General features: G+C 38.9%; 9 protein-coding genes across 18 annotated transcripts; 5 read left to right on the top strand and 4 right to left on the bottom strand.

The window, feature by feature from the left end:
• Positions 1-35,501: 35,501 nt before the first annotated feature.
• Positions 35,502-42,118, top strand: LOC137105030 (delta-type opioid receptor-like). Its single transcript, XM_067486985.1, has 4 exons — positions 35,502-35,671; positions 36,010-36,259; positions 38,856-39,208; positions 39,557-42,118. The coding sequence occupies exons 2-4, from the start codon at positions 36,018-36,020 to the stop codon at positions 40,084-40,086; spliced, it is 1,125 nt and encodes a 374-aa protein (XP_067343086.1). The 5' UTR covers positions 35,502-35,671; positions 36,010-36,017; the 3' UTR covers positions 40,087-42,118.
• Positions 42,119-43,066: 948 nt separating this feature from the next.
• On the top strand, positions 43,067-45,982 carry chmp5b (charged multivesicular body protein 5b). The gene is made up of 8 exons (XM_067486126.1): positions 43,067-43,225; positions 43,871-43,975; positions 44,361-44,407; positions 44,498-44,591; positions 44,689-44,760; positions 45,178-45,286; positions 45,462-45,577; positions 45,660-45,982. Exons 1-8 carry the CDS (start codon positions 43,157-43,159, stop codon positions 45,708-45,710), a joined length of 663 nt encoding a protein of 220 aa, XP_067342227.1. The 5' UTR covers positions 43,067-43,156; the 3' UTR covers positions 45,711-45,982.
• A 1-nt stretch (position 45,983) lies between these two features.
• Positions 45,984-49,872, bottom strand: fastkd3 (FAST kinase domains 3). The gene is made up of 7 exons (XM_067486125.1): positions 49,758-49,872; positions 47,951-49,458; positions 47,749-47,834; positions 47,022-47,196; positions 46,864-46,933; positions 46,479-46,593; positions 45,984-46,288 (listed from the first exon to the last, which is right to left on the bottom strand). Exons 2-7 carry the CDS (start codon positions 49,419-49,421, stop codon positions 46,190-46,192), a joined length of 2,016 nt encoding a protein of 671 aa, XP_067342226.1. The 5' UTR covers positions 49,422-49,458; positions 49,758-49,872; the 3' UTR covers positions 45,984-46,189.
• A 1,854-nt stretch (positions 49,873-51,726) lies between these two features.
• On the bottom strand, positions 51,727-54,880 carry myl12.1 (myosin, light chain 12, genome duplicate 1). Its single transcript, XM_067486127.1, has 4 exons — positions 54,748-54,880; positions 52,910-53,109; positions 52,585-52,746; positions 51,727-52,309 (listed from the first exon to the last, which is right to left on the bottom strand). The coding sequence occupies exons 2-4, from the start codon at positions 53,091-53,093 to the stop codon at positions 52,137-52,139; spliced, it is 519 nt and encodes a 172-aa protein (XP_067342228.1). The 5' UTR covers positions 53,094-53,109; positions 54,748-54,880; the 3' UTR covers positions 51,727-52,136.
• A 4,242-nt stretch (positions 54,881-59,122) lies between these two features.
• myom1b (myomesin 1b) lies at positions 59,123-85,577 on the top strand. Of its 9 annotated transcripts, none has more exons than XM_067486110.1 (40): positions 59,123-59,275; positions 59,638-59,827; positions 61,612-61,746; positions 61,861-62,035; positions 64,094-64,251; positions 64,428-64,520; positions 65,678-65,766; positions 65,989-66,030; positions 66,840-67,001; positions 67,286-67,447; positions 68,597-68,738; positions 68,972-69,171; positions 69,695-69,748; positions 69,855-69,979; positions 70,087-70,270; positions 70,386-70,560; positions 70,642-70,763; positions 72,832-73,311; positions 74,147-74,343; positions 74,442-74,568; positions 75,871-76,055; positions 76,144-76,258; positions 76,652-76,808; positions 76,898-77,004; positions 77,097-77,141; positions 77,246-77,382; positions 77,490-77,634; positions 78,201-78,260; positions 78,544-78,611; positions 78,725-78,838; positions 79,742-79,829; positions 79,917-79,955; positions 80,061-80,166; positions 80,397-80,560; positions 80,869-80,905; positions 81,440-81,462; positions 81,909-81,964; positions 82,131-82,346; positions 84,864-85,005; positions 85,089-85,577. In XM_067486110.1, exons 2-40 carry the CDS (start codon positions 59,694-59,696, stop codon positions 85,325-85,327), a joined length of 5,199 nt encoding a protein of 1,732 aa, XP_067342211.1. In that variant the 5' UTR covers positions 59,123-59,275; positions 59,638-59,693; the 3' UTR covers positions 85,328-85,577. The 9 variants fall into 9 exon arrangements, with proteins under 9 accessions (XP_067342211.1, XP_067342214.1, XP_067342217.1 ...); XM_067486113.1 differs by having other exon boundaries at positions 72,832-72,849; positions 85,089-85,576; XM_067486116.1 differs by lacking the exon at positions 72,832-73,311 and having other exon boundaries at positions 85,089-85,576.
• A 561-nt stretch (positions 85,578-86,138) lies between these two features.
• Positions 86,139-100,066, top strand: LOC137104640 (phosphatidate phosphatase LPIN2-like). Of its 2 annotated transcripts, none has more exons than XM_067486122.1 (20): positions 86,139-86,422; positions 90,359-90,559; positions 91,476-91,571; positions 91,686-91,963; positions 92,055-92,171; positions 92,296-92,422; positions 92,573-93,047; positions 93,460-93,559; positions 93,815-94,002; positions 94,800-94,893; positions 95,020-95,089; positions 95,181-95,264; positions 95,461-95,540; positions 96,053-96,224; positions 96,566-96,714; positions 96,814-96,900; positions 97,000-97,152; positions 97,547-97,661; positions 98,728-98,831; positions 98,941-100,066. In XM_067486122.1, exons 2-20 carry the CDS (start codon positions 90,368-90,370, stop codon positions 99,083-99,085), a joined length of 2,826 nt encoding a protein of 941 aa, XP_067342223.1. In that variant the 5' UTR covers positions 86,139-86,422; positions 90,359-90,367; the 3' UTR covers positions 99,086-100,066. The 2 variants fall into 2 exon arrangements, with proteins under 2 accessions (XP_067342223.1, XP_067342224.1); XM_067486123.1 differs by having other exon boundaries at positions 86,141-86,422; positions 96,068-96,224.
• emilin2b (elastin microfibril interfacer 2b) lies at positions 100,017-110,365 on the bottom strand. Its single transcript, XM_067486120.1, has 8 exons — positions 109,969-110,365; positions 109,712-109,837; positions 108,894-109,075; positions 106,992-108,743; positions 102,885-103,088; positions 102,753-102,806; positions 102,443-102,559; positions 100,017-101,878 (listed from the first exon to the last, which is right to left on the bottom strand). Exons 1-8 carry the CDS (start codon positions 110,100-110,102, stop codon positions 101,547-101,549), a joined length of 2,901 nt encoding a protein of 966 aa, XP_067342221.1. The 5' UTR covers positions 110,103-110,365; the 3' UTR covers positions 100,017-101,546.
• Positions 110,366-110,481: 116 nt separating this feature from the next.
• smchd1 (structural maintenance of chromosomes flexible hinge domain containing 1) lies at positions 110,482-128,890 on the bottom strand. Its single transcript, XM_067486109.1, has 47 exons — positions 128,521-128,890; positions 126,537-126,612; positions 126,120-126,278; positions 125,917-125,999; positions 125,660-125,793; positions 125,441-125,558; positions 125,149-125,268; positions 124,904-125,070; positions 124,711-124,801; positions 124,351-124,576; positions 124,133-124,259; positions 123,640-123,817; positions 123,288-123,491; positions 122,860-122,973; positions 122,565-122,671; positions 122,211-122,293; positions 121,975-122,076; positions 121,540-121,617; positions 121,308-121,427; positions 121,076-121,220; positions 120,811-120,913; positions 120,565-120,637; positions 120,264-120,403; positions 119,626-119,754; positions 119,288-119,512; positions 119,014-119,156; positions 118,503-118,588; positions 118,302-118,420; positions 117,259-117,420; positions 117,030-117,158; positions 116,852-116,931; positions 116,567-116,724; positions 116,352-116,467; positions 116,205-116,266; positions 115,642-115,723; positions 115,437-115,568; positions 115,121-115,276; positions 114,897-115,023; positions 114,159-114,278; positions 113,960-114,045; positions 113,731-113,853; positions 113,108-113,289; positions 111,830-111,939; positions 111,348-111,418; positions 111,102-111,270; positions 110,857-111,015; positions 110,482-110,760 (listed from the first exon to the last, which is right to left on the bottom strand). Exons 1-47 carry the CDS (start codon positions 128,689-128,691, stop codon positions 110,684-110,686), a joined length of 5,922 nt encoding a protein of 1,973 aa, XP_067342210.1. The 5' UTR covers positions 128,692-128,890; the 3' UTR covers positions 110,482-110,683.
• A 284-nt stretch (positions 128,891-129,174) lies between these two features.
• mettl4 (methyltransferase 4, N6-adenosine) lies at positions 129,175-136,369 on the top strand. The gene is made up of 8 exons (XM_067486124.1): positions 129,175-129,585; positions 130,225-130,290; positions 131,306-131,666; positions 131,904-131,973; positions 132,354-132,528; positions 132,612-132,718; positions 132,822-132,916; positions 135,605-136,369. The coding sequence occupies exons 1-8, from the start codon at positions 129,355-129,357 to the stop codon at positions 135,811-135,813; spliced, it is 1,314 nt and encodes a 437-aa protein (XP_067342225.1). The 5' UTR covers positions 129,175-129,354; the 3' UTR covers positions 135,814-136,369.
• Positions 136,370-142,004: the final 5,635 nt, after the last annotated feature.

Here is a 142,004-nt window from a genome sequence, read left to right as displayed (position 1 = left end):
ATGTAGGACTCATGCAGTAGCTGAGAAAGATTAAAATGCTTTTATGTTTAGGCTGAAAAATAATTTCCCCAAAACCTTAATAATTTCCAAAAATGCAGTTAATGTGCTGTATAATCTGCACAGGATGCAAAAAAAGTTAAAAAAAATAAACAATACAATACTTCTACAAAAGTCTGTTATTTCTGTTCCATTTCAACACCTGCAGCCTCTAAATCATCAGATTATTGTTTTGTTTAAGTACTGTTGTGAATATTTAAATCCATTTAAATGTGTAGTTTACACCAAACTGCATGAATTAGAAAATTCAGGCCGGCGACCAACTTTTTTTGAACTTTCATTTTGCCTGTAGCTTACAGACAAAGTCTGCAGTTAAGTTCTTATGAACAATTTGCTTCAAAGCTGCAGTGATCCAGTAACATTAGCAGCCAGAACACGATGTAGCCAGTCAGTTTGAGTTAAGGGTTAACTCAGAACCCTTTGGTTTACTCCAAACGGATATACAATTGGTAGCAAACTAAATTGTTAAACATCATTATCAATTTCTCAACAGTAGGGCCTGTCTCTTGCAGTACTCGTCTCTGTCCATCACCCACATCACATCTGTCCCCAGACATTCAGCCCAGTCGTTGTCACCTGACTCACTTTTCCCACGTTTCTCGTTCCCTGTCATTTGAAATCTCCTACCTCCCTGCACAGCTGACTCCTCATCAGCTCACTTTCAGTAAGTTGTCAAATATTTGAGTCTAAGTTAATCACGGGTCTGTTGCTGTTACCTGTACTTGTACCCAGATGGATCCTTCTGCTTGTGATCCATTTCCTCGCCTAATTTGTAAATACATTTCACTGCACCAGCCAGTGTTGGGTACCTGCCTATACTTCATGTGCCAGCTTACTCACTGCACTTACTGCAATTGTACACAACATTTCACCTCAAGACAAGGTTCTTATGTACCTGGAAATTAAATTGGTTTTACAGGAACCACAGACATTGGTGATGTGCAGTAATCTTTTTACCATGTACTTTTCTGTGACACGCTGTGCTACGACAGGGTAGATGTTTCAGGCAGGTCACGACTATTTCTGCCTCTGCAACATTCTCCCTCCCTCCCTCTCCCCTAATGCATCCTGTGCAGAAACACTCATGTGTAGGTCAGTAAATTTGACAATAAAATGGAAAACATCAGTCCATGCAACAAGACTTTAAGTGCTGTGATGGTTTTCTAGACACGTGAGTCAAATTTGGCTGCAATCATTTGTTCATAGAGTTGTTTAACAGTCACACCGAAAGTCATCTTAATAATGTTTAAAATAGCCAAATGTATGAAAAGAAATATTTTGTACAGGTCAGGATTATTGTGGTCTATTTTGAAGAAGTGCTAGAAAATACTGGACAGTTTAGGAAGGATATAACTCTGGGTACCCATGAACAGAATACATACCCTTACTGTGAATTATAAATTTACCAAAATTGATACATTCAATAGTTTTTCTCTCAGTATAATCTGAAGGAAACATTATTTCTGTATTCATTCAAACATACTACAGACAATGATGGTGATTTTGTCGGCTCTGTCCTCTTCAAAAACACAACACAAGGCCAGAGTTCATTTTCTACTCATGGACTGTTTTTATTTTATTTTTTTTAGTACTACTGATAATGCAGATGGTTTTTAAAAGCACATGGCATTTGACATATGTTCAGTTAATCTGGGCTTAGATTTACTTTACTTAAAAAAGATTTTAAAAAATGCTAAATGTTTTGCACAATGTGATTTCATACTGTAAGTGAGTATAATTAAATACAAGGCCTGTTATATAATCATGCAGAAAACAGTGTAATATATATTTCTTTTCTTTTGTCAGTCACTAGTATTTGTATTACATCAAGGTGTTCAGGAAATTGCATTAGGTCAGGGACACGGCATCTGTAGCAACCATGAAAAGCCATGGTTCTATTTTAGCCGGCCCTGAAGGCATCCTTTTCTTCACAGCCAATCTGAAGGCAAATGTCAATCTCCACTTTTATAGCAGCGTGGCACAGCGATATGTTCTGGTATAAAGAGCAGAGCAAAAGTGGACCTAGCCACCTAGCTGCAATGTTCCAGGTTTGATTCTACCTGTTGTTGCAGGTCACATCTCTCTTTTGTGTCGTGCTTTCTAATTAGCGTGTACTTGGCCAAAGTAGAAATATCCTCAACTTTTACAAAAAGTTGACAACTGTGTGGGTTGTCATCATCTGCCAGGTTCTGAAAAACTGTCCTTATGAGACAGCTGTAAGTTCAACACTATGTCCTGCAGACAGAAATCATCAGCGCCTGATCGAAATCTGAAAAAATAACATTTGGTCCATCTCACACACATGCACACACACACACAAAGGAACATGTGTTTCCTTTGTCATTTATTGATTACTTTACTTTAAATGCCTTTGCTCATGTGTAGAACATCAATGTTTCCCTATAACGTTGAAGCACCAATGGGCCTTAATTACCTGAACTAAACTGCAGGTGGGAGTCAGGAGGTGAAGCCTTGTCTCTGTGGTGTCAGTTGGGTGAATGAGCTATTCACCTCATTTAACTCCTGGTGACTCAAGTGCAGTTTCTCTTAGTCGCGGTTCATTTATTCAGAAAAAAAGAGACAAAAGGGCCTTTTTGTCAGAGCAACATCACCAGAAAAACCTGTATAATATCATTTGTTGTAGGTGGTTTTGTAGTTACTGTGCAGGGGTAACTGTCAACAATTTGAGTTTATGGAGATGTAGTTGTCTACTCTAATGGCACAGTATTTTTCATCTACATAAAATTCATATCACGTCAGATCAGTGTCTTAACACAGATTTGTTACTTTGTTTTTGCCTTATATAATGCTGGAGGCTCTGATACTGTCTCTTTGTTGCATCATCATGAGAGCTCACAGCCCAGCAGGTAATTCTCAGCTAACACCAGTGGCATTTTCCTTTTCATTTGTCTGTTAATAAAAAGAAAAAAAAAAGGAACCCGGATGGCAGATACCGCACATGCCCACACACACACGCTACGGATCATTTACTCCTGGATGGCCTTTCACTTCTACATGTCAACAGTGAAGAATACCTCTAATGACCCATAGGCAGATTTTGTAAATATATCATTTAGGCAAAAGTATTATTTTTCTTTCCTTCTAAGCTTTTTGCTGGGCGTTTTTCTATAGTCCAAACGCACAAGCTGTTTCTCCATTTAAGAGGTTCCAAACTAGGAGTCTTCTCTCTGCTGTTGTTCTAATCATTTTTCTCCCTCAACTGTCCACAAGATGTTTAAGGGGTAAATTAACGTAAAAGAGGCGGTTGCTGAGTACAAAAAAGTTGTGCTGCGGAGTTTCATGATAAAGGAATTTACTTCACAGTTGCCATAAAATGAGTCTGTATGGATGCTAAATCTGTTTCAGTGCTGTTTTGCAAACAGAAGTCTGTTTCGTTACAGGTTTGTTGTGGTTTTTATCCTGACAGTGAGTCATGGTGATTCATATTCAGTGTACTCAGTCTTTCTTTTGAGCTTTGATTCTAATTGCAGAAATGAGCTGTTTATTTCTTGAGGCATGACTGTACTTTTTGGGATTTAAATGTCATCCACAATCTTTGTTTATGGTTAGTTGCGTTTTACATCATCTGTTGTATGTATGTCAGATAATTTTAAATCTAGGAGGAATCTTTTTTTTTTTTACAATGACAGAAAAAAAATCCTATTGGCTACATGCAAATCATAGGAAGTGGAAAAATGTGGAAATATAGATACAATGTGCATAAAATGTGGGAATATTCATTAAAGTATTACATTTTGAAGTAAAAGCAAAGTAAGTTGAAACTGGTTATCTGCATTATGTGTATGTAGTTTGCAATTTACTTAAATGACAAAGGAAAGGAATACAGAGAGGAGCAGAAAGGCCAGGCAACAATTGAACAGCTGGCACTTCAACAAAATGCTCATTGGTCCATTATAGAGGGCACTGAAGGGGAAACCTTGATCATCCTCTGAGCCACAGGCAAGAGGCAAGAGTGGAGACTATTTCGGGTAAATGAATTTCAAGTGACATATTCCTTTATCTATGAATTGTGTCATCCTGGGACTCTCTCCTTCTCTCACACAGACAGGCCTATTATAACGTGTGACTCTGGGAGGACTGTCACATATTCAAAGAACAAAATTCTGGCTATTCACAATTAAAGTGAATTGATCTTGACAATACGTGTGTCAAGTGTTCTGTAGACCTCAGAAGAGGAATTGGTGATGCTCACCAGACCAGAAAGGGTTACAAAATAATTTCTAAAGAGCTGTCAGGTACACTGTGCACAAAAAGAGAACTTTCAAAACCACTGGTATCATCCACAGGAGTGGCCGACCAACATAGATCACACCATGATCAAAGTGTGTATTGAGGTCAGAAGGAACCCCAGGGTATCTTCTAAAAAACAAATGACTCTCTTGCAGCGGCTAATGTTCCTGAGTCGATCATCGTGGGGACTAATCTCTAAAAACATTTCTGTTCAGTTTGCTCAAATCCCTGTGGATAAGCCGGAAAGCTGTCAAAAGAATCTTTTCGAGCTTGAGAACCTTTTTATTTTGGCAACCACGAAACTGAATTGGAGCGTAAAAAAGTGGTGTTGATAGTGTCATGACACGGACCTCGTATGCTGCTTCCGGTCAATGATGACTTACCATCTCTGACGCTGCTATGAGTTACAAAAGCAAATTCTACAGGAAAATGTCAAGATAACAACCCTAAACACACAGGTCATTCTATCAACGAGTGCTTGAAAAAGAAAAAAGTTTTTGAATCAAACTTATCCCGTTTTTAAACTTAAAGTCTAAACCTATCATTGACCTGACTTACAGTAGCTCGTATGCAGACTTATAGTTGGATGTACTTTGCAAATAGAAAAACAGACAAAACTCGAACAGAGCATCCAAAAGCCTGGAGAAAGAAACACAGTTACATAATGTTTCTAATATAACATATACTGTATATAACATTTCTTTGTATTTAAACATGGGAGCCAGCTGTGGAAAAATGTCAAAGGGCCTGAGACATTTATGTTGGTGCAGTTAAAGACAACACAAGTTAGTTTATGTTTAATTAGAAAGAGCAGAAGATGAAATAAATGAGCAGAAGATGAAATAAATGAAAAGTCAGAAAATTGAGGAGATATTGCTGCCCACACGGTTCCTTTTGAAAGTCTTTCCTCATGTTTACAACATGGAGTGTGAACATAAGCTGACACATTTTGCCCAGGGAAATGCAAGAGTCATTTCAAAAAATATGCTTCCTGCAACCAAAGAGTCAAGAATAGCCGACAGGTGTCCATTGTGATACCAGTATGGGGTTTTTCCTGAGGCGAGAAAGGAACAAAAAGTATTTTCTCCTCCTATTAAATATGAGAAATGAATCATGTCAAAATGAAATTATTTTTTAATTTGATCGTGGATAAAGATATCACTTTAGCTTGAAATGATGCAGTCACTGTTTTGCTAAATGCACTGATTTCTGCTTTATAGCAAAACTGATGCTGATAACATTATTATTGTTAGCAGTCCCCTAACTCAGAGACAAATGTGAGCGATGAGCCAAATTTTCGTGCAATAAACTGAGCGCACCTGGTGGAGTTTGAGAAGCTGTCAGATGAGATCTGGACTCATGAGTGTCAAGTCTATTTAACTGTACACATGTTATGCTCAAGTGCTCGGTGTCTAAAAATACAGCGACAGCCAGAAGAGATGTTAGTGTCAGACTGCAAAATATTGTATCCACTCACTGGTTTCACTACTCTTGGTTTAGTGTAACCTGTAAGAAACAAAGAGCAGAGTAATGAGTAATCTATTTTAATTAGATTCTTGTGGCTGTGATCAGTGTGTGGTGCCAACACTGATTTTATTCAACATCCCAGGAGAAATCGTATGAGTCTTGGCCATAATTACATCTGCTTTTGTGTGAATATTGTCTTGAAACCGTGGATTGACAGTGCAGGTGTGTTACATTGAAAACCTCAACAGAATTGCCAGAGGAAGCATAAGTGAGTAGCATTCATCATTTCCATTGACAACGTGTCAATTGAAACACCCGTTCTATTGGTTTCAGTCAAAAGAGATGAGGGCAATGGGCAAAGTGAGAGCAGAAAAATTATTAGAGTTGATAATTTACGAGGCAAAATCTCACCTCACCCTGTTTGCTCTGAATAATAAGTGAGAGGCAGCATAAAATGTGAAAACATCCAAAACAAACCAAAGAGACAAAGTCAAATATATGCTGCCTGGATTTAACTAAGCAAATAGGTGAGAGCCTTCTGCTGGATAATTACTGCAGTGGTTATTAAGTTATTCAGTAATGACTGATGACACAGGGATATTTCGAGATGACACTGCCAGAATTCACTGTGCATTAATCCTAAAACAGTGCTTAAGGGAGCAGGGATTGGCCATTTTAACCCCATTGAGAATTTTTGAGAAGTGCCGGAGAAGAATACGCAGTGGTTGACTCTCTATCATCAATACAAAATCTTAGTTGAAAAAAACAACAACTTTGCAACTCTGGAAGGAAACCAGCTGTAGCTCAGTTGGCAATGCTATGTGTAGAAGTCAAGACAATTAACCCCGAGTTGCTCCCGGTGAGCACCTTGCATGGCAACCGCTGCCATCAGTGTGTGAGTGTGTGTGTGTGAATGGGTGAATAAGAAGCAACCTTGTAAAGCGCTTTGGATAAAAGTGATTTATAAGCAGCCATCTACCATTTACATTGGATAAACCATAATAGTGAACCATAATCGAAGCTAAAGACGGTCCAGTGAATATTAGCATGTGACTTTTTAACTAAGTAGTGTACACATAATAATAATAATAATAATAATAACAATCATCCTCATCATTGTTGTCATTATAATAATAATAGAAAAGTTCACATTTGTTCCGTAGTTTATTAAAATTTTGGAAGACTTGTGTGTAAACTGCAAAAGTAATTATGTTTTGTTGTTGCAAATGTAACCAGGAGTATCTGGTTGTAGATAAAGATGGTGGACTACCAGCATCGGTTTAGTATGGACAGAATACAAGTCTCTTTGCATACTTGTGGACCTGTGTGGCACAAAAAACATAAAAGGGTAAAGTTAAGTTAAGATAAAATACATAAAATCTTTCCATTGTACCTGCATGTACCTACATACAGTGAAAATGTAGCACATACACTTTCTTTTTAAATTAAGAATTTGTGTAACAATCATCATTAAAGTGCACAACGTGTTGCACTGGAGTCGATCACCAATCTCCCATGTCTTCTTGCTCTGTCCAAACCTGCTGACACCTCCCTGTGAGGACTTTTTTCGCTTATATACTACGTCACTGCTTTAGGCGACAAATATAATTGCACCAGGGTTTCTATTGTACTTGACTGACAGGCCTGTGCATCTATTAGTGACCCAAGGGGTACGTTTGGGGTTAGAATGTATTTGTATGGACAAAGTGACGCTTTTTCACACCTTGGGAATGAGAACTGGTTGAATTTGAAGCCACTTTCCACCATAAAGAATAAATAACAAGAAACGGCCAATGCAATCAGTCAAAAGGTAACGCAATTGGTCTACCAGCAAATAAACGACATGTGGTTTTATGTGACCATGTGCCAGAACTTTTCTGTGCCGGGTGCAGTAATTTTACTCTGTCATAATATGGCCACCAACCAGGCATCTCATTAAGTTCTAGGACTTTATTTGTGTTGAAGAATTGTACCTGATCAAAGCCAACATGCCTGATAGTTTTTCTTTTCAACACAGTTTTTATTAGCCTGTAAATATCTGAAATGGCACTCCAACCTTTGATATCTTAAAGCTGTGATGTCTTTGATATGTTTTCCATGATTGTGACTCCTTTCTATCAGCTGAATCTGTGTGACGAGCTGCTCTTTGATGAGCTCAATAAGGCGTAATGGTTTGATGGGCTGAGTTTTGTCCCACATCACTTCCAGGTGGTGAATCACATCAAAATGCTCTGTCTGCTCCTTTAGTCTCTAACAACGTGCATGCTCTGCTTCTCATTTCAATACCTATCACCATCTTGTCTTTTAGTTGAGTCTAACATGCAGGCAAATGTTTCTGCGACAATTTATATCAAAGTAGGAAATTGCTATCGATTTGCTTCTTTGAAACAGAGATGATGGAAATTGCAGGATGTACGTTGTTCAGTACTGAAGCAGATGTCACCATTGCTTAGGACTACCTGTAATTTACTGTAAATGTTCAATGGGTCTTGAGATTTTTCTGCAGTTCTACCCAAATGTAAACTACCCTGGATAAAACATCTGAAAGCTATTTTGCTACATTACTTCATTAATGATTCCTCACAAACAAACACATAGGGTAAATTGCTGTGACTGGATCATATTTGCCTTGTCAAATCTGTGGAAAGCAGACAAAGCAGTGCGAGCAAGTGAGGGGGGGCAAAACCTGCTGAAATACCCGCTACTCAATTTATTTAGACTGAATTCTAGTCCAAAATATCATTATTAAGGTCTGTAATTACACAGCAGATTTAGAGTCCATTAATTTTGATTAGGCCTGGAAAATGAAGATGATGTTTATAATAATGATGCCAGTTTTACATAACATAGTATGAGGGAGCGAGTTTAATTTATTTATTAAGGACAACATTAAGAATTAAAAATTGCAATTCATTTCAATGAGTTTCTCATCCAGTAGACAGAAAACATTTTGCCATTTCTTGTTGGAGCTAAATGTGATTGGCAAGAAGCCATGGCAAACCTCTCTTGCCTCCATATTTATATACTGTATGGATTTTCCATATGTTCATAATGATGATTTTTGAGGTAAATTATGACCTGGGATGTTTCTACAAGACATGGCAACAAGATAATGCAAAAAAATACAGGACCTGGTTGATGCTCTACTTCAGTGTACCTGAATAATAACGTGGTCATAAATCCCTGAACCTGGGGTTTTTGAAGTCTCTGGAGATCTAGTTCTGCTGGGTTGCTCCAGTCTTGTTTCTCATTAAATAATATAAGATTTGTACATAAAAGCAAATCAATATTTTTGATCATTTTGAATAAATTTGACCTATAGTCTCAAATTCATGAACTCATGAAAAAGACTCGAGTTTACTAAATATAAATCACAATATATGTGTACCCACTCATAAATAAAATGAAATTAATGTCATCACAAAATGTCATTGTCATCCTTTAAGATTGAAAATGAGCAGAAATCAAACTTCCCCATCACAAAATGATCTAAATTGGCCTGTATATAATTCTAAAATGTTGCATATGGAAGCCTAGGCCGTCACCTGAGAACCCCCATCACATTTATAACACTAATGGGCTCAACTCTAATCATCTGTAAAGCCCTTTTTTCTTTCTGTTTCTTCAAAGTGATTCTGAAAGTGGGTGACTTCCATGTTCAGGATCAGACCAATGATTCCTGTCGAAATGAAAGCAGCCTTTGTGAAACCAGAAAGGTAAAGGTTACCTGAATATACATAAACTGGGAGGACAACGCATGTGTGGCCATTTATCACATCTAAGATAAGTTATTGTTGTTAGCAGAAGGTCACAGCTGTAACACTCCAACAACAGTTCAAGTTTTCTTTGGAGAGTGGAAAATACAACCGTTTTTAGTTTATATTTATTTATATAGTCAATTTGAAATGTGCTAGTCAGCTCTTAAAAAGAAGCAGATCCCTTCAAAGGCTTGATTATACTGTTAATTGAATGATAATCATCAACTTGTCCTCTTTTAAAGACGACTGCGACAAAAGCTTCTAATTAACCTTCGTCAGACCACTTCTGATGGCACATGGAAGAAAAGGTCCATTGAAAGCACCCTATGGGCAGCTGTAGTTAGCTGATCTTTCGTCCTGCAGTGTGCCAGAACTTTGTTTTTCTTTTTCTGCTGTGCAAGGGAAAGGGCAATTGGTCCAACACATGTGGATGTAAGCTTCAATCACCTCTAAATGAGCAGACATGACATGACTGACAGCAGCTCACTGTGATTCTGTGGAGCCAAAGGCAGAGTAGGATAGAGACGGTATAATTAAACCAGTGGAGACCAGAAGCCAGAGCAGTTTATTGATCAAGACTATGTTTGCGGTTTACAAGATGGAACTATTTGCAAAGGTTACGATTCAAATTTCACCTTAAATGCAAACAATTTTAAAGGTGGAATAGTTATCCATTGTTATGTCCTGCAAGAAGAACTCATTCATGTAGAGAAGAGCAGCTTCTCCTTTATTGTTTTTGAGGGATGAAACAGCAGAACTGCAGAAAAAGTCCAACAGTATGTTTCTGTAAGGTTCCTACAACCTCTATGGTAGCTGCTAAGATGACAACAGTATCACACAACAGATAGAATTAAATATCATGTAAGTATTACTCTAAATCAGGGGATTCTACATCACTGATGAGCTTCTCTGCAGAAACCAGAAAATAATGTGCTGCTGATTAAATCCATTTGCTATCACACTATCAGCCAGGATTTGAATAATTCAGATTTTTGTATAATTGAATAATTAAACTATTTTGTACTGGTCATACTTCAAAGGCAGAAAATCCATCTGACATTAATGACTTGATTCAAAAACCTGTTTGGTGAAGCCAGGAGAGGGAAACTTATTAGTCCACTAATTAACAGGTTGCAGTTGTACTAAGCAGAACTTTACACTATTTTAAAAACATAATCTGTTTACTGTATGTGTACCAATGCATTAGCCACACACTTAGCATGGCTTCTCCTCTGTGGCGGCCCCTTACTTAGTTGGTAGTGATTGATGAAACACTGAATCGACACTTTATCTCCAGGCTGAGTGTAAAATGGGGGTGGTTTCAACAATTAGAGGTATAGAGGAGGGTAAACATGAAAATATTGTGCATTATATAAACAAACTCAAAGTGAGTTAATGCGAATGCCCCCAATTGCATTGATCACCTACAAAGGTTAGTTTACATTTTTTTTTGTTCCAGTGAATTCTGGGTTCAATTGTTTTGTTCTTCACTTGATTACAGCATCCTGAGTGCACGGCAGCCATCATTTCACCGCTGAGTTATTCAAGGGGGAGATGAAAACAAGTCCTTTTCTGCACCGAAGCCAGTACTGACTGGTGTTGATTCTGTGTAGCAGACGGTGGTAATCCAGTGGGTAAGATACCACAAAATTATTGCGTAGTACAAAATATTCAGTGGACAAATGCTACAGTAAAGCTATGAGACTACATTTAACTCCCCACAGCTCCCCACAACCTAAAAGAAATCCAAACAAACATACCATTTATCTGTTAGATTTGCACTTCCAGAACAGACTGGTACACCGGAGTTATTGATAGTAGCTTGCTTGTGATTGATGATCTAATTTCAAAAGCTGTGATTCAGTGTGGAGGAGCCACAGTTTTCAAGTTTGCGGAAGAAACTTGGAGTTTTAAAATAATTTATATTCTATAGTCATTATAGTGCAGTGTGAGGTACAAATCAGCTACCTAGGACTGTAGAGGACTGTTGTGACATCACATTTTTGCACCACTTTCTCCAGTCTGTTCCGTCTGTCAACTGTAAATTCACCTGTCAACACGTTTAAGGTTCAGTAATCCCCTCATGCACCCTCAGCTGTATTTCCACCTACTCTTTTTCATATTGTTTGTTAAGCCATAGTCCTAAAGCAAATGCATTTCTTCTTGCATCTTTACACACCTTTCTCTGCCTTAATGAGCATGTAAGCTTTGTTTTTATTCTATTTGCCTTGTGATGTGATGAAAAGATGTGCAAACTCAGTGTTACTAAGTTTTTAAAAGGCCATTAAATCTAGTTCAGTAATTTAAAGCAGTGGTTCTCACTCTTGCTCCTCAAGTGTTTTCCAAGCACTGGTGACTCCCTGGATCAGGTGTGTTTTAGTCTAAACAGTTGTTTATTTTGTTTGCCTTGTGTTTCAGGTGTTATGCTGAGCCGAGTCTATGTCCTTTTATTTATTTCCTTGGTGGAAACATGGCAAAAATGGGGTAGATGTAGGTTGTTTTATGAAACATATTTCTAAGCCACTCCAAGACATATTTTGTTATTTGAGCTGATCCAAGAGGCTAACAAAAATCATAGAGATGTTCCCACATCACTCATACAGAGCTGGTTCCTTTTGACCTCTGAGGGTCTCCAGTCTTTGGGAAAAAAGGTTTTGTGTGCTTTGAGCAGAAAGACAGCTCCTAAGAATACATTGGCACAATAAAGCTAACTCAAGGGACTGCATCACTGTTGAGAACTTAAAACAGATAATAAAAACAGATTTGGGGAGGATTCACTGCTCTAAACGTATGTGGTCTTTTGAGGCACTGAAGTGTATTTCTGAGGCTATAAATACTTTTAAAAAATGATAAAAGTTCTTTAATTGCCTCAGGCATGTAGTTAAGAGCAGGTAAGGTCACCCAGGTTTCTGGACGAGGCATACATCCTCCATTAGCAGGATGCCTGTCAGGCTGATGACCATTAGCACCATGGTACTTGCTGGTTGTCACCGCTGTTGGCCCAAAAACCAGTCTGAGGAGTCTCTGTCCCTAAAAAGTCCTAAGCAATATGAGGCCAGATGACAGTGAATATTACCTCTGATACATATAAATTATTCATAACTGGAGCTACTGCCTTGTAGCCTATATAAGAAACCCCACACAGAGTCCTGCTTCAAAAAAATTATAGAAATTTTAATGGTAATTAGAAGAAATAAAAAGTATGCAAAACCCAATGCACTTTCAACTTGTGGTTCGAATACAGATCAGTGCTTTTATAGATCCCGTCGCTGAAGCATACATGACCAAGATGGATATTAGCATTCTTATTGACATTTTTATCCTGGCAAGATTTGTTTTGCCAATTTGTCTGCTGCTGACTATATCTTGGATGATTTATGTGCATGATTGTTGTTTTGTGACAGCAGATGATCCACATGAATTCCCATCCACATTGTCTGAAATTGATGTTTACCTACAGCTCAGTGTCTAATAGGCCATCAGCTATACACCCCTAATGCAACATTAGCCATTTGTTGAGGCTCATCGCTGATGCTCACACATTATCATGTAAAAAGTGTCTTATTATTTGTCTTATTATTTTAAAATCTTAAGGGACAGAATGAACCAAACTTCTTAAAGATGTAAATGTCTCAATTTCTCAGATGCAGACAAATCAATAAAAAAATAATACCCAATTGATCTAATGAATGATTGAGATTATATTGAGAACGAAAAAAAAAACCCCAAAAATCTCGTTATTTAAAAGAATTTGTGAATTGGAGAACTAAAATCTGAACATTACTTTTCATAGTATTGCAGTAACATACATTATCTGATTAGTTTAGTGATGTTACTTCATGCAGTAGCATGCTACTATGTTCAGAAACCATATTTTTATTAACTTTTTTACATATAACTAAAGGCCTTCATGTTTTCCAGATAAATTGTATCTCCTCAAACATCTGAGCTTTTTACAGTCCACTTGTGTCTTACATCCACAGTTAGACTGCTGAAATGCTAACACCAGGATGGTGCAATGCAGTAAAACTCTGATTTGAGTCCTGATCGCCTGTAAACACTTTAAGGGAGCTAATGTGGCTTGTGGTGCAGTATGTGGTAGAGGATGTGCAGATAAAGCTGATTCAGTGGAAACATGAAGAGGTGACTTTTTAACTGGCTTACTGACTACGTATAAATGAAGCTGGTTTAGCTTCAGGGTCTGTGAGCAGGACACATGAATGTTAGTGAGTCTGTGTGAGACCACTAGATTTGACCAGTCATTAAAGGAGGGAGAAATGGTGTGGAGATGTGTAGCTGATATTTGGCAATAGCTTTGGTAACTGGGCCTTTATAATTTTACTTTACTTCAGTCCAAATGTCAGGTATAGGGATGTTTGCAAGAGTAATGGAAAACTAACAAGGATTTGAGATCCTGCAGCTCAAAAGTCCCCCCTCCCACTTCACGTTGGTAACAACAGATATTTAGGTATTAATGTTTTCCCAAGGCTTTCAGAGCTAAGAGTTAAAAAATATAAAAGACAGACGCATGGTTTCTATCACATGACTCAATAACTTCTGTAAATATCTTTCTACATTTTAAAATAAAAAATAATAAAATCACAATGCAACTGAGAAGCACCAAACCTCAAACTTTACTGTTTGGCAAATCACCTACACTATCAAAACGGATCCAAAAAGACAATTACGACAACTCAAATCAGATCAAATTAGAACAACAGCAGGTAAAACAGTTGCAATTAATCAAGGAAATTTGCTTAAGAAAAATAACACAATATCTGGAACTTGGACAGCGAAAAAATCAAAACAAATCAGTAGCATCTTGTATGTACACTCCAAACAGGCACAATCCTGACATTTGACATCACAATACCCTTATTCATTTTCCAAAACAGCAGCACAAAGGAATCAGTCAATGTCACTGACTTTTTCACAATAGAAGAACAGTTTATATTATTCAACACACCAGTCCAGAGGTACAGAGTTGTGGCAGAGCAATAGCTCCAATACCAACAATTAAAACCCGTAATTAATTCCAATATCAGTATTAACAACAACACATTATAACCCTCCTTATTATTGTTGTTGTATTTTTTCTTATAATATGATTATTATTACCAATTTATTGATTGATAGCTTCCACATTATTAATCATGTTCTTACTTCATTCATTTCAACAATAACCAATTTGTCATTATTTGTCATACTGAATGTCGGCCGCGATCTTTCTGTGCGGAGTTTGCATGTTTTCTTCATGCATGTCCGGGTTTAATCTGGTTTCCTTCCACAGTCCAAACATATGCACTTTAGGCTGATTGCTGACTCTAAATTAAACCCATAGGTGTGAATGTGACCGTGAATGTTTGTCTGTGTCTCTCTGTGTTGCCCCATTGAAGACCTATCCAGGGTGGACCCCCACCTCTCACCCAGTGACAGCTGGGATAGCATCCAGCCCCCCGCAACCCTGAACAGGAAAAGGAGTTGCATATTTGTATATTTCACTTTGTCGTGTGTTATGTGTTAAAATATTTTTTTTAAAATGTGCCTCAATTATTAAACCTAGTTTCTGCACATATTTGACACACTATGTAATTGAAGTTGACTGGTTACAAAAAGTGTAGGCGCCTGGTTACTTTCTGTAGCAACTGTGTGTTTTCTTTCCATCAGTACTCGGGCTCGTCCCTCCACAAATATGCTAAAAGCTTAATTGGCAACAGGTGTGGGTCTTTATCCTCATGGGCTGCACCTGGCACTCTGCTCAGTCTCCACCCGGCACTCTGCTCAGTCTCCACCCCACTGCCATCCCATCTGCCCTCACTGCTCACATTCAGAGCCACGTATTCTCAAAATAGGCATCTGAATACTGTTAGAAACATTTATACAAATCTGTTTGTAGTATCTAGTTTTACCAACACGAATACCTCACGTTGTGTGTCCAAACAATGTGCAATGTATTTTATTTTGGATTCAAATGGAACAAAAGTTTAAAATTTGAATAAAGTTTGTAAGGTTCATAAGGTGCTTTTCTTCATTTGTATGATAAAAAGAGATTAAAACCAACTAGAATTTTGTCACTTAATTGTTTGTGCCATAGACCTCCATTGTTGTTCAAAACTTATCTGTATGGAAACTTACTATTAAATCTTTCACCATTGCTCTCTGTGTCTTAGTTTCAGCTCAACTCTTTCCTCCTCTCTAAAATATTCAGCTTCTCTGCAAAGGAGTGTTTGAATTAAGCGAGAACCCTTCACCGTGTCTTCCTTAATTATATGCTCGGCATAATTCTAGTTTTTCTTCTTTTCTTGCTTTTCTCACTGTGTGACAATCATAGATCATTTACAAATAATTTAATCAGCTAATAATATTTGGTATTTAAATTTCATTTTTGATAAAAAAAAAAAAAAAAAAGAGAGGCAACAGAAGAAGTGTAACTTGTCACGACTCTCGGCATGGACGGCTCCTTTGAGAGCAGATTGATTACACCATTGTGATGCAGCTTTTTAAAAGGGGACTTGCAGGTTGTTCAAGTGATGGATTAACAAGTCTCTGGAGGGCTTCACTTCATTTGCTGTTTGGAACTGATCAGTAGAATGAATGAGACCTTTCTGAATCAAGCATCTTAAATTAATTTCTATCTACAGTTACCGGGTGCCCAGAAATTTCTCTGGTTAAACTTTGCTGGATATGTGTTGGGATTATTTAAAGTCACAAAACTCCACAAACAGATAAGGACTGTTAAAATAGTTGACTAGCCCTTCCTAAAAGGGACGTAACATTAATCTTTAGTTAGCTGGTACGTGAAAGGAATCCCTCATCATCCTTCTGCTTGTTGTTCTGGTTTTCTGACTACAACCTAATAATTCATGTTCACTATTCTCTGAGGATAATTTTTGGCCACAAAATGCAACTTTTCTGCAAAAAAACCTTCCACTGTGCATCACCAAACAGCAGAAAACCGCTTTAACATCTTAAGGGTTTACCATATTAACATTCCCCAACCCCCCAAAAAAAGAAAAAAAAAAATCGTTTTTTGTAGCTTTAATGGATAAAATGATAACCTAAGCCATTTTCTAAATGAATGGTATTTTTAACAGTCTGTTTATGGACACAAATCCAGTCTGCAACATGGATTAGATTATTTGCTTGTGCTGTAGATTTCCATTGTCCAAAAATTTGGGACAATTTTTATTTTAATGACCAGGCTATTTGGAATAAATGAACATGTCAGCTGGAGCAGCGTGTCTGGCTGATGTGTTTGTAATTGTTTTAGGACCATGACTAAAGCACAGATGAACAAACCGGGTTAAAGACCTGATGGACACTAAGCACAATTAAACAAGCGGACGACCCAAGTTATCCCTTAAAAGGTTTAGGAATTTGAACAATTCACGTACTTGCTATTCATCTTTTGTTGAGTAATTGTAGTCAACTGCAGCCACCTTTAAACATCTAAAATTACACACACCTACATTCACCAAGTGTCTTTGTGTTGACACAATAAGTCACAAATCAGCACAAAAGCCTGACATGGCAGTAGATCTTTGTCCAGGAAGTGATCCCAGCTACTTGGGAAGCAAATAAAAATGCTTTTTTGAGAAGACAGACAAATGTTCAATGTTTTTGTGTGCAGAATTATACGACCTTTTCATTGTAATTTAAAGTAGTTTAAAGACAGCCTTAATAAAACGTGAGCAGCAGTTTAAAATGTGGGAGATAAGAAGGAAGGAGAAGAGAGGAGAGATATATACTCATCTACCTTGACACCTGGTGAAACAGGCCCTCTGTGCAGGACAAAGACCACCCAGGTCCCTAATGATTTCACATTTCCTATAATTCAAAATGGCTTGTTGGTAGACAACTGTGTGACACTTTGAAGTGCTTTCCTGCATTCAGTGCCAGGCCTTTGAATCAGTTAATCAGTCAGGATTTCAGATGCTAAGCCAGGCAGCTATTTAAAAGAACTTCACAGGCACATCTGACAAAACCTTTCGTTGAGATAGGTTTGTACCTCGCACACTGCTGTGAACATACCATTTTTTCTGCACATGCAGCTCCAAGAATAAGCTAACCGCAAGAGCCAGACAGAGGTTTTAATATTTATTCAGATCCATGCTGAAAGATTTCACAACCCACAGTTTATGAGCAGCATACAGCATAGAATTTACTGTGTGATATTTTTGGCATAGTTTAAAAAAAAGATCTGCCATTAAAATAGGAGCAAAAAAGCCTTCTCATCAGGATCACTTAGGCTTTTTATAGATTTCATTTCCCAATCTTTTCTGACATCTGGGTTGAATCTGGAATTTTGATGTCAACTTTTTGGCTCTTCGAATCCCCCCATGCTGCCTTATCCTCAGAAGTATTCAGCTCTTCTGTTCACAGTGGTGCAGCATCCTATCATTATTCCTCTAGAAGTGCTCTGTGGACATTTACAGCCCCCAGTATCATTTCAGATGAGAGCCACGACTATTGGAGCCAAAGTCCTTACTGCTCAGCAGCAGATGTGACGAATCCATGTTTAGATATAATTAGTGGAACATCTGGGCTTTTAGAAAGGAACATTGTACAGAAAATTACTTGAAATATTTCCCACTGGGTCAAAAATGCAGCCTTCAAAAAGCCACAGTTTGTGAAGGTTTTCTGTGGCACAGACAGAGACAGATGACTATCCCTCTGTTAGTCTCACAATAGGACTTTAGCACAACATGACCCATCCGTTTTGACCCGATTTAAGATTCCCTGTCAGGACTACAAATACGAGTTTTACTTGAAACCCTGAGTGGACGTGAAGTTAAAAAAGGAAAAAGGAGAGTCAATGAAAAAATGTTTCCACCTCAGCCTCTCTGCATTCTCAGATAAAAACGGAAATAAATGAATGCGTAGGACACTGCAGCAGCACTTCCCAGAAGGACTGTGCTTCATCCCTTTGTTGTAACTTCAAAGAATTTTCCACAGGGGAAGGATCTTTTCTTTCTCCTGCTTATGATCTGCCACTTGTGCAGCTGCTGCGTGTTGGTTTCATGCTCTGCAGCGCTCACATTGTTCTGCTGCTGCTTTCTTGATTACACCGTCAAACAGGTGAAGTGTTGGAGGAAAACTGACTGTAGATAATACAATGTTGTAATGAGTCATAGTTGATAGTTTGAACAAGTTAAATTACTTAGAAACTCATTACATGCTGAAAAAACTTTTAACAGACGTTGAGCTTGACAAATCTGTTTACTGTGTTGCAAGCATAGGCCTCTAATGCACAAATACTGTTTAAAGTATTGCTACATGTAAAATGGAACATTATCGTAACTATTGTCCTAATTTCACAACAGATCGTGAGTAAAAAATACTGAGTTTCACATAAACCATATAACAAACCTTGTTTTTTATTTATTTTCTGAGTTGAAGTTGAGGTGTCGTCTGAACATAAAAAAACACCGCTCAGCTTTCAAACATGTTGCAGGTTGTCTTAGCCACATGTTGAAGGCTCAATATTCAGGCAGTTGTCACCAGAGAAACTTTGGTTCACATTGTAATAGATGGCTGTTTTTGGGGGGTATGTTTGTTTGTCCGTTGTCTGTTGTTCTAGGTCTTTCAAATGTAGTGCTCCCCACAGTTACTGCATGTGTCATACACCACTCCAGGCTTCCTCTGTAGCATTAGTGCAGTTTAATGGCAAACAATTACATTTTTTCCGAAGATTACTGTGCATAGGGTCATTAAGGGGTTGTTGTTTCACATTATGTGTATCGTTCATGTTGGATGAGAAGTGAAACGTCTTCAAGTAAGTCCAGTTTGCACTGAACAACAACTTTGATATAACTTTTAGATTATTATAGATTCCATTTTTTAATGGGATTCATATGAACAGTCATCATTCTTCGTATACATTGTCTCATTGTGCATAGTGGACATGTACATGATACACTAAAGCAGTTTGAATAATCAGGAAACAGGAAAATTATATTGTTTTTGCTGCAAATATCCAACCACTGTCTCTCCTGCAATTTGTTTCAAGCACAGCATTCATGCTTTCATGTACCTTTCCTCTGCTAATTTAACTGCATCCACCAAATTATTAGCAAAGCACTAGAGACTTTAGGATTGAACCTGAGCTAAGGTCAGATGCTGCACTAAGAAGATCAGAGGGAACAAAGGAAGTCGACTTTAAATAGTATTAATTCAGCTTCTGATATTCCATTATATTCAGTCCTACTCAGACATCACAGATGTGACCTTTAAGTCATAGCTTTTATTCCTCAGTGCTCGTTTGACTTTGGGTTAAGTGGCTGGACAGACAGGCCTGAGGTTAGGAGGTACATGTTGTGATCCTGACAGTGTACATGTCACAATACCTTCCCCTTAATTTGTCTCACCATAGATGAAATGGTTCAGTCTGATTTATCAGTTTCAGATACAGAGCTCAGACAGAGCAGTATGAGGATGTAAGACGGTTACAAATGACAAAATGGGACTGAAACAGGGGTTTAGTCTGACAGACCTGCAGCAAAGACTTTTAAATGCAGCAGGTTCAAACTTTCACATTTGCCTCTGTAGTTTAAGCCCTGCTGACATGCACACTCGGTGCCTCCATCCTATAGACATATAGAGTCAAATGACGAGGGATTTCCCTTCAGGCATCATCTGAGACAAGTTTGACGTAAAACATGACGTAAAACACATAAATGCACATTGGATTGGATGTTTTAAAAATCCAAACTAGCAGAATATGACTTTACGCAAAATTTTTTGCATATTGTTCCTACTGTGCAACTGCATGCAAACTGTGCAGTTTAATGGGTGTTTTATTTGCAGAACCTTTAGGATCAAAGCATTCATGGACTGGGGTAAAAGGCTTTTTCATGGACAAACATCATATGACACCACTACACAGTGTACAGGGTATTTGTACCACCCAAGGCACTTCATTAAAGTGTAGCTTAAGGTGCAATCTAATTGGTAAGAGCTTCTCTAACTTGGACGTCTCCATGTGTCATTCCCAGTGATTTTCTTTCTTTTTTTTATTTGCAATTCATCATTTAAACCAAATAGAGTACATGTTCTTTTTCCATATGGCAATCAATTAACTTCTGTCACTCTGATTTGATTTTAGTGGTTGTAAAGCAGAGTGTGAATCTATAGCTACATGCTAAACCAGCCCTCTCAGCTTTTCACGGACCATCTTTATGTTCTGATAATTTAGGTGCTGCCAACAGGATCTAATAGAAATGTACTTCCAGCACCTTTCACGTCTATCTCCTTGATATATTAATATTTGCCTGTCCAATTCCCTGCACAAGTAGCTGTTCAATGAATGCAAGGAAATGACTGAAGTCCCATCACAAAATGTCCATTTTGAGCCACATTTGTATCTTTAGAAAATAATGAATGTTTGGATTCCAACTTTAATCATCCATATGGGGAAATGGATCGTTAGCTTTGCATCATCATGTGTTTTTATTGGCAGTAATAATGGAGGTGAGATCATTAGCATAGGTTTGTGTCTGAAAAACATTCTGTAGCTTTTTGTATAATACAGAATTTTAATGTGTTCAAATTTACAAAAGGTGGAATAACTCATATACAGACGGATCCCCTGGGTTGTATTTGTACAAGAAGAGTGTACTGAGGGAGATGAGTGCATGTGAAGTTATAAATGTGGTGTTTACGATGCAGTTTCTCTCCTGTCTGCCTCTGAAGGCAGGGCAGCACCTACACAAACACACGGCTCACAGCAGCGGCGAGGAGATGGGTTCTGAAACACTCATTTGACAACGTCTGCTTCTTACTGTAATGTTAACAGAAAAAATGACTCTGTGAAGAAAAAGACAATAAAATGAATTTATTAATTATTAATGAAGTTGTCAAAAAAGCTTGAACATGCAGAAAAACTGTAATGTCAATTCCAATTGCTATGAATACGTGTAAACACGAGCTGGTTGTCTCTTACACCAACCGTTTAGCCAGAAAACATACAAACTGAGCAAGTTCTTGTTGACTTTCTCAGAAGTTGTAGCCTCTACAAGAAAACAGCCCCCTCCCTCTAGAAGAAGAAGAAGAAAATCATCTCTGAGTGATAGTGAGTGAATTTTGAAATTTACAAAGTGAATGATATCAGGACTACTAATTTTTTTTTTTAGCAATAAGGAGACATTAGAAAAAAATAATACATTTTCACACTATTGTCATTTTCCATCTAACCCCAACCAAACCAGTGTGTTTGCACCTTTATAGTCCAACATTTTTTAGAACAAGAATTAAAAGCCGCTATTTTCATGTCATTAGGAGACGGGCACTGCAATTTTGGCAAATTTGCCAAAAGCTGGTATTTTAACAGACACCTGCTACCATTGGGTTGCTCGGGTCTTATGGGGCTGTGTGGCATCTGTGTCACAGTTAATTAAAAACTAGGTCATTTGCTTTGACAAAGTAAATGTGATGTATGAGCCAACCAAGGGTTTCCTCAGTTTTAATTTATTTTTATTTTTTTTGCAGTATGTATTGTTTATTGTGAACTGTACTTTATTGTGTGTAATGAGAAACTTGTTTGATGAAGCTGTTTGCGAATGTGCTTGTGAGATTACTGTACTTAGACTTGTATGTACAAATGATGCGTTATCGGCTAAGTTGACAAGCAAGTACAATAAATGTTCAGTGGTCGTCATACAACGATCTCCGGAGTGAAGTATTTGCTGGTTTGTCAGATTGGAGTAAGACCAACTCTACCTGTGATTTTAGTCAGTGTCAGTGCATTTTATTTAGTGCACATGATAATATACGCAAAAATCCTATTTTGACATAAGAAGAAAGGGTTTAATAAGGTTGCCCTTCACTTCCAAGTCAAACTAAATAGCTTACCCAGATTTTTCATTTTTAGATTATAGTAGATGTTTTGTTCCCACTTGAACTAAAATCTATTTCAACCAGAAAAACTCTGCTCTGAAATATTAATTTCGCAGACTGAAATCTGTGCTCTCTCTCTCTCTCTCAAACCTTTTGCCATCAATATCATTCCATACTTCTTAAACACAGTGAGCCTTGGGGCACAGAGTCTGCACAAAACTTAACGACAGTCCATCCAATACTGAACTAAACAGCAGTCAGAGTCACACCAGCAGCTCAAATGTTCCACAGCTCCAGATTGTCCCATTTTAACAACTCATTGTGTTGCCACTGATTACAATGAAGATCCTGTAGTTCAGGGATTGTGTGCTGATGACTAAGCTGGTCAGTAAAAGAGAAAAACACCCGCTAATAGTCAGATATTTTTGTTATTTTTTCTGAATACATATCTTTTTCTTTGAGGCTTGAGGACGTTTCAGGACAAATATTAAAATTGCATTAATTTTCTCTGAGGGAACTGATCTAATGAAACGGGACCATCAACATCATCAGCAGCAAAATGTCAGACTGTTATTAATATTTTTCGGTGTCCTTGATAACACCCCGAAAGCTTCAGCGCATCAGCAGTGGTGTTGATGAAACCTTGTTAATAATATGGCAACACAAAAGCTTTTCAGGCTGATCACTTATTCTCTTGGCCTAATGCACAACACCCTGAGCCTTAGTGCTTCTATTACAAAATGTAAAGTCAAATCAGTGCAACTTCAGCCATATGCTATTAAGTGCAGATTGGAAAAACAGCCTCCAGCCTTACAGCTCAGCATTGGGCTGATTTATCACACTAATCCCTTCGACGGAGGCGATTTATATTATGATGAACTCCACCAACAAACACGCATTTACTTTCAAAGCTTGTGTAGCCTAATAGAGCATTAATTATTAAGCAGTCAGCACTATGAAGCTATCACTGTGGTGCAGCCATAATAAACAGGTCATTTGCTTGTTGTTTCTGATTTTTCAGCTCTTGTTTAGCTGCAGCTACTTGAATACTTCTTGTCTTTTCGCTTACAGGTCTTGTACTTTCCCTCTGAGCACTTCAAAAAGTGTTTTTATTTAAACTAAAACCTCTCTAAAGGTCACCTCTCACTTTGGTGTGACTGCAGCTTATGGTTGCCATGGAAACACAGACACAACTAAGAAGAATGCGATTCACTACACTAAACAAATCGAGTCACTGCCTCCATCTGTCTGCTGTGTTGGTGGCTGTGAGCACCCATCTGCATACAGGGAGAGGAGCCGGCTCGCTCTGATCCACACGGCATCCCGTAAAAACAGTAAACAAATGCTGAGCTGGATGCAAGATGTCAGACCTAAAAATAACGTGTAAAGCAAAACAAGTACAATGGATTGTAGCAAAAATAGGTAATTACGAAACACTGTGGGAAAATCCAAGCAACAGTTACTACAAAAATCAATATTATGACTTTGACTTTATAGGCTACAGCCCCTCATTGAAGACATTGTTAATAACATTTATTATCAGATGTCAAGAGCTAAAAATATGTTTTTTCTCTGCTCATCCTGTTACCATGCAGGGCTGCTCACATGGACAATATTATTTTTTATTTAATATATATATCAGCAGATGTTACCTCTGTGCTCAGTATGTATGTTCTTTCGGCTGCAGAGTAATCGATCATCTTCAAATATTAATAGAGATACATAATCGTAACTCTGCATGCACATTCCTGTTTTCTCAAAATTAAGTTTCTATACAATTAAACTGCAGTGAAAAAATTAAATTGCAGTGTGATTACATATTACATATTGAGAGAATGTTTGCAAGTCATAAGGAATGATGTAATGATCTTAGATAATGTATTTGTTTTTACCAATGTATCCAGTCTTGCAGTACAAAAAGCATTTAGTCTGACTGCAACAAAGCATCACTTTGATCCTTTAACCAATTCATGATATTTTTAACAATCCTCATACACACACCAAAACCAATAATTAATTGCTTCCATTCACGCATGATTTCAGTCAATCTGCAACCTGATCATTTGGTCTGAGGCGTAGACTTCCGTGTTCCACAAATGCAATTATGAACACATTATAAATTTTAAACAGTGCTTTTATTTAATGTTCCAAAATAAAAATTGCCGCAAACCCTCATACAGGCTGAAGAACACCCAAACACTATAATTCTGGCAGGGACCTTGTACATGGGCCGTGGCTTACGTCAGCCCGCTGTAAGAGTTTTGGCAGTTACGAGCATTTAGGGCAGGATTTGTTATGTTTCTCACTCAAGCTTTTTTGGAATCACAAAATGTTTCACCATAGTAGAGAGGTGCTTCTGGCCAATGTGTATTAATTGTTTTTGGACACCAGTGAAAGTTAGAGTGCACAGATGAAAAACCCAATCCAGTTTTTAGACTGACAAAGAGACAACTCACTGTTGGTTTGAGTGTCCGAATGGGGACGGCTCTGTGTTCTGGGTTCTTTGGCGATTTCGGTTTCATAGCTTGCAGGTGTTTGAAGCCTGCAAGCTGCTTAATGTAGTATGACATTTTGTATAAATCTAGTACTTGCAAAGATGAGGCAGCCATAAACTGTAAATGTTGGTCTAGTTTATTGTGACATTTCCCTAACCAGTCCTATTACTATCTACCACATTATCACCTTCTTCAGGCTCTTTCCATCACATAAAACGTACAAACTGCCATTCCTGATGCAGCCACTAGGTGTGTTCCTGCTGCCGTTCCACTTCCACTCACCTGCTCTTTCCCACACACACACACCTGTTTTCAGTATTTAAACCAGCCAACAATGCCGGGTTGTCATGTATTGGCATGCTGCTGGTAATACTTGCTACCCATTGCCCAGTGCCTGTTAACTTCCTGTAAACTTTGTAATCATCATTTCTTCTAATAAAATTATTTCACTTCATTTGTCTGGATTTGGATCAAATACTTATCTTTCTGACATTTTAATACAGAAAACACCATCACACAATGGTGTGATGGACTTCATTAACAAGTTTTTGACTGCAGAAAGTAATAAAACACATTTAATAAAATGCTGAGATTTTATCTGTTTTTACTCTGAAAATACACGACTTGTTTTGAACTTAAATTAAAAGATATGATATTGCTGAAGTGAGTCATCTATTTCCCATATTAACTTGTGAATAAGCGAAGCAAATTAGTTTTATTATTTCATTTTCTCCGAGTGGTAATACAATTGTCCCCAGCTATCCTTTTTCAAGTCTTATTGTGAGGATGTTGTGTGGGCTGTGTTAATTTATAAGTACATTCATGTGAACCAAAGGCCTCTCAAACAAATAATTATATTAATGTGGAACTACACGTTGGGTGCATAAAACAAATTATGCGTCTCTGTTCTTCTTTGTCTCAATGGTAAATTTAATGAATGCAGTATGATCTATGCAGTGGTTGATGTATAAAAGCATAAGAAGTCAGCTGAGGGTACCTCCATGTAAACTAGTAATAAAAATCAGTTCTACGGGCCACAGGGGGCAGTTGTGATTAGTATCATTCTACTTGGAAAATGCTTCTGATTTTTCTACATGCTGGTAATAACAATCCTGTTTTCTCTTTGTTTGTCAAAATGATCAACCAACACATGTGGTGAATTCAAAAAAGGCATCTTTATTTCACTGTAGTGTCGGGGAGGCAACTGTGAGGGTCTCTGATATTTTTCACTTGTAGCCATCTGTTCTCACAAATACAAATACATCTAGATGTATCATAGATACATCTAATGCCAACTTAACATTAATGTCTGTGCCATAATATGCCCTATATACTGTACTACTGCACATGAAGTCACTGCATGGTGTCTGAACTAATGTTTTGATGTCTGTATGTGGTGATTACCTCAAAACCCAAATGTAAATTTTGTTTTTCTGCAGTGATTGTGCCCCGTATACTGCTGTTGTCCAATGACTGTACAGTATACAGCAATTTTGATAGTGACTGACTGATGTTGGATTAGTGAAATATCCCCTTTTTCTTTTAAACATTCCAGGTTTTTATTGCATGTACAATATTGTTTTTATCAACAAACTAACTCTAGAAGCAAGAGTAAAACATTTTTATGCTTTATTTAATGTTTCGGGAATTGCAGTTATGGAGTTGAAGTCAGTCCTGACACTATAGGCAAAGCCAATAATAAAAGAAAATGCTAAGACTTTTATTTCATTATCACATAGCCCTGTTTTTTTGTTTGTTTGTTTGTTTGTTTGTTTATTGGTTTGTTTTTTGCTTGGTCTTTCATACTTGTGTGTGTTTTTAGGGCTCTGAAAACAGACCAAGTATTAGTGGCTCTGAGTCGAGAATGAAAATGTGTGTCTGTGAAGTGAAGCTGCTGAGATATTCATCAACATGCCTATTGATCCCGTATATTGGCAGCTCTCACTTCTCATTAAGTCACAGGGATCCATCAAAAAGGCAGTGGTTCCCTTGGTGACTGTTGGTGGAAGATCACAGCAAGAGGTTTTAATGTACCGTGAGCGACATGCAGAGAGGACCGGGCACCTTGTACATAAGACCTCACCTAATAAATGGGGATTATATCTGACACAATGTGTAAAGATGTTGTGTGTTTGCCTTTTTGTAGTTTGAATGTATCTGCAGTGAGCTTCTATGCTGACCACTGATGCTAAACGAGTTTCAAGACCGAAGGGCAAATCATTCACTGCAGAAAACACGCCCGACTCTTTGAGACAGGAAGATTTTTTTACTGAGTTTTGGCGTTTTCTCCGTGTAACACCAGGCTCCAGTGGCTTTGTCATGTGTTTCTCCATTTGATGTTTCTATCACATTTTATTTTATATATGACATGTTTGTTCAACTCAGTGCAGAGCTTTTTTTAATAACACACTCTTTTAGTGGTTTGCCTCCACACAAGCAGCTCTAGCTACATGTGAGGAACATATGTGAAGTTTCCTCCCATTGATGATAACCTTGTAATTATCGAAATCATTACGGAGATCTGGGAGCACCGGAATAAGGCTACAACAAAATCAAGAGTGCAGCCCCACTGACTGACAATCAAATAAACAAACAGTTTATCCTGATTTTCTAATTGACTTTATTTGTAAGCAAAAACAAGAATTTAGCACATCTGACATATTCCTGTTTTAATAAACATTGCATGTGCAGTAACCTTCATTTTTCTGTTCCAAATGCAATTTGTATAGGATTTTTCTTTTCCAGTTTAAAATGTATTAAGTTTGCTCACCATGATGACCACTATTGTGGAAAACAGGTAAATAATTTCCCTTTTGGCCCTGAGAGGAAAAGAAAAGAAAAAATAGCACTGTTAATATCATCAGGGTTATTAAGCAGATGCAGCAGATGTGGAGTTTGTGGAGTTTAAAGTTTATCTGACAAAAAAGGATGTCGGATGATAACAGACGCTAAGGAATTGCATTATGAAAAATGTGAGTTCCCTGATGTGTTTCATGTGAGCCTCTAAACCCAAAGGAAATACTAAATTGCTGGAGTTACATTTAGTAGTGTTTTTGTTGATATTGAGAGCCAAACATAAGAAGGATGTAATGAATCGGAATTATGCTATAAGTAAATAATAAAAGAGTAGGTTCTTGGATATGGTTGAGCACAATGTTGACAGTAACTTTTAAGATTCAGTTTTTAATCTGCAGCTCTACACTGACATAGTGCAAATGATGCTTTTCATTAAATGAAATTAGTTTCTCACGAGGACAGGCTCATTCATGCCAGTCTGTGATTAGCTTTAATTTATTGTCCACTTGGTTTTGATATTTAAAAATCAAGTGTTACATTTAAATGATTTATTAGTTTACATCAGAGAACAAAAGCCATGAGTAATGAGTTTTTCTCTCTCCGTGAACGTCGCTTGTCCTCCCCTGCCCCATCATTTCTGGCCTCTATCCATCTCTCCTGCCTCCATCCACAGCTTTTTCACAACATCAACGCCAGGATCCGGCAGCTTTCCCCTCTCTCTGTCTCTGTGATGTAGAGGACCCTTCAGTACCTTGGTCATTGATTGTATATGTCCCTCTTTCTCACTGTGCACATTCAGCATTTTTTAGATATGATCAGCTGTTCTTCTAGGTTATAGATCAAAAACAGTGTTCCCCACTGACTCCACAACTCAAAGTGAGGATCACATAAACACCTACAGTATGGATGTGCTGCATTCAAAAATCTGTAGGTTTGCAATTAAGTGGGTAAGATTTAATGAATTACATTGTCCTTTTTGCTTCTTTTACTTTAGACTATGATCCAAGTCATGTCAAAGTCGCGTTTATTTAACCACTTTTTAAAGATCTTGACACTGCCACAGATCCATCTCAAAGTTAGTTTCTAAATTCCTATAAAAGATTGTGTATAAGCAACTTGAGGATTTCTTGGAGGAAGACAATTTATTTGATAAAAGTCAGTGGGCTTTTCACCAAAGGCACAGCACAGAGACAGGGAGCGATCGTCTCAGAGTTAGTTTCCTGCAGTCTGATCACGGTGAAAACCATGTTTCAGGACTCCATCTAAACAAATATGTCAGGACATAAGGCACAACATAGCTTTTCTCATACCTCACAACATTCACCGAATATAAATATTTGGGTCTGCTCCACTCAGTCGTGGAGTTCCTCAGGGATCTGTTTGGGGACCTGTTTTGTTTTCTCCGTGCATTCTCCCATTAGGACTCATTATTCCTTAGTTTGACTAGTAGAGAACTAGTAGTTCTCTTGTCATGGCTCCTACAAGATTATTGTGATTGTCCTATTTTTCTGCTTTTAAATCAGATGAAGATCTTGGCCTGATGTATAAACCTATTAACACTTACTGAGAATCCACTCTGCTCTCATATCACCCCAGTGCTGCCTTCTTTATTGCTTTCACCAACACGTTCTCATCCCACAGCATGAGCTAATTATTCTTCCCAAGGCGTCAAATTGCAGCACATTTTTAGTTCCTTTGGTGTCTCCTCCTGACGCCACAGGTACTCTTTCCTGTCACTGCTGGAACTCCAGACTGGATGCTACCATTCGAAGCCACGAGAGCAACTTTATGCAGCTAAGCTTAGAGAAAACTACTTCAGGGTAACTTTATGCTAAGAGACAACATCAGTTCTTATTGTACCACCCACCACCCTGTCCACCACCATACCAAACGATTTTCACTTTATATACACTACGTCATTGTTTTAGGTGTCACCAATTAAAGCAGTGGGGTTTCCATCATACTTCACTGAAAGCTCCATGACTCGATAACTAGCAGAAACGATACCCCAAGCATCAGCATGTAATGCAAAAGTACTGGTCAGAGTGGTGCTTTTTGACACCATGGGAATGAGAACGGGCTGTTAAATCAAGTTTATCAAGGTTAAATCAGCATCTCCTTGGACCCTATTTATTCTGAAAGTAATTAAACTGATGTTTTATTTTGAAATGTAATTTTTTTAAAGGTAACATTAAACTTGGCTTTTTTTTTTTTTTTTTACTTAAAATCTAACTTAAATTAAATTATGTGTCGGATAGTGACGACTTTTTCAGGCAGTTTGAAACAGCTGTCATTGTGTTGTAGTTTAAATTTAAAACACGAAATCTGTCATTTTTGCCCATTAATGTTCACTGGACAAATGTGTCAGCTGAAGCCACACAAACTCTTTAGTCAAACAAATATGTGAAGAAAGGCAATCAATCTGATCATGTCACGTATTATGGGGCCACTTGAGAATTTCGTTGAAATGATGTTATATCACTTGAATCCTGTGTACCACAAAAGAATTAATCAGACTTATTCTAGCCTAAGGCCCATTGTCTGTTTAACAACTTCTGTCAGTCAGACGTTTTTGTTACTATTGATATTTTTCATTACGAAACCCCATCAGATACACATTCTATTTTATTTGATTTTTTATCCCATTAGGATTCTCCTTAGTAACGTCAGCCATGTGAAGGTACCGGTGGTTTTTCTTTTCCTTTCATGCATAAACACATTACCGCATCCACTCCCACATACACATTCTTTAACCAGCAGGGAAAAACTCCAGCTGGAAATAGCTGCTGTCCTCTACACATCCTACACATTTTCTATCTCTGCCTCGTGTTTCCAAGCGAATCATTGTAGGTGGATGCTTACTCATACAGAAAAGAGAGCTCATTTGTCACCAGACATTATAGTGATGACCTCTGTTATGATACATATGATATGACAATTTGCAAAAGGATTTAACATTTATGGGTAGTGATGCCCAGGGATTGTGGAAATCAGCAAAGAAAAATGATTAACCGAATACATAACATTCAGGGTTTCATCATTTCCAGGATGTTGTTCTTGTTTTGAATTATAAAGATCGTTCTGGTTATGTGAAAAAAAGCATGATGAGGTTTTGATTTGAGGTTTTTCAAATAAAATGATACAGGTTTGTGGGTATGTGCGCACAGAAATGGCACAAGGACATAAGAACAGTAAACTTTTTACAAGACTTTTGGTCACTTTGACATCTTGCAGTAACAGTAAATTGCATTTCCTTGTTGAATTTAAGTATTTAGGGAGAACACTGGCCTGACTCAGAAATCCTAATACTATATACATAATTCCAAGGACTTCAAAAACTTGAATTAGTTCTTAATATTTGTCTTTGACCTGCTACATGTCTGTGCAGGCGAACAAATATGTGGCGTCCATCTGGCCTTTTAATGCCTGTGACTTTAAACTAAGCTGTGAAAGATACTACACCCGCCCCCCCCCAAAGATGCAAATTATGAGCAAAGTGTGAATGTCATCATCAGTACATGACTAATCAGTGGGATCAATTAGCCAGAAGTCAGAAGTTGATATGTGTTTTGTTGCATGGTACTGATGGTACTCAGGCAAGAAACATCAATGAGTCAGAGATGTGTTGCTAGAAGTGGATGTGTGATTGTTGTTTTTCTTTTAAAGCTGACCAAAGCATGAAAACAGTTGTAAAAGGAGGAGCCACAAATCCCAAGTTTCTATCTTTACTCTCAAAATAGCACAAAGCACTGGTCACATCTGATGTCTTGTGTTGCTGAGATTTCAAAGTAATCATTTAAATCTGTTTAATCCCTCCCTGTGGGTAAGCACTTGTGATTCTAAGAATCGGACAGTGTTGTGTCTGTTCACGTGTATATTTCTATAAGCTCAGCTCAGTGTGGAAGAAGGTTGAGATTTAATTTAAATGTCAATGCGATGTATTGATTTTTGCTTATCCTTCTGCAGCATAAGGTCAGGGGTCAGGACAAGGTGGAGCTTAAAGAGGAGTCTGTGATTTCATCAAGGGCACTTCAGCAGGAGGTTTGCCAGCACACAAGTTGATGTGGCTGATTGTGTATGAGCGATTACTGATTTCCTGAACCAATGCCTTGCTGCACAACTCACCTCAAGACAGATGTGTGCACATGATTGGAGCAGGGGACCAGAGTGGATTAAAGCAAAACTCCACAACATTGTCTAACATTTAAAAATCACATCATGACCTGAGATATAAATATCATCACTGAATGCAAATATCAAAAAAAAAAAAAAGATTTTCCATGTTCAGAGTTTTAATCAAAACTTTACATAGAGAAGAATTTTACAGGAGTTTTTCAGGAGTTAAAATTCTTACTCTCATTTCAGCCTCATTTAGTTTATAGTTTGTCTATGTTTCAGTTTCTGGTATGTTTTAAATAAACTTCATTTTGAAAATTAGGTGAGACTGATTTATCCTACAGACGTGAAGCAGGTGGATCCTATTTTTTCCTCCTTTGAAGAATAACATGCGCAGCTGCTGTGGCATAAAGTATTGGTCTATATACATAGTATATTACTTCTCATTTTACAATAAACTACAATAAGCTTTTCAAAGCATGAGGATTATAATGTTCAGGGTTGTTTTTTTTTTTTATTCCTATTCCTATTTTTTTCTCCTAAGTACAGAGAAATGAGCCATTGGATGCATGTTGCTTATGTTTTAAGGATGGCTCCTGCCTCAGCTACTTCTCTTAGTGAATTTTAGGAGAAACATATCAAACTAAATAGAAACTAAAATGAGTCTGAACTGAGAATCACTATTTTGTCTCCTGAATGGTAGTAGCTGACTTTAAACAGTAACATTTACCTCTGGGTATTACAGCCATTTTCCAAAGAAGAAGCAACGTGTAAGCGACAGCTGAGCTAAGATAATTAGAAAAATCTGTAACTAATCCATTTATCTTTTTTGAAATTATGAAGCATATGGTACATTAACTAAGACAGCAACATTATTTAAGTTAGCTCCAACTTGACAAACTGATTTTTATTTATTTTTTTGGCTTTATTGTGCGAATCCCGAGCAATGCAGATGAAAATTTAACTTAACACGTAGCTTCGGGCATGACTTGTTTAAGCATTGCTCTGTCTGAACGGTTTCCCCATTTGACAAACTGAATCTCAGGTGGGATTTGAAAAGGATTCACATTAGAGAGTCTGTCCTTCAGGTTAATATATATTAGCTGCATTTTCTTGAATTATGTAAAATATATTGAAAATCTGAGGAAAAAGTCATGGGATATAGCCGACACCAAATGTACGTTTTTTAGACTTTTATGCACAAGTGATGATAACGAGAAAGGTGAAATGGAAAGGAATGTGCACAAGTGTTGTTTGTTTTTAGGTTTTTTGGCCACTAAAAAACTAAAATGTCTCCATGAAACTAAGCCTGTGCCCCTTGATCTCATACCAATGTTGATCTGTTATTTCTAAGGCCCAAGAAAGTTTGATTATTCTGTGAGCTTGTGTTGCCCTGTTTAGGAAAGTTGGCAAATCTGCTAATGCATCAACCACTCAATGGACGACAAATGAACTAATAACTTTTCAAGCCACAGGGTGCAAACGCTGAGCTGTCACTCCAAAATGAAGTAGTCTAATTAACATTCAATACATTCAAAAATCATTTTTTCCAGTTTCTAGCTTTAGGAGAAAGTGCCACATGTTTACACTGACTGAGTTTGGCCTTCGCGGATTTAAAACTCAACATTCACAAACTGTACATAAAGATAATATTTTAATAGGCTTAGCAGTTTTGATGTAAGATGTAATTTTATAGCTTTTGTATAAAAAGAGAATTCACAGAATTAGGGTGAAGAAATATATTCATTTGGGTACTTTTCCAATTTCCTTAACAACATAAGCTCTAATTCGTTGACATGTTGCTGTCTGCAGAAATTTCTCACTATACATAAATTGGAAACAAATAGTAGAAATGAGCTAATTTACTTCTCATTAGTCTGAGTCAGGAGCCAAACTTCAAATTATTGAATTTTGTGCAATAATATTTGGATTTTCATATTTTTTTCTCTTCATATTCACTGACAAAAGCTCAAAAATCTAAGAGCCTCGAGGACTCAACAAATGAGGCTTTTTACATCCTCAGACATTAGCTGTACTGTAGTCGATTGGCGACTTCACCAATTAAATGACTGAGGATGACTCATAAAATCACCCAGTGTAAATCGCTGTTACATAATGTTCACATAAAGCATCATCCTAATATGTTATTATATTGTGTTTTCTTGTGTACCCGGAGCTAGTGCATCCTCAACATTTACTGCCTTTGGCACAAATGGAAAACATAATATAAATAAATCATTATAATACTTTTATATATATATATATATATATATATATATATATATATATATATAATATAAAGTGATGTAATTGATGTTTTGGGTCAAATGCCAGAGAGCACTTACCACTTAGCCTTTAGATTAGAACACTTTATTGCCATTAACTACATTTTACATGTTTTATTCGATCCCACGTGTTTTATAATGTTTTATCTACTTAATTGTGGCTTTATTTGTTTTTATTTTCATCTGTAGAAATGTCCCAAAATTAACCATTGGGACATTTGCAACAATTCCATGTAGTCTATAGTTCCATTATGTTTATTCAAGTTTAACACCTGGAGTCTGTGAAATCATTGTCTGGAGTATGTGTTATTTTCTGTAGCTGACTCCTTAAAAGTTATTACCTTGTTATTAAGTTTAATTTAGCAATATTAAAACTTTGAAGTTACTTTTTGAGCTAAAGGGCCCCTACAGGTCCCTCAAACACATTTCAGAATTAGAAATAGATGCAACACAGACATCATGTAACACATTCCATAGGTTATCATAAAACTTTGTTCACTAACAGCCTGTGGTGCCAGTGTTGCAGGACAAATGAGAGACACAAGTGCTATGTGTCTTTGCAAACACACTGCAGGGGATCCATTAAATAAAATAAAACCAGTACAGGCTTTAGAGTAACAAAAGCAACAATGTACAACAAGAACATCTGTTTCTAGAGTAAAACACTATTTTATCCAGCATTGGTTAAATTGGACTATAGTGTGAAATCTAATAGAAAAACAACCGAGGTGACATTTAAAAAGAAAGTTTTGTCAGTATTTTAAAACGACTTCAGAGGTGAAATGATGGGTCATTCTGCTTGGCTGGTTTTAATCCTGCTTGCTGTAGCCTTTGGTTATATATCATCCATGTTCTGTCCCTGTACTCTGTCCACTAAAGCAGAAATGCCCTGAAATGTGCAGCACTGTGTCAGGTGCCGGTGGTTATGGCCCATTCCCTGCAGCCACCCAGGGCTAAATATCACCGGATTGATCTATTGTATTGTGCATTTATCTCAGCCTCAAACAGTGTGAGTGGGAACATGCAAAAATGAAGGAAGTTTGTCTGATTTCCTTCAAAAATTGCACCTGGCAGTGTGATTTTTGCCCTAAGGAACTACTGAATCTGAGTACAGCCATATGGGACAGGAAGTGTACTTTGTGAGAAGACAAGTTTCTGTGATACAAATGTCATTTTAATTGTGTCTTTCCCTCTTCAAATCACCCCCAACGAACAAAATCGGAGATGTCTTGATTGAAGTAGCTCAACAGTTTAGACTCCGACATATGACTGTGGGAAGCTGCGTGTGTGCCTGCAGGTTATAGTCATCGCTCTGTCATGTCGGATTTTAGGTGAAGGTTGACTGTGTGTGTATGTGTGTGCGTTTGCGTGCGTGCGTCTGCGTGAATGCGCGCGGTGGGTCTAGCCTGATTGCGCGCCACCTCTCCATCAATGCGTGCGCACGAGTATCCGCAAAGCCACTGCTGCTCCTCTCCAGACGCGCAGTACCATCCACAAACTTTGATGAGCGGAAACCTTCACCCAGGCAACAAAACAAGGCGAGCTGAATTATAACAGGGAGGATCCATTTATTTCTCCAGGGTCCGTTCGATTATTCGGGTTACAATAAAAGGTGAGTAACCTGCGAGCTTCACGTTACAGTGATGTGTTTACAGTGGCTGTTTTTTTTTTTCCTGAACGTCTGGAGCTTGTGTTGATTACCGATTATGTTTTGCTTGATCTACAAGTGGCTCCAGATCAGGTAAAAGTTTTTTATGTTTTTACATTAATTTAATTATGGGGAATCAAACGTTGCTTTGCATGCGTTACTGTGGCTTATTACCTTCACCTTATTACCTTATTACTATTTGCCCATCTTATTAGTAAATGCATTTCTGATTGTAGATTTAAGCTTTTGCCACATTTATCCACTTTAAAGTCTCATTTTGAGGCATCTTCTCTGGCAAACAGGTGCCAAAATGGAAAGCACCCCGTTTGAAATTTTTAAAGACAATACGTGCCTCTCCACGCTGCTGGAAGACTGTCCGGTGAATTCTTCCTCCTGGGCGTCCGGATACTCGGAGAACCGTAATGTGACCCACAACATCAGCTGGGAGCAGGAGAGCATGTCTCCCATCATCCCCATCATCACTGCAGTCTACTCAGTGGTGTTTGTGGTCGGCTTGTTTGGCAACTGTCTCGTCATGTATGTCATCATCAGGTAAAGTAACGTTTGTTCTTTCTCTAAGCTCTTAAAATTCACACTTGGCACATGAGCATGTGATGAATAATAAGTTTACATAACAACGCATGAGGAATAATCATTTAAAGTAGTAAATGAAGTGGAAACGTGAATCCTATGTTGACTGAAAAATGTTGAGATGTTTGTTTGTTTTTTAAAGACAGAAAAGCCTAATTATGCAATAAAGGTTATAGATTAAAAAACACAAACAGAGTCCCAAGCAGAAGAATGTGTCTCTCCACTGTCTCTCTGAATGTTATTGCTTGTGGAAGAGGCACTGGCACCAACTCTTGGGCTTTTAATGTGACCTCCAGGCCATCTGGTCTATATCAGCGTTTCCAGAGGCAAGTCCTTCGCAGAAACAAGGCATGTTGCTTCGAAATCCACTTATATGGTCAGTTTATGGAATTAATTTGCATAATTCGTTCATAAAGAAAAAAACCTGGAAGAAAGATGAATCGTGTTAATAAAGGCATTTCTCATTGAAAGTGTAACGAAAGACAATATACTGTATTTTCTATTTCTTCCCCTTCATTAGTCAAGAGGTGTCACTAATCTTCAAATTAGCGCATTTTATGAATTTGGTAACTCTCAAAACCTCCAAAATATAATAACAATACTCATATGGATATCATTCTCATACTGTAGTCTGGTGGACATGATATTAATCACAGTTGAGCTGCAGAGCAGAGCTCTGTCAAGCTGATAGTCTGTGTGTGCTACATTGGGTGTTATTTATGGTGTGTGTGAGAGCAACAAATCTCCAATGTTAGGTGAAATCCAGCAGTGCTTCAGACTATAGACAACAATTACCTCATTTCAAATTGATTGAGTTGCTTTTCAGTACCTTTTTACTGTTTAGTTGGTCAGTGGAGGGTGATGCAAATGATGGTTGAAGATTATGTTGATTTAGAGTAAACAAATATCTGGAATTACACTCATCCACAAAGTTAACCACATATTACACATCAAGCTGCAAACCATTAGCAGAAGTACCTGACATGTCAGTGCACCGTTTATGTATTTAAATAGGTTGGCGTACCATTAAAGCTGCACTAATCTATATATTTTATAGATTGTATTACTATTTGTAATGTGAAATTGTCGCTTGTAATGAACCTACAAATGACCACCCAACCCTGCAGTTCCTCTCAACTCTGCAGAGCACATAAGCATCTTTTATCTCTTTGTTTCTGGTTTTGTGGCCCACCATCCACAGCAGAAAGGAAGGAAACTCTAATGAACTCAAAGTGCATCATCAGGCCAACAACAAACAGACCATGTAGACCAGGGCAGCAAAGGTAGCAACAAGCTAATGAACACTGTTGTGCTCAAGAACAATATATTTGCTTTCTTGGAGAGACTAACGAGAAGACTGACGCCAGGGCTGTGTATTGTAAAGAAATCTGCCGATGTATACAGGGGTTAGTACAGGTGTTGCAGTTCTGTACAAAATGCGATATTCTTAGATTTTTTTGTACCTAATTTTAGGAACAAAGTCATAGTAAATAGAACACACCCCCATATGCATAAATTAGGAATAAGTATAAGTTTACTTTTTCTGCAAGCAGAGCAGGAGAAACTCAGATCACCTCTCTAGTCATCAGGAGTTTAAACACATTTACAATTAGTGGTTGAGCAGATGCTTTAATCCAGAGCCACTTACAGTTCAGCAGAAGACAGGGTTCAGTTTCTTGCCCAGGGACTCTTCAGCTAGTAGCCAGGAGGACCGGGAGGTAAACCACTGAACCCGTGGTTAGTGGATGACTGCTCCACCAACTGAGCTACAGCCGCCCATCACAGAACCGAATGAACCACTTCCCGTCACTACATTGTACGTGTAAACTGTTAATTAAACACCAACAGTGTCTTTAATCTACTACTCCTTTCGGCTTATCCCGTGAGTTCAGGGTCACCACAGTGGATCATTTGGCACAGTTTTTACACCGGATGCCCTTCCTGACGCAAAAAACTGAAGATTTTATACTCAAGGGTATTTAAATTTTTCACACCCCAAAACGATACTATCCTCATTTTTGTTCATTAAATGTAAAGATAATCTGTTGACTACTGGTGAGCTTTAATCCACATTTTTACACTTTTACACAGGTTAATCAAAAAAATATTAAAATTTCATCACTTTCTCCAAGCCATGATAATTTCGCCTAGTTCCATAAATTGGAAGGCCACTCCTGAAATCACTTATTATAATCTCCATGCTCGATTATATGTTGTAGGCCTCACCACTTGTAAAAATTACAACTTTAAATTTACCTCAACAAAAGTCATCACGTATCGCTTTAATGCTATTAGTATTTAATGAAGTGAAAACAAGATGATTACACATGGCCTGCAATCAGCGGCATGCTATACATAACAATGAGGTGTGAGTCAGAATAAAAAGGACATTATGGATTCAGAAAAGCAGAGCCAACTAATGGACAATGTTTAATTCATAATGAGCCTATAGGAGAAAGCTGTTCTACAGTCAGCCATGGCAGTGTGGATGTATGGCTCTGTCCATCTGTGTCTCCTCCCCATTACAGGGTAACATTGTGTTCTGCATGTTTAACAGGTACACAAAGATGAAGACGGCCACCAACATTTACATTTTCAACCTGGCACTCGCTGATGCTCTTGTTACCACCACGATGCCATTCCAGAGCACGGACTACCTGCTGAACACCTGGCCCTTCGGTGAGGTTGTTTGCAAAGTCTTTATCTCTATCGACTACTACAACATGTTCACCAGTATCTTCACTCTCACCATGATGAGTGTGGATCGCTACGTGGCTGTGTGCCACCCGGTGAAAGCCCTGGACTTTCGCACTCCGATCAAGGCCAAGATGATCAACGTGTGCATCTGGATCCTCTCCTCAGCTGCAGGCATACCTGCTTTTGTTCTAGGAGGCACCCAGACGAACAGCGGTGAGGAAGTGCTCTCACCATCCCTCAGCAAAGTTGGAAACTTTCAGCCACTTTTTCACTTAAAGCATAATATTCTAGGAGCAAGAATATATTCTATCGAGTCCATCTGTCAGTGCTGAGTTTTCCATTAGCAACACATCATGTGTCACTCTTCCTGAATATAGATGATAAAAAAAAGCTGAGTTTGAATCAAAAATTTCCCTTTAGAGTGCAGATTAGCTGTGCAGATATTAACTTGCTAAATTGACAGCAGAATATGACAAAGTGGAATTTTATTTATGATAAAACCAAAGTGCACTTTATCACTTAATTTAAATTTTTTTCCAACCTTGTTCTTCCTTCTTGCAGACATTACTGAGTGTGCCTTGCAGTTCCCAGAGCCATACGTGTACTGGGATACGCTGATGAAGATTTGTGTTTTTGTCTTTGCCTTCGTTGTGCCCGTGCTCATCATCACAGTGTGCTACTCCCTCATGCTCCTGAGGCTGAAGAGTGTCCGAATGTTGTCCGGCTCCAGAGAAAAGGATCGCAACCTTCGGCGAATCACCAGACTTGTAGTGGTTGTGGTGGCTGTGTTTGTGGTCTGCTGGACGCCCATTCACATCTTCATCCTGGTGAAGGCGCTTGTGAGTGTGCCCGAAACTACAGCCATCATGGCTGCCTACTTCTTCTGCGTGGCTCTAGGCTACACCAACAGCAGCCTCAACCCGGTGCTCTATGCCTTTCTGGATGAGAACTTCAAACGCTGCTTCAAAGACTTCTGCCTCTCAGCCAAACTGAAAGGGGAGAAGGTGTCAGGGAGCAAACGGACCCCAAGCACTGTGCGGGAGGCCCCTGTTCCCTTGGAGGACCCAGGGAGGACTAGTAAACCGGCATGACTAGCAGTAGAACTGTCATCAATTTCCCACATTGGGAAAGAAGATTCACACGACCTGGGCTTAACTCACATCACATCAGCGATGTAGACTGTAGTCTTGACTCTGTTACTGTTGTTGACTGTATCTTTTCATTATTAGGGAACATGCCTCTTGAGGTTTAAAGAGCATCAACATTGTGAAGATTTCATTTCGGAGACTAAGTGAAAGTTACACATCATTAACTGTACAGTAGTTTATCTTTTCCATTATCCCACACAAGATCACAAACACCAACCTCCTCTGCATGACACAAGCCTCATTCTCTTCCACTCTGCTGTGATTTTGGTTGTTTGATTTGTTTGTTCCCTCTTGGCAGTTGGATTTTGTGTTTATTATTTAAATATGTAGGTGAATAGAAAGTAGAAATTCTGTTTTTACAAGTTAACTGTCGGTATAATTTTAAATCATTCCCAAGAATGTGCTGCTCATTCATTGTGTAGATTATAGAGCTGCAACAATTGACAGACAAATAAGCTCCAACTGTAGTGATGGTCAATTAATCACATTACCCAATTATTACGATTAAAACCTGCAATGCATTATAGTAAAGAATTTTACATATACAAGCAAAATAATAAAGAAAAACTCATCAGATTCTCAAAACAAATGTAACTGTCTGTTGCCAAAAAAGCATTGCAAAAATGTCCCAAATAATATTACATTATGAACTTTTTGCCAAAAATCTCAAGAAAACACTATTTAATAGAAAACGTAACACGAAATGAGTGAAAATAGTAGAATTGGCTCTTTTCAGGTTTTGAATCAGCCTCGTTAAGATTTTGATTAGTTTTCTTTACTCCTCTCTGCATTTCTTGTTATCTGCATTTATGTACTTTCTATTCTCCAAATTGTGCCTTTTACAGTCCAGGGTAACAGGTTTGTAGCAACGGAAAATAATTTTGGTAATGATTTTGGAAAGGGGTCCAACAGCACTTCATGAATAATATAGTTTTTAAACAACATGTCTGTGATAGGTGCATGAATCACTGCCAGCAGATATGTGCCAAAATCCTTTTCACATCTGTGAAGAGTTTGAGATGTGCTGATTTTGACTCGTGTTGGACTTTGAAGTCACGGAGAGGTTAGAAACAGCAGCGCCCAGCTGCATCGAAGCAACATTATCAATAAGAAAGATGAAAGTCCTGGACTTGAATGTGCATTTAAAATTTGACAGAGGGCTCTCTATCAGCTTTGACTCTGGACTTGTGTTCAGATTGATAAGTTGTTACATTTATGGCATATACTGTAATTCTATCATATGTGCTATGTATGGCTTTTGACATTATACACATAATCTTATTGAAAGACTCATGTTACTGTAGAGAAACAAAACATCAGTGCAATACGAAAACATAATTAGCTGTCTTTTGTGTAAATACCTACATTAGTCAAATACAGTATATTTAGACAAATGTACAAATTATGGTTTGACAGTATGATCGTATGTATACAATACTGTATTTTATCTAGATAGAAAAGAGAAACTCTTTGCAGACATCACTGAATTATACTGTATCTGTTGCAAGTTATTGATCATTGCTGTGATGTATTGCAACATTGGCAGCCTGTTTGCTCGATGGACTGTTTACTGTTTTTTTGAATGTACTGCAAAAAGACACTATTGTAAATAAATATGTTAGTAATCAGCTCATCTATCTCATTAGAGAACACCTTGAGCTTATATTTAAGTATTTCAATGTTTAAAAAAATACATTTTCACTCCTCTGTCATAAACCGAAACTTTGCAGGTTTTGGGTACAGTTTTTTCATAATGCATCTATTGCTATCATGTGAAATTATATAAAATATACAAAAAGTTCTGTATTAATAATTCTGTATTAATATACATATTCTTTAGAAATAATATTTTTTTCAAACTATGTCTATTGTTTACATCTACAACTGTAAACTGGCTTTGTCTGTTGTCAACTGAGCAGAAGATGCATCGATCAAAACCTCTTGTAATTGAAAAGTGCTTCATAATAAAAGAATAATGAGAACAAGGTCATATTGTTGATATTTTGTTATTTGAATTTGGAAACTGTCGTGTAGTGTGCATCAGTGATTCTCTCAAACGTCTTGTCTTTGCTCTGCATCATTACGCTTTGGATCACTCATTTTAAAAGAAAGCAGTGCACAGAAGCACAATGTATGTTAGGTGGCCTGTCTTGAGCCCTCTGCAGCGTCAGTCGTAGTATTTTACTGTGTACCAGCAGCTCCCTCCTGAGGACAGAAAATAACATGACAAATAGTAATGTCGCAATACCTGTAAACGAATTCCTACAACAATCTGGACCATGCACAAAACAAGGCAGAATCTTCACTACATTTATCCTGAATTATTGCAATTTTCCAATCAGTCTAATTGTCGAGTAAATATATTAAATATTAGCTGGACAGGGCTTTACAGATGGAACGAAAATGTTGTCTTTCTCCACATGACTAAAACTGATATGATGGCTAAATTTCATGTGACCTTATCTGAATACTGAACTATTGTTTAACCTATTTCTTAAAATGTCCAACTTTAATGTGCTACATTATTATTATTATTATTATTATTATTATTATTATTAGTAGTAGTAGTAGTAGTAGTAGTAGTAGTAGTAGTAGTAGTAGTAGTAGTAGTAGTATTAATTGATCTTAAATTTGGTTTGCAATCAGGCATAAACACACAGAGTCAACACAAGAAGCAGAAAAGATATAGAAATGCTAAATATCAATATGCCTCCGAAAGAAGCGGCGGCAAATCAATGAAAATACAAACCCAAAGAAATATGTGAAAATTAGGGAAATCAACAAAAAAGTAAATGTTTCCTGAAACGCCTTCCAAATTAAATTCTCATTAAAAGATTAAATAAAAATCATAAAATTATTGAAACCGAGCTCTAGGGGTGTGGAGGAGTTTGTGGGAATCACGTGCCTCCCTTGACGTCACCTCAAAGGATCTTCCGGGTGTTTTCTCTGAGTTGGTCAGGTTTTGGGAGCAATCTAACGCCACTTCTACAATTTAAGCCCTAACTTTGCCGAAATGAACCGCATATTTGGCAGAGGAAAGCCCAATCAACCTCCACCGAACCTTTCAGACTGTATAGGAAATGTAAGTGTGATCCTAATTTAACTTTTTGAACGCTGTTTCGAACAAAGAACACAAGGATTGAACCCTTTTTGGCTAACAGTTAGCTAACAGTTAGCCAACTTTAGGACCAAAACAAGGGCAGAGTTTTCCATGTTTATCTGAGATTTCGTCATAATAAACGAGCTCAGTAACTCAGAGGTTAATCATGTGTTACATTATTTAGGACGGGTTGGACTGACACAGTAGCTATTTCCACCTAAAACAATCAGTCTGTAATATCAGCTGAGAAACGACATAAGTTAATACAATAGTTTGTCTGTTCAGGTAATGATTCAGCGTTATGTAACTTAAAACGCTTAGAGAACTTGAGCCATTTGACTGATTTACCACTGAAACTGCGATATTCTCTCAGCGAAATGGCTGACATCAACCAGTTAAACAGGTTGTTTGTATAGGCAGTGCTATTGTTATGTGACTGGAGATGGCATAACAGAAATGGATGATATATGTTCAATAGTATCATTGTCAATTAAGCTACTGTGGTCATATATAGGAAAAAGGCACTTGATGTATTCATTTTACAACCCCTTTGTAATGTTGATCTCATAATGCATGACTAGTAATTCCCCATAAGTTGATGTCCTGTTCTCTGTTTTCTGCCTTTAGGTTGATTCTCGGACAGAGTCCATTGACAAGAAGATTGCCAGACTAGATGCTGAACTTGTAAAATACAAGGATCAGATGAAAAAGATGAAAGAAGGGCCTTCAAAGGTATGATTTTTAATGTGCTTTTAGCAGTTTACTCCCGAGAAGATCACTAAGTGCTAATCTTCACTTTATGAAGATGTCTTTGAAGACAATTTTTTCTTGAAAGATAAGAAATCAAACTTCTTCAGGAAATGTTTCTCTAAACACAAGCTGCATTACAAGAATGTGGATATTAAAAGTATTAAATATTGAAATCTTATAAAACTGAAAGCATTTAATATATTATACAGTACCACTGTGTTTTACTTGGTTTTTGATACTTGGTGGCAAATTTGGGATGTTACCAAAAGAATATTTAAAATGTAAGCTTGCTTATCGTATAATTGTGTTCACGATATGGTCATGTATTTGTGTCGTTTAATTATCTTCTGATTTTTCTATCTACTAGAACATGGTTAAACAAAAAGCTATGAGAGTTCTGAAACAAAAGAGAATGTGAGTATGTTTTTCTTTTCCGCCAAATCCAATTTTCTCTCCATGAACTGTTATAAAAGCCTACCTATATGTCGTGATTGTCTCCTGCAGGTATGAGGGCCAGAGAGATAACCTCATGCAGCAGTCGTTTAACATGGAACAAGCAAACTACACAATCCAGACCCTTAAAGACACTAAAACCACAGTAAGTTACATGAAAATATTAAAGTTATGAACTAGGCAGAAGATTTCATTCTAGAAAGACAATAGCAAATCTGTTGTTTTTTTTTTTTTTTTTACAGGTTGATGCCATGAAAGTTGGCCTCAAAGATATGAAGAAAGCATACAAAAATGTGAAAATCGATAAGATTGAGGTTTGTTTTTTTACTATATGTTAACTTCAGCAAGATTTCATTCTTGCTAATAACCAGCACTATGTTAGGTAGGTTATAATTCAACATAATTGGATGTTTATGGTTTAACAGTTTTACAGTAAATAGTAATAATCTGTAATTATTCGAAGTTAACCAACTTATTATGGACTATTTCTTAAAATGCTGGGGCGGAAGCCCCTCTCAGAACACTCATTTATTTTCTGAAGCTCACAACCAATCATTTTCTTGACTATTAACTTATTGTAATACATAAAGTTTTAGTTGCAAGCTTGTAACTATGTTCTGAATTTCCTTAATTTCCTTTTTAAGCTCTTTTGTAACAATCAAAGACTTGGTGCCTGTTAACAAGTGAATGGATGAATAAACTTTTAATTATTTATTTTTATTATTATTCAGGATATTCATGATCAGCTGGAGGACATGATGGAAGACGCCAATGAAATTCAGGAGGCAATGAGCAGAAGCTATGGCACACCTGACATTGACGAGGATGACTTGGAAGCAGGTCAGGAAGACCTAGCTTACATACTTAAGAATTTTATTTTGATGCCAAGTTTCCATCATGAATTCATGCCTATAAATATAAAAGTATGCTGTCATCCAGAACCTGATGACACTCAAGCTGATTATATCTAGTAGCAGACAGTATAACACTGTTGTCTTTGATTGTCTGTCCACAGAGCTGGACGCTTTGGGCGATGAGCTCCTGATGGATGAGGACAGCTCCTACCTGGATGAGGCTTCGACAGTTCCTTCCATCCCAGAAGGACTGCCTGGCAACAAGTCTACCAACAAGGTGAATTTATAGTTTTGATGTAAAATATTCAAATCTCAGTTTAGACAATGCTCATTAAGACGTGTTCTTCTCTGTGTTTCAGGATGGGGTGCTGGTGGATGAGTTTGGTCTTCCTCAGATTCCTGCATCATAAAAGGAGTAATGATAATACGCAGTTCTACATGTATCATATCATATATTGTCTTTGTCCAACACTCCTGGCTTTAGAAGGCAGCATGAAGACCAAAGCATCTTCTGTCCAATAATGGTGGAAACTAAATCCAGTTTTTTAATGAAAATGTTATTATAGACAAGTGAAATTCCTGTGTATCTGGGGTGATTGTTGGAATTGGGATTCTTAAGTTTGTACAGTTTCTTCAGCACCATGTTGCCTAAAACGAAATAAATTATATTTTTCAAACAATACTTTTACTGTAACATAACACACAAAGTTCTTATTCATACAAAAGCCAGTTTATTGTCATGTAAGTTTAAGTTAAATATACAGATGCATATCATGAATAACAATATAATCGGGCAATGACTTATTGGCAAAAATAAATACAGATTTAAGTAAGAAAAGGCTCAAAATACAAGTGGTAAGGACATCCACAGTGTACTAAATATTAATCATCACCAGCTCAGCCTGTAAGAGTGAGGAAAGATTTTTTGGTGCAGGTAATCCACCACGCCTGTCTTGCTTTGCAGATTTTCAAATTCATAGTAAGGAATCTAGAAAAAAAAATGTATTCAGTCATTTCATAAAAACAATAAAATGTGACAGAGTAATATGAAACAAACTTGTGTTTTCTTATACCCCATTTGGAAATATATAATAAACTGATCAAGATAAAAGTCTGGCAGAAAGACTATAATTATAATACGACCACACTGTTCTCTAAAGTGAAGGTGAGGGTCTAACCTGAACAACTTCGTAACCCAGAAGCCTCAGATGCCGCTGCTTGATGGCCTCTTTTCCAAGCAGTTGCCTCACGTTTGTAGTAAACCTCTTTTGTCCATCAATACAAAGAGCTATCCTGCAACACACATCAAATAACCCATGACAATGTTGATAAAAATCACTTAAAGGCGAACTTCACATGCATTTTACTTTTTTTTTATCCTGTGAGTTCAGAGTTGCCACAGCAATTCATTTTCCGCATGTTGATTTGGCTCAGTTTTTACGCCGGATGCGCTTCCTGACGCAACGCTCCCCAATTTCTACCGGGCTTGGGACCGGCACTGCACAGCTGGGGACGGGAGTAACATGTCGCTTCAGTGCAGCAACATGTTTAAGAACTATTTACCTCTTGTATACATCATCAATATGACTCGCTGGCAGCACGTATCCGTCTTCATCAAGTTTTATCTCCACATCTACAGGAACAGAAAAAAAATATTAAGCTATTTGTAGGCAAACCCTAAGAAACATTTTCAAGACAAATTGATTTTCTGTGTCTGTTACCAAGTGTGTAGCAGTATGGCGTCAGAACTCTAGATCCAAAGTATGAACGAGCCCCAAGCAAATCAATGAGTCCGGTTTTCACAGAGTTGTAAAGATGTGGATCCACTGGCATCTCCAGAGAGCGTCCAGACATGTGGAAAGACTTGACGTGGTATTTTGGAAGGAGCTTTGGACCCTGATGGGATAAAATATAAAACATGGGAGTAGGTGGAGACACAGGAAAACACTCACAATGTACATGTAAAACATGTAGCCGATGCTGCCAATTCTGAGATTATCCATTTATTCAAAAATGTACATTGAAGAATTCAAGAATTTGGTAATGTTTATATGAAAATGTAGTTTATTTTCTCTTTGGGGTTTGCAGGTAGTTTTGCGATTGTATTTGGAAATTGTAGACGGACAAAAAAGCAGATACATCAAGTTGACCAAACGTTGCCGATTATTTGCCGTTACCAATGACACAGAGTCACTGTCATAGATGATGGGAACATTAATTAATATCTACAGTCAATTTTATAGGAAATTATGATTATGACTAGGGAATTTATTGTTGACAACTGGTTTCTGACCATTTAAATTATTAAGGTAAATGTAGAATGACACTAAGCTAGCAGGGGGATGTTTTATCCAACACAACAGGAATGATGACAGAGGGTGTGTATGCAGGGGTCTGTCCTGTTGATTTGGCTTAACAATCAACGCTTGACATGTTTTTTCACTTCACCTCATATAAAGGACACTCCAACTTCATAGTCATGTAGAGCTGGGTTAGCTGTGCCAGAACAAACCGGTCCCATCCTGTGCCCTGCTCTACACAACAGAGATAACCCGAAAACCATCCACAATGTCAACATGAGACAAGTTTTTTCAGCTTTTTTTTTTTTTACCTCACGCATTCATGACACATTCAAACATCATGCATTTACCTTGCAGTTGCTGAAGGAAGTAACTGCTGAAGACTTTGGAGACAAAATTAACTGGGAACCTCTCAACTAGGATGCAGGAGTGGAGCAGGTTGAGCAGCGTTCGAGGCTGGAAGTGTGAGAAGCGCGTGTGCAGCGTGTTTTCAACTTTCCTGAAGACTTCGCCAGCATTGGGTGGGAGATATCCCACCTTCCCAAAAGCCATGATGTGCCTGGCCACCTGGCTGGTGCTGTAGTCATCTGCTCGGTACACAAAGCTCTCAGCAACAGCATCGAATACAATCGGAGAGAGGATGTTCCTCCGGCTGAAGAACTGCATTACCTTTGTAACTGTCTCTGGGTGGGAAGAGAAGGCCATTGTGGGTACATACCTCTCCATCACCTTCACAAAATAATGATCACTGTGACCAAAGTGCATTAGTGCCCCAAGTACAAGGGTAAGCTCCTCATCAGTGAAGTGAGGAACATGCCGCACAGCCTGCTTACACAGACTTATCACCAGAGGCATGGCCTGGGTCTGATTCAGAGTCACCAGAGCAGTGAGTAGCATGCTGACAGCAGCTGGATCCATTTGGGAGGTGACAGTAAGAGCATGAGTGTGCATGGCATTCAGCAGGTCCCTGTATTTTCCATTTTCAGCCACTCCCCCCTGCAGAAGTTTATATACAGCAATAAGTTCTGTTAGACTCCACCGGGTGGGCTTCTGCTTCTGGACTTCCTCCATTACCTGCTCCAGCATCACACAACCGGGACCCTCCATGGCCAGCATTGCCTGGCCTAAGGTACACAGTTGTTCTACACTCATCTGACACCTGTCTAGCCTCTCCTGGCTCTCAGACACCAGCCGTACCATCAGTGTGCTCCAGGGATCCAAGAAGAGGCGTGTGCAGGCCAAAAGGGCTGATACCAGCCCAGCATCTGACAGGTACCCAGATTCCTGCTCCAGCTGGAAGCACAGAGCTCTGATGACGTTCTTCTCCAACACTGAGGGGTCCTTAAGAGAGTTGCCCTCCTGCTCCAGGTCGGCCACACGATGAAGTGCTGCGGCAGCCATGTTGTCAGACATCATAGTGACTGAGCGCAGTAGTCTGAAAACATGCCGGGACGCAGAGCAGCCCCCTAAACGCTGCAGGAAGGCCTGCTCCTCATCTGCTGTAGGTCTGTGCTGCTGGGTCAGACGGAACTGAGGAACTGAATCTCCATGAAGACCTACAGAGCTGGTGGCGACAAATAACGGCTCCCTAATGATAGTGGTGGTCAGGCTCCTAATCCGGGTGTCTGGCTGCAGCTTGCTGCTACCCTGTCGTCTGGCGCACCGGCCGACTGAGGTACTCGGGTAGGCTACACATAGGGCCTGGCTTGCACTAGCGGTACTCAGCAGCCTGTTGAAGGGACAGACAGATCCAACAGGAGGGTAACGTGGAATCCCCATCTCTCGGAACAGCGGAAGACTTTGGAAGATCTTCAGAGCCATGGTCCGTGGTCATGGCAGATTCACACACGATGAGAAACTTCAATAACACGAAAACACCGGTTTCAGAGAAGGACACGCAGTAATTCAGACCATATCAGTACATTAGAAAACAAAACTACATCCTGCAAACCCCTTTTCCATCACTCTTCCGTTAACTAACCAACCTTGAAGATAACTAGCTAACGTTAGCTACCTGGTGGCTAACTCCTTGGCTACCCTAAAGAGCCACGCTTCTCTTCTGGTAATTTTCTTCTGGTCGTTTTCGTGGCTGACACTTCGGCTAAAAGAGATGGTAATAATAAACAACGCGGCAGATGAGATAGACCAAATTCATACCTGGACCTGTAACCAGCTATACACAGCCGCAGAACCGGTGACAGAGCAGCAGGCGGAAGCTAAACGTGGTTTCTAAGGGTCGTGAGACATTCAAAGGTCCTCAGAAATCTTTAGATTAGTGTTTCGAGCGTAAATTATTGTAGTTTAAACGCACAAAAAATATATAAAATGAAAGTATAACTCTGGCACAGAAAACGGTTAACTTACTACAGAAAGGGGTAATATTTTTTTAATGCTTAAAAGAGTAACTGTTACCACAACCAAAGCAACTCCCCTGAACTAAGTACCACAAATATTACCTTACGATTCCATCCTTTATCTTTCATTTTTATGATATAAGCTTTTATACAATATCAAATCAATATCAGTTATTTTAAACCATAATCTGTTACTTTTTGAGTGATTTTATGTTTGATTTCACATTTTCGATAACTAAGAAGGTAGCAAAACGTTATCCTTGTCTATTCCTGGACACTAGGGAGCGATATAACAAGTCAACTAAAAGTCGTTAAAAAATTTGTCATTGTCCATCTTTACCAAAAATCAATAAACATTTTATTTTATCACAAAGAATGTCTTGGTGTTTTATCCAAAGATATACCATGTGTCTGTTTTGCTCCACAAAAGCAACATAGAAAAAAAACTGAGGAAATAGTAAATATTGAAATATACAAAAATATAGTGAAAGGATGTCATGATGAAAAAACTAAACAGCTTACACTGACGAGTGAAATGTGAACCCAAAACTTTAATTGAAATATGGACTAGGCACTGAAGAAGGGAGTCAGGTAAAAAAAAGTACAGCAGAATCCATAATCCTCATATCATAGTAATTATATTAAATAAGACTGAAGATGAAGGATGTGAACAGAATGTGGTATAATATTTAAAAACTATAATTGAAAGGATTAAGTGAGGGTATTGTAATAGAAATAAACTGTCATTATGTTTTTAACATCTTATATGCACTGGTTTGGGAAACCCAGTGTTTTTGTTTTAATGAGAAGTATGAAAGTCAGCTAGAAACATTTATTAGGAATAAGCTTTTTCTTCCCCTCCTGTCATTCACATTAAGACATTTAATTGCTTTAACAAACTACTTTATAGAAAAAATATTTTAAAATTCTTTAACGCACTAAACTTATTTTCTCATTAGTAACAATTAGATTTTTCCATATGTAAACATCCTTTAAGCTGCTCATTAGAATGGAATTATTGGTTTCAAAAATATTTGTTAATGTCACATATCTAGGTGAGGTAGATCATTTTCTTTCCATTGTCAAACTGCACATACACTGTTTTGACTAGAAAACAGGACATCACAATGTAGAATATACTGTAAGCAAACCTGTGTTATAATCATTCTATTTACCATTTAAAATACTAACGCTGGGACCTTTAGACCTTTGTCCTTGTTAATTAGACTGTGCTTTAATTACCAACCAGCAGCACAGCTTGCCTTTAGACATTGTCCACTGTAGGTCACTGGTACTTTTCTTCAATGGAATTCAACTGCCTTTAAATAGAAGGACATGTCCTCAGTAAGATGCAACATTTTAGCACTTACCAATGTAAACAGCGAGCTCCTGCAGGGAAATGGCCGGCAGTCCAATTTATTTTCATGCTTCCGACAGCTCAGTGTTCTCACTTCATATCCCTGATATGAATTTTAATTGCATGAGGTCACTGACTGTATGACTAGTCACCACAACACAGGCCATCATACTATTTGAGCACTGTCTGCTTCTCTCTACAAGGTTTTGAATATACCACAAAGCACAGTTCAGAGTCCACATTGTAGTTCAGCCTTTAACCCTTTAAAGAAAATACTCAGCTAGTGCTCACCAGACCATGTTTGTTTGAATCTGGTGGATGAGAGCAGACTTGTCAAGTCATGACAGGCATTTGAGGAGGGGAAAATGGTGCTCAAGAATTTGTTACACCCCATGAAAATCAAGACAGAATAATGCAAGTTTTTCAGTTGTCATTTATGGAAGGGAAACAGCAAAATACAACTTCATAAAGGGCTTTTTAAAAAACTTTATTTAAAATGTAAAAATTCAGCTAAACCCAATCACATGAATTTCTTGACATGAAGTCACAAGACTTATCCCTTTAAAGCTTCCATGGTGCTGCCATTTCACATCTTTACACAACAGGAAAAAACTAAACCTTTTCACAACATATTTGAATTTTTCTCCCCTCTAATTAGAGATGTGTACATTTGGCAATAGTGGAAGTTCCCACCGAACAGTAGATAGTTATTGCTTTGGTTTGTTTAGAATGGGTTTTATACTGGTGAGTTGAGACATGCAGCACGCGGATCTAGCTGACTAAGGAGAGGCAGAGAGGGAGGAGAGGATACGCTGGTATGCCTCTTTAATCGTCCTTATCCTTGGCACCGTGCTTTAGGATGCGTGTGAACTCCACATAGTTGAAGTTGTTTTTCTTGTCAATGGGAGCCTCCCTGAATAGCTCGTCCACCTCCTCATCTGTAAACCGGTCACCCATTGTTGTGAGCAGCTCTCTGAGGTAGTCTTCTGGGATGAAACCTGTTGGAGGAACAAAGTCAAATCAGATAAGACAACAGAGAAGGAGACACCCTAAATAAACATCTTAATCATCTGAAGAATTTTTCTTTCACTTGCAGTGATTACGTTATTGTCACTTTTAACACTCAATATAGTGAACAGGGTGCTGGGGTATTTCTTTAAAAAAAAAATAAATAAATAAACACCTTAAAATGCCTCTTTCTCAAATGTAGTTTACAGTTGCAAACTAGTTTCTGTCTACCAACAAGAAACAAATTGCAGATGTCTGAATGTACCTGTCCCCTCCTCATCGAAGCAAGCAAATGCATTTCTGATCACATCCTCAGGATCTGTGCCATTGAGCTTCTCTCCAAACATTGTGAGGAACATGGTGAAGTTAATGGGCCCAGGAGCTTCATTCATCATGGCCTCCAGGTACTCATCAGTAGGGTTTTTACCTGTACAATGAAACAGGTATAGTGTGCAAATTAACAACAGAGGTGGCATTAAAATTAAAGTGTTTGGTTGGAAAATCATTTTCAAACAAACATGAGTACACACAAAAACATGTTTGTGACCAGAATTTCAGCTCATTTGGCTTAAAAACAAACTCATACTAACCCAGTGAGGCAAGCATGTCGTGAAGGTCCTCTTTGTCCACAAAACCATCACGATTCTGGTCAATCATGTTAAAGGCCTCCTTGAACTCCTGAATTTGAGACTGGTCAAACATGGCAAAGACATTGGAGGTGGCGCGCTGAGGGCGCTTCTTTGTGGTCTTTCCCTTTGCCCTTTTGCTCGACATTTTGACTCTTTAATTTCTGTGAATGTAAAAACAATAAAGAGCTCATTTTTCTTGGTGCAGCCAAGCAAAGATGAAATCTGTGGTAAAAACATTTCAGTGGGTGACTTAAAAATTGGAAGTGCTTGTATGTTTGTTATTTCTTTCTCAGATAATGAAGACATGTACAACAATGCACAGATTTTCTGATAAGTTGTCATTTTAAGCTTACATTAAAGAGTAGTTGAGGAACAGAAATATTATATACAAGTTTATTTAAATGCCACAGTGAAAAATGCCATGTCATTTTTGCTTAAACATGTATTTATTTATACATAAAAACAAACATTCTGGAATCCTGGTTAGTACTAACTTATTATGTCTTATGAAACACAGGACAGAGCAGAAAAAAAAAGTTTACAGAAACCAAAAGCAAGATGGGAACAAAACTTGATTAAAAGGTAAAGTGGATCATGCTGTTACTCAAAATAATATTTTGTCATTCATGACCACAGCTTAGCAGTAGGGTAATAGAATTCTCTGGCAGTGAATCCCTAGTGTGGCGTCCCTCACTGAGCTATAAATGGAAATGTTCTTCATATTTCTAGGTTGATCAGCTCACGGCCTTGACAGAGGCCAGGAAAAAATTACTGATGTGAAGACAGAGGTCCTTAACAGGCAATGTTTCTATTGTAGACTTGAAATGTCCTACATTCCCATCTTTATGTTGACACACACCGACGTTGTTGCTACATGGTGCAGATGAAATATGTATTTAACCTAGAGCTGGGCCTTGAATTTATGTACGTTTGGTTGATACGCAAATGTAGATGTTATTTGGGCCACTGACAGTTGCATGAATGTTCAGCGACAAATTTTCTCTTAGTTACAACTGTAGCTAACCAATGTTTTAATTTCCTGCTCATTACAAGTTCATACTGCCCCAATTTACACCTTAAAATTGCTCTTTGTAATACACCAGCATTATAGAACCCCAAACATCCAATTTTACATAATAAAGAAGCTGCAAATGCTCACATTTGAAATGACAGCTATTACTAACTAAAATTTCAAACATTTCCTGGTTTTCAAATTTAATGATTTAATACTTTTCTTTTTTGTATTCTTTGTTGGGGCTGATGGTCAGAAAAAAAAAAAAACAATGTTGGCACAACAGATGTTTCCAAATGTTTGAAGTTGTATACACACTTAATTGTTTAATCTTGTTAATAACCTATTAAATCCATAACGAAAATTACCCTCAGTTGTTGCAAACCCATTTTTAAAGACGTTGCGTTAAGTTACAGTTCATGGTTTGCGGCCTAATATGAGCCGTATAAGTACTTAATTTTAATGTACATTTATCTGTAAAAAAATAAAAAATAAAAACTGTCCAAAACAAACTGGTTTGATAGAATTTGCAATTCACAATGCTAACAAACACATTACAAATCTTACATAACCGCATACTTGCAACATTTCTGGTATGATTACGTTAGCGTCCGCAGCTCAGTCAGTAGCCACGGTGCTAACAGTTAGCCGTGTTTTCAACAACATGGCACAATTGTATGTTAATCAGATATACAATTTTTTCATTCCGCGTGGCCCCTTAGTACTGAAAAAATAACAGCGTAACTAACTGTGCTATGCAAACAAATAAATTTAGACAAGTTCTTACCAGACAACAACCCGAAAAAACTTGTCAGCTAACCCTGTGCTGGTCTTTTCCTCAACCACCGCCCTTCACTTCCTGATAATAATGTTGGGTTCCGCACAGAACATCAGAAGAGACCAACTTCAAAGTATGGGGGGGGGGGGTTATAACGTAAGAAACTATGATAACTCGTTAAAAAAAAGCATTTACCAAGATTTTTCAGGCTGAAAGCTTTAATAAAGGGTAATTCACACAAATGTTTACCACGACTAATCCTAATGTGTAGCTGTTAGAATAAATAGAATACAATATTTACTTTCGCAACCCTCACTGAATCATGTAACTTCCAAAAACACTCACTGACCTGACGTTCCTGGATTTGCCCTTTTAAGGAGAGAAAGCGCACATCCTCCTTTTTATTGCGCAATGACAGGTGGAAGTGGGAAGAAGTGGGCATATGAGGACAATGGTAGTGAGTATTGTATTGTTTATGTTGTAAATTATGATCCTGTAATTTTGTTACTTTATATTACATAAACTTGAAAAAACAAAACAACTTAGAACTCATTAAAATATTTGATGTGATGTTTTCATATGGTAGTATGGGATGCTTTAACACACTTTTAAGCTTTCTCTGTGTTCTAGACCTAAATCAGCAAAAACAGTTATTGACAAGGTGCCCAAGGTGCCATAATATATGGAGTGGTAAGTGGCTATGGATGGCATTAGTGAGTCAGGGGTTGAACAACTGAGCAGGCCTGGCTCCGAAGAAACTGCCTAACAAGCCAGTTGGCTCTTTCACTGCTGTTTACACCAAGCAAATATAGTGTATACATTCCCTTTAAAAAGAGGTTGACATTTTGTCCTGTTTAAAATAAGTAAAACAAAGACAAAAGAAAAAAAAAACCATGAAAGACTTAAAATAACAGAGGGAGAATTTGTTGATGGATAATAAGAGGTACTGCCTGCCAGGCACGTATCAGACAACAGTTGGTACCCAGGTCATTGCTGTAAAGGCAGGCTTACTGCTGTAGGGATTCAAAAGCAAGATGTGGAACGGTTGACTCACAAGTTGAAACAAGCCACATCTGTCTTTTATCAGCAGCTGTCACTTTCAAAGCTGATATCAACATTTGTGATGAGTGAGAAGAGTTTCTATATTAGAAGACAATACATTTTAGGGAACTATTTGTTGTGGTCTATCCATCATCAAGCAAAAAAGCACTAATGTGGATGAATTTTGAAACGCAATAAATTAAATGTTGTAGTCAAATAAAATGGTTAGGACAGTGAACCAAGCCTAATTAATTCCTACAGAAGCCTTTGTCTTGTGTAAAGACTGATAAATGCACTTTGAGTTTTAACCGCACATTTTTGACATGTCTTCCTCTGTAGTGTTGGACTTTGTTGACCAGCCACTAGAGTATGCTAGTGTCTTGTCCCATAAACTTTGTATTCACAGTTACTTACACCAGATCTATGTGAAATACTGATATAAATGATAATTCATAGTTTGTTTCAGTAAGTTACTTGTTCCTGTGTGTGAACTCTTAACTTAAAGGTTCATATAGCTTCAGTGTATGCAAGCTATACAAAACCAAACATATAAATAGATGCCTAATCCCTAGTAGATCCCTTGAGATCTCCAGATCTCCAGTTGGAATTTTACTGGACAGCTGAATCCAGTAATGTTAGGGTCAGACAAAACCACAGGCAAACACATTTGTATGTAAGCAGGGGAAGAATAAAATCTTTGAAGCACCTTTTAGAATTATGCACTGCAGTATAAAACAACAGAATCAACTCTTTTCTTACAAAATGTCAACAGAACTGAAAATTCATGGCCGTACAGCTGTAGGATTGTACTGGACTTTTTACAATATAAATAATCAAAAACTAAGGTTTCACTATATTCCAGTAATACAATGATAATGTTCCTTATGGTCAGTGTTCTTTTGCCAAAATACAATTATGTAGTAGACGAAGCTCTTGAAAACTGAGTGGGACCTGGCTTCAGACAAAGATCTGAATGGGAACAAGATGTATGATTTTTAACTTTGGCAACTTGTCAACTTTGTCCAGACGTTTGTCCTTTTGCACTGTTTAGGGGGCGTATCATCTTGACCAATTACTTTGTTATTAACACAGACTTATTCTGGGTGAAATAGTAGCAGAAATAGTGACATCCATTGGCCTGTGGTTTGCCTTTCACTCTCCACACCAAACCAGGGGTCTTTGAGATACGCTCATTCCCCATAAGCATCTTCATCTACAGTACATAAACTTCCTGTCGATATCTATTGTCACAACCTGGATCAACAGTATCTGACAAAGGAGGGACCACACACAATTCTCAAATAATTCAGAATTTTTTGATTGAATACATAAAGTTCAGTTTAATTTAACTTATTTATAGCACCAGTTTACAACAAAGTCATCTCAAGGCACTTTACATAGTAAACTCAAGACTATAAAGATATATAGAGAAAACCCAACAAATCTCCCTTGAGTAAACCCTAGGCAACAGTGGTGAGTAAACAGAAGACACCTCCAGCAGAACCAGGCTCAGGGTGGGCGGCCATTGCCTTGTCAGGTCGGGCGAGTGGAAAGTGGAGAGAGAACAGAGAAGAGCAACAAAAAGCAACACATTATTGGACAGATTGGTAGGACCAGTAGCTGTAGACTGGAAAACCAAAGCCGGGGACACATGCAGAAATGGACAGAGAGAGGGAGACAGAGAGGGAGAAAGACAACTATGGGAGAAAACACACAGAGTTAATGTCATACAGTGGTGACAATTGTGGGGTGAGAGGAGAGGAGAGAGTGTCAACAGGATGAAAGGAGCTCAGTGCATCGGGGGGTGGGTCCCCCAGCAGTCTCAGCCTATAGCAGCATGACTATAACTAACTAAAAGCTTTATTAAAGAGGAAGGTTTTAAGCCTAGACTTAAAAGTAGAGATGGTGTCTTCTTCCCGAATCTGAACTGGGAGCTGGTGCCACAGGTGAGGACTTTGATAGCTAAAGGCTCTGTCGTCCATTCTACCTTTGTAAATTCTGGGAACCACAAGTAGGCCTGCATTCTGAGATCAAATTGGTCTACTGGGATGATACGGTACTATGAGGTCTTTTATATACTATGCAGCCTGACTGTTTAGAAAATCATTTTTGTGACAGGGGGAGAACATGCAAATTCCAGGGACGCAAACCCACAACCTTCTAGCACCATGTGCTGCCAGAGAGAGTATTCACCGAAGTTTGTACGGACTTTAACAGGGGCCACTGTTGCCACAATAAATGCTAAAACATACTGCAGTTTGCAGAACAGTTCCTTTGGTATATGATCCCCATTTGAATAAGGGGCATCATATTTATGTTGGCAAAGTTATGTTGTCAAATAATGCAGTGGGTTGTGACTTATTCAACTTGTAAAGTAGTTTATATCCCATGATCATTAGAGAGCACATAGTGTTGGCACCCTGCTTAATGTCTTATGTTAGATTCTGTTATTGTCGATCTGTTTTAAATAGCTTACACCTCAGATTGCTGCCATAATATTTCAGAAATGTGGCCGTGCTTACCAACACTGCATCATGTGGGTAAGGGCAAAAACTCAACAGAAGGCCTCTGAAGTGTTAGTGACATTGTCTTGGAAACTTGCCAGGTGTGTGTGTTAAAGTCAGTTTCCAGAACAATATCCAAGCGTCTTTGGCAGCACAAATTCAATTTGCCTTTATGTAACAAACAGCTAAATCTTTTTTTATGGCAGTTAATTTTCATTTATATTTATACGTCATGTTCGCATCAAGTGTGTTCTTTTTCTACTAAAATTTTCATTTTATTCATTTAGGTTCATTTTTTAGTAGGTGTTTATGAAACAGGACAACAGAGGACATTTGTGTCCTTCCTCAAAAGAGAGTGAGACTGATAGAGAGAGTGACAATGACACTGTAGCAGGTATTCATCGTATTCATCACGTGAAGTAAATAACAATAGCGCGGCCAAAGTTAGCAACACTTGCAGCTGAGACTGCGGCAGTAAAATAAAAAGACAAGACAAAAGCTGCTGGAAGTTATGCAGCAGAAGATCTTGATGAAATAAATTAGAAAATAAATACTGAAATAAACACAAGATAAATAAAATTTTAAAAAACGACCAACGCACTTAAGTTTGTAGGTTTTGTTAGATTCAGGACTAGACCTTATGTCAAATGGCTTATGATGGGTCACAAAAAATAACAATACAAACAGTGACTTGTGTGTTCACCTGCATATCAAACATTAATGCAGATTGTCAGAGAGCTGCTCCTATAAATATGTTGCACTGTGGGAGTTGACTTGTCCCTCAGCTCTTCTCTCAGCTATATTTATCTCCACCCTCACCATAAAAGGCTGTGACTGCTGCTTGGACCCTCTGGCGAGGGCCAATCTTATTTTTGTTGTGTAGACCGCAGCCCTGTAGGCACCTACCTGTAGGTTTGCTGGGATAGCAAGCTTTAAGTGGAGTTGGACCATCGTTTCCTTTAAAGCTTGTAGTTTAAGGGGTTTTGCCTGGGGTAAGTGACACCTGTTGTGAAGGGATAGAATGTGAAGTGCCTGGTTGTAATTGTTGCATTTTTCTGTTTAAGCATGGTGAAAATGTGGCTGGTGGCCTGAATTGAATGTCTTTGCAGCTGATACTGCAGGTTTGACGATGGTGAAAACACCATTCCGGTCATTCTTTTCTTCTTTTGATAACGTAACTGTTATGTCATTTTTATTAGCATCAGGAGTTTTTAGATTAGCTTTTCATAATTCATCATAAAGAAAATGTTGAAGAAAATGTAAGCATGGACAGTGTGTGAATGCAGTTTATAGTAAGTAATGATGAATCTATCACAGCTGTTGATCAATCTTTTCTTAAACACCAACGAACCAGACAGAGAAACAAAAACCCACTCAGACAAGTAGCTCAAACACGGAGCGGGCTGCAGCATGTCTGGATCTATACCATTCTACCAGAAGCACCATCGCCACTATGACCGTGGCTATCGCAGCAGGGAAACTGAGTCTAAAATGAGCCAGTACCGGTCCAGCAGCAGATACACTGCTGACAGCAGAAGCAGAGGGTAAGGAGGAGGAGGATGGAGGGCCATACCTTCATCAGTCTACCTCTTTGTCAAAGGAAGCTCCTACTACCCCTGTAACACTTCCACTGCCACGTACTCAACCCCAACTGATCAAGTTCACCTTCATCACTCGGGTTGGATCACTTCCCTGTCACAGCTTTGGGGTCATCTCTCCTGCTCTGCGTCATTATTGACAACCATAACCATCTTTCACCCCCTTTTAGACCTCTTTCACTCTGTCACGCTCAGTCACACCCAAGAACTACTTTGAATCCTGCATGAAGCTCTTTGCATGAAATCTGAGACATGCCCCGTGTGACTTTAGGCTTGATGTCAAACTTTTACATTGAACACATGTATCACTGTTTGACCAGCTGTGAGGAAAAGCACTGTCATGTAATGGATAAGTTATGGTTTATTACAGAAATATAATACTGACCTGTGAACACCATGTTGGAGGGAAAGTAAGAAGCTCTGGACTCTCACTCTTTTCTACTTGAACTCTTGTTTTAAATACTGTCTTGCTGCTTCATTTCATTTTATACAGAAAAGGCGAGAGTTTGGGAGGGTGGTTGGTTCTGTTGCCCAGATTCGTTAGTTGTCTAGTGTTTTCATTTGGAAAATATTGTGACTACAAATGTGATTACAAGAGTTTTTGTCTGTAAATTTGTGCTGTTAAATGAATAATGAATTAATGACAGAGGAGCTAATTTTGCAAGAAAAGGTTTGGAATTTAAAAAAAAAAAGTGCAACCCAAACTTTTACAGTTGATCTCCCACAATGTTGTTATTATGACTATTCATCATCCGAAAGTGAGTTTTTTTTATTAAATCTTGAAATAACAGAAGTCTATAGCAAGTTTACTTTTTCATGTACTGGCAAAGCTTTAAATAACCTCACCCAGAGAGTGTGAACCAGTCAGAGGGCTTAGGTTTTACTAACACCATCTGATCTTTGCCTTTACACTCATGACTGTGGGCTGCTGGGCAACACACCAGCCACTTAATCTGTGCTGAGGTGAGGAAAGGAAGATTATGATGTGATGATGATTTAACAGTATGAGTGGTAAAATAAGTTTGATAATCGTATTACCAAGACACAACTGCATTTAAAATTAATTTATTGGGAATAGTTGCGGCCCTGTAGCTGGAAAGTCAAGCTACTTTCAATGGCCAGTGCTAAAAGGACACGGACAGACACAGGAAAGATCACGTTCCTGTTATCTCATAATGTGAACTCCCACCTCCAAGTGAGTGGGTCTGCAGTGTACAGCCTGGAACACTCACATATTTAGAAATAACCGAAAGAGCTCTAAAGCTGCACTGGCTTCAGTGTTTTTGTGTTGTGTACAAACTTGACTTTTTGCCGATTTTATTTGGATCTATAACAGGGATAAATACCTGATTTATGGCACGTCAGGAATTCAAACACAGCTATACTATTAGCTATAGTGCAATGCTTCAACATTTTTTGAGAGATTTATTGGTGTAGTTCACAGCGTGTAAATTGTACTGTGGTAGAGAAAGCGTTTGAGATGTAAAGATTGATTAATAATTATAATCAGCAGTCCTCAGTGATGGTAACATTGTCTTTAAATGCCTTGGCCTTTTATGATTTTGATTTTTATGGGTAGGTGCAAAAATGCTACAATCAGCACTAAACTTTCCCACTAAACTCATTCACGTCTCCTCTACTTCTGACCATGGCTTCACCCCCCACATTCTGATGTTATGTTATTAGTTGTCTGGCAGTGTGCCAGGCTCATGGTATTTTGTATGTCTCAGACTTAATGTGTCTTCACATTCTGGGCTTGAGGAGAGCAGACTGAGCCCCCTGCCCAAAAGACCAAAGCCAACTTACTTGGCTGTGGATAAAGAGAACCAAATCATCGGCTATGTAGTGCCTATCTTCAGGGGCAGGTAATGAACTCTTCTCCATATGAAACTGGATTTATGCCATTCACTTAAAGTTATTTCAGTTTTAATCCTGTGCCTTATTCCCTACATCCACGGCTCTGCCCTGCTGACTCCTAGTCAAGAGTTTGCTACAGGACTTTCAGATACAGAGGAGAAAAGGGTGAGGGACACAGCTGCATACATGGCCAACAGGGATTTGTTCACCAGTGGTCTGGAGATGGAGAGGTCAGAACAGATCTCCAGGAAGGATGCCATGCGCGTGTCAGCTGAACGCATTTCCCAGAACAAAAGGGTCAGTGAGGGGCTTTCAAGAAAGTTTTCAGGTCATTCAGAAAACCCCAATCTTTTACTAAAACATGGATGACTTATTTTGTTATCAAAACAGAAACTGTCGCTTGATTGTGACATCAGCAGAGATTTTTTTCCTGTCCTTACAGAATATTCTTTTTTGTTCATGAATCCAATTAGTGACATCACCGATTTTAAGTGATATGACAGCACACCATTCTACAGAAATTGTTCTTCTGACATGCATGATGTTTTTAATTTGTTGTGTATGACATTCCCTTTGACACTGTTTTCATTTTATACAAAATTTTAAATGTTACATCACTGTAGATGGGAAACAAAAGTCATGACATAAGTACTTGTGTCATCGCAGTCGAATGTTGTTTCACAGCATCATAGTAGAGTTTCCTGGCATCACAGACACAGGCCCGTCTTCTGTTATTTGTGACATCACACTAAGGTTGGCTTCTGTTACCGGTGATGTCACAGTAGAGCATTTGTCCTTGTGACATCACAGAATGGCTTTTTTTACTCAGTATATGATTGTGGATTGCTCTTTTTGATAGCATCACACAAATTGTTGCTTTTTTTTAAGCCCGAGTATAATTACAGTTAATCGCAGCTGTGCTTGGAAATGCCAAGTGCCTGTGGCTAAGTGGTTGTTATTACTACTCCTTACACAAGAGAGATATTTATGTCCTTGGGTGATTATGTGAGATAGTACCCAGCCCTTCATTGAGTATCATAAAAGCAGCAGTGACCCCCCTCACTGTATTCATCTCTCCCCACTCTGCCAGACAACCTTAGGACTGAGTGACAAATTCCTTAGGAGATCGTGTTTCTTGAGACATAGGAAAGCAGTGTCCCATGAGTGTTGTCATATTATGTGCTGAGTTACTGGATGCGTAGCAAGACAGGTCCTCGACACCCCCAGATGTTCATAGGACACACGCACATTTACACTCATGACAAATTACAGCTGAATGCACAATTTTTTGACCCCTTACTTTGAAATATTAGTTTTCATCAACATAATTCATAATGCAATGCATAGAGCTAGTACAAACGTTCCTTCATCATTAGAGTAAGAAGTGTATAAAAAGAAATTTATAGTAATGAAAATTAGATCAGTGCAAAATTTTGTATCCTGCTTTGTGTTCACACGAGTGTATACTAGGTGTGCTGCCTTTTTCTAGAAGTAAATAAAGGCTTTCTGCATTCGTTTCTCCCAAACAATCCAGACTTGTGCAGACTATGCTCGACTACGGAAATGAGAATGTCGCGTGTGCCTCTAAAGACTTTGTCGTGCTCCCTGCTGTTTGTTTCGAATTCTTACATAACTCTTGAGCACGTTTACTAGCACTTCAGTTGCCCATGGTATCGCAAAATGTCTGGAGTTATTTTTATATAGCTTTCCATCTTTATAAAGGTTTACCAATTTCATTTTAAGATTTTCTTCAAGCTTTTTTTTCTGATCCCATTATTTTTTATTGCTCTCTGCTTGAGACTGCCCCTGAAGAGCTATAAACAAATTCAAAGTGCAACCGCGTTGTAACAAACCTCATGTCACTACACTAAAAGATGTGAAGATCAAACACCTGATTTTACATGTTAAAGTTAATGACCTAGAGGGTTTATCAAGGGGGTGGCAAACCTTTTCACTGATATGATTTTTATTATTTTACTATAACCTTTTTTTTATACACTTCTTGACCGTTGTTGTTACTGCTAATGGTGAAGGAACATTTGCGCTAGTTGAAAATGCATTAAATATCATATTGATGAAGAATACACTATTTTACACTTTTTGCAGTTTCAACATATAGGGGATGCAAATGTTTTCATGCAGCTGTCCATGGAAATGTGCATACACCTTGCATGTGTGGAACAAATGAAACCTCGTTGGGATTTTGCTCACTTTGTACGTGTGCTTTGTTTCTGCTTTAAGCATGCACTTTGGCTTCCTGGTGAAGATAATGGGGGTTTTGTGTTTGGTGTTATTTATTGGCAAAGAGAGAATTGTCCTGGGGAGTTTATTGTTAAGGCACTGTTCTGTGTTTAGATCCATGAACACGAGGAACATTTGAAGCGCATGAACGAAGACAGCCTGATGCATCCCCCAGAATTTGTGATTAAACCTCGCTCCCACACTGTGTGGGAGAAGCAGTGTGTGCGGCTGCATTGCACTGTCAGCGGCTGGCCAGACCCACGAGTCGTCTGGTAGGTCACAGCCATTCATCACATACTGTACAAGATAACCTCAAATCTGTCCACTCAGCTTCCTTTTCCGTGTACTGTCCATGGCTTGGTTATTTACAGCTGGATTCCGTTTAATAATCTGTTTTAAGATCTTTCTGCTTTTTTTTTCCATCGTGTTTTCTATCTTCCACCACAAGGTACAAAAACAATGTGGCAATTGACCCACTTACCAACCCTGGCAAGTATAATCTTGAGAGCAGATACAACGTGCATTCACTGGAAATTAACAGGTAGGTCTCGCTTCACAGTACCTAAAATAAATTGTCCTTAAAAAAGCAACTGCCTTTATATTTCATAATTTAATATTCAGTCCAACTATTAGCATTTCTTTTTCTTATGTCTTAGTCTCCTATTGGCGGCATCTTAGGCCCTTACATTTATGTTTATTGGATCAATTTGAATGCATGTGTCCCACTGTGCCTCTCGGGGTAATTATTGAAACTTGGATTTCGACCATCTGCCATTTTTTGCAAAGCAAGTACTGTATCAACTCACTAGCTAATGGTAAGATGTGATGGACCAGTTTACTGGCCAAAATCACTTTTGATTGAAAAAATGATATCAAAATGTTCTTTTGGATACAGCATAAATTCAGAGATAAATCAATGTAAATAGCCTAACGGAAAGTGTAGTTTTTAGTATAATATATCTTTGCATCATTAATTGTCCAACACGCCGTAGGATTGAATCAAGTAATTACTGTTTAAACTGTTTTTGTTGATACTTTTCCTTGAGTTTGGGGGTGGGGCTGCCCTATGTTGTACAGATTGTGAAGCCCTGTGAGCTAAATTTGTGCTATGTCATATAAATAAAATGGGTTATATAAATAAATTATTGTTCAAAATGATGATCAAAGAGCCTGGATGTATTCACAGTGCATCTACGTTAGCATTTGTTCAGTGGAGTGGAAAGAACCAAAGTTCCAGATTTATTTGTGGGATGGTATTGTTGCCTAACAGATGATCTGGACACGAGCTGCGCTATTTCCAGGCCACTGCTGATCACAAAGAGCTAAAGAGTTAAGATCAGATTTCTACAAGCAGCAAAACTCCGAAGGGTTGTCACAAATGCGATTACTTCGACATTTTCCCATTTTAATAGAAAAGCTTTCCTGGAGTCTGTTACGTACCTTCCACTCCAGATACTTTCATGTACAGAGATCTAAACCACCTGGTATAAATGACATCACCAGTGATGTCTATTTATTGCCAGAGTATTCCTGGCTGGGAGTCATGGAACGCTTTACAGTCAGTGCTCACATAGTTGGTTTTATTTACATGGCTCAGAGAGCTGGGTTTGAGAAGGGGGAAGTGCTGTCCACGTGAAACCTACAGAGAAAGAATGTTCGGATCATGGACACTAATCATCTGATGCTCTCTTCTTTCAGATGTGATTTTGATGATACAGCACAGTATCGCGTCTCTGCCATGAACTCCAAAGGGGAGCAGTCTGCATTTGCCTCCATCGTTGTTAAGAGTAGGTGTCGCCTTAACCAGCACTGTCGCACCCCAATTTTCTGGACGTGAACAAATGCCAAAAAAAGTTTTTTCGTAGTCACAGTATTATTCATATCACAGAAAAAGCAGTGTATTCTCCAGCTCAAAATACATTAACTCAGACCTAACTGTTTAAAGCGTTTACAGTTTTGATGTGTTTCACTTAATACTGTAATTAATGGTGGCTGTTGCTCCTCCGTAGGGTTCAAAGGGGAAGTTGATGAATACCTGCCAAAACCCAGACGTAAGTGTGAAATCACTGGTTTTATTATTTATGTTATGCTGTATCGTGTTGCTACTGTTTCACTGCAGAACTTTCCTCATTACCTAATCATCATGATTCAATAATTAGCTTTTTTTTAATAGCTTTTTTTTTTTATGTTTGTCTGCAGTTTAGTTTGAACTGAACATATACATTAAAATCAGTTTATAGTCATCAGTTTAATTAAACAAATTATTACTAGAATTACTAACTGAAACAAGTTAGTGGAGTAAAAGTGCTAAATGCATGTTCTGTGGGTCTCTCATGACAAGTGACCTCATGACAAGGGGCTGGAAACGCTTGCTCTATGTTGTATAGACAAGTTCAGGGTGCAGTTTTCAAGGTAACAGGGTTTGACCTGTCCCATGTCCACTCTTTTCTATGTAGAGTTCAGTCTATTCTCTGTTCTCCTCAGATTGATAATATGGACTGGGTCCTGGGTCCTGGGTCATCTGGCAGTGATTTATTTTTGTAGCAGCACTTCCAGGCCTCTGTTGTGGAGAGGTTGAACAACAATATGTGTAACATTGCTCTGACTGTGGCAATCACAGCTATATTTAATCTTAAAAACATGTAAATTATTAGAATTCAAAGAATTCACAAAGTCCCTGAAGTCACTGAATATTAACTGTTTCATCTCCAGTGTTTTGATATTTATGTTTTCTCTGTGGATATAATGATGGTCTCCATAACAGCCCATTATTTTTATTTTTCCACTTGATTTGAAAAAACTAGTCTGAATTGTTAATATTCAATTGCTCAGATTTTGCTGTTTTTTTGCTTGTTTGCAGTTGGCCCAGTGTCTGAATATGGCATCACCTTCCAGACTCACATTGTTGATAAGTTTGGTGTGTCATTTGGAAGAGAGGGGGAGACAATGAGTCTGGGGTGTACGGTTGTCATCTACCCTGCCCTGCATCGCTACCAGCCAGAGGTCCAGTGGTACAGAGATGGTAGGTAGATGACTCCAACAATAAATGATGTGCATTCACTTTTCAAAGACCTTTACGAGCAGATGCCCACTGCATGAAGTCAAAATCTCTGTTTCTGTGCTGTATTTTGTGTTTCGGTGGTGAGATGATGAGGTTGTCAAATCAATTATTTGCTTGATCTCTTTAAAAAATGTTATGTGGTCATTTTGTACAATTAGACTTTTCCAATGCATTTTTACCCATAAAACTTAGAAAAAAAGAAACATATTATCCATCCATGCTGACACTGATGGCCTCTTTTCCAGATGTTCTTCTGTCTCCTTCTAAATGGCACCACATGCACTGGAGTGGAGACCGAGCCACGCTGACGTTCACACACCTCAACAAAGAGGATGAGGGACTCTACACCCTGCGGGTCACAACCAAGTCGGGTTATGAAACCTACTCAGCCTATGTCTTTGTCAGAGGTGGGTTTGCAACTCAAATAATGTAAATGTCGTAGATCTTGCTCTAATTTTGTCCGCAAGCCTGAGACTCCTTTTGAGGACTGCAGTTGTGACCCCTTCAGGGCCATGCTATGTGTTAATATTCAATATCAAAACATCATTTAACCCTATTCTCAAATCCTTTACACAGAAATAGGAAGGATCCTCAACCCTTCTTTAAAATGCTATCTATCTAAAGCATCACAGAGATTTTTTACTGCAACACCAGTCAACACAAGCTGAGTGCAGTTTGATTCCTCCTACTTTGTTGTTTTTGCCAAGTATGTCATCAGATCAAGGTCAAATTCATAACAGAATGTCCTCTGGCACTTGATGACAATACCACACTTAATAGTCAAAATGTTAGACTGTGATTGGGTGGCTAATATGGAAAAAGTGGTAAGTAACACTTATCTTTGCTTTTCTCAAAGATTTGAAACTTCTACAAGAGAACCGCTTGAGCATGATAGAAACTAGAACCTTCTGCTCCCCTTTTGCAGCTCAGGGTCACCCAGTAAAGAAAAGGCCAGATACAGTCTCCATAACAAAAGGCTATATGAGCCTGTCTGGAGTCAGGCTATTCTCAGCTATGGAATGAGTGAGCAGAGATACTGTAAATATCAGCTTTAAGAAGAAACAATAAGCTGCACAGTCTCTTAACTGCTCTCTATCTTTTCATTCCTGAGCCATAAACACTGCCAGGGTCATAATCATCTCCATTAGTGTCCTCTCTCAGGTCACAGAAAAAGTGGACAGTTTCTGCCATAGTTTTCTAAAGACCAAGCAAAATGTGGACCGTTAGGAAACATATTCTTCATTAAGAACATGCAATATCTCATCCTCTTTCACTCTGGGGGGGGGGGAGTCTGAGTAATGCTGTCTTCCTGCTGCTGATTACATTTGGCTTGTGTTGGGGTTGAGGCCCTGAGACACTCCTGGCATTGAGCCAGGCAGTTACACAGCTCTGCACACTTAGAAATAACAGGACAATAAACGTAGTTCATTGAAGACAAGTGATTGGCTCAAAGGTAAAAAATAAAATAAAATTAATCTGAAAAAATGTATCAGACTTGTCTAGATTATAGAGAGTATATTAACTGACACTCCTGCTGGTGTTACTGTATTTTTTAGATGCTGATGCTGAAGTTGAGGGAGCTCCTTCTGCTCCTCTGGACGTTCGCTGTCTCGATGCCAACAAAGATTACATCATTGTCACGTGGAAGCAGCCAGCTGTCGATGGTGGCAACTCCATTCTGGGCTACTTTGTGGACAGGTCAGTTACTGTATTTAAAAACAACTATTAAATATTTTGCTTCACACCATCTGCATAATGTAATTTCATTTCTGAACATGAGAAATGGTAAATGCTTTTACTTTCATTAGATTCTTTATCGTTTTTAAAAGTTTGCTCTAAGTATTTTTTCTATGAAAATTAAGATTATTTAAATGTGTCAATATGAAGAAAAAAAGTTGTATTCATGATTTAAATGTATAATATGTGCACAGATGTGAGGTTGGAACCACCCACTGGATCCAGTGCAACGACACACCTGTTAAGTTTGCGCGTTTCCCTGTCACTGGCTTGGTCGAGGGCCGTTCTTATTTCTTCCGTGTGCGTGCTGTCAACAAGATTGGCATGAGTCGCCCGTCCAGAGTGTCTGAACCAGTAGCTGCCATGGATCCAGCTGACCGCGCCCGAATGAGAGGTACTGCAGCCAAGGCTTTAAAGAGTTTTATCACTGTATCTCATAAAAGTAAAATTATGAAATAACTAAGAATTGTAATAACCTTCCTCTTCGTCCGGGTAATCTGGTATCCTTCCACAGATCCAAAAAACATGCATTTTAGGTTAATTGATGAATCTAAAATTGCCCATAGGTGTGAATGGGAGTGTGAATGGTTGTCTGTCTGTGTGTCTCTCTGTGGCTTGTGATAGACTGGAGATCTGTCCAGGGTTGTACCCCGCCTCTCGCCTGATGACACCTGGGAGGCTCCAGCTCCCCCTCGACCCACATAGGATAACCGGCTACAGATAATGGATGGATTAGCTTCCTCTGCCTCCACAGTGTTAAAAAATCTTTGTTGTATTAAATTCAATTTAATTGTTCAGGAATGTTATTAAATGAAGTGACCATTGCCATGAAGTAACCATTTATAAAAATATTAGTTCTCAGAAACAGCGCTTTTCCATTTGAAGTCCCATTTATGTGATGATCATGTATTTGTCAGGTACTTCTGCTCCCTGGACCGGCCAAATCATTGTCACAGAGGAGGAGCCTGCAGGTAGGAAATCTCATTTAAGAAACCAAGATTTGTACCAGCCATAATCTCAATGACATGCAGTAATATGAAGTCCAGGTTTGTCACATTATCCTCTTTTAACCATCAGAGGGTGTTGTTCCTGGCAGACCCCGGGAACTGCAGGTGACAGAGGCAACCAAGAACTATTTGGTGCTGAGCTGGAAGCCACCTGGGGAGAAAGGCCTTGAGGGTGTCATGTATTATGTGGAAAAGGTATATTTTTCATGTTTAAAAGAAAGTGGCCTTAAATATAAATACAATCCATGTTTAAAAGTCAGTGTATCTACGATGTATGACGTACCGTCTCCTTTGTTTGTCAGTGTGTCTCTGGCACAGACAGCTGGCAGAGGGTGAACACAGAGATCCCAGTCAAGTCTCCTCGCTTTGCTCTGTTCGACCTCGCCGAGGGGAAATCCTACAGCTTCCGCGTCCGCTGCTGCAACTCTGCTGGTGTTGGTGAACCCTCTGAGCCGACCGAGCCCACCACAGTTGGAGACAAGCTTGGTCTGCAAACACACACACATACACACATACACACATATATGCATGTTTTACTAAAGGCAGCGATAGTTTAGTCTCAGTTAACCCCCGAAAAAATGTACATTGTTCCGCTCCACAGATATCCCATCTGCCCCAGGCAAAGTCATTCCCACGAGAAACACAGACACGTCAGTTGTTGTGTCCTGGGAAGCATCTCGAGATGCCAAAGAGTTGGTGGGATACTACATAGAGGGAAGAATTGTGAGCAGCAATGAGTGGGAGCCATGCAACAACAAGCCAGTAAATGCTACCAGGTACATTACACTTTAATCCTTATTTATCACAGAGTTTTACAGAACTGACATTTTAAAATCAATTAAACATTTTTGTTGCAGGTTCACCTGCCACGGTCTGACAACAGGAGAGAAGTACGTGTTCAGGGTGAGAGCTGTCAACGCTGCAGGGCTCAGCCAGTTCTCCCAGGAGTCTGAGCCTGTGGAGGTGAAAGCTGCAATTGGTGAGCAAAACAAAAGGCTTCATTCTGTACTAAATACAAGAAGCTGAGGTAGTAGTCAGGGGAGACTGAAAATCAGAGTTAATCTGTTATTTTTTCATTCAAGTTGTTTCTCAAAGGAAAAATACTCTTAAGTAATGTTAAAAAACAGCTGTGGTGTTGTAGCTTTTTTAACTTTGATGCACACACAAATTATGTCAATGATATTAAACCACAAATGTTGAGCTGTTACTCCCTCACAGTCATGACAGCAGAGGTGTAACAGACAGTGAAGTACTCATCTTCATTTTTTAAATTGGAGGAAAAAAATAGAAAAACAGAAACTGAAATGCGAAGTAGAAGCAAGTGAGACAGATTGAGACAAAGTAAGAGATAATTTAAACAAAGCTTAATGTTGTAGGAAATTTCATGAACAAATTAGCATTTTTTGGGGTATTTGATGATGAATTATGTTGTAGTCTACTGTTTCTTGAGACATGTCTTCAGCTGTTTTTATCATCAGCATCTACACTCCAACACTTTCTCCACCATGGCCCCACCCTGTCACGTTAGTCTCCACTGTTGTATGCCCCCACATTCCCACCCCCCTGTCCAGCCACATCTACCCCCACCACCTCCTCCACCCGTCCCAGCCTGAGACAGGGTAAGGACTTGTAGACTTCCTCTAATTTGGGTCAGTTTGATCCAATTCAGCGGTTGTTACAAACCAGCCCAATGTCACGCACCACCACCACCATCACCCCCAGCACCACCATTATTCCCCAACTATCCTGGGCACAAGATGTGTCGGCAACCTTACATGGTCCTAAAGGTACCAACACATACACCCACCCCCCCAACACTGGTTCCCTTACACTGAGTTTTTCTGTCTTTACCTCTCTGTTATCAGCTAACCCAACATTGGTATTGTTCTGTTTAATGGTTAATTGAATATTAATGACTAGACTTTAGATTGGTATAACTCTAGTTTATCACAACACACAAAGACCCATGACACAGTGCTGCCAGATGGTCTACTTCTTACATGAGTGGGAAGATAAAGACGTTAGGCATCTCATGATAATTTGGAGTTATTTTTGTACTAGCTGAGGGAAGGGTTGCCCTGCTTTTTAAAGCCCAGTAGTATGACTGAGACTGTCTGAACTGAGTCAAGCTTGACTAAAAAACAGTAGGACATATATCATAGCCATCAATGTCTTTTACATGATAAAAACAAAAAATGACATCTAGTAACTTATTTTATTACTTTAACATGGAATTCCTCTTTAAAGTTGAGAATCAATCATTTGAATGGAGTCAAGTAACACAAATAAGCATTTTTACATTATCAAGACGAGCCCACTGAAAGTCATGCAGAGCAGCAGAACAATACTACTGTCAGACATGCTTTTTCAGCTTTCCTTCATTATAACTAACTTTTAACCTTTGGATGCCACTCATTTACTGGTCAGCTTTGTGCTGAGCATCACGCTTTGTTTGACCTTATTAAACACACTTAGCAAGAATGCCAATGTGACGGCAAGCAACCTCAATAGTAATGTTCTCAGAACACTGCTATTGATACTTTGCAGCTCAAAGGTTTCTGTTCTGAGAAACAAAGTAAAACAGGAGGTCAGTTACGATCATCTGGACTATTTCCTATGAATTAGATCATATTGTATGCTGCAGCTATCAGTCTCAATGCAGCAACTCTGAGTGAAAACCTAGGAGTGACGCAATCCATTGGCATCGTTGCTAAAACACAAGCAGTGTTTTATAAAGGATTGGCACAAAGCCTGCACACCCACGCTCCATGGGTGCTCGACTTCACTTGCCTGCATGTTCTCAGAATCACAGTCTCCTCACATGGATGTCACTTGTTGGCCATCTTGTCTTCATTTTTCACTCCCAGACTGATGAAGACATTTTACTCAGTTTAAATGTAATGATCCGGTTTTTTTCTTTTCTTCATGCTAGTCTCTCATTTGCTGCAGTTTGGCTGTCGTGTGATTGGGAAGAGCTGTGACTTATAAGTGGATTTTCTGTCTGTTTTTTAAAAGCCTCTTCTGCTTCTCTTTGCTAACTTCTGTAGGGGGCGGCATCCCTCATGGTGTGTTGCCAGAGATGGGGCTGAGGGGTAATATGTGCCAACTAACCGAGCACAGGCCACGCTGGACGGGCACGCATGAAACTGTCCAGTCCCCCCCTGACACTATGCAAAAGTGCAATAAAAAAGCTCAGGCTGACACTGAAGCCAGGGAGGGGTGCAGGGCTGCTAGCTCAGGGCTCACAGTGCTCGACCCTGTGGAGAGGCAAAGCAGTGGGGTCAAAAGAGGCTTTGTGTCCTGGGCACCTGGCCTGGCCAAAGAACTGGTCTCAGAGTCTGTGTCAGATTCAGTTTTCAACTCACTTACCGACATAGTCACAGTTCAACATTTAGACCCAGTCACTGCTGAGATTCAGGATCAGGCTGCTGAGACAGCCGAAAAGTCTGAAGCTGGGCAGGCATGTAAGTTCTATGTAGATGCTTCTGCTAATCGGGACACAGAGAGGCCCAAGAGAGAATGGACAGGTGAGCAATGGTCACAGTTGAAAATGCTTTTCAATGAATCCAGAAAAAAACTAAAAAAACTCCATACTTAGGATCCTTGAAAAGATTCTACACTGACTTTTTAAATATTAGGAGAAGCATTTCACAAGCTCATTTCCACATGCAAAGACAGGAAATACTGCATAATAGTGAGTAAACGGATGTTCTTCTCTTTAAGGTAAGTCCCTGTGAAACACCAACAGACCTTAACCCAGTCACGCTTGTTCTGCTGGCCACCACATTCCCAAAACCTCCTCACTTGGTGGCCTGGTGTCAGTCTCCTGGCACTTCAGAACCTGCCATTTCTCTGAGTACCTACAGCACTTTAACACACAAACACACACAAAGTGTGGCCTGGCACGAGCCAGTCAATCACATCCTGTACTTGGGTCATCAAGCAACACAACAGGAGGACATGTGTCCTAAACCCTGAGACCGTTAAACTTGGGACTTTATATAGCAAGAACTTTGCTCTATCGATACATTGATGTGGATTAACATTCTCCTGGATTACATACATTATCCTGGATTAACTATCCAGGAAAGTAAGTGACAGAATAGCAAATACTTGCTGTAAACAACTATGAAAAAGTTTCCAATAAAGAGACACTGAAGCTCAACAAAGCTACAGTAAACTTATGAAAAACACATTTGTAAAAAACATAGGATCGAGAAATGAAAATTTATTAGCACACCTGGGCAGTGATGTAAAAAGCATGTGGGAATTAAAGGCACGCACTCATTTTGTGCTTCAGTCTTTTATTACCTCACCCTGTTCCCCTGCTGTGTTGTTTATTTGAGTTTTCTGTCATCTCAGCCGCCCCTACTCCACCCTATGGCATCACTGTCCTGGAGTGTGTGCGTGACGCCATGGTGCTGGCCTGGAAACAGCCAACCTTTATTGGAGGGGCTGACATTACCGGCTACTTTGTGGATTACCGTGAGGTGACCGATGGCGTGCCGGGGAAGTGGTACGAGGGCAACATTAGACCTGTCAGCGAGAGGGCGTATAGAGTAAGAATCAAGTATTCTTCTCAATCCAAAACTAAAATTGTAGTTTGGAAGACAAATAACTCATTAGAAAAGTTTTGACATCGTTTGTTTGTGTGCAGGTGTCCGACCTGAAGGAGAACAGGAAGTACCAGTTCCAGGTGCGAGCGTCCAACATAGCAGGTGTTGGCCTCCCATCACTGCCCAGTGATACCTTCCTCTGTGAGGAGTGGACCATTGCTGTACCAGGTTAGTTGGGCCACTATGTCCACCTACTGAACTATGGAGAAAAAAAAAGGTTTCGAACATCCTGAGAACCAGATAAGGAAAATATAATATATATAATATATAAGGAAAATAAAGTGCATATGCAGTCTTATTCTTTACAACAGTATCTTCATGTCGTCATATGTATACTGTCACTTTTGGCACTGGAGGAAGCAAATAACTCTTCAGCACTTTAGCACAAATTGGACCAAATAGAGTTTGAAAGCTGTTGGATTAAATTAAATTATGGGAAATTTACGATCCAGTGGTTTTGGATGTTGACCAATAGTAGGGACAAAAGGTCCAAACGTCTTAGACTGTCACATTCATTCATCATCCAGCTTTGTGAAAGTACAATATCAGAAAACTTGGTAATCACACAATCCCATTGTAGCTATAAAATATATTTTGATAATAAATATTAATACAGACTCAAGGACACTGTAAAAACTGTCAACAAACAATTAAAACAGAAACAGATCTTGTATTAAGTATGATAATAGAAAACATATATGGTATTATTGATAGTTACACTATCAAAGGTGCAGCAGAGCAGGGGAGGATCTATAAATTTCTTATGCCAGTGGCCAGACTGGGGCACACACTTAAAATATGTTCGTGCATTTGGAAGATTTGGAAGAGTTACAAGGTTCACATTTTTAAACTTTTTTGGAAATAAACTGAATTGTTAATAGGCATAATAGTGTGTTAACAAAGTGTTCAATGATAGAAATGATAAATATGTAACAAAGGCTTTACTTCATAGGGGACAGGTTAGTCTTAAGTCTTGGTTGTGAGAAATGTTTAGGTTTCCACTCATATCTTTTCCTTGTGTGTGTACAGGGTGACTGGCCGCTGCTGGATAGATTTAAAGTACAACTGGTTAACACAATGTATTTTTTTGAAATAACATCATCATCCTTCATATTATTAATCTAAAGTCTACGAGATTGGTTAGTGTGGACTCCACAAATTGTGTTGGGTCTAAATAGATGAAGACTGCATATTATAGTGATTTCTAACCATTTTCTAATACGGGTTATTGCAGTTCATCATTATGTCTTTATGTACAGGTGTACTTACCTCCACACCTGTATCTGAGTTTATTTCCATAAGGTTGCTCTTGTTCACATAAAATAATGGGAACAGGGAATAAGAAGTCGGTGTGCATAAGTACAGTACATGCTGTACCCGTTCAGCATTAGAAGAACACAATCCAACCTACTGTGGTTTGGGTATGTAGCTATTTCCAGTGTGTTTTTAACAATCCTTTTGGTACCTCAGGACCTCCTCATGATCTGCAGCTAAGAGATGTGCGAAGTGACTCCGTGGTGTTGCTGTGGAAGCCACCCATTTACCAGGGACGCAATCCGGTTAACGGCTACTACGTTGACATCAAGGAAGCGGACTCACCTGAGGAGGCGTGGAGAGGGGTCAATAACAACGCAACGGAGAAGACGTTCATCAAGGTTACAGTCATCTACTATCTAAAAGATTTATTTACACATGTGGCAGCAGCTGGTGTGTGTTATCTGGCTGTTTTCTTTCATTTCACAGATAAAGAATCTGAAAGAGGGGGAGACGTTTGTGTTCCGTGTGCGCGCTCAGAATAAAGCTGGTGTTGGAAAAACTTCAGACGTCACAGAGCCAGTTCAAGCTCTGACCAAACCAGGTGATGTAACAGGAAGCAATTATACGAAGAATTTCCCTGCCATCTAATTAAGTACTGTTTTGTAGTGGAGTACTTAAATAAACATTTTGTACTTTAAGTACTGTAAATTTTAGTTTAGTTTAGAGTAAATAAATTAAGTGCTACTTCTATTTGTAGGCTTTTCTTGCTTACATGTTTACTTGAGCAATGGGCTTGTGTACAATGTAGGAAGGTGACAGAATTACTTCAAATATATTCACACAGCCCACGGTGTGCTGGAAAAACTGAAATTAATCTCCGGTTTGCACCTTAAGAATTGAGGTTTTTACATTAGTAACGGGAAAAAAATGTGTTAATCAATGTTAAGCGTGCCTTTCAACTCCAAGTGTTCCCTGTACTGTGTGTGTGTTTCAGGCACCAAGGAGATAGTTGTGGATGTTGATGATGATGGTATCATCTCCCTGAACTTTGAATGCTGCGACCTGACTCCTGACTCTAAATTTGTGTGGTCCAAGAATTATGAGGAAATCACAGACACTTCCCGCTTAACTACTGAGACCAAGGGAAACAAGTGAGATGGGTTTCTTTTTTCTTTTAAGTTGAGACCTTTTGATCATCGACACTGTTTTATTATTACTCCGACACTGTGTTTTTGTGCAGGTCAAAAGCTGTTTTCAACACACTAGGGGAGGAGGACATTGGCATTTATTCCTGTCTCGTCACTCACACTGACGGGGCTTCGTCTAGTTACAATCTCTCTGAGGAAGGTAGGCTGCACGCACCAGAAAACAATGGAGATTCCAGGAGTAAAAGACATAAATAAACTGACCTCTGTAACAGAATCTTTTATCTTTAACAGAGCTGAAAAAGCTGCTGGAGATCAGCCATGACCATAAATTCCCCAGTGAGTGTTTTACCCTCTCATCCAGTCATTGCTGTTTTTAAGAACGTCATGCACGGGACATTTTTTTTTTGAGCTGGCTTTTAACTTTTTTTCCTTAAATCTAGTTATTCCCCTGAAGTCGGAGTTGGCTGTGGAGCTGCTGGAAAAGGGCAGAGTTCGCTTTTGGCTGCAGGCCGAGAAAATTTCAGCTAACGGAAAAGTGGATTACGTGTTCAATGATAATGTTCTGTCTCAGGGGGAGGTCAGCAAGAAACAAAAGGAATCAATCTGCAGTATTTTTTTTTTTAGGTACGTGAGCCTAAAATGTTTTACCCTAAGAGTTCTGACACTGCCACCCTTGTTCTGTAGAAATATAAGATGAACTTCGACAAGAACACCGGTGTTATTGAGATGATCATGGAGTCTTTGACCTCGGCTGATGAGGGCACCTTCACCTTCCAGCTGCAGGATGGGAAAGCTACAAACCAGTCCAGCTTGGTACTGATAGGAGACGGTATGTCAGCATCATCAAAACACAGAAAACATCCAACATTGTAGCAAGCTGAAAAGTGAGAGTTTCCTGCCTCATAATAATAACTATGAGAAAGCAGTGGGTTGCCTTAATATTTAACAATGATTAATACCAAGGCACTGGGTAAGTGGTTCGAACCAAGTGTCCAAGTGTCTCTGGGCAAGACACTGAACCCCTAACAGCCCATTCCCATCCCCAGCTGTGCAGTGCCGGTCCAGGCCAGGTGGAGATTTTTTGGAGGGGAAAGGCATTCGGCATAAAAACTGTACCAAATCGACATGATGACAATGATCCACTGTGGTGACCCTGAACTCACGGGATGAGCAGAAAGGACAAAAAATAAATAAGTTAATTAATACCAATACAGAGCTCAGCTATTCTACATTCTGGACACTGGAGGGCAGTGAATATACTATACCAGGAAGCACATTGTAAAACTGCAAACCAATCAGGATGCATGTTGTCACATAATTCAATAGCAACCAAACACATTGTTACATAAGGACAGATTAAGTGAACCATTACAACACAACTCTTTTTATTTGCAGTGTTCAAGGGGCTGCAGAAGGAATCAGAGTTCCAGAGGAAAGAATATTTCAGAAAGCAAGGTATGAGCCACTTGGTAACAAACATTACAACTTTCATTATTAAACAACCTGCCGATTAATTTATTCTAGATGGAAAAATTAAAATAATATTTATACAATGACTATAACAGTGGTGCATGACGCCAGCGTTTTTTTCTTAAATAAGGATTTGTTGCAGATAAACTCTTTGCTGACTAATTAAGATTCCAGTGCTGCACTGTAGTAATTCTTGATCTACATTTGTATTCTACTGTATTTAAGTTTTTTTTTTTTTTAGCATTTATGCCTGCTGTGTTTACTCTAGGCCCTCACTTCATTGAGTATTTGGGTTATGAGGTGACACCAGAATGCTGCGTTTTGCTAAAATGCAAGGTGAGACAGAACGTCTTTACCAAGCTGCACTACTGTGTGTGTGCGTGAGTGAGTGTGTGTGTGTGTGTCTTGTGAAGCATTCCGGTGCATTCTTCTGCTGTGCTGCATTTCAGGTTGGCAACATAAAGAAGGAGACCTCTGCACACTGGTACAAAGATGGACACGAGATCAAAGCAGACGAGCACCTGGGCTTCACAGAGGGGGTGCTAAAGCTGGAAATAGCTCAGGTAAGAGAGGAACAAAACCTGTGTGAAATGTTTTTTTATATGTATATTTCTGTACTGTTTGTCAGTGAATTCATTTGCATATATAACTGTGTCCAGTGGTATCTCTGTTGAACTTTGTTTATGTCCATGCTCCAAAAATATACAGATTGTTCACATTTTGTGGGCATATTCCACATTGATTTTAGTCCACAAGTACCCAAATTAAGCTGTACTTCATGTATGGCTTTTGAGTAGGAGTAAGGTATAGTCAGTTTTTTGTTTTTACTATTTTAGTAACAAAACAATCAGCATTAACAGCTTTCATGTAACATCACATAAAAAACTTATCAGTACCATTATCTTAATTCATGCTACATTTTGGACTTATCACTTTCTTCCTGTTGCTGCACTCTCTTCTCTTTTTAATGAACTCTTTTCTCCTTTGTCTTTTTAACCCTTTCTTTGTTGTTGAGGTCAAAACTCATTCCCATCCCATCGTTTTGTCTCTGAATGTCTTTTTAATGGCATGCCGTACAGTGGCAAGCCATCCTTAATATTACATATAAACGTGATGTCACATGTGTCCCATTTCAGCGCGACTCCCCCGCAGCCACAGCAGACGACGATCTAATCTGGAGAAGACTAAAAGTTGGGATCAGTTATCTGTTGTCATCGTGGCCCAATGGCCACTTCTGGTTTTTCCGTTTTGCCTGAGAATGCTTTGTTTTTTTATTTTATTTGATTGTTTGTTAGTCCGTCTGCTTTTTTGCTTTTGTGTCATATATGTGTTTTCTGCAGCATCCTTCGCAGAAGAGAAACGCTTGCCTTTTCAGATGAATACAAATCATAATCCTTTACAAAATCTTGGTGACATTTGCCGATGTTTTATGACTGAGTTTGACTTTAGTGCCCTGTCTTTGTCAGATTTCCAAGAAGGATTCTGGTGTGTATGAAGTTGTTCTGAAGGATGATAGAGGACAGGATACTTCCAAGTTGAATTTGAAAGACCAAGGTAACCTTAAGACCATACACAAAAATAAAGTCAGCCGGGAAAAGTAGCAAATATGACTTCTAATGATCAAATCTCATTCTCTTTAAGGTTTCAAAGATTTGATGAATGAAGTTTTCAATTTTATTGGTAGGAAGAAACATTTTGGACCCAAATGATTCTGTACTTCATTTATTTACCCAAAAACAAAGATTTTTTTTGATGATGACCTTCCGGTTTTTTCTTTGCTTGCAGCCAATTCCTCCACTCCACTGAAGATCACAAGCACAGAAGAAGGCATCCGACTCTACACCTTCGTCAGCTACTACAATGATTTACTCCAAGTGACATGGCACTACAAGTGAGCTGGCTCTTCGTGTTTATGTAAAAGCAAGCCTATGCACATATGTGCTGACACTGATTAGTTACTGTACCAATACTTTAAAACATAATGCTCCATCTCAGTGTTTTTCTCATAAAACTATCAAAAAAGGTTATTTTAATTGTAGATTTCCTCATTCCAGAGTAAAACGGTGCCCTTAAGTTTAAGATTTCAGTCCTTACTCCTAATGTTTCTGTATTGTCTCACAGGGATTCAGCCATTGCCTTCTCTGAACGTATAAAGAGCGGTGTGGTGGGGGAGCAGTTGTGGCTTCAGATCAAAGATCCCACAGAAAAAGACATGGGCAAATATGCCATTGAGTTCTACGATGGAAAGGGGGGTCTGAGGAGGTCGGTGGAGCTGGGTGGTCAAGGTGAGACTCTCAGTGTATTTACATTTTCTCGGTATGTCACAGGGACTTTATACTATGGCATTACTCAACTTTAATATTAGTTATATTACCTTTGACTCTCTTTCTTGTCCATTACAAGACAACATAAGTACAGTCAGCCAGGTTCTAATATCTGCATATCCAGTGCGGAAGGCCTGTTTGAAATTTGTAGCTTTTAATTATGGCTTATTATAATTATTATAATGATAATATTACATAAACATTGAATTACTGTTAAGCCAATCTGCTTGGATAAGTGATTCCGATTCTTATGACCTTTTTTCCTGCAGCATTTGATGACGCCTTTGCAGAATTCCAGAGACTCAAGTAAGCGGCCAACTATTCTATTATTTGCTTTTTGCAGTCTCAAACATGTTTTTATCATAATATTAGCTTTATGCAGTGCTTCACATGACTTTAGGATTGCAAACCCACACCCACCCCCAACCTCAAAACTCGGCACTGCTCCCATAGTTTCAAACACACAGACAGTCACTTTAAAAGTCTCTGAGATAATTTAAACTATTTAAAAGCAGGTCCTACAGACTGACCTGAGGGAGGACACTGTCCCATTCAGATTTGCAAAATACTCACTCAGCCAGCTCCAGCTGTTGTAGATGTAATGCAAATTGACACACACACACACACACAAAAAAAAAAAAAAATTAGACTCAATTTAGTTTCATGTGCTACCAGTCTGCATTTAGCCCATTCTTACCAACGCCCAACCTGGTGCACCTTTCACAGTTGACGCAACACATGAAGACATATTGTATTCATGCAGATTAAACCTTAAAGTTTCACTTCTGATTTTCACCACGTTACATTTAATTTGTTGTTCCCTCTTTTTTACGTACTCAGAGCTGCTGCTGTTGCAGAGAGAAGTAAGTAATACCGTGTTTACCAGGGTTTCACTTCTTCATATTTTTATCTTGATGCTGTAGCTACCTAATCTAGCTCCAATAAATACTAACTGACAAAGTATTAATATACTCCAACCAGCTGCTGCTACTCGCTAACACACTAAGTTACTTGTTGATTAATTTTGACCCTTATATTTGAATTACTACAATTTTTTTTATCATAGTTTGTTTAACAAATTTAGACTCGTTTCAAATAGAACTATTTTTTAAACTCTGTATACATTTTCTGTTGTCCTAGTGGAGTACTTGTACTTTTCTACTTTGCATCCATTGTAGAGCATGTATTTTGTACTTCAGCTTGGGTAAAGAATTTGAAGTTGTTCTGCTTATAGTGCAGCACTTTATTTCTATTTTAGAAGTGTGATTGATGAAAATGTATTTTTGGTAATTACTGAATCTTCTTTTAGACCGTGCTCGAGTAGCTGGGGGGCTTCCTGATGTGGTCACCATCCAAGAGGGCAAGGTAAACAGTTTCTGGTGCCTCTAATGAAAAGAGGTTTGCAGCACAATCAGGCTTACAAGAAACTAGATGACACATGCCGTGTTAAACTGTCCTCAAGAGTGATGCCAGTGTTAATACTGTGAAGAATGATACTATAGAAGTATATTGTTTGTTATTCCTCCCACAGGCTCTCAATCTCACCTGCAACATTTCCGGCGACCCAATGCCAGAGGTCACCTGGTTGAAGAACGACAGGGAGATCACATCGGATGACCACTGCATCCTGAAGTTTGAGTCTGGCAAGTTTGCCAGCTTCACCATCACCGGTGTGAATACAGCAGACACCGGCAAGTACAGCATCCTGGTGAAGAACAAGTACGGCACAGAGAGCGGGGACTTCACCGTAAGTGTCTTCATCCCCGAGGAGGCGGGCGGCAAGAAAAAATAAAAGCGGTCCAAATCTTGTCGTAAATATGTACAAAAGAGAAACACTGGACACAGTTAAAAAGGCGTGAGGATGTTTTAGATTTTTTGTGTAGCATATAAAGATATCTCTAGAGGTGCTGAATCTCCAATTTCCAGCTGTTCAGAGAGAGTGTGGTAATAAATATTTAGACCTTTGTTCCAATTACAAGAAATCCAACAGAACATAAACTAAACAAAAAGGTATTTGTGACATTATGCCCACTCAAAATGTGCAATGTTTGTTTGTGTAAAATTGTGGCCAAATTACCATTAATGAGTTTAAAAGGACAAATGTAATGTAACTTTATGGACACAACACTAAGTCATACAAATCATGGAGTTAATGTGGAGTGTCTACGAAAAAGGAATATGAATGTTTTTTGGGTGTTTTCTCCCATTTGCTACAAATTACTTAGACTTTACTGCTTTGAAGTCATTGTTGCATGTACAGTAGCAAGTTTTCATTAAGGTGCACTCAGGTGCTGATGACAGTGTAGAATCCTAGAGATTTTAGATACAATACTCCATAGGTACAGATGAATTACCAATAAAATGTTTGTTTCTGCAACAAACAAAATGAAACAAAAAGATATTGTTCTTACTACAGCCTGTGGATGTATTAAGAATAACAACAATTAAAGCAAGAATGTCTTTGAAAAGCAGTAAAAATACATGCATGCTTTGGAAAACAATTAATGTGCACAGAGTTTGCAGCAAATGGGCTAAAACTTTAACCTTCAGTGTACATCAGAATACATTTCACAGTATTTTACATTTTGTCCTGATTTATTGTTTGTTCCACTTTATCCCTTTACATTTTGTGATCACTTCATTGCCTCCCTGTGTGAAATTCACTGTCAACCCGTTAATATCAATGATATTCACCATCACATCCCATTTGCAGTCCATCATTAATGTTTATGACAGTGATATGATGATGTTGACACTGCTGCAATGAATATTGCGATGACATCACAGCAGTAGTGATGGTTACTTCACATCCACTGTTTCTTGATGAGACTAATAAAAATGAGCATGTACCTCCCCACTTCTTCCTCCTCCTCCTCCTTTCTGAGTTGTCTCACTTTGGTTCAAACACAGTTCACTTTCACTCTCGTTTCAGTTGATTGTTTCCTTGTTCACCCCCCAGTATACTCGGACAGCCGGAAGATCCACCACCAGCATGGAAAACACCCCCCTCTCTACTGTAATCCAACCCTGAGCTAAATATCTGTTTTTGAGCTGTTACTTGAGGTTCGCTTGATTGGTGATGCTTCAGAAACAAAACTAAAATTGATCACAAGCACCAACATCAAGCTCACCTGAATGCAACAGAGAAAACTAATGTTTTTTCCTGTTTTGTCTATATCCACCAGCATCTGGTACAACTTTTCATTTTTCTGATACACATGACATTCGCGACACATTAGAAAGTGAGATCTGCTCATTTATCTGCTGCTGTTAGAGAACATCATGTTAGGTCACAAAATGACAAGAAAATATGCAGAGCAAGTGTGTGTCTTTTCAGTGTGTCTGTAAACAGTTAAAGGGACCTGCCAGAGATTTTGCAAGTCGGAAAAAAGTGTGAGAAAAGTGTGTGAGAATGTGATGTCATTGAGCAATCTCAGGTTGCAACTGGGGGAATTTATATTGAAAGATGCGTGAGTTTACCAGTTACAGAGAATCTAAGCGACATATCACCTGATGGGAAGTCTCTGTTGTTTTTCTTTAAAGTTTACCCATATTAGGCACAATAATTCAAGGAGTTTGACTGTATCATTTTTGCAAAATATATCCATATCAGATTATCAGGTTAGTGTGAGACCGGGATGTGCTTTTAGAACTAGAATAGAATTAGTGTGTAATATCCAGCACAGACACAGCTTATACAATACTGTCTTGTTGAAAAAAGCAGCTTGGATAAGTCGTTACTCTCTTTTATAATTTCATCCTGTCATCAACTTGACACCGAGGAAAGACTGGGTTATTAATTATAAAGGAGGTTGAGTGAAGCTTATTTAAAGTATATTTATTCATTAAGGACAAAATCCCAAAACAGTCTCAGTGGGCTTTACAATTTAATCAGCAGACCCCTGTATCCTAAAACCTATGGATCAGATAAAACCAACATACCATTTTGTCTTTCTCTGCTCAAATTGTTTGGGAAACAGTAAATAGAATACAATGCACACAAGCTCATAAATGAAGGTACTATAAAAATTATCTTGAATAGAAATCAAAGTGATATGGTTAGATTGCTTATTGGATAGTTTGCAAGGTGTCATTGTTTGTACTGTTGTCAAGAGGATTTCTTTGGCTTTTCGTATTTCTGGGGTAAGTAGTGGATTTTTTTGTTTTTTGTTTGTTTTTGGCTGACAGTTGATATTATTGTAGTTTTTTAATTTTACTTTTTTTTTTACATGCTAATATCTAACACCCCTTTGTCTCCTTCCAGCTCGAGGTCACAGAGTGTACACCTGACTTGGGAGTGACTTCATATTGGACTGATGCAGAAGGAAATGTGGTGTATGGTCCAAACTCCCCAAGGGAAATGATGAAAACCGCAGTCACTGGAACAAAAAAGCAGAAGCGAAAGGGTGAGAGCACTGGAAGGAAATATGCGAACAGAATTGTCTAATTTTGCCTTGACGGAGATGAGATAATGTTTGTTCTTTTGCAGAATCTCTAATTAAGAACCTTGGCATGAAAAGGGTTGAAGACGAGAGGAAGGAGAGGAAAAGTGAGGACTTAGCAGTGCAAAAAGATGAGGAGAAGGTTTCTGCTGCAGCAGAACTGAGAGCTTCTGATCTGGAGCAAACTAAGGATGTAAAAGAAGAGATTGATCAGTCAAACGTCACTGAGCAGCCTGAACTACAAGCCGCGATTCCACCTGACACACAGCCAGAAAACATTGAGTAACTGTAGTAAAGTATTTGGTATTCACATCCAGATTTAGGTTTGCTGTGAGCTTTAACATCTACTGTGATGGATTTGAATTTATCGTAACTTGGATGTTGCATTTGCTCTTGCCACATATTAATGAAAACAATATTCCACATTTGTGCTAATTGAAAGTATACAAAGTATTTACAGTTTTAGTATTACATTTAGTTTGCCTTCTTTTGATTCGGGAATCTAATATATGTTTGTCACGGACATCATGTTTACTTGAATAAAAGAGGCTGTTGAAATTGTGTCTCATTTGTTACTAACAGGGCAAGAAAATTTAGACTAGAGTTACATGGATTTCTGAGGCTTAAGGAGGCACTGTAGTCTCTTGTTAATGGAAGAACACGTGCAAATACATTTCAGTATTACATGCTTCACAAAAAGAAACACGTTGTTGTGTGAAAATCTTCTCAGTTTAGGAAATCCCACCGTGAGACAACAAGCGGTAAACTGACTCAGCTTGTATTTAACGGGGAAATGAAATTTTCGACTTCCCCTCCAAAACACTCCATTTCTCCCTTCTTTCATTTCTTTTCAGGATAGTATGAAAGCACAGAAATGTATCAAATTCCTGACAACGCCCCATCACCTGAGTGGTGACCTCTGACCTCACTGTGATCAATAATTTGCAATTGCATTAATTGGCTGCACTTTATTTACTAATTTAAAAATAAATAATAGTATAAATAATGACGATAAATAATGAATCTGTCACAGATTCTCATAAATAATCTCTGTGCAAGCAGATTATGACACAATTATGATACAACCACTGTTTTTAAATTATATCAATATACAGTAGTAATGAGCACAAACTGTGCAGAAACTGTATAAATAGCCAATTAAAGTTGATGTACAGTCAGTCACGACTACACATATAAATGCTGTTTCATCTAAACAAATAATTCCCAACTCATAAATCTGTAATTATTAAAATTAGTCATCCACGTCCTGCAGTCACGTGCAGCCTGCAGCAGGGTCACGTGGTGCGCTCGCTTCAGCAGCACAGCCTAAAGTCAGAGAGAGCAGGTGAGTCTGCCTGCGCACGAGCCTCCACTCCAGCAGGTACAGTAAGGACCTTTTTTTAAAAAAAAAACAAAAACAAAATCAGCTCTTTGTCTTTAGTAAACCCGAATGTATATCGACTGCTTCTTATCTAAGTTTTTCCGTGCTTTTAAACATCGGCGGTTTCAACTCTTTTCATTGAGCGGCTTGTGTGTAAACCTCGGGAGTTTTCTGATGCTGAATTTGGCGTTTGAACAGTGGTGATGGCGGATTGTAGCAATGACCACGAACTCACAGACAGTCTCTGTCTTCTCATCCACTTTAACCATCCACCTGCTCATATTGGTTTGAATGTCTTTAAACCTGCTTCGTGAATGTCGGTGTAATGTCCCTGAACGCCTCACAGGCTTTATAGCGAAAACACAGCGGGCACCTTCATCTGTATTTGGCAGTGTCATGAGCGTATCTGTTTTTTGTTTTTAATTTTTTGTTTTTTTGTTTTTTTAAATCTCTAGTGGTTTTAATTTTATCACGTGTAATTAACAGAATAATCTCTACTAGAGATAAGACATGTCAGTACACTGTATAATATCTCAAATCTTTGTGGTACTGTTTGCTTCTTGTTATGCAATACAGCTTGATAAGCAGTGAATGTGGAGGTCTCTAAATTAACAGTATTTATAGACACAGACATTTGAAAGCACCTAAACACTTTTAGTAAATGAGTTAATAAGGAATTGATTAGCTTCTTAAAGATCAGGACCTTTATTTTTATACAATAGTTTAGTTAGCTAGTTTTGGGAATTTGGTGGTAGTGAGATGAAACCACTAATTCAAGACGTCATATTGGGCTTGAATGGTCAAAGAATAATCAAAAAGACAAATGACACTGAGTCAGAACTGTTATGGCATTTGCTGATATAAGAACCTGCAGACTGGGTGAGACAGCTCTGGTCAAAAGAATCACGTTGGACACATGGACGCAGTGAGCAGGAGAAACATGCCGAGGCAGGGAAAGGGAAATCTAGTCCTAATCTTTAAACAGGATTAACACCTCTTAAGGTCCCCTCGTCACAGCTGGTTGTGCTACATTTGTCCTATCCAACTCTGGACATTTTGCATTTTAGCATAAAACTGTTTTATTCTGCCTCATTAAAAGTCTACTCTCATCCATGGAAACAGCTGAGTTATTGTTTTACTATGAAACAACTATTACATCATGTACAGTAAATGTGAATGAGGAAGAAGCTTGGCTCAGCGTTCACAAATAAAAATGGAAGTACAGCACCATATAGTGCTAGCTTCCAAATCTCTTCTCTCTGTCTTTCATCTGGGGATTTGATGCCTTTTATCACATTGTTATGAATCAAAGTAAATTGTAACGTAAAGTAAACAGTAAGGTAAAATTTGAAAACCCACAGCCAATCAGGAGTCAGTAATTAACCCAACCTGCATGTCTTTGGACAGTGAAAGAAAAATGTAAACACTGGAAGACCACAGAACCTTGTGTGGTGACGGTGACAGTGTTATACCTGATAATTTGTGTTCGACCCATGTTATTTTTTTCCTAAAACAAAACTCCAACCCTACAAGCTTTGGCTGGGAAAACCGTGCCGAACGTCATCATACTCCTACATCTCTGTTCAGGCCTGAAGTTCTCTAGCAGAGGGGTCTGTATGAAGTGCTGTGGGAGTTTAAGCGCTTACTAAATTTGGCTATCAGGCTCACCACAGAGGCCTGCTTTTGCAGCATTGTGTTCACTTCTCACACTTCTGTCCATTAAATGAACTTCACAATTTTATGTTCCAGTGTGCTGACCACAGCATGTTGCATGAAGACAGGATTAACTAAGTAACTTAGTGATAATGTGTAATAGCTTGCTTACAGTAAATGCTATCATTTGCATGTAAACAGACTAAGACTAAATCTTAGCATGTAAATTATCGCAATCACAACTGTTCAAACAGTAAAACCTTGATCCTTTATGTTTCTAAACAAATAACAGATTAAAATGTCCCCCTGAGCAATAAAGACTTTCCAAGCACTGAATGGTGGATGGCAGCAGCATGTTACTAGTGCTAGTAGAGGTTATGTAAGCATTTTAGGGCTCAGCCTGAGGTGTTTGAAAAGTCATAGGAGCAGTGGTGCATGGCATGAAACAGGACCAGTGTGGCAAAGAAGGCCTAAGCAAATCCACTTTTCCATATTAAATACTGTCGGGTGAGATGGATCTTTTAGGGAAGTTCCAGGGTCCAGGTCCTCTGGACTCTGGTCTACATATATTGAAGGTAGTAACATCAGTGACATCAGTGATAGACATAACAATATCTGTTTTTGATCTTGAGAATCAAAAACCTTACAAATCACATTGATGGAGAAATCCTGCAAATCTGCTAATAATCTGATTACATGTTATATTTGCAACATTGCCCACAATTGCGTAAGTATGAAAATAAGGAGGTAAATCAGCTTTGTGTGTTTCTGTAGTTACAGTTTTTGCCCTTTGCCATTCTTTTGGTGCTTTAGTTTAGCTGCCAGTTAGAAACTGAATGGTGTTAAAGTCCATTCAGCTGGAATGCAGCTCTGATTATGTCGTTGTAAATCACTTGGTCCAGTTGTGATCGTGTGTTTAAACCATTTTCAATTTCCATTCAAAAAGGTGATTTGTCCACCACAGTAATTAGAGCTGCAGATCCAAGGTGAGCACACATAATAACACTCGTATAGCCAGCGATGGTGAAGTCATTCATGGGAAATTAAGTAAAACCTAGTGCAATCCTGCTGCTTCAATAGACGAAACATTTATTTGGTTTCTGTGTGGAGGCTTTGATCGCGAGAAGCTTTGGATAGAATGGATCTGTGATGTGATACTGTACAAAAAAGGGAAAGACGTGGATATATTTATGAACAAGAGTGATAAGGTTGAAGCAGATTTATCTGAACAGTAACTGTTGATTGATTTTCATTGATCTAATTAACACTGTATAAAAGCACAGTCATCATTTACTAAACCTAGACTCAAAGTTACGTGTCTGAATGCATAAACTTGGTGTTTTTGAGGTTAACAGGGGCTTTATTTAGTTTTATTTCAGTGTTGGAGTTAGTGACGAGGAGACAGATGCACAGGGAGACAGATGTCCACTCTCTCCCTGTGCAGGTCTGTGATTTTACTGCAGCCTCTACTTTCTTAGATGTAAACTTGTTTTTGTTGATCCATCAACCGTGATTCTATAGTAATAACAGTTAATAATTGAACAGAGTAAATAGTGTATTGTATACCTTTAAACCTTTCAACACTTTCACTTGTGTTTAATTGTTTTTTACCCATGTTAACACGTCCAATTTATTGTGTTTTATCCATTTTTTCAATAGCTGTGATGAGCAGTTGCTACAATGTAGATTGGACTCTGTCACAGCCCTTTGTTATTATATACTGTATAGTTCCCAATTGTTTGAATGTAATTTAAGGTATTACTTCATATTTGGCCAAAATATCCACCAGAACTCATGGATGAATTGATTTTGATGGTTATAGGTCAAGGCCACTGTGAAATATTGGAAGGGAATTTCACATGTCCACTTGGACTCATGCATGAACTGGTTAGAAAATGAGTCTGGAAAGACATGCATGTAGACTGCAACTTCACTGATTGGAGCGTGTGGAGACATGCTGTCCTCTCCGCTCTGGTCTGCAGTGGCCATGTTGCAGGAGTTGAGGGCCTGATTTAGTCTCAATCAGCTCAGGAGGAAAATGGGACAGAGCCGCTGTGTTTAGGGACCAGCATATCCTGTCCAGACTTTTCTGAACAACTTACTTGCTATAGGAATGGTGGCCTAGAAAGATGCAAAAAGTTGTTTGGATTCATTTTGGTAACACTTCAAGTCTGAATAAAACTTTAAAATGTAAATGTTAATTTCTTAGATTAACGTAGTGTTGAATGTGATTGTTTTAAGTTCAGGTATATGTTAAGTAATGAAGAGTGTTTTCGCTGACAGGTGGGCACCATGAACTATGTGGGGCAGCTGGCAGGCCAAGTGCTGGTGACAGTAAAGGAGCTGTATAAGGGGATCAACCAGGCCACTCTGTCAGGCTGCATCGATGTGATTGTAGTGCGACAGCCTGATGGGACGTTCCAGTGCTCCCCTTTCCATGTCCGCTTTGGAAAACTAGGGGTGCTGCGCTCCAGGGAGAAAGTGGTGAGTGTTCACATAATTGGAAGGAAAATTATTCAAAGTGGGAGATTTTAATTTTACTCTTTTTGACATCAACAGTTTGTGCAAACATTTCTGTATAAATTTGCAAAATTAATTTGGCTTTTTTCACAATCTTTGCTAATTGAAATGCTCGTTTTACATTGTATTTATGGTTCTGCATAATAGAGTTTTTTTTTTTAAATCATCCCCCTTTTTTTCTCCTTCCAATATTATTGGGCATTACCATCTATTCAACCCTGTGTGTCTCACAAGATGCTGTAGAGCGGAGGTGGGATGCACAGACTAAATTTAACATTAGCCTTATTCCCAACTTGTAACAATTCAACCTATGCAAGGAAGTTAAGACCCCTATACGACGCCCTTTGTATTATATACAGGACATATACAGGAGAACAACACAGCACAGGAAAAGGTCTGTGTTTTACAGGGAAGACAGTGCTTCTGTAACTTCTGGGTTAATCTCTGTTGAGAAACCAAGTCTTTCCCATCAAATGTCAGCAGCGAGTTTGACTAGATTTGTTGCTTTTCACAACCTGGCTGAATTTTTAAAGGGTTGAAAAAAGCATGTCCATGTGCACAACCTGCAGCTTGTGCACTTAGGCTGTTATAACAAGGGAGTTGAACAACTAAATGTGACCCATGCAGCTCGGTTTTGAGTCACATTAATGCCGCATGGAGCAAATATGCTAAAAACAAAATTCTTTGTATAAGCTGTTTACCCTTTCTCAGGCTTAACTGTAATTCTTCAGGTAAATCTGTAGTACAGTTTGTATTGTACACATACAGTACTTTTCTGCCGTAAACATCATTAATGCCTGTTGAGTCCAACTGATGAGAATGATGTTCAGTCAAGTTTTTTAGTGTGAATCTTACAGAAATGTTTCGTTTGATGCTGCAGATTGATGTAGAAATCAATGGGGAACCAGTGGAGCTGCACATGAAACTCGGAGACAATGGAGAGGCCTTTTTTGTCCAGGAGACAGAGCAGCACAATGTGAGTTGTGCAGAAAATTGAGGAAATACTGTGATACTGTTCATCTAAGCTGATCTTCTATCAATCGCAAATTTTAATTTAATTTAAATTTTAGTCTTGATTTTTTTGACACAGGAGATCATCCCAGCCCACCTGATCACTTCGCCCTTACCGACAGACGTGGTTCTATTCAGGAGCAGGGAGCCCAGATGTGGGGGATCAGCAGTGGAGAGCAGTCAGCCTTTCAGCCCAGAAGATGTCCACCTGGGCTTCTCCTCTGCCAGCAAGAAGAAGAGGAGGCGCAGGAGGAAGCACAAGGCTGAGCCACGCAAGGAGGAGCAAACAGCTGCAGGCGGGGAGCTGGAGCTGTGTGAGCTCAGTTCAGATGAGGAGCAGAGCACACACAGTGGACAGTGAGTAGACTTGTTCACTTTGAAAGCTGAATTTTTAATAACTAATCTGTTGTTCATAGTTGTTCATGATTTTGTTGTTTTCTGGGGTCAGGGCATCTTCACTGTCCCTTGTGAAAGAAAATATGGACTACAGACAACATTCCCCACTCACCGCCCTCCAGTGGGACAGCTACCCCTTCTCTGACGGAGACTGGTCACCGTGCACTGCGTATGGTCCAAGCATTTACATATCTCATGCAAGTTGAAAGAAACAAGACTGACAGGGCTGAGTAAAACAAATCCCGCCCTCAAGGTCATTATAGCTGACTCACTGAAAATGTGTTTGCTTACAGAAGGGAGATGTCTGACCCTATGTCGCCCAAAAGTGACTCTGAGCTGATGGTGAAGCCGACAGAGAGCGTGCTCAGGGCTGAGTCCCACATGCAGTGGACTTGGGGCGAGTTTCCTGAATCCACCAAGGTATGGTTATATTTGGACTTGTAGAATCTGATCAGAACTTTGGTCTTGTGACATGTGAGATAATATAATCTACACAAATTTAAATACTCTGAGGTTTTGTTATTGCACATAAGTATTCTTTCATTTTATACTTTACCATCTTGTGTCCAGGTCAACAAAAAGGATAAATCAGAGTCAAAAACAATGACCATTACTCCCTCAGAGAACACACATTTCAGGGTTATCTTGAACTCAGAAGCCATGGGGGAAGTGGCAAAGGAAGGAGAGAGACCCACCGATCCAGTCTGCAGTATTATTAAACCAGAGCCTCGGACCATGAAACCTGTCCAGTGCAGCTGCACACCACAGAGCCCTGATGCTTCGTCACATGATGCAAATCTTGTCGAGCACAAGGCAGAGCTTTGTACTGTAATGTCCAACAGCTTTACCCGTGAGACTTCTCCCAGTAACTCCGAACTAAACACACAAACTGTGCGTAAGACCAGGTGGACGTCATCGCCCCCCAGCCGCAGGAACAGCAGCCCTGCAGCTGATGGAGGCAGTAACTTGGCCAGAGACTTTGTTTCAGGTGGTGCCGATACAAAAGTCTCGTCCAAAGCCACAGACTCCCCCACAAAGAGGAGAGGTACTGACATCCTTCTTACCTCACCACCACTGTTTTATAGTTTATTACTACAAACCTTTGTTCTACTATTTCAGAACAATAGAGTATATTTATTGCAGGCATAAGAAAATGGTACATAAGATTGCAACTTATTGGGCTTATTTTTGAGAAAATTGTTATTACTACTATAAGAACAATGAATGAACTGACTAAAAACATATCTTGGATGAGAAAGGTGAAAAGAAGTGGTAAATCATGTGCACTGTTCTAAAGTGAACGTAAAGGGAAGGATGTGGTTTCATTTAGGCCCATGTTCAGTTTCTGTGTCTGGGGCTGCTCTGCAAAAACATGCAGATCTTAAAAGGAAAGGAAGTGAAACGTAAAATAAGCCAGCTATTTCTGAGTAGACATCTGTTGTCTTCCTTTCATGAAGCTGTGAGGAAGAGGAGCCAACATCAGGGACCTGAAGACATTTACCTAGATGATCTGAATGCACTCGAGCCTGATGTTGTGGCTCGATACTTTCCAAAAAGGTATAAACCTGGTAACCCATCAAAAGTCAACCTCTTTAACCTTTGACCTAATTTAAAAATCACATGTATTTACTTATCTGTAAGTACATTATGTGATCAGATTTCAGTCTCTACATTCATTACCATATACATGACAGTGTTTAATGAACAAAATACCTTTGCACACACCACATAAGTTTTAATAATGTTTAATAACTGTTTTTTAGTTTTTGTCTATAATGCACTGGGTAAAACTGGATTGTCCGTATGCTTCAGTGAGTCTGAGCAGGTTCCTAATCACTGGGTGGAGGTTGGACGTCGCTCTGGATCCCAGTCACCCAGGTCCGTCGGCAGCGCAGCAGCAGACAGCGGCACGGAGTGTTTATCTGACTCCGCTGGTGACCTGCCTGACGTCACACTGTCACTGTGTGGAGGCGTTGGTGAGAACTCAGAGATCTCTAAAGGTAATTAACAATCTTTGTTATCAGCAGTTATTAATACAAATATCACTGTTAAAACTTGTTAGCTCTTAAAGGGCGACTTCACCTATGTTCAACTCGCTCTCTATGGCTCTCTATAAATTTCCCTCAGACTTCCCTATATTAAAATATTTCTCCTGTTTAAGCTGAAAAACTCCTCCAGAGGACATCACCCGGAGGAGTTTTTCATCATTGAGAGTTCAGATTTCATTCAGGGGAGCAGGTTCGCCATGATTACAAACTCTATACTGTGAGCAACAAGATAACATAATGTGAACTAAAAGTTACTCCAAGCGATGTCACCTGGAGGCATTTTTCAGTGAAGAAATATTTTGAAATAGGGAATTCAAAGGGAAATTTAGTGGTATTTATGTACATCCTCAAAATTAGTGAAGGTGTCCATTAACTTTGTCCTTAACTTTTAGTGTCTTCAGTTTTTTAAATTCAGGATATTAGCAGTTATTGTGTATCTTTCATAGTTATTGGGACTGTGTGTACTGTAATTACACAGAGTAACTAGAAACTTGAGTCACATTCCTTGCATGCACAAATTAAAATCTATTCTGATTTTTGCATCTCATTACCAGCCTTGTTTCTGCAAATTTGCACCCTTGAAGTCCTTGTTCATGAGTATTAAATATGCATTCATTTGATGCTTTTTGACTCTCCTGCTTGACAATTCTTTCACCTAAATGTTACTCACAAAGAAATATCGGCCATGCGCATACTATCATTCCATACATAGAATTTGCCTCTATCCCTTTATGATCAATTACTTCCAGAAAAATTCATGGAGCACATCATCACCTACAACGAATTTGCAGAGAATCCGGCGATCATCGACAACCCCAATTTGGTGGTTAAAATTGCAAACAGGTGAGTTTTCCTACTGCACTGATTGAGTCACTCTTTAAAATTTACAGATGGCTCATTAATAATCAATATACACCATAAAAGTACTTAATTACATGATGTTCAGAGCTAAAATCATCTGTCTCCTAGGTATTACAACTGGACACTGGCAGCACCACTAATACTCAGCATGCAGGCTTTCATGAAGAACTTGCCAAAGGTATCCAATTGGTGTTCACGTATTTATACTGAACTGTGTGATCTTGTATCGTTGTCACTATTTACAGATACATTATTTATCTGAATGGCAGGCTACAGAGGAGGCTTGGGTTAAAGAGAAAATGCCAAAAAAGTCTGGACGCTGGTGGTTCTGGAGGAAGAGCAGCGTGAAGCAGGTACGGTCTCACCTAAGAATCCCGTACAGTTTAAAGAACTTTGCATTGTAAATAATTCTAGGTAAATGCTGTGTCAGTAACGATTGTCTCCCTGTTTTGCATTGTTATGTAATAAAAGACATTTGCATCCCACCTTTCACTTTACTCTAGTTGTTTCTGTCATACATGGTCTAAAAAGTTTTATTGCTCATCTCAGTCATCGTCCGAGACCAAGTTAGAGAGTCAGGAGTCCCTGACCAGAGAGAGCCCTGCCCTTCACCCAGCCCCAGAAACACAGTGAGTCAGCAACAAAGCTCACAACATGACAGTCACGCGCCAATACAAGCAGTGTTGGGTCAACAGGTCCCACAGAGGATGAATTAGTATGTTGGTCAGCAAGTACTGCTATCATTTCATTTCATGAACAAATAGTTAAAAATCCAAGAAAAATACTTTACACTTTAAACCAGCTTGTGAGTTTGTAGTTTTACCTTTGTGTTAAGAAATCATTGAGGAATTTGTGCAAAACAACATATTTACAAAGCAGAACAAAGCACATAACAAAGTAGATACAAGCAGAGTAGGACTGCTGACCTCTGGTGACTGAAGAAGGATGCTGCAAGGTATTTGTTAAGCCTGAATAATAACATATAACATATATATCTTATGTCAATATATTGCCTTGATATTGTTAGATTTATTTTACAGATTTGTCTGAAAGCCAGTGGTCAGTTGGTTTTCATGTTAAAATACGAACTTTTCTCATTTGCTTTGGTCTGAATATTATTTGCTGGTCCACCTTCAGGTAGTTTTCTTTCCCACAGGCAGAAGACAGCTGAGTGGTCCAGTGACGATGAAACTAAAGAGATAAATGCTGGGACACCAGCTTTGATGCCTACAGGACGAGGGCAGACAGAGTGCTCTGCAGTGGCGCCATGTCACTCTTACAAGAAGTCCCTCCGTCTATCATCTGACCAGATAGTAAGATAAGCAATAACTAATGCTGGTAGTGTGACTAGAATCAGACAGAAGCTCTGTCATTGGTCAGAATATATGAACATTATACTGCAGCCCAGTGAAACAGTAGAAAGAGAACTTTTATTAGAGCCTATCAAACAGTAGACTCCCTGCCACCTTAAAAATCAGAACTGTTTTTTTTTTTTAATGCCACTTAGTGATCTTATGGTCAAACAGGACAAAATAAGCATGAACACAGAGGCATTGAATTAGGAGGAGAGTAGGCCGAACAACAGCACATCTTACTAGCATTTCTGACCTCCAAAGATTACTCTCGTGATATATAACATGCATATCTTGTACAGGCCAGGCTTAAGCTACGGGACGGGCCTAATGATGTCACCTTCAGCATTACCACACAGTACCAGGGGACGTGTCGCTGTGAGGGCACAATCTATCTGTGGAACTGGGACGACAAAGTTGTAATCTCCGACATAGATGGCACTATCACCAAGTATGGGAAAGCCTACACATTTATACCTTTTTACCTTTTGTTTCTAGTTTAATAAAAATGTCCTGTTGGACATGACTGTTGAGAATTTTCTTCCCACAGATCCGATGTATTTGGACAGATTCTGCCTCAGCTCGGTAAAGACTGGACTCATCAAGGCATCGCTAAGCTTTACCACTCGGTGCATGAGTAAGCCACCATTACCCCTGTATTGTTCTGTTAGCATAAAAGGTGATAAGTGGCTCCAGTGACGTGAAAGCTCTAATCATCAACAAACGTTTACTTCAGGAATGGTTACAAGTTCCTGTACTGTTCAGCTCGAGCAATCGGCATGGCTGACATGACCCGAGGATATTTGCACAGGGTAAATGATAGAGGGACCCTGCTTCCTCAAGGACCCCTAACACTCTCCCCAAGTAGCCTCTTTTCTGCCTTCCACAGGTAAGAAATAGTTTACCTTTTTTTTTTTTTTAAACTCAGTATGTTTCAGTTAGCAGCATTATGTCTATATACTCTTTTACTCCTCTATGTGAACGAGTGTAATCCTGCTTTGTCTCTTGGTTTGGCTCAGTTTCAGCTGAAGCAGCTGAAACTTTTGTTTTAAAACAGGCTTTGAAAGCCTTTGTTGCAGCATTTGATTTACTGACCTACAGTAGATCAGTAACCTTATCCCAAGTTCAGTTCAATTCAAAACCTTTATTATATCTTAAATGGTTTAGAAATTTAGAAACTCTTAAAACCTTGCTAAAGTTGTCTAAAGGACTTTGAAATAATTTAGCCAACAGAAGATCAATGATTATGTCTGTAATAAATTGTTTGTTTTTTTTCTTCTTAGAGAGATCATAGAGAAAAAGCCAGAGAAGTTCAAGATTGAATGCCTCACAGACATCAAGAACTTATTCTTCCCAAACACAAATCCATTCTACGCGGCCTTTGGAAACAGAGAAAGTGTAAGTTTAAAATTGATATGCCCTGTGCAGGTGATAACCATGGGTGGGGGGTCGTCCATTTGTCAGTTTTATTTGTGTGAGCATAATATTTAGACATTTTGAACTTTTACAAACATAATTGATAACAAGACCTAACGATAAACTGAACAGATTTGGGGGGTTAAAAGTCACTGTGACCTTCATGTCCACTTATTCTTGTGAACAAAATCTGTCAGGAACAGCTTGAGGGAATTTCTTCAAAACTGGTGCAAATGCCCACTTGGAATCAATAATAAATGTTTTTCTTTTTTTTTTATTGGTCAGAGGTCAAAGTTACTCTGGTGCCAGATCCTTCCCATTTTTGTGAACTCAGTATCACAGGACCACAATTTCTTCTCATTTTAAACAAGTATCCCCCAGGACTCAAGGCTGAACTGCTTAGGCTTTGGTGGCCAAACATGAAGCAAGGAAAGTCACTGGCACTGGCACCTTCTGGCCAACCCCATATCACAGTTATGCCTTGAATGAATTTCAAAAATTAGTTTGGAATAAAGGATCAACTGGTTGGATTTTGGGGTCAAAGTCACTGGGATCTGACGTCCATTCATCATACCAAGTATGATTTCTCAAGTACGGCTTGGGGAAATTTCTTCACATTTGCTGCAAACATCAAACAAGACTCGCAGATGAACTAACTACGTTTTAGTGGTCAAAGGTCAAAGCCACTGTGATGTCACGCTCATCCCATTCTCGTCCACACTATATCTCAGAAATGCCAGGAAGGAATATCATTATGGCACAAATATTCACTATGACTCCTTTTTAACCGAATAAGAAAAGGAGTCTGAGCAGACATGCATGTAAACTTTAGCTTGACTGGTTGGCAAAGACATAAAACCATGATGGGGTAATTCTTGTATTTAAAAATCAGTTTTAATTTTGGGGTTTTCTTTACTATAGGTTATATATCATGATTAAATATGACCTATAATGAAAAACCAAGGATTTACTGATCATAGCGAGATATAATGTCATGTTCAGTTAGATTTAAATTATGTATTTGCCTTTTTTTGTGTGTATGTTTTAGGACGTCTTTGCCTACAAGCAGGTGGGTGTACCTGCATGTCGGATATTCACAGTGAATCCCAAAGGGGAGTTAATCCTGGAGCAAGCCAAAGGCAACAAAACATCGTATGTATCGAACCATCTGGTGCGATTGTTTTTGACTGTCTGCTGTTCCTCCCAGACAATTGCTTATTGTTTCATTACTTCATTTTGTTTTTGTTTTTTTATTTTAAAGTTATAGTCGACTGAGTGAGCTGGTGGAGCATGTATTTCCTTTGCGAAGTTCACAACACAACGCAACGTTCTGCTGCCCAGAGTTCAGCTCCTTCTGTTACTGGAGGCAGCCAATCGCTGAGGTGTCTTTTGGGGAGCTGCTTTAACTCAGACTTATCTCAATCTTTAGTTCATTTTTTTTTAAGTCAACTTAACTCAGAGCATTAGTTTATTTTGTGAATGTATGCACTGGCTTCATATATCATACTGATATTTCTAACACTGTCAACTTTGCAGATCATAGGAACAGTTTGATATTGTCAAGTTTAGAGAAAAAGTTTGGGTCATATATATATAAAACATTTTTTAGTGCAACATCACGTTCTGATTAAGGGCTTATTACTCATGGGTTTGAGCTAAGGCTAAGTCTTCCTTTGCACAGTTTTTGCTATACTTCTTGATATGAGCAATTGCCTAAACACTTATTTAGGCACTGGAGGTTAAACAAAGTGACAAAGTCTTTTGGTGTTAAAGAAAATACTGACTGTAGTGCACATTTTCAGCTCAACATGAGCTTTCCTCAAACTTACAGTACAGCACACGGTGTAACATGAGCAACAATGTTGTCATCCCTTTACAGCCTTTTTTTATGTTTATTGTTTATTTCATTATAAAAATCTTAACATTTTGGTTGCAGTATTTATGGCAAAAAATGCAATATATTTGAATTGAAAGCAATAGTCATTACTGCAATGTTGAGAAAAAAGCACTTTCTTAACAAAAGATGCTGCTGCTGTTTAGTAAGTAGTAAATATTTTTCCACTGTTTGCTGATGTTTTTGCTAGTCTACAGTTGTTTAATGTTTTGCCTTTGTTACGTCCTTTCTATGAAAGTGATACCCAGTGTGCCGAGAACACACATTTTCTTAATTTTGTGATATCAGATTTTTCGAATGAAAACAATTTGCTGCTGCTTTGAGTGTTTTTGTAGATTCATCATTGCTTTGTTTTGACATTATGATATAACAATATGAGCAAAAAAAAATGTTTTAGCTAACTGTTTGGGAAAACAGTTTTGATAAAAGCCCTTAACATGAATTTTTCAGGGTTCTTTACAGTGTTAAAATAAAAGATCTGGTGTCAATACTGTACAGTACATAGTGTATTTACTATATGCACTGCATAAACAAAGGCTGTCTGGATGAAGGAGCATATGGTTGGCCCAGGGGTCCCCTCAAAAAGCAAAGGGGTACTAGCATGCCAGAAGACCGTGGCTCTCAAAAACCTCGGTATGGAAGTAGTTCAGGGAGGCGCTGGAAAAGGACTTTCAGTTGGATTTAACAGAAGCTCTAAATAAACCATTCAATGACTCACAGAGGGAAAAGAGAGTTTAGGTCATGTTCAGTAGGGGAGAAGAACTGCTGACCCAGAGGGGATATCGTTGGTGAGCTCCTTAACCCAACAAAAATTAGAGACTATCATTCCTTGATCGAAAATGATGGATTTCCCCCATTGGTCCAAGTGAAGGAGTTTAACTATCTCAGTGTCTTGTTTATGATTGAGTAAAAAATGGAGCACAAGATTGACAGGTGGATTGGTGCAGCATCAGCAGTAATACAGGTTTTCTGCCAAACAGTTGTGGTGACAAACGAAATGAGCTAGAAGGAAAGAGAAGTCTAATGTTTAAACTTTACCTTTAGTCATGAGCTCTGGCTAGTGACCAAAAGAGTTAGATTCCAAATACAAGTGACTGAAATAAGCTTCTTTTATGGGTAGCTGGGCTCAGCAAAAGATAGGCTATGGATTTTGGATATCCAAGGAAGCTTGGAGTAGACCCCCTGCTCCTTTTTTGTTGAAAGGAGCCACTTGTGGTGGTCTGAGCATCTCATCATGATGACCCCCCCTGGGCGCCTTCTCTTGTCTGGGCATGTTTAACTTGGAGATCCCAGGGCAGAATGAGAACATGCTGGAGAGATTAGATCTCATCTGGCTTCGTAACACCTAACCCCTAGGAGAAACCGGAGAATATGGCCCACCTTACTAAAGCTGCAGCCACTGCAACCTGAATTCAGTTAAGCTTTAAACAGAATTTAAATGACTGATTAAATGAACTTTACTAATAAAGACTTCAAACAAAGTTCAATTTATATATAAATCTTTGTACAAGTATAAGCTGTATTTGACAAAACATTTATTATTAGTTATTATATATTATTATTTTGTCCATTATTGCATTTTAGCATAATTAGTTTTGGGTTTTTTTGACAAAAACCCATCAATGATTACTGCTCAGTGAATAACAAATTATTTAAAGTCGCATTCAGATTTTTCACAGGCATGTCAGCATTTGGTTGGGGGCAGTGGTACGAGGCACTTTGTTTTGAATGATTAAGGTAGAAACTCGTTACTGCTGTAAACTGTTCAGGCAAAGTGTGTATTTAGCAGATCTCTCATTAGCATACCACAAAAAACACAAACGTAATATAATCACTATATTAGCACTCGTGATACAAATACCCTCATTTACTATCAGGAGACTATTTCCTATTTGCTTACTTTTTTTCCCCTTTCTGGCACCATACTCCACCGAGGGCTTACTATAGATGTCAGTCATTAAAAAGAGAGCAGGCTACCGCTGTGATGGGCTAGAGTAAAGAAGCACAGCACTGAATGATGACAGAATCTCAGGGGAGGCTGAGACAGCGAGCTTTCCGGCCGTCATGACAAGTCCTAGTCTGTCTCCTTGCCTCAGTGACAGCACCAGGCTCAGTGATGTTGGACTGCTGCAGTTACATTGATCATGCGAACCTGGTGCTGCTGCTTCCGACAAGAATCCTGCCGAGTCCAACCTTTGGATGCTGCGATTGGACACGGAAAGGACCGCCTCGACTCTCTCGCCTCGCTGTGCCGCGAGCACCGCAGTCACCAGGTAGCGACCATTTGTTGGAGCTGTAAAGATACCTGAGAAGACGGTTCAGTGTTTTAGACATTCACCAAAACATTTTGCTGTGTAGAAAGCTTTTTAAATGAAATGATCTTATGAGATTTATTACCAGTGTGCTAATTTTTAATAATAATAATTTTAAAAACTGAATTTCAATTTTTGGGATAAATACAAATCACTCGATGATGTCTTTTTAATCTTTTACCGACATCAGGGGAATTTTCTAATGGGCCAGCGCTTTATAACCTTGCTAAACCCGTGACATTCCTATCAATCAATGTCTTTAATGCTGATCAGCAAAAACTAGCATCCTAACATGCCAGACTTATGGCAAGAGTCTGTGGGTTTCATCCTCTCAGAGGTGAAGATTTGTTGCCTTTTTGGTGGTTCATATTATAAGTAACTGCTTATAATAAATGTTTAAATGATTAAGGGAAATTTTACGAGATGAATTAACTTAGATACAGCACTCAGAAAAATCTAAATACTTTAGAAATTTGCAAAATAAAAATACAATTACAGTCTTCAATAAAATGCAGTTTTTCTTCATGGTCAGTCAGTGAGACTGTACTTATGTTTACCTGTGTGAGGGTCATAATGTCCACCATCATTTATCAGCACCTTGTCAAATCTGATGATTCCGACTTCTCCTTGGAAGGGCACAAGAGTCAGACCAGCTGAAAATGACACTTTTTCACCTGGTATTAATAGAACAAACATAACACGCCGTCAACCATTTCCGTATCAGCAGCAGAGCTGTATGATGATTAATTTCTGACCTGAGGGCACAACAGGTTTATGCGGTGATGGTTTATGGGGCATGTTCACATTTGTTGAGAAAACTTTTTTCCATCCACCCATTGCTGTGAGGAATCACAATTGAGCGTTTACCTGAGATGAGTGGCATGCTGCTCCGCAGTGAGTCAGTAAATTTGACGGGGGAAGCTGTGAAATAAAAAGATGAAACATTAACCAGGTCTGACAATCTGCAGAGCAGAGAATTTCCACATGGATGTGCCTGACCTGGTGCTCCTGCAAATCCCCGAACAGGTATCATGCTGCCGTCACTCCCCTTGGGCAACTTGGATGTGGTCATCTGACCAGGGGGACCTGCCTCCCCAGTCTCCATCACAGGTGGCTGAGAGAGAAAGGCTTCCACGTGGCCAAGTGGCAGGCTCTTACTCGAACCCTTAGGAAGCTCTGTGTCCTCCACTGCAACCTGAACACCTGAAACAGACAGCGTGAGCAATGGGGCTGAGGTTTCAGGTCAGACAAAGACAGATGCCAAGCCAGATGTTTGGAGTTCAGACAAGTTAACAAACCAGCTGGTTTCACAATGACACTTTATCTTCACCACTGTCATTGTGAAAGCAATATTCCCCGTAAACACAGGCAAAAACCTTTAAATTATGAGCAGGGAGGGCAAATAGCTTCTAATTAGTAGATTTCTGCTTTTACTGCAAACTATGTTTATGTAGTGCAGTAGTTACTCGAAATAATAGTTCATTTTGACACGTTACAGCTTTCCATTTAGTGTACTATATCACACAACTGGTACACCTGCACATATCCTGCTATTATGCAAATCAATTCTGTGAAAATGAACAAACCTAATGCACAATATGGGTGAAATTATATTTGATATAGTCTCCTTGTTGAGCATTTGGAAGCAGTAACCTTATAACACAGTTGTAATATTAATGTATTTCTCTCTGCAAATATGTCTAGAACATTTTCTGTTCAGATATATGTACTTATATATATATATATATATATATATATATATATATATATATATATATATATATATATAGTAGAACTATATATAAGTACATATATCTGAACAGAAAATGTTCTAGTTATTATATAGTTATAGACTAGTTATTAATAAATACAATGATGATCTATTGATTTACAAATACATTATAATGAGTTTTGAATGATGCATTGTATAAACTTTATTAATACTAAATATGGCCACTTGAAGTAAACAGGTTTTTGGTGGAAATAAATACCTGACATATTTCTTATACTGATGCAAAATCGAATAAAACCAATGTGATTGAGACACTATTGAGATTATTTGGTTGAGGATCCTTTCAGTGCTGGTGACATCCTAAACCGAGGTCTTCTCTCAACATGTTTCAAACTTTGTCGCTGGCACCGACAGAAGAACCTCAAAGGAACAGCATGCGCTTTATCATCAATCAGTGTTTATGGTCGGACTACTGTCGACTCTTGTTAACAGCCAAACAGTGAGTGATTACCCGGGCCTGTCATTATATGTTGTAAACAGAGTAAATGACAGACTGGTGAACTATTATCCATCATATGGTGATCACCTCTGAACTACATGTACCGGTGCATTCCCGGGATCTGCAGCTGAAACAAACCCTGGAGTTTATCAACAAATCAACCTCCTGGCTGAGGGCACACAGTCCCTGTTACTCTTTGGTCTGCAGCAAGACAATATGACTGCTGCTGCTCCATAAGAGAAACGAGTGCATAAAAGGCATACCAGCAACATACCAAGGCTTCATTACATGTTCAACCCCCCTCCTCACCCTGGGGAAAGGGGCCATTTAGGATAGAAGCTGGAGAAGTCTCCCTGTTAAATACAACATGTGGAGAAAGATCGCCGTGTGACCATAAAACCCATGTGAATCTGTTTTACTGGACTGAATTTGTTAGTCATGTCGCTCCTCATATGAAGTGAGGTTTGTGCTCCAGACGGTGGCCTTTGTTGGGAGCGACTCTAAACTGATTTCAGACCTAGTGCCACAAGGATAAAAGAGCCACACACAGGATACAGTATATGTATGCATGTAACAGTGTTTGTCATTATGAAGGAAGTGCGCTGTAAACAAATGCAGCTGGATCTGCTGTCAATGACAAATTTGCATTCTTTCCCCAAAGCAGTTCCTCCTTACAGCCCCTTGTGTCACAAGAATAGGCACACTACATCCCACAATACAAAAACTGCAGAGCAACTTAGTGCGTGGTGACTTTATGAGTCACACTGGATGCTATTGAAATCAATAAAGCCAGTCTCATAACTTGTCAAAACAGAAACTGGGAGAAAAAGAAGAAATGTTTCTCATATAAAGAAACACCTTTGCTTTTAGGATAACAGAGCGCCCAAAGAGCAGCCACAGGTAAAACTGCTGAGAGACTCTGAGAGGTTTAGTGTTCTCGAGGGCTTTTCTATCAGGTTTCATCTTGTTTTGTTTTGTTACAGGGTTATCACGTTTGACCACTGACCACAATGTGGGACTAAGCAAGTTGCCTTATCTCTCACAAGTCATTCACCAACCAGCGTAAGCCGTGAGCACTGAGCCTCTTCAGAAGCAGGAAAACATCCTTTCTTATCTCAAAAGTCTTCGATAACAGAGCTCTACAATGCTGTGTTAAGTAAGCTGAGGCCACCCTGTCCATGATAATGACAAGGATGTGCTTTTACACATTATATAAGATTAAGAAATGTATACATATGCCCATTAATGGGTTTTGGTGTGGATTCATTGAGTGTATATTGATGTACATCTACTGAAAACATTTGCAAAACAGGATTAAAGTATGGACATATGTAATGCACTGGTGTGTGCAGACATACTGCAGATGTAAAGCCGCAACTCACTCCCAGCAACAGCTCATGATATATAGCCTCTTTAAAACTTCTTAAATACAAAGTTAATTCTAATATTTCTAATCATTTCTGATTAAAAGACAACTGCCAACTACCAGTGATAATGATATCAAGATATAGTATAATGAGACCTATTGATAATGTTTCTGCAGCTGGTATTTGCTCATTCGTCAAAGATGAAAACTGCAAGAAGTGGTTCAAAGTCTCCAAAAAGCATAGTAATGATGATGACTCTGAGCTATAGGCTGCAGCTTTGACTGTTTAACCTTAGTTATGAAGGTTAAAACATGTGAGAAAACTGCAGCTAGAAATGACTAGACTAAACATGTGCCAGCACTGTGGAAGCCGTGAGAAAAAACGGGTATAACATTACCCAGTAGCACCTAATCTCAACACACCAAAAGCTGTTGGCCCTGACATGATGAAAAATAAAAATGGCCACGAGTGGTCCCTGTGAGTGGATCAGTGGTAAGCTTTGGTGCAGATCTCTCCGTGATGGACTCTTCCAAGCAGCATTTTCCACCCTCTTTAGATAACCAGGACGGAGACAAAAGGATGGTGTGGCTGGCAAAGCGGAGACAAACAGAAAGCCAACCACAGAGAGCCCTCTAACCGCACTGAAAGTAAGTGGAAATCATGAATAATCACATTCCCACTTGCAGAATTTCCCACTGACAGAATGATGAACTGAATGCATTATAATGAAAAAAAAAAAAAAAAGAAAAACTAGCAGGTCCCAGAGGAAGAGCCTTGGCTCGTAAACGGGTGACGGGTGTGCTTCTAGTTCACTTTTACAACTGAGACTCAGTGAAGTCCAACTTGGTCTCCCAGGTACCATTAATAAGTAGGCGCATGAAGTATGCAACAAATGCACAACAATCTATACTTTCATACAGTATAATCTTATAAACTCACAGCAGCAATAATCTCCAGCTTTAATGATAAAAAAAAGAGCAACAGATTCAGGTGATAATAACCCAAGTACACTTTTTTATATTTTATACCTAAAAAAAATGCATTGACAAGATAATGCTTATGGGCAATTGCGCAAATCTAAATGCACATTTGGATGAATAAAAAGCGAGCAGCATTCGTAGAAGAGGAAGCCAAAGCATTGCTCAACACAAGTGGGGTCTATTAAATCAAGCATGTGTCTTCAATCAACTCTGCCTCCTTTAACTGAGAACATGGGTAAATTAAAAAATCCAACTTCCTCTCACTAAGACACTGAAACACACCCAATTACCGTAGCTGCTCTAATAACAGAGCAAGCCTTTCATTAACAAACGGGCTCCAGTCCACAAAATGATCTAATCAGCAGTGAATTAATACAACCATTTGATTGCTATCTCAAGCTTCTAGTATTAAAACTTTTGTGGATAATAAATCAGCTTCAGCATGATAAAATCCTAAAAAAATGGCTTAAAGGACGACTATGGAAGCACTGCTGTTATGGTAGTATGGTTCATTTATGTTTAAATTACCTGTTGCCCCAGGGGAGCTATTCAATAGCATCTGGAGGTCTCTGGCTACGTTGGAGATATTGTTCTGGAGGTTGTGACAAGTTCCCTGCAGTCCTCCAATATCTCGTGCATGAGCATTAACTGTGCCATTCAGCTGGTTGACACAAGTCCACAATCCAGTGATGTGTCTATTAAGCCCTTCTTTGATCCTCTGGAAGCTACTAGAGATAGGATCCAGCTTGGCGCATAATCTCTCCACACTAACAATGCGACTGTCCATATGGGCAACCTCCTTCTCAACATCTTCAGTTTTTTCCCTGCAGTGTTCAGCCTCGGCTTTCACCTCCCTACTCATCTCATCGAGCCGCTCTCTCAGCTCTTGGTGCCGAGTCCTGTGGAGCTCCAAAATGTCCTTCGCGTTTTGTTCCTCCCCTGTTTTAACTTGACTCCAGGTGGAGTTGAGGCTCTGCAGAGTCTGAGACTCCTGGTCCTCCAATCCACTGATGATACCTTTCATGGAGCTCAACTCACTGTATATGATCTCAATGCTAGTGGTGTAATTGAGGACTTTCCCTTCAAGAGCATTAAGTCCATTCCTCTGAGCATGCAGATTTGTCTCTATATTATCCACAGCTATTTTGCAGCTCTTGAAGTCTTGCTGAAGGTTTTCTACAACTGTCAAATTAGCCTGGCACTCCTTTGAGCACAGCTGATCTATGATATTAAGTCTATTCTCCAGAGTCTGAACTGAGCCCTTTAAAGATTTAACTTCTCTATGTAGAACATCATGACTTTCTAGTTGCACCCCAGATCGGGAGTCGGTGCTTGAATCTGTCCACAAGGTCGTTAGTCTGTTTTCCATTGAGGTTAGCTTGCCCTCCAGAGTTGCATTCAGGTCTTTGATGGCCTCTGCTTGTTCTTTCTTAAGCTTCACCTCCACAGAGCCACACTGTACTGCCACCTTCCTCTCAGATGAGTTCAGCTGGGTCTCTAGTTCCTCCACACGAGCAAGAACAGAGTCAGGAACCCGGGTGACATCCATTACTGGATCAACCAGCTTGGTCTTTAGGTCTTGGATCTCATTGCGGAGGTCACTTTCCTTTGAGTCCATGAGCTCAGCCAAGCTCAAGTAGTTGGCTTCTTGTCCCTCACACTGCTCTTGAACTGACATGATTTTATAATCACAAGAGTTCTTCAAGTCGGCTAATTTGACTTCCATGCCCTCCATCAACTCCTCCCTTAGAGCACGAATCTTATCATCCAGGTAGGCACGCAGGTCTGCACCACTTGTTGTGGGGGAAGGAGGTGGTGAGGATTGTGGATTCTGAACAGCTTCTATTAGTAGACGTATTTGTCCATCATGGTGGTTGATGCGACCCAGCAGGTCATCCAGAGTATTACTCTTGGTCTCTAGATCATCTGTGACCTGGCTAATCTTGTTCATAACTTCAACCATTGATGTTGGCTTGTGGTCAAATGAGAAGTCCGGCAGCTCAATGGTTTGTGTTTCTGCACCCTGTGCACTGGCAGGCTGTCTGAGGTTGTTCAGTAGTGTAACAAGCATTTTACTGGCATCCTCCTGGAAATCCAGTCTAAGATTAGAGGACATGTCTGTCATTCTTGCCTGCATGTCAAGGACCATTTGGGAAAGTCGCTGAACTTCCTCCTCCAGGAATTGTGCGCTTTGAGATCCTCCATGACTTGTCAGGCCTCCGAACTGACCTTCAGCCCGCCATGGATGGTTCCTTAGGCTGCCTCTTTGCTGCCCTGGAGCTATAGCAAGCAATGACAGAGAGGGACTTACAAACCAAAATATCAAAGCTTTTGTTCTACTCTATGTCCAGCAGTTACAAACATAACTTGTTTAATTTTGTTTCACACATCTTTATGCTACATTTCCTTAGTAATAACCATGTCTTTCACCTTGTGGGGCTGTACTATGTCCAGAGGCAGAGGGAACATGGGGCAAACGCTCTACTTGGAGTAGTTTTAGGTCTTTCACCTCCATGCAGTTGTGGCCCTGGTAACCTGGGCAGCACCTCCACTCCAGCTCAGTTACTGTCTTGTAGGCGATCTTGTACATGGGCCTAAAGTGTGTCCGATATCTGGAAGCATAAAAGAAAAACGCAACTCTAATATTTTCTGGTGTCTAAAAATGACTAGACTAAAAAGTATTGGACGGACCTCTGTACAACAGCATAATCCTAATTCTACTGAATAAAACAAGATATTCTTTTAAGAATGCAAATAAACCAGGAACAACTGGACAAGACATATTTATAATAAGGTTTTCATGCAATTAGCAGGGAGCAGCTCAAGACTTTCACCACATCCAGTTCTAAGAACACAATTGGTCCCAATAACTAACTGCATTTGTGGCTCAACGGTGAAGCAAATGAAAATCAGAGTGAGAACAAATTTTATATTAGTACCATTACACGCTAATTTAACTCAATTCAATAAACACCAAAGGCACCAAATAAATGCACTGTAACAGGGAAATAATGCTGATCTTATAACGCGTATACAAATACATAGATTACATCTCCAAATAGGACCTTTTCCCGCCACACAAAGCTATAAAGTTAAAGTTAATACACAACAGGTCTATCATAATATTTCAGATGTACATAACCAAAAGCATTTTGTAACCCCATCAATCCCCACAGTGTTGCTTTTCACATCGTTAACATTACGAACATCTGTCCTTCTCCTGGTGCTCTGGACATCTGGGAACTTACATCACTTGCTGCGCGCAGCTCGGCAGCTCCGGTGGACACGGTAAAAACTCCGGCTGCACGAAACTCTCCGAGCCTCCCACGACGGCACAGCTCACGTTCTTGTGCACAACATGGGCGCACCAGTTTCTGCAGGGAATCTCACATGAATCACTTCTGATTTGGAGGGCTGATTTATATTTAACCACGGGTGATGAAGACAAAAGATTCCAAAAGTATCTCAATGTGCGTTAATAAAACCAACACTCCAGTTAACTTACTTATTTCTCTGTCGTGTTTCGGTGCCAGAATACGCGTCGCCCTGGAACACGTTGTATTGAAAGGGTGATCCATGGATGAGAGGAAAAGTTATCAAGAAGGGAATCAGTGGAAGTCCGCAAAGTTCGCCCTTCATGTTTGTGCTTGTATTCCCTGCACTAGTCTCTTAGCTCTGTGGCGCCCAAGACCTTAACAACCGCCGTGCGAGTGTCTTTGGATGTGACGTTTCGGCCCCCACCTCCAGTACTGACAAATGCGCTTTTCAGTTTTTTCCCCGAATCACGCCGACATCCAGTTCTCTTACGGCTTCCAAAAACATAATGTCATTGAGCATAACTTCCGGACACCAACGTCTGGATAATGATTGTCTTTGTTTGAAAAGGCACCGTAATTATCCTGTGCGTAAAATGTGCAGCCCGCCCAAATCCATCAACGTAGTTGATTTTTTAAATACATCTTTTAATGTTACACACATTTCACTTATTACTGAGTAGAAATGAGGACACTTGGAAAGATGTTTAGTAAATATATATATATATATTTTTTTATATAGATATGAAAAGATATCAATGATCGCTTGTTAATTACACATGCATAAAAGACAGAATATAAGACAGAAAGGAAATAAAAAAAAATACAAATAAAATGAATTAAAAAAGCTCAATCAACACAAAACAATCTTGCATTTAAGTGGGCATAATTTATGCCTTAAGTGGATTATCTCCGTCCTCTTTTTGCAATGATGCCAGAGGGTTCACCTGCATCCCCACACCCCCGTTTCACTGGAGTAGAACCTAGAAGACAAATACAGACCAATCAGTAACACAGATATTGCAAGAAGAAAAATGAGCATTAACGCAATTTCTCATGATCTCAGAAAACCCACATACCAAGTTGCGTCTCTATTAGCTTCAGTTCATTCTCTATCTCTTGCATTTCTTGCCACTTTTTCTGCATTGCAGGAGACTTCACTACGTTTAAGTGTTCCTCATAGTCTTTTTTTGCCTGCTCGCACTTCTCCAGAGCTGCCCGATATTGATGCAGTAATTCTGTCAAAGTACGAGAAATTAAAGCAAAATCTGACTGAACAGGGTCTCAAAAGTAAGTTTTAAAGTAGGACTATGAGATATGTCACCTATTTGTTGTTGGAGAACTTGGTAATGATGTGGAAAGGGGGCTGCAAGGACTCTCAATTGCTCAATCGGTGGCGCTTTATTCTGTGTGCCTCCAAACTTGCCCCTTCCACTGATCCTCTCTCCTTTCCTGGTCAGAATTGTGGGGCATGGGATGCGGTTCTGCACCACCTGTAAGCAACAGCACAATTAGAGGAACAATAACCACTAGCCAGTTCATTTGTGGCATAGCAGCAAACATTACTCACTGCTTTTCTGTAGTTGTTTCCTGAGACGAAGTCATCAATCAGAATAGTATCGCCAAGTATATTTTTGAATGCTGCAAAAAAGCACAAGCAGAATGCTTTTAGATTGACTACAACACTCACACACATTTCTACAACTTACTCTAGTCAACAATGAAAATGTTTTACAATAAACCATAAATACACAAAGATTCAGATTAAATAGACAGAACCAACTTTTACTAATGAAAAGAAAAGCAAAAAAACACAGGAAAGAGCTGTAATGGGGCCCTCCAGTGGGGAGCCCCTTGAGCCTTTTGACACTAGACACCAGGTGGAACCATTTACCAAATGGTGGGGGCATGAACGAAATACCTCAACTGTGAACACGAGAATCTGTGCTTCCACGACGACTACAGAAACCGTGGGTTTGTACTAAACCCCTCCCACGACAAAAACAACAACTAGGCAGCGTTACATAATGGGAAATCTATTCAATAGCTCACCGGTGTTGCAACTGTCCTGGTCGTGTGGGTAAATCAGGAGATCTCTTGCAAAAACAGGGTTCCCGGGTGGATCAAAGAGCGCAGAGCCATTTCTTATGTGTGGCAGCGGTCTGCAAGCAATTTAAATGTTACCAGAGAAACTGCAGGGAGGATCACAAAGTTTGCTTTCAAAGTAGCAAAAACAAATCATAAACTTAACAGAATTAATTTGCAGATTATTTTCTTCGCTAAACAATAATTTTTTTTTTTTTGGTCTATAACAAGTCAGCAAGCAAATCATGCACTCAGAGCCTTGTACAGTATCTCATTCATTCCTAGGAATCATACTTTACAAAGTTAATTTAGTCAAAAGCATAAGCAATACAAAATGAAACATTTACTGAAAAGTAGAATTCTATTGTATTGTGAATTGTTCTTTCTATTCTATTTCTGTAGCAGTTTGCATTGAAAGCCACTGGAAAATAACTGGAGTCGACTAGGTACATGTTTTGAGGGAAAAAAATCTTTAATTTTACCTTGTTTTTTGTAATGATTTGCTTCTCCTTATCTCATTTACGAAATAAATTAAATATTCTTAATGTCTATATAAAGTTTGTATATAAAATGTTTGGTTTATACATAAGACATGTAAAGCTAATTTTAATATAAAATTTTTAGGTCAGATTTATCCCTTTTTTTATGAAACATTTGTGGCAGTCAAAATATGCTGCATTCATTTTAAAGAATTTGTACTTCTACAAGACAAGAATACTGTATCATAGGTGTATGGTAGTTTCATACTTCCACTTTTTATTTCTTCAGTTTCAAAGCATATATTAACTTGGATGATAATTTCCTTTGACTTAACTATGTAGGTGTCCATTGAGCTTAGTTTTAGCTCGCCTGGGAAAGAAGACGGTGCCACGAGATCTATAAATTACTGTTTTGGGATGGCTTGGGGTAGGAGATGGCTTTCAAATTAAATACTACCATCAAACACACCAAGCTAATCAGCTGTCACCAGCAAAAAGGAAATGAACAATGATGTGTGATGGTAACGTACAAATAAGGCATTAGAATTGATGCTAAGCAACAAATACAGCTTCAAACTGACGGAACCCAACTGGAACTGTATAAAAAGATGGATGTTAGGAGGCATGATGTCAGCAAGTGATTTGCACTGGAGCAGTTCTGAAGAGTGGCATCACACTTTAAGATACTTCAGCCTTCAGTCGTGGTAATTGTGCTTGTGTTGAACTGAATTTGTGTCACAACAAAGGGTTAAAAAACTGAATTTACCTGTTGCCTGGTGACACAAAAATGCCTTCAAGGGGCATGACCTGCTGCCTGCCCCGAGTGTTTTCATTGATTTTTAATGCTGCTTCTGCCGTTCTGGTGATGACACAGTCCATGTCACCACTGATGTGCCAAGAAATAACTCTCGCAGCAGCATCATCCTCCACATAGGCCAGATGTCCAACCTGTGAAGGTCAGTGAGAGAAAAGAGTTAGCCTAAGATTCTTATGAAGTACCATATATTTTCTTATTTTGAATTTCCTCAAATTCTAACTTAAGATTAGAAAGAAATGCAAATTACACAACATGGCCACAAAGTCTCACTTGTATATTTTATAAACAAGTGAGACACAAAATGACTTCAATCACATGCTGAACAACATTAAAACTGACATAAGACAAATCAGATGTCCTGTAAAACATAAATCTCTGTGAAATAACCTGTGTGACAGTTTTAAAGTGCAACCTGTGAGAATACTTTGTTCATTGTGACAAAAGTACAAAACTCTTTTCATCCCAAGTTACACATTAGCCCCAACATCTGTATGGAGGTCACTGTTTTCTGAAATGGTCTGGCCTTTAAAGGCAACAGGGGGAAAAAAAGGTTTTATTTCTTTTGATGTTACCACTCCCAAAACATCCGGCTGCCCACTAAAGTGGTCACTGATGGAACAAACTCTTCTTGGCATTGTCCGAAACGTATCAGCTTCTGCATTCTTCTCTCGTAGGAGTCTTTCAATGTCTTGGATCTACAAAAATGTAAAATATGCAAATGTCATGCTAATAAATACACATAGATAAGATCTGTATTACTGCATGTAGACAGATAAAATTTGGATTCACTTAAACTCTTACAGAAAAATGTTGTGCTATTATAATGTTCCTTTGGATCAGGACGTCTCTAAGCTCGGCTACTTTCTTACTTGCACTGACTTGTTTATCTGGTAATGAAGAAATCATTCAATTAGACAATGTTTCAAACAGTGCAACAGTAAACTCAAAGAGAAATAATGTGATGCATAACAGGTACAATATCAGCTTATTTAAATAATACCTGTCATCAAAGTAAGGAGGCCATTATAATCAGAAAACATTTCCTTATATTTAGGAAGCTTAGATGTGAGTTCATCTCTTCTCATGGAGAGCCCAACCATTTTCTTTTGACTTTCTGCATCTTAAAAATGAAACAAACAAAAACGGTAAAAATAATGTTGTTAATGCAGGAAATTCCAACGCACCCACAAACCGTGCTCAATTCTGATAATAGCGAGACCCTACTGCAAACTGGCTTCAGTGGAACTGCTTTTTAAGACAGAAATAGCCCTAATGAAAGCTTTTCACAGGTTCTTCCTATAAGTAAGGTTGCAGTTGAAGGGTATGTGCATTCTTGATGCCTGGTTTCTTCCATGCAGAATATTGTATTTTGATGCGGTATGATAGTGTGCTAGTGACAATTCCCAGGACACATCTGCCACATATATTATTATCTATGGCTCCAATGGAGTTTTTCTGGTTTATTCTTTCTTCACTTTTCAATGATGCAATTTTCAATTCAACTGACTTGCAAAACTATTTTGCTTGTAGCTTTTCGGATGGACTGTGTCACCCAGCATCCTTTTAGCTAAACTGTGGCAACCCTAAATATAGTGATACAATCAAAAGCAATACGATAAAAAAGGGTAATTTACTTAAAATTAGGCTTTATATATTTACCAATGATCACTTGGTGTCATAATTACGCATTAATTTTACCTGAGCAGCAGCAATGGATTCATTAATTTCTCTTTCATACCATTGTAAAAATGAAAGTTGAGCTCGAAAGGTTCTAGGAGAGTGGGGACCATGGACACTCGAGGCGTGAAGACGAGGGTGTATGCGCTGCCAATTTTACCAGGACTATTCTCCATGATAGCCAACCTCTGTGGGGAGTAAATGTAAAATCTTTATAAGTGGGTCCCTTAGAGGCCAAGATAAAAAAAAAAGAAAGAAGAAGCTTGTTTTATAATGTTTACTCACAGGGATGTGGGTCTTTCCCTTTACCAAGTTAAAACTCCTTATATTCATAGCACCTTCAAACCGAGGGAGGATTTTGTTGCCATCACTACTCAAGCTCTTTATAGAAATGACCATTATCCCATCCAGATCCTGGCCAGCTGGATTTCCATATGAATCCTGGAATCAGTCATGATAAAGAAGTCATATACCAGCTGATAATCAGCCCAAACTAAAGCTTTAAAATTCATAAATCCAACTAACAATGCTCTGGCTTTTTCTGTTGTTTTTTAATAGGTAAACCTTAATGGCCCTGATGAGAAACTTCTGCTCAGCTCACCATTATCCTCAGTGTCAAATTCTCCACCAAGATTCGGTCACGAATATCCTTACTGTAGGAAACAACTGGAGCTGGTGGCTGAGAGTCGGGTCCCAGTTTGACGGGCTGATTGGCCACCACATTTATGATAATCTAGGAAACACAGCAGAGGTCAGTCACAGACTTTGTCTGAAAATGTTGGGTACTGTGCTGTGGCTCAACCAACCTGTTCACTGTACAGTGTTGTTTTGTCACGAAGAGAAAACTGAATGGTGTGCTTTCCAGCTTGTTTTGGGATTTCTTTATCTCTGCAGCGAAACACAAAATATATATTTACCTCTCTTTGAGAAGTGCAATATTTCGGAAAATATGCTTATTTGCTTTCTTATGAACAAGTAAATAAGCAGATGGATACCAGTCTGATGTCTGTACACTAAAAAACTACCCGAAGCTGATGCTTGGTATATTGTAGCATAAAGACACGGGGAAACAGCCAACTGACTCCATCCAGTGGGAATAGCAAACGTACCTACAATCACTCTGACAGCTCATGCTGGTAACTAGGTTTCTGGGGTCATAGTTTTCCATATGTTTTGGTAAACGTGGGGAGGAGGGTATTGCCAATTCAAACATGATTTTCTTTTGTTTGGTAAAAAGATAATGTTCATTTTTAGGATATGAACATAAAGTGCACAAAGCAAATCTGCTGCTTGCAGTAAATTCATATTTGTCATTCAGACATCAGAGTGGAACCGATCTCTCAGAACATAACATGCCAAAGTATCTTACCTGAAGTGAAAGCAGTCTTTCCTTTCATTGTCCATGGGCTTACTACACTTCAGCTCAATTGCCTGGACGAAAAAAGCAGAATCTAACTCAACAAATGAGAAAGGCAAAAAAACGTGATGACAGTTGCTCTGTTTGATAGTCACTCACCGTTTGTGAAGGTGTTCTTTCTGATGCCACTCCCTCTGACAGCCACATGGATACAGCAGCAGGGTTAAAAGTTGTAATTGGGCTTCCTTCATCAGACAGCACAGTCACTAAGAACACTAAAAATACACACACATAGCTGCTCTTAGTTTGCTGAATGGCTGCTTGAAGTGAAATAAAATCCCGTTTTGTTTGAAACTAAAAACACAAGTGCAAACCTGGGAAGGTGCCTCCAGCAGGAAACTTAGCACTAGGCTCATACTCCACAGTCAGTTCAACAGGTTTGTTGGGATCAGGTAAGACAATGAGATTCACTGATGGACCAGAGATGGGTTTATTGTTGAAGGAACCTCTAAAGGTCAGCTCATAGTACCCTCTAGTGGAACAACAAGGTCACAGCACAAATTTAAGGGTTCAAGTCACAGATTTAAAACATAGCTTCTAAATGACTGTATTGTAATATTAATATCATGTTTTTTACTATATGAAAAGGCGACACTCACTTTGGTCCGCTCACTCTATTAATAGTGAAAGAGGCTTTCCCTTCTGAGTCGACTGGTTGCGACTCAACAGGTGCCGTTATCTGAAAAAACACAAGAAAATCTAATTGCAGTTCTCCAGGTAGATCACTAACCGGAGATCACTAACGTAAGAGTGTTAGAGACTCTTGGATGGTCGAACCTTGAGTGATGGCGAGGAAGACTTCAACTCCACCACAACCCTCTGGTCTGAAGAGGGGTTTTCCCAATCATCAAACATCTGGACAAGGAATGGTGTGGGGATGCCATGGTCATTTAACACCTGCAAGGGCTTATTCATAAAAAACATAAGCTTTAAAAAAATGTTTAACTGAAAAAAAAAAAAGGGTATAAAACAAGTGTGGGGGAAGAGCATCAGAACCCGTTTTTACCTGTCTTGGTCCACTGACTAGTTTTATCTTAGCAGGGTCTCCAGCGGTCACCTTGATGATGACATTCTCCACATAACTCCCATAAGTGAAACACATCTCTCTGGGGCCTGGACTCCCACCGACGAAACACACTCCTGCCACCTTGACAGAATTACTGCTCTTCTGATTACAACACACAGAGCGATGGCATTTACATCAACAGACAACATAATTTAACCATACGCTGTGCAGATCCTTTCCTCCTGTATCCGTGTCAACACCACAGTCTAAAATACATTGTTAAAAGTAAAAGTACTGAATTTAAAATGTTTGTCAAGATGTACTCATCAGAGTAGGTTGACAGCATTACAGTATAATTTATATATTTCCATTTAATTATACAATGTTGTTGTTGTGTTTAGGTATATGATTTGACATATACAATATACTGATCAATTCACACCAATTCACTATTCAATTCATTCCCATTTTTTAACCCACGCCTAAACATTCTGGGGATTCCACATCGTTGAACATTGCTGCTTCATTGTTTTGGGGTATGAAAAAAATCGGACATCTATTGACATTACTATGAGTTATACCGAATGGTTATCTGATGTTTCATACACCAAGTTACTAACTGATAAAATAGCTGCTGGATTTATCAATAACGAAATGTAGTACAAAAAAAAAAAGAAAAAAAAGAAAAAGCGTTATTAATAAAATAAGTTATTTTAGAATTGACCTTTGACCACAAAAACATCAAGAATGCTTCTGATGCCAAGTGGAAAAGGATTGTTGTTACTGTGCTTGCTTGGCTCTCTCATGCATGCATCCTATGCCTGGGTTTTATGGCATGGATGTGGGAGAGTGGAAACAGAATTGAGTGTTGCAAATTGGGGGGGACACAGTATTATAGTATCAGTATTATATAAGAAAATACACAGCACATTAAAATCCACATCTGGCCACATAACCTTAAAAACACTCCTAATGAGCCATGTGGCTGATATTCAAATACATGTTTTAGTTTTTAATTTTTCATTTCAAGATGTGCATCTCACCTGCCATACAAAGTCCAAAGCCGATTTGTTCAGATCCTCAGCTTTCACTTTCAGCTGGTTCACACAGCTGGAAGTAAGTGTCTTGGTTGCATTGCCATACTGGTCCACAAGCTCCAGGTCTATGAGAGGGAAACATTGTGATTCATCACGTCAAAACATGTCAGACAAAAAAAGATTTTAAGTGATTGGATGCATACTTACTGATATTTTCAGATAGGACTTCACCAAGCTTCAAGGTGTTTTGGGGCAGAGAAGCTTTTAGCTTTGTTGGTTCATCCGGACGTGGCCTAAAAACAAAACGGGCAAGAAGTTAATTTCCCAGGCTACAACTTTGATATTACAGGAAAACATTTTTTGAAATACACTGAGAGATGAGAAAATCTATTCTACTCTTCACATCTGCCTTTTACATACAGAATCAAACTACAGCTACAAGACAGAAGTTAATTAGCTCAGCATAAAAATATGGAAACAAAAGGTAACTTCTAGCCTGGATCTGCCATAAACACACAACTTTCCCAATCTGCTGTTTTTACATAATTTCAACAAAGACAATAGCTATGGCTTCATATTCAGTGAGCAGATACGAGTAATATATATGCCTTTTCATCTAACTCATGGAAAGATGTAATTGAGAGTATTTCCCAAAATGATCTTTTCCTTTAAGCTTGCAAACAAGGACTGACAACTGTGAAATGAGTGCATGGCTTACACTATAGTGAAGGAAACTGACACACTCTGGTCTTGGTATGCCACTTGGTAGAAGCGCTCATCCTGCACGTTTTTGGGCACCTGTACATCAGGCAGCTTCCCCTTGATCAAGTCTTCTACATTTACATCTGCTGTCCAGTTAACCTTAATCATATACAACATAGTCAGCATCAAGCTCATAAAACATCATATTTAGCAACAGAGATTATTAGCACACACACACACACGCACACAGGAAGACAGGATGTGCAATATACTGTATTTGCCAGCCAGACCTTGATCATGGAGGCGATTTCAGCAGTGAGAGGTACTTCTCTGCCGCCCTCATCATAAAGTTTGTAGAACAGATTTTCCAGCAAGCCTCCAGCCAGCCAATCTATCTTTTCGTTGTTCCTCAGCACCAGAATCTCATCATCCCGACTGCAGACCTCCATCAAGGAGACTTTTGTGCTGGGCATCACCTTTAGCTCCTTCATGACCATTGTTATGTTCTTCTGACTCTGGTACCAAACCAAGGAGGCATTGGAGACATTTTGACAAACATTTTAATAAAAGAGACTTACATTAATCAAACAAATAAAATAAAAAAGTGTGATTTATTGTTTTTACTTACAGGAATAGTCAAATGAACTTTGAGCATCTGTGGCTCTCCCTCGATTATTTTGACGTTGATAGGCTGTGTCTCAAGCTGCCCAGTTCCTGTGCTGCTAAAGTCAACTGAAACTGGTGGAAACCCCTGAACCTGGAAATCCACATAGGAAGGGACTGAACAGACCCATCAAACATACAACAATTGCTTCACATCTTAAGCTTATATATCTTATATAATTTTAGACTGTTTGAGTAATAATGCCTCATTTCATTTGTTTGTTATTTTACATACAATCTGTGACACTTTGCCGAGTGCTCTGGTCTGAGCTCAGATTGTCAGATGGAATTTTTTAACATTTCATTTTTTGTTAAAGTTCCAGCCACAATGAACCAATGCAGCCCTCTCTCTACTACTGCAGTTCCAAGTTTGCCACACAAAAATGAGAATTTATTTAAGTATGGATGGGACAATAAAGCAGTGTTAATCCTGTTAATATTTCTTTTTTTTTTCAGAAAAAAAAAACAACCCCAACAACAACAACAACGGAAAAGTAGCAAAAGTACTGGATCGATAAGCAGTATCAAACACAACATGTAGTTGGTGTTATTTAGAAGATGGGTTTTTATCTCAGTGTTTTCCGGCACACTTCCCATCCATACCTGGCAGCGAACAATCTGTCTGGGGTGAGCAGTGATGTTTCCAGACTCATCATGAATTTCCACATTAAACTTGACAGAGTTCCTGTTCTCTATTGTGATGGGGTTGTTATCTGGCATCACATGGAGGGAATGTGGATTACCTAGAAAATATGATCATGCATCTGAGAAACTATTATATGTACTATGCTTTCATCTATAATAACTTAACTAATAACTTAATTAATGAATTTATCATTTCCTATGTCAGTTTCCCTGCAAAATTTCTTATTATCAGTATTTGATTGCTGAACTGCCATCTCACCAGGAAGAAAACTGATCTTGAGAGTTTGTGTGTCTTTTTTGAGGCCAGGCAGGGTCACTTTCAGGTCATGTGCCTGCAAAACAAAAGATGCAATGGAAAATATTTTCATAGGATAACCATTTGGTGACAAGCATTATTTTTTCATCAATTTCATATGTAAAATTAGTTGTGATTTTACAGCATTAGCAAAATGTAGGTCCTGAAGTGTACATTTTAGTTTGTCTTCTGTGAGGATGTTCTTCTAACCTTTGTTTGCGGGTAATTCATGACTTTTCCTCTTGCTTTGATATTTCTGATGGTGACTGTGGTCCCACTGCTGTCCACTGCTTCATAACTCAAGACCAGGCCACTGAAAAAAGAATAAAATTAATAAGGATTATGATGCAGCTGCTACATCTGACAAATTAAAGTCATAATCAGATTCCTATGGTCTACTGAGATAAAGGAAACATTAAAACTGGGTTGAACATTTTTAAACAGCAGCTGATGTTTAACATATAAAGCGACTGACCTGCATGTGAGTACAGGTTCGACATTGGTAGGAGGCAGTGTTGAGTGGCCATAATGATCTTTAATCTGAAGACGAATGTTGAATGGCACGCCTACATGAACAGGGGAGCTCACTGCATCCACAACGAAACTCTCAGCACTACCCTCTGAGAAGTGTAAGGTAGCAAGATGAGGGTGGGACAAGGGCTTTGAAAAATAATAAAAAACATGTAAAATATGCTGGCTCTCCATACCTTTGATGCTGAATTTCAGTTCATAGCTTGGAAGGTCTCTGCCCCCATAGGCAGTTTCATTACTGTCGCTAATCACAGCGTTCAGAAAGAGTGTATATTCCCCAAGCTTGATGAGATTGTCTATAAGAAAGAAAACGGCTGTGAAAGTGGCATATGATCTTTCAGCAGATAAAAATCAATGCATCTAAGGAGTAACTTATAATAGAAAAAAGACAAATACAAACTAATTTACCAATTCTTCTGAACCAGAAACCCCACTTTGCTGAATGTGTGGCAACACAACTGACCAGCTCCTCCTCTTTTTTCGGACCTGCTCAACATAAAAGGCAAAGAAAATGTACTACATTATCATTAATATTTATTATATTTCTTGCTATCACGAACACTCAAATATACTGTACACTGTTATTGCTCTAGACACCAAATACATATTATTGTTTTGATAATATTATTATTTGTCTGTAAAAGTCTGTAAAAACTACTGTAAAAGAAAAGATATATGTGTAAATACAGAAAAACTCCTAAAGCAGCTCTTAATATATTTCATGTGTTTTTCCTTTTATACTATGATACTGTTCTCAGCTCTCCAAATATATTATTTGATTACACATTCAAGCAAACTGCAACTGAGTTTGTTAAGACTGTTGAGACTAACAAGGTTACTTACCATGATAGATTACTCTGAGCATAGTATTCAGTTTCGTCACCGATGTTGGCATCCTGGACATCAACTCCCCCTTCTTATTCATAATTTCAACTCTGAGTGGCCCTGAAATATCAAAGCGTCAACTCAAACAACAAATGACATTTGTGGTCCATGCGAAGACATTTTCAATAGTGTCACAAGCAAACTAATAAATGATATGTGAACTGGTGTAGTGTGCAAACCATGCAACATTTTACCTAATGGAGTTCCAGCTGGATGAACAACATTCTGTGGCCAAGGGTTACCATCTGGCCAAACCAGATCCAGCTTATCTGGAAGCCTAGAACAAGTTTATTTAAGGTTTATTACTACACTCTCTAATTAGACACAATTTAAAAAGGGCCCAAATTCCATCAATCAAGCAAGCAATCTCTTAATTACTTATTTAATACCTTATTAACCCCAAATCACATCTAAACAATGAATTTTTAAAATGAATATGCTCTGCACATTTTTGAACGTTTATTGTTTTGCGTTATTAATGCATTGTAAACCAGAATATAAATTAGAGGCTAGTAGCATGGCAGTCTTTGGCCAAGCCCCTCACTCACCTGGCGGCGTCATTGTTTATGTACTTCTCGATGGCTTCATCAGTGGCTGTCTTGTCGATCTTGGAAATGGGTATGATTTTGGTCTTGTTGTAAAGTGCTTTGGGTTCCTAGGAAGCATTTTATTTTTTTTTGTTAATCTCAAAATAAATCTGACATATTTCATATATGTCAAATTTCAAATAAAATGCTATTAATTGACAGATAAACACAATACCTTCAGTAACACTAAAGTCCATTTCAAATTAAAAATATTACAAAAAATAAATTTAATAATAATCTATAATTATTTCCTTACCAAAGTCATCTCAACCATTCCTCCTGTGGCAAAGACATCACGTTTATGGTCACCATACAGCAAAAACCGAATCACTCTACCATAGTGAATGGGCTGAGTTTTCTTAGATTTCACCTGTATAATGAAGAACAGTATTGGAATATAATGGGTAAAATAAATCAAATGATCTGATATACCCCGATAAGCCGCAACATTAAATCCAACTGATGGTTTTAATTGAGTGCTGGATATTGGTCAGAGTGGGAAAAGTGAATGTTGATCAAAAGGTGTCACAACACACTGTGCATTACAGCTTTTTGTGTATTAGGCTGCGTAGTCAGCGACTAGTCCCCATGCTGACTCCTGTGCACCCTTAAATCCATCAGGTAGATTTAGTGTTCTAGCTGATCAATTTACATTCAGAAAAAGTAAAACAAACAGATGCTCACCAGCTGGCGTGCTTTATAAATTTGGCCGGCCCATTCAATGGAAGAGAATGTCGACCAGGGATGCTGCATTTTCTTTGCACTCACATCTGGCCGTGTTATGGTGTCCTTGTAGCCCAGGAACTTCACTTGTTTGTCCAACTTCTCATGACAATTTTTAAGCCACTCTGTGAACTCTCTCTGAATGCAAGTTCTTTTTTTAGATTTCTGCAGAAATGGAAGGAACTCTATTTACCAACACTTGGTTGAAATGCCGCAGAATTATTTCAGACAATTGGCTTGAATCTGCACTCGATTTCAATTTGCTCGTATCACTAAAGGGCAAAAAAAAAAAAGCCCATTTGTATAAGATCACCTGTCCACTAACGACACGTGTGAAGATAGTATCTTTTTTCTTCAGTTGCAGCTCCAGGTCCATGAAGGTGAGCTTGTTCGTGCTGACTTGGTATCTGTCATTAGTGAAGAGCACCCCAGAAAAACGACTGTAACACTCCTTTAGGGTAGAATCGTTTTTCCAAGTACACCAATCAAAACTGTAAAAAATGGACCACAAAGCATAAGACCACCAAACTGTGCCAATGTTGTTTAATAAACAACATTAAAGTAATAGTTTCATGGTTCGTTTACTTTCTTGTTGAGAGTTAGATGAGAAACATATTCAGAACTAACAGCAGGAGAAAAAAATACAATATATACAGTCATATTGACATAAATTCTCTGGGAAAAGGTAATCAATCTTTAACATATAAAGTATAAATTATAAACTTTAAAATTACAATTTAATTAATAAATAACCTTTTTTGTTTTCTTTGTTGAATAGATTAGGAATCAAAAGTTATCGTATTTACTCAGATACTCTGGTGTAAGGAATGAGCCGTCCATTCCAGAAACATTCAAAGATCGGCCTGCTCCCCCTTGCCTCATGCCGAACTCCAGACTCATTATCGGAACCCTCATCATCATCTCCACCAGGGGCTGATAAAAAACAATAAAATCCATTAAACCATTAAATCCAAAGATTTCATACTTTCACAAAGCATTTTCAATATATTATAGTCTTTTTTACCTTGGACAGGAGATGATTCTTTAGGGTAAGTCTCCTTGTGATAGAGGAAGGGATGATACCGAAGGATTCCTTCCACCGTGCCACTATCAGGATGATCTGGTGTAGTGAAGGCCTTGAACTCAAAAGTATCTGCAGCAGCGTTTATATACAGAGTCTGCATATCATCCTCTATTTCCCTAAGATTCAGCATACGGGGACATTTTGGGGGCTTCTCTCTTAAAGTGATCTGATGAAAATCAAAGAATCAAATGGTAACATCAACTTAAATGGGCTGCATTTAACTATAACCAGGAAACAGAGAATCACACATCACTGTGATAATCACCAAGCAAACTTTTTAAACACCAACAACAGTCTCACCTGAATATCAATTTTAGGGGACTCAGAGTTTGTAGAGGTGCTTCTCATGTCATTTCCATTGACTCCATGAATGTAATAGTGGTATATGTGACTGAAAAATGAACAGAAAATGTTTTATAAAGAATAAATCCATGGATTTACATGGGATAATGTGGGTAAAACCTAAACGGTAAACATGGCTGAAGGAACTAACGCTAGCTCTCTGGTCCATTCTTTAAAACTGTCTTTCAGATAGGTAATGTGCTCAGGCAGGATTCCTGTGATGACAACTGCAGTGAAGCTTTCTTTTCCCGATTCCTCAGCTATCAGGTCAAGGAGGAAACGCTCCTTCGCTGTATTCACAAGTGAAGCGTCACCAGGCTGAAGGTGGAGAATGAAATATTACACAGAGCTTATATCACAAATCACTGTAATATCAACTTGAACTGATGCACTTACCTTCCTGTTTTTGATGGTCCCACTGTAAATATCCTCTTTGTTCTTTTCTTTTTTCTCAAACTCTTCTTTAGACAGAACCAGCTCATGGACATCTGGAGAGCCCAGTGGTTTGCTGATCATCTAATAGGAAAAACATTCAAAAAGGGTTTGTTTTTTTGCTATATTGTTTTAGACACACAGTAAGGACAAATCCAGGCGACAAAAGCACTGCATCATGTGTCCCCATGTGCAGGGAGGGACAATAACACACCCACAAAAAAGATCAATCTGGCTCTGCTACGGAAGGACTCACCCTGACTGAGGTTCCAATGTAGAAAACAGCCTGTTTTCCTCCAACTCCAAAGTAGGATATATCACTGTTGAGACTACGAGGAACATCATCGGGTCGAACATACCCTTCTTGATTACTGCTTAAAGACCAAACAACAACAGGAAAACATTTCAAATTCAAATACACCATACTGGTAGTATGCATTGGACCATCGAAACATTAACAGTAAAGTACACCAACCTTTCACATTTGCTGTCTCCTCTGATAAATTTAGAGAGTCTATACACCGCCCAGTTGTTGAGATGCTTAGGGGTCATTCCATGTCCATTATCTAGGACAATCATTGCAGGTTTTCCAAGAGTTTCATCAAAAAACTGGATATCAAAGAGAGGAGGAGGTAGTTAGCCTCACCGATTTAGCTAAACAAAAAAGCACAGCTGTTTGCCTGGTAAAGGGAAAAACTTAAGGTGTAAATGAGATGTAGCTGCAGAACCAACCATTCGTATCTCTATTCTTCTCATTTCTCGGTTTTTAGCTGTTGCAGAAAGAGAATTGTCGACCAGCTCGGCAATCGCGTAGGCTGGGAAAAAAGTTACAGAAAGCGGCGAAATATGAACGACACTATGCAGCATAACGATTGTACAAATACACTACGTTACTTTAAGAGGGTGACTTGTGTTAAAATTGAACCAACACTTACGTAATGAGTGCTGGCCCTCACTAGCATAGTACTCATACATGCCAGACCGGATTATTGTATCATAATGAGGCATAAACATGATTTGCTCCTCGGTTGCCCCAGATAGTGCTTGGTCCTTACTCTTCAACAAATAGAGGGTGCTGCCATCCTGAAGGTTCTCTACAAAAGAAATTGGACATCTGTCGTATCTAATGGATAACTATGTACATCAGACAAAACATAATTAACATTTGCCAGATAGAGTCACAGCAAATGCAGAGTAAAGTCAGAACAGAAAAGTCGATCGAATTTTTCCAGGAAAGGAATTGTACAGTTCAAAATCACAGTATTTTTAAAATGTAAAATGCGTTTGTTTCATTTGTTCGTCTCTAATTTATGGCAAAACAAATTTGTACCAAAAAGAACTGATTTACTCACCAAATTTGTCAAAATTCAGGACTGTTCTGTCAGTTGTTGCCAACACAAATATTTCATGTAATTGAATTGCAAATTGCTATGAAAAAAAAAGAAGACAAAAGGTAAGTGGTTACTTTATATGTTAGTCCTTTTTAGATTTGAAATAATCTGTCAATTGACAGAAACGTTGGTTTGTGATTGATGCTAATGGGGCGTATACGCGCGTGCGCACACACACACACAGACAGACACTGCAGGGACACAGAGCAAGAGTAGTATCAAGAGTCTTTTCCTAACCTTCCCCCATCATTTACTTAGGCAACACCGTCTGAGGTGGGCGGCACTTTAACAAGTCCCCTCCTGCTCGGCTAAGACATTAACCCTCATGACATTGTGCTTAAAAGGGAGATGGACAGTACTGTCCAGATTCTAGTTAATATTAAACTAATAATATGTTGAAGTGTGTTCCCCAAAGACCCCTTGGTTTGATAAGTGACCTTGTGTCTTTGTGTATCTTGTTATGTCGAAATCAGGTAACATTTTTTTTTACAAAGCATGTGACATTTACGAACAGATACACTGCATTTCATCAGTTAACCATTGGGCATAGAAAAACTCAGGAGAGGCAGTGCCTAGGTGAGTCACCATGGTGTTGGTGGATTTTGTTTTTAGTTTCTAGTTTGTTTAGGCCATGGCAGCTGAGACTGCCGCCACTGAGAAATGTAAGGGCACGTTCTGCAGCCACAAATGAAGCTTGAATTTCTTTCAAGCATTTACAAAGCATCCTCACTCAGTTTCCTTTTGTTTCCTGTTTACAAAGTCTCACAGCAGCTCAGATCAGGATTCAGTAAAGTTAAATTCACAATTCGCAGACAAACGCAACGACCAGACAGAGATCTCTTCTCTAGTAGAACCACCAGCTGATCTTGCATAAGTTTTAGAATTTTTCAGTTCAGTGCTCATGTAAAAATATTCGATGAAAAACATTCTGAATTGTTAGGGCGTTCAGTAGCCTAACTGAAGCAAGTAGCCGTTGCACAATAAGGGGTGCCAAAGTCAGTAGACTGTAATATGTAAAAACAAACTAATAGCATAAAGTCAATACGTGTACTATTTACACAGAACATCTTTGTCAAATACAAAATGTTGGGCGCTGCCCTACCCCACGAGTTTTGACTGTTTAGTGTTGCTGACAGCATCTGTTTTGTTTTATTCCGCTTTGACTTGCAAAACACTAGTGGTTGGAAAAGTACTCAGTAAAAGTAAAGTATTATAAAGTAGTTCATTTCAGAATAAGAGATGATTTTCCTGGATTATTATCATTGATGCATATTTTGTAAGATTATGCATCAGGAAAAAAAATGAAATTGTCAAATGTGTGCAATATTTCCCTCCACATTGTTGTAAAGTGAAAGTGGAATACAACAACTTCATAAAATGAAGTTAAGCGTAGTACCTGACAGAATTCACTTCTGTAACATGCAGTCACTTGAAAAAATATGTAGTTTGAACAGAAGCCAAATTAAATGAATTGATTCGCACTCTATCGTATTACTACAATAGTAGCTGTACTAAATTGTAGCCTTGACTTGTTTTATGGAGATACGCATTTACTCGTTTGAGGAAACACACACACACACACACACACACACACACACACACACACACACACAGACACACAAACACACTATAGCGCAAGTATAATCAATCTGTATGGATTCTATGAATAATCTAATTATAACAGTACAATATCGGGCAAAGCTCCACCTTGTAATTTCATTTTTTTTTTTTTTTTTTTTTTTGGAGTTTGTATTCATTTTTAGACAGAATAATAAAACAGACAGACATTTATACCATAACATAAACAATTTAAAGCTGCAGCCCTAAATTCAAGATTTACTCAAACTTTTGGATCACCCCACCATCCCACGTTGGTAACCAGGTAATTATCTCTGAATCACCCCGTCCACCTGCAAACAGATTAGAGTTAGATAGCAAATATTACCTTCCGCAGTTCTCGAAGAAAGCCATTGTAGTCCAAACCACTTGTATCCATCTCTTTCCCCTGAGACTTCTTACTTTCGAAGCGGCAATCATAAACACGGACAGCTTTTCTGTTTCTGCCTTCCCCCGAAGAGGACGGAGCTGAGCGGCTCTGAAAGCCCGATTGAAACATCTTCTCAGCCGTACAACTCAGCCAGCTAGCTACGTTAACCTACGTGCTACATTAAAATTGATGCGCGTCTTTGTCGCTGTAGAACATGTAACATGTCCAAAAGTTGACTGCACTGCAGTATGAGTTCCCGTTCCCTCTTTGAAACCCACTTTTGTACACACAATCCCTGCAGTCTGCCACTCAGGGTTCAGAGTCTTCAGTTTACCCCTCCTCTGCTGCGTTCAAGCGGGAAGAGAGTAGCAGCAACTGTTCACATCGCCGACACTTCACACACTTCAAACTGTTTAAAATTGATAATTTAGTTTTATTTTGCTCGATAAGAATATTTGCACGTTGGCCAGTTTCTTCAAAATCGTGCAGGAATACGCCCAAATGTAAATTTGATATTTGCATGAGCGTTTCCTATTTTGCCAACCTACGTGAACGCAGCATTACCACTACGGAAGGTCGTTGGGGGCTACAAACGTGCAATTCTATTTCCGCAAAGCGAAACTTATCACGCTACCCCTGTTTTGCGCTGCAGAAACGTTAAATATTGTTTTGTAGAAAAGCTGCTGTGTTTTATACTCGTTGTTGCTTTTGAGCGGGACATGTGTGTTTTTACACAAGTCTATAACCAAAATAGATTAAGCCCTTGATCGCAAAGCTTAGACAAGTTTAACAATGTCCGTGGTGGTGCAGAACAGCCGTGGCTGGGTTTTGGATGCTCGTTCACTCATTGATCAAGGCTGTGAGCGATGCGTCCGATATAAAGATAATTACAAGTCCCATGTCAAATGCTGCTTCAAAAAACAATGTTTTCAGATTTTACAGAGTCATTATAGTGTAAATGCTAGCGCCGTTTTGGAGAATGGAAACGAGGGCGTGGTGCAGAAAACAGTGAAGCCATCAAAGGTATCTCTTGCTCTGCAAGCTGTCTCCTGTCGATTCTTGTCACTGGTTGAAAGTGACTACGTGCTCATCGACTGTGCTAAAAGTACACATTTTAGATACTTGTACCTAGTTGAATTGCCTAGAGAAGGAAAAATAGTCATTATAAAATTATCGCTTTTTAGGCAAGAATTACAAATCTTAGCATTCACACCAAATCAGATATATACAGTACTTAATCGCCTGCTTCATTGTTGCAAATTCCTACCAAGTTTGCAGTGAAATAAATTAACTCTTTGGGGGTCTTGAGCTCTTTTGCCCTCTATGCCCACACCACTATTCACCAGGACAAAGTTTAACCTGAATCAAACAGCTCAGCATCTTGTCATATAAATGAATTTAACCATTCAGTGAAACTGGTCTCCCACCTCAAATTAATGCAACACAATGCATAATATTTTCCTTATTATATAGGGTACCTGAAGTTACAACATTTTCTTGCCCGATTATTGATGTAAATATCTTGTAGGTCAGCATTATCTTTTTTAGTGGAGGGGTCAACTTCAGCTATAGTATTAGACAAATGTAAGCATTTTCGTTTATAATTGCAACCTGAATGCTTGTTTCTTTCTTGTGCATACCACCGAATAACATTTGTTTCAGAAGAGAAAGCGAAAACACAGTGAACTCAACAATGGAGAAATTGATTTGCAGGTGTCCCATGAAAAGGTAAGCTGCAATGCACTATAAGCTGTACAGGTGGACTTAATTTGACCTTCTGGAAACTTTTGAATGCACATGTCCAACTGTTTGTGTCAGTACTCATCGCATAGCATGCTGTTGTCTAACAAGGTGACTAACGGCAAAAATCACATTGTGCAAAATGGTTCAAGGGTTCAGTGATTGATGTTTGTATTTCAACAGTCCTCTTCGTCATGCTGTTCACATTTTGACATCGTGAATAACCTAATAATCGACAAGTTATTGAGACATTGACATTTTCTTGGTGTGGTATATCCACCACTGTTGTTAACTTTTGTTTCAATAAATTGATGGAGATGAAGAAATTACCATTGCATGCTTCTACTCAAATGCCCTACCTTCATGATATAATATCATTGTAACAGCAATACAAGACGTCCCTTTTGTCTTACTCTTTATTTCTACATGAACCTAGCAGCTCAAGGGTGGACTTACTACTGCTAGCACCACATGGTTTAGTTGCACTGAGGGTTTGACGAGGGAAATCAATACATGGATGAAAAAGAAGAATTAGTTAACAGAATTAGTTTATCCTTTTTTTTTTAAATAACTTTTTATTGTGAGCCTAATATGTGAAATGCTAAATTGGCCTTTTAAGAAAAATATTGGTGACGCAGGTCACGGTTGGGATAATGTTAAATTTCCCTTTATACATGTTCAACTACTTATAGTTGAACTATATGCAGCTTATAATGCAGCTTTATAAAACCTCACCAATTATTTGCAGGTTATACTTTATTTTAATAATCTGAATATAGTGAAATAATTATTAATAAATACATTTAATAATTAAATTACTGGCTAATAGAATAAAAAAATAATACTAATCTGACTTCTTCCTTACGTCCACAAATAATGAGTTCTACAAGTTTAATTTCAAAAATAACAAATGCATCTCTGCCTCAGCAAACCTCTGCTAGTCATGTTTTAAGTTTAGTACACAATTCTGCTTGAGTAATCTCTGTAATATGTTGTGATACAGATTAGATCAGTCATCATGGAGGGAACCAAGTCCTTGGTGGATTCTGCCCAATCCCTTGGATATCTAAATGGAGTGATAGACACAGTCAAAGGCCCTGTTCCTCCTGAGGAGTGTAGACTTGCTGCACTTTGCGAAATGGCTAAAGAGCTTCCTCTAGTGGACAATGAAGAGCAGGAGGAGAGCGTTCAGTCCCTTGTTGCTGCGGATGGCTCTACATCCCATGTTGACTTGTTCTCACGGGTAACAGAAAACAAGGGGGACTCGGCTGCAGTTGCTACGCTAATGGGAGAGGATTATGTAATACCACGACACACAGCCTTCCTGCTGTCTGATTTCACACAGATGCAACCACTTGTCTACTGTGAGTACAGTGGTCATATAAGTATATCTGAGAACTGAAAAAAAATTTTTAGGCCATGTGATTTGACAAAATGCCTTACAGCTGTAGCCATTGTGTGCATGTGGGAACGAGAGTGTAAATGTGCTCAGAAATCAAATCACTATGCCATGAATCAATAATTCTAGTGTGACTCATCTTGACAAGAAGAACAGATTAAATATTTTTCCAGACTGACATGGTTGCTTAATGTTCACACAGATGGAAAAAAGTATGACCTGATAGTAATGGATCCACCGTGGGAGAACAAGTCAGTGAAAAGAAGTCGCAGGTAATTTAGCATCAAAGCCTTCAAGAAAGCATTAAGTTGGAAGACATACACAACTTTATTGATCTTCAGGGGTCAAATGTGCATGTTACAAAATTACAAGAAACTAAAATCATGGGAGAAAAACAGATAAAGGCATTATATTTACTTTGGCTCATGAAAAAAGGCATTGTTTTAAATATTGTTGTTGACATAAACCCAAGCCTGCAGGAAAACTTGCTTTTCTGGCTGAGCCACAGCTGTTTTTATTGGCACTTGGATAAAGGATTTATTTGTACTTCATATATTTTAATCTACATGATAGCAGTTAATGTTGTGGCTTTTTGAAAATGTTACTGACATATTATTGGTCCTAACTTATAAATTCTATTTCCTCAATGAAGGTACAGTTTTTTGCCCTCATCCCAGCTGAAACGGCTCCCGATACCTCTGCTGGCATCTTCAAACTGCTTAGTGGTGACCTGGGTCACAAACCGGCCCAGCCACCTACGTTTTGTCCGTGATGAGCTGTATCCACACTGGGGGGTAGACTTTGTAGCCGAATGGTTCTGGGTGAAGGTACAGAACATTGAATATATTTAGCTCTTATATCTGACCTAGTTCTGTGATTTTAGTTTTATGGGTTTACTCTTTTCCTCCAGGTGACCACATCTGGACAGTTTGTGTTTCCACTGGATTCACCTCACAAGAAGCCCTATGAAGTGCTGGTGCTGGGCCGATATCGTTCTTCCACAGACAGCTCTCTAAGGTGTAAAATGTTTGACTCTTTGTCAGTTTTTGTATAGTTTATGCTATCACACTAAATGAAACATACCCAATTCATGTTCTTGGACTTGTTCAACTACTTTCAGCTCCTCAGAGACGTCAAAGCTTCCTGTTCCTGAGGATCAACGTTTGATTGTCAGCGTCCCATCTGCTCTTCACTCCCAGAAGCCCTCACTCTCTGGTAAATATCTTGCAAAATGTTTTGAATTGCAAACTACTTTATATGTTTTACTGTCCCACAAGGTGGCAGTGCTGCAACACTTGTGCTCTCTCGCTGTCATCTTGCTATAAAGCTTCAATGATAAGCTACTCCATACTATAAACATATGCACAAAGCCTCAGTTCTTTACGTTTGCAAATTTAAAATAAAAATTTTAACATTTTTATTTAAATTCATTTTAGAAGACGAATACAGTTTCCACATACACAATTATGACTGCCATGTTACATTGCATAAATTATTACACTAAAGTAATAATTTTTTAGTTTTACACATTAAGTAGAAATATTGCACTTTTTAAAGTGAAAAACTTGCATTTCCACATAAGAAAGTTGGCACTTTCTTCCGATAAAGCTACTAGCGGTAGCAGATGGCCATGTTGAGTGAAAACTGCTCAGACACAACATGCATTGCCTCTGTTGTACACTGTTTATAATAGGGGAGAACACTTGAATCCTCAACCTAAGACAGGTTTAAAATATCAGAGTGGGAACTTTATGCTGTTTACACTGATTGCGCTGTGGCAAGACTTGACTCCGAAAAAGGACTCTGCTACTTAGAATCGATATAAGACCTTGACAATGAATATTCAGGGACCATGAATAAGACAGGCTTGACGTCATTTCCCTCCCTCTCAGGGGAACTCGTTTTATTGTGCAGTATGGAGAGCAAAACACCCCCAATGTTTGCCACTGCCCTTTCAGCAGCACAGAAAAGCCTCCATCTCATGGAAGTAGCTGGATATTGTACATTAATTTAAATTATAATAATGCCATTGAGGAGCTGCGATACCATAGAAATTAAGTAGGTTAGATCTCCATGTGCGATTCCTTCCAAAGCCTCTCAGCAGGTTTACTGTTTATTCCACTTACTTTATTTATGGGGTGTGTTTTTCACCTTGTATCACACACAGCATCTTTATTTAATAATAATCATACTAATATACTAATAATCATAAGTATAGAAAAATACCTTTTAATTCTTTTTTGTTATGGTACTTAATTAAAGTTGTGCTGCTAAAAATCTGGAATACGCGTCATCATCTTTGAACTCCCTTTAGTATAAGTATATAGTACAAATTTTTAACATCTAGGGGTCTCAATGATGGGTTCTCTTGCTTTTGTTCATTTCCCAAATAGATTACAAAACTGCTAGAAACTATGTCCACAGACCTGTGACATTACGTTACCTGAAGCTTTTCTTACTCTCAGCACTATTCCCATGTCAACATGCCAGATCTGCTCCAGCCAGTGTGCAGCCATGATGCTCTGAAGCCACAACCCTCGAAACCCTGACCCACTTCTCTTCCCCTCCTTTATAGTTGCTATGGAGAAATAAGGGACACCAACACATCCTTGCCAGATGGTCATGTTGTAGAAAAAAAAAGTGTTTGCACTTCACTGAATGACAAGACAAATGATTTTTATTATTTAGGATCTCCTGCAACTTCAAAACTTTGGAAAAAAGAATTTCCTCTCTACCTTTGTAATATAATTTGTAAAAGAGTGACTGTTTTCAATATTTATATCAGCAATAGTAACTATTATGCCAGACGGGTCCAGCTGGGCGTAACGAGCAGCATCTCCTCTAGGAGGCTGCTTGTAGAGGATTTAAACTGTCTTTATTGAGTCTTCTAAGGAAGGTGTAAGTGGTGCTGTCCAATGTTTGCTGTAAAGAATGGACAACCCCCCACCAAGGTCCCAAGCCTGGATAAAAAACAGGAGGGTTGCGGGAGGAAGGGCATCCGGCGTAAAAACACACATCAACATGCGTTACTGTATATTCAGGGATTATTTGAGTGGCAATTTTAAAAATGGGACACTTAAAATCACTAAATGTGAGGACTGTAAAGGACTGAATTTGACAAGCCTGTGAGGTATCATTTAATTTAAATATCACAGCATGTTATTTGTCAAAAGAGTAAAGTCACATTGTCCCTTATTGCAGGTTTTTCTCAGCCAAAGTTCTATCTGTTGTCCCATTTCAGAGTTACGGATAATTAGACCTTTTATTCTTTGTTCAACTTTGAGCGCTGAGTCACCAGTTGAGGCTGCATTAGTTGGAGAGCTGCATGTTTGGCCTTTCCACTCTGTCTCTCTGACGTGCAGAGGAAGAAAAAACGCCAGGCAGGACACCACACTGTGCAGGTTGGATCGGTTTGGGGATCAGGCTTTTGAGCTCATTAACTGTTGGCTGAGGTGAGTGTCGGGGTGGTTTGAGCGCGCACAAGTGCAGACAGAGCAGCACAGGGCGGAGGAAATGAAACGTATCTGTCAGATGTGCTGCCTGTGGAATTTCATCACTTATAGACTCAAGGTCACATAGAACAACCTGTGCTACGGTGAGAAGGAGCAGGGCAGTTGGCAGTGCTGTCCTGTGCTAATACACAGTAACAAGCAACATAGAGGGATGCAATATTATTATTTTTAGATAAGCATTGCCACACATCAAGAATTAGGAACAGCATTTCTTCAGTACCCTCCATTGTTCCTGTGTGCGTCATAGTTCACGTGGTGTGGATATGTTAACTGTCCACTGTATTAAAGCACTATTTTCAATGGAAGCCAAAGAGAGTAGAGTCGAGTCCACCTGCTACCATGCAGTAGAAAAAGCTGTTAATTTATCCCCCTTGTGTCTTCATGTCCATAGAGGTGTTGAAGTCGTACATTGGAGCTGAAGCCAAGTGCTTGGAGCTGTTTGCCCGAAATCTGCAACCTGGATGGACCAGCTGGGGCAATGAAGTGCTCAAGTTTCAGCACACAAACTATTTCACTGTGACACCTGCAGATGATCCTGCAGACAAAGAAGACACACATGCCCACACATCTAACTCAGCTAAGGAACAGTCTCTCTCATGACACTGTCCCTCCACTGTGGACTGACCTTTAACACTTCTCACTTTAGTATTTGACTTTTTCAATAAAGATTCAGTGCCAAAATATTTCTATACTAGTCCCTTTTCATCTGCACTTCTCTTGAATGCAGGAACTTTGATTTCTTTTTTTGGGTCTGGGTACATTTTTAAGGTAGTGAATCACAGGGCTGATGATGCAGCTGGAGAGATGAAAGTACATTTTTGTGCAGCTATGTTTTGAACCCAACTTCCCACACTGCAATCAGATAAACAACACTCTAGGTTTTATTTTTTAAATATTTGCCTTTTGAGCGATCTTTGGCACAATATGTGTCTTAAGGATGATCAAAGTATTTCTATTTTTACCCACTTTATGCTGTTTTGATCTGTATTTCAGAATGTGTCCCAATGCTAATGAAAGAAATATTTATTAAATGGATTATGGTTTGCTTGTAAATAAGCTTTAACAAAAAATGTTTTGTTTTATTTGGTCATACCTGAACAACACAATGCTGTATCCCATCCGTTCCTGTGAGTTAAATACCAAACATTATTGGTGAGTCCTGTCTTTTCTTACTGGGTACAGCCTTTCTGATGAGTCTGGGTTCCCCAGAGGATGAGGGAAAATGTTGGTGTTGTGGGGACGAGCAGCACCGTCTTTGAGGCAGATGAGGATGAATTATGGGCACTGCAGTACGGTTCACATCACAGCTACTGAAGGCAGAGTGTGACTCCAGCAGGATCACTTACACATTACTTTGTCTTTTACCACACACGGCCCCACACTAGTCTATACATCTCTTTCTCCTTATCTGACAGTTTGACAAGAAGCTGAAATGTACAAGGATTGTTCTAAATCTTCATCTGAATACATGATTCCCAGGCACATTTTGTAACATGGACCATGTTTGTTGTTTGAGTTCTAGATACACTGATGAGGCGTAACATTAAAACTGCTGGTCCTAATGTCATGGAGGACAAGTGTAACACGGACAAGTACTCCACTAAGAAAACAATGTATTTTAGGCAATACCATTACAGCAAAACACGTACGGTAGTTATCAAAAAATAAGCGTCAAAGATCACTGAGGATCTTAACCACTAGTTCATGATATTTGGTTAAAAACATAATACTTTTATTCGAAAATCACCAGCTGGTTTTAATGTTGTGACTGATTAGTGTATATTCACAATGGACATGAGATAATGACATCCTTGGAAAATTTTAAGTAACGTTTAATCTTAAAAATGTTAATTGGGTCTCTTGTGTTTAGATTTTACCGAATTATGACAAATAAAAATGAGGAGGGGGTTTTGAAGTAGCTACCTTAACTCACAGTATGATTAACTCCTTGGCCTCATACCTATCTGTGTTCCCCCCTGCAACTTATCCTCACTATTCTTCTGTTATACTTCTTCACCAACACCAACACCACCGTGCTCAATATTTCTCCTTGTAACCTGGCTAAAGCTAATTTGCAAAAATGATGTAATGACAGCTTTGTCAGTAAAAAAACCTGCAATAATTCTCCACTAGTCGCCAACTACTTAGAGCTTATTCCAAACATGGTGGCATTTTTGGTTTATGTTTTAGGTAAAGTAAACGTTATTGGCATCAGTGGTCCACTTTATTTACTGACAATGATTGTGGTTCGAATCCCTGGCCATTTGTAGCCTTTCTGTGTGGGGTTTGCATTCCTCCCACAGCCTAAAGACAGGAATGTTAGGTTAACTGGTTTCTCTAAACTGGTGTGAATGGTTGTCTGTCATATACATAATGTGAATAACTGCATAAACCGTTCATCACTCCATCCAGCTGGTGCTTTCTTTTAACATTCAATGCAATGAAGGACATTGCAAAGGGCAAAGTTTTGATTGAAGAAGGTGCATAATATGTGCAGTTATGATGAAAGGTTAATACTAACAACTCAGGAATTACTTGACTGAGACGAATCACATATTTTGATACAAGGTCTTAAATGAGATGGAGGTGGAGGGCTACGCAAAACAGTGAGTCAGGTCGCCAAGGATTTCTTGTTCTTGTTTGTATTCCCACTGAAACGCAGGCATGTCAAAGAAATGTTCCTCTTTCACAGATGGATTTCTTACAAAAGGTTATAAAACATACCACAAATTAATAACATTCATTCAAAAATAGTGTACTTTGTTTTCATTGCCACTGGCTTTTCATCAACGTCCCCGACCACGTCATAACATCGTTATTGCAAATATCTGTTGTTTATTTTTTTTTCTTTTTGTTCACTTTTCTCATCTCATGCTTTTTTTTCTCAGTAGTCATCATGACTACACAATGTCTCTAAAAGCCCACAACGTACTGCAGAATGATGTAATCAAGACTTTCTTCCAGGCGCCAGTGAAAGGAGGGTGACCTGTCAACCTCAAGACGAAGCACCACTGTGACGACCTCGTCCTTGCTTTGTCCCGACCCCCCTCCTTTTCTAAAAAGTGAGGTTGCATGAGTTGACTTTTTGTTTTAGGTTATGGCTGTCCTATTTAAATATCACCTGTACAACTGTTAATCAGCAATACAAAGCTGAAAATGGAGGTTGGATGAGGTAGAGGACTAAGAACTCATCCTGGATTTAAACCTGCCGGTTGAATTTTTGCAAACAGTTGACAAACTATGTGTCATTTGTGGTCAGAGAGCCTCACTATTCCATCCATCCACCCATCCATTATCTGACTCACTCATCCTGCTAAAGTATCCCAGGGGGGCTGGAGCCTATCCCAGCCCTCAGTAGGGGAGAGGAGGGAGACACCCTGGACGGGTCAGCAGTTTGTCACATGGCTGACAAAGAGAGACAGTCAGACAGACACAGTACACTGAAATTCACACGTATGGACAGAGGCACCAGCTTCTAGCTTCAAAGAAAACTCCTCATAAGTCTTTCTGAGTAAATAATTTGGGACAATGTGGAATGCATACAATAACAACAAATAACTTAAATTATCTGTCTCCACCGTTTACGTGCATGTCTGTCCAGACTCATATTCCTCACAGTTCATCTGTGGGTCCAAGTGAATGTTTGTGTCAAATATAAAGAAGTCATGGATCGTTGTGGTCTTGACCTTTGACTTTTGACCATCAAAATCTAATCAGCTCATCCTTAAGACTAATTGAATATTTTTATAAATTTGAAGAAAGATACCACATTCAGGGAGAATAGAACAGTGCAGACAGAAAACCTTGGAAACAGCCGTGCCTCCAGTCACGGCTGTCACCAGCAGAAAGGCATAAAACTCGTACATCTTTTCCCAGTTTTCCCTCTGGAGCAACAGAAAACATTTCAGTGTCTAATATGCTGTACTTGTTTTCACAGGCAGAAACTGTACATATAGCAGAGAAACCCCCCTTAAAATGATTTTGTCAGAGGACAGAAAGTAGATTTCAGTAAGAAAATGAATGGTTACATCTCTCTTTGATCAGATCAGACTCTTTGCTTGTACTTAAATGTTGTAATGAATAATTTAGTGCTGTCACTCCAGTGAGTAAGATATCACAAAAGCATATCACATATTGGCAATTGTTAACTGCCAGACATATTTCTCATATAATTTGGGGTATGAGAGTTGCAGATAATGTTGCTGTAAATAGTCAGAAGCTTTGTCAACAACTTCAGTCACAGAGGGAAAAACAAAGCCTTTGGTTTAGAGACAGCCACGCAACAAACTGGCAGCCATCACGGCTCGATCTCCCACAGGAGGCTGCAGGGGGATGAGAGAGATAATTATTTCCTTAGAGGTGCTGCTTCTCCTCGTCTGTTTCAGTCTCAGGGTCCTGTTGTCTGTGCTGTCTTTGCTAGGCACACACATGCAGCTCCAAACTTGTGCAAACTACAACAAAAAAGCAGCAGCACAGAGTTTCGTCAGTGGGCATCATCAGAGAGAATGCGAAATCGCAGTTGAGTGTGAAGACATAGATGCAATTCCCAAGGTACAAATGTATTACCACAAACTCTGATGCTTATGATAGCAGCTCGGTATGTTGTTATATTTCTAAGGAAGACTTTTGTGGAAAAATAACAACCACCATTAGGTTTTTTTAAATACTAAGTTAAATTCAGTAACACATCAAAACAAAGCAGCTTGTCTTTTAATTTATCCCAAACACACACTTGGACATTATTATTTTAAGCAGAAACCCCAGTATTTTTATACATTAACGATTTTTATCCCACTGCTCCTTAAACGGGCAGCGTGGTGAGCTTTGATTTCCTTTCTGACACATTGAAATGATAATTTCATCTCCTCAAAGGGTTAACTTATCTCTACGTTTTAAAATGAGAGGAACTGAAGCAAATGCTTTAGAGAATATCTTAAAAGTATTTATAAGGATTTGGGTTCTAATTTAAAATAACCTGATTTTACATACTTCTACGTGCTTTATGAAATGTATGAAAGTCACCCAAGGGACAAGATATATCTGGCTGTTATTAAAAATACATATGAATATGAGGAGACAGAGAGAGTTTCACTAAATCGAGACACACTGCAGAGCTCATACTTTTACAAGAACACACTGTAGCTCACAGATCTCACACTTTCATCCTGAATAAAAATTGCTGCTGAAAAGCCACATTATCTAGACATCCACATAACACATGCACAAAGAGACCATCGCCAGTACTTCCAGTACAGTGAATCCTTGGCTAAAAGTTAATTATACTAAGTTTCTTTATAGCATTGTGTTCCTTTTGAATTTAAGTGAGTCAAGGCCTTTAAATATTTATAAAGAATCATAAAACTAATGAGCCCTTTTCCCTTTGGACCATGCTCTTGTACATAACGCAGAGAATTTATTTTAATATGGGGAACTCAGAGTATAGTTTATAAGCATTAATGTACATTTACACATTTAAACTAAAGCCATAGGCATAGCAAGTTGAACATTGGCGACGTTGCGAGAGCATGGTAGCCTGTTGGTGCAGAACTTTGCAATGACATTAGTTGGACGTAGTTGTGGACCAATCACCTACAAACACCTACAAACAATGGTCCAGGTAAACTCTGCTCAGATTCCCGGCTGCATTTCTGCTGAGAATTTCTGCCTTCAAGACACATCAGCCATAACATTACGATCACTTGCCTAATATTGAGTAGGCCCCTCTCAGCTGCCAAAACACCCCTGACCCATCGAGGCATAGGTCCACTAGACCTTTTGAAGCTATATTGTGATATCTGGGACCAAGCTGACTGTCTATGACCTTGTCTCCTGTTCAACAGGTTTCCTTCTTTGGACTACTACTGGACTACTGGCAATCAGGAATGTAAAAAGGAATTAGCTGATTTCTATGCTTTATATGAACCTTTGAGTGACTCTCCAATGTATTCACAGATGTTCGCAAAAGTATAACTGTATAAAATAATTGTATTAATGGACAATGTCAAATGCAGAAATAGTCACTCAAAGGCTTATTGCCCAAATGCAGTTGTGTACAGTGCCCCTGTAAGTTTTAGCCAAGTACACACCCTATTTGTCTGCTGCTACATGGCCACATATACTTGCTTTTTGTCGGTTGTGCACCTGCATTTGCTCCAGCTCAGGTTTTTTTAAACGAATTGAGGATGAGCATTCATACAAAACCCAATTCACAAATCAGGGGAAAAAAAACTGTTAAAACAGAGTCGTGCTGCAAGCAACTGACAGCCAAAAGCCAACAAGCGACAACATGTCAAGAAGCTGAGAAAGAATGAAACACTGCACCAGAGAGAACTGTAAAGACACACAAATCTGTCATTTTATTCCACTGAACAAGGAATGCTTCATTATGATTATTTATTTATATCGTAAATTTTCAGTTTTTAGTTGATTTATGTTAATTAGACCTCCCTGTCACTGTGTGGGTTTTGCTTCATGCTGCTCCTGTCCAGCCACACATCCACAGACGTGCACATCAGGTGGAATGAAGACTCCTAATTTCCCACAGGTCTGAATGTGAGAGTGAGGACATTTTGTCTTCTAACTGGCAACCCCCTGTCCAGGCTATTTTCCTACCCTCAAACCTGGTGCATGCTGGGATATGCTCCAGCTCAATATACATGTGTGAATCAGCTCACTTCTGTGTATGTGCACTGGACATGTCTCCCTTCTCATACAAACCTCTTCATCTGGTAATTCTGACAGTTACCTACTTTCCTCATGTTGTCACAAAGCCCAAAGCTAATATTTCAAAC

This window comes from Channa argus, chromosome 19, assembly GCF_033026475.1.
Source record: "Channa argus isolate prfri chromosome 19, Channa argus male v1.0, whole genome shotgun sequence".
NCBI lineage: Eukaryota > Metazoa > Chordata > Actinopteri > Anabantiformes > Channidae > Channa > Channa argus.
This window is presented reverse-complemented; position numbering and strand designations above follow the sequence as displayed.

Excerpts from the sequence above, each read along its gene's own strand:
- LOC137105030 (XM_067486985.1), top strand. The coding sequence starts at position 36,018 with ATGGAAAGCACCCCGTTTGAAATTTTTAAAGACAATACGTGCCTCTCC. Across the intron at positions 36,260-38,855 it reads GTCATGTATGTCATCATCAG|GTACACAAAGATGAAGACGG; the intron begins GTAAAGTAACGT and ends CATGTTTAACAG. Across the intron at positions 39,209-39,556 it reads AGGCACCCAGACGAACAGCG|ACATTACTGAGTGTGCCTTG; the intron begins GTGAGGAAGTGC and ends TCCTTCTTGCAG.
- LOC137104640 (XM_067486122.1), top strand. The coding sequence starts at position 90,368 with ATGAACTATGTGGGGCAGCTGGCAGGCCAAGTGCTGGTGACAGTAAAG. Across the intron at positions 93,048-93,459 it reads CTCCCCCACAAAGAGGAGAG|CTGTGAGGAAGAGGAGCCAA; the intron begins GTACTGACATCC and ends CCTTTCATGAAG. Across the intron at positions 96,715-96,813 it reads ATAGATGGCACTATCACCAA|ATCCGATGTATTTGGACAGA; the intron begins GTATGGGAAAGC and ends TTCTTCCCACAG.
- smchd1 (XM_067486109.1), bottom strand. The coding sequence starts at position 128,691 with ATGTTTCAATCGGGCTTTCAGAGCCGCTCAGCTCCGTCCTCTTCGGGG. Across the intron at positions 115,024-115,120 it reads AGGGAAAGACCCACATCCCT|AGGTTGGCTATCATGGAGAA; the intron begins GTGAGTAAACAT and ends TACTCCCCACAG. Across the intron at positions 111,271-111,347 it reads GAAACAACTACAGAAAAGCA|GTGGTGCAGAACCGCATCCC; the intron begins GTGAGTAATGTT and ends TGTTGCTTACAG.
- mettl4 (XM_067486124.1), top strand. The coding sequence starts at position 129,355 with ATGTCCGTGGTGGTGCAGAACAGCCGTGGCTGGGTTTTGGATGCTCGT. Across the intron at positions 131,667-131,903 it reads GATGCAACCACTTGTCTACT|ATGGAAAAAAGTATGACCTG; the intron begins GTGAGTACAGTG and ends ATGTTCACACAG. Across the intron at positions 132,719-132,821 it reads TCCACAGACAGCTCTCTAAG|CTCCTCAGAGACGTCAAAGC; the intron begins GTGTAAAATGTT and ends AACTACTTTCAG.
- fastkd3 (XM_067486125.1), bottom strand. The coding sequence starts at position 49,421 with ATGGCTCTGAAGATCTTCCAAAGTCTTCCGCTGTTCCGAGAGATGGGG. Across the intron at positions 46,934-47,021 it reads GCCATACTGCTACACACTTG|ATGTGGAGATAAAACTTGAT; the intron begins GTAACAGACACA and ends CTGTTCCTGTAG. Across the intron at positions 46,594-46,863 it reads ATTGATGATGTATACAAGAG|GATAGCTCTTTGTATTGATG; the intron begins GTAAATAGTTCT and ends TGTGTGTTGCAG.
- myom1b (XM_067486110.1), top strand. The coding sequence starts at position 59,694 with ATGTCTGGATCTATACCATTCTACCAGAAGCACCATCGCCACTATGAC. Across the intron at positions 78,261-78,543 it reads AGAATATTTCAGAAAGCAAG|GCCCTCACTTCATTGAGTAT; the intron begins GTATGAGCCACT and ends TGTTTACTCTAG. Across the intron at positions 81,965-82,130 it reads TCACCATCCAAGAGGGCAAG|GCTCTCAATCTCACCTGCAA; the intron begins GTAAACAGTTTC and ends TTCCTCCCACAG.
- myl12.1 (XM_067486127.1), bottom strand. The coding sequence starts at position 53,093 with ATGTCGAGCAAAAGGGCAAAGGGAAAGACCACAAAGAAGCGCCCTCAG. Across the intron at positions 52,747-52,909 it reads CGACATGCTTGCCTCACTGG|GTAAAAACCCTACTGATGAG; the intron begins GTTAGTATGAGT and ends TTCATTGTACAG. Across the intron at positions 52,310-52,584 it reads CTTCGATGAGGAGGGGACAG|GTTTCATCCCAGAAGACTAC; the intron begins GTACATTCAGAC and ends TTCCTCCAACAG.
- emilin2b (XM_067486120.1), bottom strand. The coding sequence starts at position 110,102 with ATGAAGGGCGAACTTTGCGGACTTCCACTGATTCCCTTCTTGATAACT. Across the intron at positions 109,076-109,711 it reads AGCTGCGCGCAGCAAGTGAT|ATATCGGACACACTTTAGGC; the intron begins GTAAGTTCCCAG and ends TTATGCTTCCAG. Across the intron at positions 102,560-102,752 it reads CAGCATGCCACTCATCTCAG|GTGAAAAAGTGTCATTTTCA; the intron begins GTAAACGCTCAA and ends TATTAATACCAG.
- chmp5b (XM_067486126.1), top strand. The coding sequence starts at position 43,157 with ATGAACCGCATATTTGGCAGAGGAAAGCCCAATCAACCTCCACCGAAC. Across the intron at positions 43,226-43,870 it reads TTTCAGACTGTATAGGAAAT|GTTGATTCTCGGACAGAGTC; the intron begins GTAAGTGTGATC and ends TTCTGCCTTTAG. Across the intron at positions 44,592-44,688 it reads TTAAAGACACTAAAACCACA|GTTGATGCCATGAAAGTTGG; the intron begins GTAAGTTACATG and ends TTTTTTTTACAG.